The sequence below is a fragment of the Drosophila tropicalis genome, unplaced genomic scaffold, assembly GCF_018151085.1.
Source record: "Drosophila tropicalis isolate 14030-0801.00 unplaced genomic scaffold, ASM1815108v1 contig_896, whole genome shotgun sequence".
NCBI lineage: Eukaryota > Metazoa > Arthropoda > Insecta > Diptera > Drosophilidae > Drosophila > Drosophila tropicalis.
Genome location: NW_027173394.1, coordinates 660,867 through 805,045, shown reverse-complemented (window position 1 = coordinate 805,045; position 144,179 = coordinate 660,867). Strand labels below are relative to the sequence as shown.

Genomic DNA, 144,179 nt, shown 5'->3' with positions numbered 1-144,179 from the left:
TTTGGATAAAACAATAAGAAAATGAAGAAAGTAAGTCGACTCGCCGACCAGATGAAACAAATATTTCAAATTTTGAAAACCAAATGTATGTCTATTAAATTGTTTTTACATGCTTCATACTATGTGCTATCTCGCTCACTTTACAAACACACTAGCACTCTAGCGCCGCCACTAGCCAACGGCCAATCATGGCCTTATGGATTTCAATAAAATTTGGTAGTTTGGTAGAAATAGATAAGATTTGAATGCGATAGTCAAAAAACTACTAAAACTACTACAAATCGGTTTTTTCTAAATTATGGAGGCGGAAGTGAGCGTGGCAAAATATGAAAAGTTGTATACTCTGCGCGCATACTAACCCAGTGTACATAATATGTTTGATGACTTTAGCTTTGTTAGTTTTTGATAAAATCAGTTTTGTTTAATTTGCGGGGGCGGAAGTGGGCGTGGCAAAATTTTTAGACAGTCAATATCTGCGCGTCTATTAAGCTAGTCTACATACCAAATTTGATATTGGTAGCTGTCATACTTTTTAAAAAAATCAGTTTTATGTGATTCTTTGTGGCGGAAGGGGGTGTGGCAAAAAGTAGGAACATTTAGTTTCTGCTCGCCAACTAAACGAGTATATAAACCAAATTTGATGTCTCTAGCTGTTATACTTTTTAAGAAAAATAGTTTTATGTGATTCTTTGGGGCGTAAGTGGGCGTAGCCGAAATTCCATTAACTCTATACATTTACATACTACGCGAGTATACATACCAAATTTGGTGGCTCTAGCTCCTATAGCCTCCGAGATCTGCGTGTTAATACAGACGGACGAGCGGACGAACAGACGGACATGGATAGATCGACTCGGCTGTTGATCCTGATCAAGAATATATATACTTTATAGGGTCGGAGAAGCTTCTTTCTGCCTGTTACATACATTTTGGCGACTTTAATATACCATTTCACCCTATGGGTGCATGGTATAAATAGGGCAAATAAGACTTATTGGACAGCGTGGTTTTATCAAGAGATTAATGTAAGTTAATTTCATTGCAATAATTCTCGAGTTATTGTACACTTAACTTATGCATTTTCTCTTTATCCTGCCTCCCTTGTAACCCAGGCCATACAAGCAGAACACGTGTAGGAGATAAACTTAGAAGGATGTACGAAACCTAAGCATGTTCATTGTGTAGTATGGAACACCATACTCCATTTTGAAGAAAAACAGGAGAGAGTTAATACTTATGCAACGGCACAATCAACACTGTTGGCTACAGCTCTAATCTAAGTAAAAAATTTACATGGAGGGTATAAGACCCTAAGAGCCCTTATTGATAGTGGTTCGCAGAGCACCAATTTGTCTGAGGACACGGCTCAATTACCTAAAATTAAACAACATACAATATACAAAAAATCAAAATATAAGGTAAAATAGATGTAAAAATGCGAAATCCATGGAAAGAACTTCTTAAGGTTGAGGCAATTGTGTTGCCAAAGAAAATGAAAGCTCTTCCATTAAAAAGGATAAGCGTGGATATGTCAAAATGGTAATGCTACGTACTTGCTGATCCTACCTTTAATAAACCTGGTAAGGTTGATACAATAATGGGTGTAAACGTATATACGCAAATCATAAAAAAAGGAGTTACAAAGATTGATGGTCTACTAGGCCGAAAATACGTAATTTGGGAAAGAAAAAGTATATATTCCAGACACAGTAAGAAATGAGAATATTCAGATGGCATTGGTCAAATTAAATAAGGATTATTTAAAAAATAATATCAAAATAGATAATCCGAGTCTGTAGTACAAAAAAGACAGGTATTGCAAAATGTTCATTAGGGACATCTAAACAAAAAAACTCTCAAATTTCAGCTATCAAACAACGTGAAGCACATTGGTTTAAGCCGAAAGGTAGAAGTCCTTGGTCTTTAATGTTTCCACCATATAAAAAGGCTAGAAGTCAACACAGTAATACACATCAGGAGTGGGTAGATATCCCGAAAAAAATTATTAATCATCGGGTGATATTAGTAAACCAATTTGTTAAACACGCTCTGTAGAAAACATTTAAGATTGTGAAAACGTCGCGGTATCACATAACCCACTGAGCATGAAATATAAACAATTTACAACCCCCGAAAAACGTGGGTCATTAGAATAAGTATTTTTAAGAACAATTGTCGCCTCCTAGACTCTAAGAGTTGTATACACAACATTTTCCCCATTCAGCTCGGTTATCCAAAAAATTAAAAATTGGATCCGGATCCGATTCGGATTTGTGGTGCATTCTATTTTATCATCAAAGTCATTAGGATTTTAATTACCGGCCAATTCAGTCAAATGACGAACGAAGCGCGGATCCAGAATGTTGATATTCTGGTAACTGGGCGCTGCTCATACACAGATAGGCGTTTTTTGATTGACTCAAATCTTCTTGCAACAAAGTCTATGCAAAATTTTCCTGAGCAGACCTTAACTTTTCGTTGGCAATAGAGTTTTTTTTTTGTCGTTGTCCAGTTTTAGGCCATCTCGGACCACCAAATTCAAAGTGTGGGCAATACATGGAAGATTTTGTATTTTTAAAATTTCGCATGCAGTTGTTTCCAATATGCTCCAGAATAGATAAATTTCCTTCAGTGTGTCGGCAATCTTTTGTTCTGAATGATTGGTTGCATCACTTCGTTTTTTGGTTGCAAGTGAAGCGGCTTCCATGCAATATTTGTGATTGAAATGGCTTGTGATCCGTCATCAGCACATCCCCCCAGTTGTGTTCGGCTGGGGAGTTTGTACCGTGGATCTAAAGTGTACGAGTAGTCAGCAAATTCTTCGTCTTTAAGAATTCTATAAAATTGAACGTCTTTCGCAACCATCCCAGCTAATGAATAGTCGATTTCCTTCTTGCGGTTAAAGTAAGAGTCGTATAAAAGGGTCCTTTTTAAATACGAATTCAACGATCGCATGCTCGACGTACAGCTGCTGCTGGTGGACGCAGTTGCTTTCATCTGCAACAGCATCTGGAGGTGGTGTGCTTGAAGCAGGTGCTTTATTCTTCAATTGCGGATGAAATCTTTAAATATGGTCCCGTAAATTTTAAGTATTTATACTCGTCTTATATTCTTTTTGGCAGTTCAAGCATTTTTGCCAATTGCTTGTCTTCCGAACGTTTGAAGTAGTTCCACACATCCGAAATTTTTTTTCTTGTTTTGAGTGGGTCTTTGAGGACTTTTGTTTCCATTGCTGTTGCTGCTGCAATCGCAATGTAATTGTACAGGAGTTTCAATTATTTTAAAATTCAACTGAATTCGATTAGTTAGTATTTTCTTTTTGTTATCGATATTTGCTAAAGTGGTTAGAATCGAAATCTAGGTAACCAGCTCATAAAACTGTGAACTAAGTGGCAACGCCACACATCTGATCGGTTTGGTTTACATTGCTTTATATTATTTTTCTATAAATGGAGTTTGGATAAAACAATAAGAAAATGAAGAAAGTAAGTCGACTCGCCGACCAGATGAAACAAATATTTCAAATTTTGAAAACCAAATGTATGTCTATTAAATTGTTTTTACATGCTTCATACTATGTGCTATCTCGCTCACTTTACAAACACACTAGCACTCTAGCGCCGCCACTAGCCAACGGCCAATCATGGCCTTATGGATTTCAATAAAATTTGGTAGTTTGGTAGAAATAGATAAGATTTGAATGCGATAGTCAAAAAACTACTAAAACTACTACAAATCGGTTTTTTCTAAATTATGGAGGCGGAAGTGAGCGTGGCAAAATATGAAAAGTTGTATACTCTGCGCGCATACTAACCCAGTGTACATAATATGTTTGATTAGCTTTGTTAGTTTTTGATAAAATCAGTTTTGTTTAATTTGCGGGGGCGGAAGTGGGCGTGGCAAAATTTTTAGACAGTCAATATCTGCGCGTCTATTAAGCTAGTCTACATACCAAATTTGATGTTGGTAGCTGTCATACTTTTTAAAAAAATCAGTTTTATGTGATTCTTTGTGGCGGAAGGGGGTGTGGCAAAAAGTAGGAACATTTAGTTTCTGCTCGCCAACTAAACGAGTATATAAACCAAATTTGATGTCTCTAGCTGTTATACTTTTTAAGAAAAATAGTTTTATGTGATTCTTTGGGGCGTAAGTGGGCGTAGCCGAAATTCCATTAACTCTATACATTTACATACTACGCGAGTATACATACCAAATTTGGTGGCTCTAGCTGCGTGTTAATACAGACGGACGAGCGGACGAACAGACGGGCATGGATAGATCGACTCGGCTGTTGATCCTGATCAAGAATATATATACTTTATAGGGTCGGAGAAGCTTCTTTCTGCCTGTTACATACATTTTGGCGACTTTAATATACCATTTCACCCTATGGGTGCATGGTATAAATAGGGCAAATAAGACTTATTGGACAGCGTGGTTTTATCAAGAGATTAATGTAAGTTAATTTCATTGCAATAATTCTCGAGTTATTGTACACTTAACTTATGCATTTTCTCTTTATCCTGCCTCCCTTGTAACCCAGGCCATACAAGCAGAACACGTGTAGGAGATAAACTTAGAAGGATGTACGAAACCTAAGCATGTTCATTGTGTAGTATGGAACACCATACCTTACTCCATTTTGAAGAAAAACAGGAGAGAGTTAATACTTATGCAACGGCACAATCAACACTGTTGGCTACAGCTCTAATCTAAGTAAAAAATTTACATGGAGGGTATAAGACCCTAAGAGCCCTTATTGATAGTGGTTCGCAGAGCACCAATTTGTCTGAGGACACGGCTCAATTACCTAAAATTAAACAACATACAATATACAAAAAATCAAAATATAAGGTAAAATAGATGTAAAAATGCGAAATCCATGGAAAGAACTTCTTAAGGTTGAGGCAATTGTGTTGCCAAAGAAAATGAAAGCTCTTCCATTAAAAAGGGTAAGCGTGGTCCTAGCTTTAATAAACCTGCTGATCCTAGCTTTAATAAACCTGGTAAGGTTGATACAATAATGGGTGTAAACGTATATACGCAAATCATAAAAAAAGGAGTTACAAAGATTGATGGTCTACTAGGCCGAAAATACGTAATTTGGGAAAGAAAAAGTATATATTCCAGACACAGTAAGAAATAAGAATATTCAGATGGCATTGGTCAAATAAAATAAGGATTATTTAAAAAATAATATCAAAATAGATAATCCGAGTCTGTAGTACAAAAAAGACAGGTATTGCAAAATGTTCATAAGGGACATCTAAACAAAAAACCTCTCAAATTTCAGCTATCAAACAACGTGAAGCACATTGGCTTAAGCCGAAAGGTAGAAGTCCTTGGTCTTTAATGTTTCCACCATATAAAAAGGCTAGAAGTCAACACAGTAATACACATCAGGAGTGGGTAGATATCCCGAAAAAAAATTGTTAATCATCGGGTGATATTAGTAAACCAATTTGTTAAACACGCTCTGTAGAAAACATTTAAGATTGTGAAAACGTCGCGGTATCACATAACCGACTGAGCATGAAATATAAACAATTTACAACCCCCGAAAAACGTGGGTCATTAGAATAAGTATTTTTAAGAACAATTGTCGCCTCCTAGACTCTAAGAGTTGTATACACAACATTTTCCCCATTCAGCTCGGTTATCCAAAAAATTAAAAATTGGATCCGGATCCGATTCGGATTTGTGGTGCATTCTATTTTATCATCAAAGTCATTAGGATTTTAATTACCGGCCAATTCAGTCAAATGACGAACGAAGCGCGGATCCAGAATGTTGATATTCTGGTAACTGGGCGCTGCTCATACACAGATAGGCGTTTTTTGATTGACTCAAATCTTCTTGCAACAAAGTCTATGCAAAATTTTCCTGAGCAGACCTTAACTTTTCGTTGGCAATAGAGTTTTTTTTTTGTCGTTGTCCAGTTTTAGGCCATCTCGGACCACCAAATTCAAAGTGTGGGCAATACATGGAAGATTTTGTATTTTTAAAATTTCGCATGCAGTTGTTTCCAATATGCTCCAGAATAGGTAAATTTCCTTCAGTGTGTCGGCAATCTTTTGTTCTGAATGATTGGTTGCATCACTTCGTTTTTTGGGTGCAAGTGATGCGGCTTCCATGCAATATTTGTGATTGAAATGGCTTGTGATCCGTCATCAGCGCATCCCCCCAGTTGTGTTCGGCTGGGGAGTTTGTACCGTGGATCTAAAGTGTACGAGTAGTCAGCAAATTCTTCGTCTTTAAGAATTCTATAAAATTGAACGTCTTTCGCAACCATCCCAGCTAATGAATAGTCGATTTCCTTCTTGCGGTTAAAGTAAGAGTCGTATAAAAGGGTCCTTTTTAAATACGAATACGAATTCAACGATCGCATGCTCGACGTACAGCTGCTGCTGGTGGACGCAGTTGCTTTCATCTGCAACAGCATCTGGAGGTGGTGTGCTTGAAGCAGGTGCTTCAAGAATTGCGGGTGAAATCTTTAAATATGGTCCCGTAAATTTTAAGTATTTATACTCGTCATATACTCTTTTTGGCAGTTCAAGCATTTTTGCCAATTGCTTGTCTTCCGAACGTTTGAAGTAGTTCCACACATCCGAAATTTTTTTTTCTTTGTTTTGAGTGGGTCTTTGAGGACTTTTGTTTCCATTGCTGTTGCTGCTGCAATCGCAATGTAATTGTACAGGAGTTTCAATTATTTTAAAATTCAACTGAATTCGATTAGTTAGTATTTTCTTTTTGTTATCGATATTTGCTAAAGTGGTTAGAATCGAAATCTAGGTAACCAGCTCATAAAACTGTGAACTAAGTGGCAACGCCACACATCTGATCGGTTTGGTTTACATTGCTTTATATTATTTTTCTATAAATGGAGTTTGGATAAAACAATAAGAAAATGAAGAAAGTAAGTCGACTCGCCGACCAGATGAAACAAATATTTCAAATTTTGAAAACCAAATGTATGTCTATTAAATTGTTTTTACATGCTTCATACTATGTGCTATCTCGCTCACTTTACAAACACACTAGCACTCTAGCGCCGCCACTAGCCAACGGCCAATCATGGCCTTATGGATTTCAATAAAATTTGGTAGTTTGGTAGAAATAGATAAGATTTGAATGCGATAGTCAAAAAACTACTAAAACTACTACAAATCGGTTTTTTCTAAATTATGGAGGCGGAAGTGAGCGTGGCAAAATATGAAAAGTTGTATACTCTGCGCGCATACTAACCCAGTGTACATAATATGTTTGATTAGCTTTGTTAGTTTTTGATAAAATCAGTTTTGTTTAATTTGCGGGGGCGGAAGTGGGCGTGGCAAAATTTTTAGACAGTCAATATCTGCGCGTCTATTAAGCTAGTCTACATACCAAATTTGATGTTGGTAGCTGTCATACTTTTTAAAAAAATCAGTTTTATGTGATTCTTTGTGGCGGAAGGGGGTGTGGCAAAAAGTAGGAACATTTAGTTTCTGCTCGCCAACTAAATGAGTATATAAACCAAATTTGATGTCTCTAGCTGTTATACTTTTTAAGAAAAATAGTTTTATGTGATTCTTTGGGGCGTAAGTGGGCGTAGCCGAAATTCCATTAACTCTATACATTTACATACTACGCGAGTATACATACCAAATTTGGTGGCTCTAGCTCCTATAGCCTCCGAGATCTGCGTGTTAATACAGACGGACGAGCGGACGAACAGACGGACATGGATAGATCGACTCGGCTGTTGATCCTGATCAAGAATATATATACTTTATAGGGTCGGAGAAGCTTCTTTCTGCCTGTTACATACATTTTGGCGACTTTAATATACCATTTCACCCTATGGGTGCATGGTATAAATAGGGCAAATAAGACTTATTGGACAGCGTGGTTTTATCAAGAGATTAATGTAAGTTAATTTCATTGCAATAATTCTCGAGTTATTGTACACTTAACTTATGCATTTTCTCTTTATCCTGCCTCCCTTGTAATCCAGGCCATACAAGCAGAACACGTGTAGGAGATAAACTTAGAAGGATGTACGAAACCTAAGCATGTTCATTGTGTAGTAAGGAACACCATACCTTACTCCATTTTGAAGAAAAACAGGAGAGAGTTAATACTTGTGCAACGGCACAATCAACACTGTTGGCTACAGCTCTAATCTAAGTAAAAAATTTACATGGAGGGTATAAGACCCTAAGAGCCCTTATTGATAGTGGTTCGCAGAGCACCAATTTGTCTGAGGACACGGCTCAATTACCTAAAATTAAACAACATACAATATACAAAAAATCAAAATATAAGGTAAAATAGATGTAAAAATGCGAAATCCATGGAAAGAACTTCTTAAGGTTGAGGCAATTGTGTTGCCAAAGAAAATGAAAGCTCTTCCATTAAAAAGGGTAAGCGTGGTCCTAGCTTTAATAAACCTGCTGATCCTAGCTTTAATAAACCTGGTAAGGTTGATACAATAATGGGTGTAAACGTATATACGCAAATCATAAAAAAAGGAGTTACAAAGATTGATGGTCTACTAGGCCGAAAATACGTAATTTGGGAAAGAAAAAGTATATATTCCAGACACAGTAAGAAATGAGAATATTCAGATGGCATTGGTCAAATAAAATAAGGATTATTTAAAAAATAATATCAAAATAGATAATCCGAGTCTGTAGTACAAAAAAGACAGGTATTGCAAAATGTTCATAAGGGACATCTAAACAAAAAACCTCTCAAATTTCAGCTATCAAACAACGTGAAGCACATTGGCTTAAGCCGAAAGGTAGAAGTCCTTGGTCTTTAATGTTTCCACCATATAAAAAGGCTAGAAGTCAACACAGTAATACACATCAGGAGTGGGTAGATTTCCCGAAAAAAAATTGTTAATCATCGGGTGATATTAGTAAACCAATTTGTTAAACACGCTCTGTAGAAAACATTTAAGATTGTGAAAACGTCGCGGTATCACATAACCGACTGAGCATGAAATATAAACAATTTACAACCCCCGAAAAACGTGGGTCATTAGAATAAGTATTTTTAAGAACAATTGTCGCCTCCTAGACTCTAAGAGTTGTATACACAACATTTTCCCCATTCAGCTCGGTTATCCAAAAAATTAAAAATTGGATCCGGATCCGATTCGGATTTGTGGTGCATTCTATTTTATCATCAAAGTCATTAGGATTTTAATTACCGGCCAATTCAGTCAAATGACGAACGAAGCGCGGATCCAGAATGTTGATATTCTGGTAACTGGGCGCTGCTCATACACAGATAGGCGTTTTTTGATTGACTCAAATCTTCTTGCAACAAAGTCTATGCAAAATTTTCCTGAGCAGACCTTAACTTTTCGTTGGCAATAGAGTTTTTTTTTTGTCGTTGTCCAGTTTTCGGACCACCAAATTCAAAGTGTGGGCAATACATGGAAGATTTTGTATTTTTAAAATTTCGCATGCAGTTGTTTCCAATATGCTCCAGAATAGGTAAATTTCCTTCAGTGTGTCGGCAATCTTTTGTTCTGAATGATTGGTTGCATCACTTCGTTTTTTGGTTGCAAGTGATGCGGCTTAAATGCAATATTTGTGATTGAAATGGCTTGTGATCCGTCATCAGCACATCCCCCAGTTGTGTTCGGCTGGGGAGTTTGTACCGTGGATCTAAAGTGTACGAGTAGTCAGCAAATTCTTCGTCTTTAAGAATTCTATAAAATTGAACGTCTTTCGCAACCATCCCAGCTAATGAATAGTCGATTTCCTTCTTGCGGTTAAAGTAAGAGTCGTATAAAAGGGTCCTTTTTAAATACGAATTCAACGATCGCATGCTCGACGTACAGCTGCTGCTGGTGGACGCAGTTGCTTTCATCTGCAACAGCATCTGGAGGTGGTGTGCTTGAAGCAGGTGCTTTATTCTTCAATTGCGGGTGAAATCTTTAAATATGGTCCCGTAAATTTTAAGTATTTATACTCGTCTTATATTCTTTTTGGCAGTTCAATCATTTTTGCCAATTGCTTGTCTTCCGAACGTTTGAAGTAGTTCCACACATCCGAAATTTTTTTTTTCTTGTTTTGAGTGGGTCTTTGAGGACTTTTGTTTCCATTGCTGTTGCTGTTGCAATCGCAATGTAATTGTACAGGAGTTTCAATTATTTTAAAATTCAACTGAATTCGATTAGTTAGTATTTTCTTTTTGTTATCGATATTTGCTAAAGTGAACTAAGTGGCAACGCCACACATCTGATCGGTTTGGTTTACATTGCTTTATATTATTTTTCTATAAATGGAGTTTGGATAAAACAATAAGAAAATGAAGAAAGTAAGTCGACTCGCCGACCAGATGAAACAAATATTTCAAATTTTGAAAACCAAATGTATGTCTATTAAATTGTTTTTACATGCTTCATACTATGTGCTATCTCGCTCACTTTACAAACACACTAGCACTCTAGCGCCGCCACTAGCCAACGGCCAATCATGGCCTTATGGATTTCAATAAAATTTGGTAGTTTGGTAGAAATAGATAAGATTTGAATGCGATAGTCAAAAAACTACTAAAACTACTACAAATCGGTTTTTTCTAAATTATGGAGGCGGAAGTGAGCGTGGCAAAATATGAAAAGTTGTATACTCTGCGCGCATACTAACCCAGTGTACATAATATGTTTGATGACTTTAGCTTTGTTAGTTTTTGATAAAATCAGTTTTGTTTAATTTGCGGGGGCGGAAGTGGGCGTGGCAAAATTTTTAGACAGTCAATATCTGCGCGTCTATTAAGCTAGTCTACATACCAAATTTGATGTTGGTAGCTGTCATACTTTTTAAAAAAATCAGTTTTATGTGATTCTTTGTGGCGGAAGGGGGTGTGGCAAAAAGTAGGAACATTTAGTTTCTGCTCGCCAACTAAATGAGTATATAAACCAAATTTGATGTCTCTAGCTGTTATACTTTTTAAGAAAAATAGTTTTATGTGATTCTTTGGGGCGTAAGTGGGCGTAGCCGAAATTCCATTAACTCTATACATTTACATACTACGCGAGTATACATACCAAACTTGGTGGCTCTAGCTCCTATAGCCTCCGAGATCTGCGTGTTAATACAGACGGACGAGCAGACGAACAGACGGACATGGATAGATCGACTCGTCTGTTGATCCTGATCAAGAATATATATACTTTATAGGGTCGGAGAAGCTTCTTTCTGCCTGTTACATACATTTTGGCGACTTTAATATACCATTTCACCCTATGGGTGCATGGTATAAATGGGGCAAATAAGACTTATTGGACAGCGTGGTTTTATCAAGAGATTAATGTAAGTTAATTTCATTGCAATAATTCTCGAGTTATTGTACACTTAACTTATGCATTTTCTCTTTATCCTGCCTCCCTTGTAACCCAGGCCATACAAGCAGAACACGTGTAGGGAGATAAACTTAGAAGGATGTACGAAACCTAAGCATGTTCATTGTGTAGTAAGGAACACCATACCTTACTCCATTTTGAAGAAAAACAGGAGAGAGTTAATACTTGTGCAACGGCACAATCAACACTGTTGACTACAGCTCTAATCTAAGTAAAAAATTTACATGGAGGGTATAAGACCCTAAGAGCCCTTATTGATAGTGGTTCGCAGAGCACCAATTTGTCTGGGGACACGGCTCAATTACCTAAAATTAAACAACATACAATATACAAAAAATCAAAATATAAGGTAAAATAGATGTAAAAATGCGAAATCCATGGAAAGAACTTCTTAAGGTTGAGGCAATTGTGTTGCCAAAGAAAATGAAAGCTCTTCCATTAAAAAGGGTAAGCGTGGATATGTCAAAATGGTAATGCTACGTACTTGCTGATCCTACCTTTAATAAACCTGGTAAGGTTGATACAATAATGGGTGTAAACGTATATACGCAAATCATAAAAAAAGGAGTTACAAAGATTGATGGTCTACTAGGCCGAAAATACGTAATTTGGCAGGACTCACTTTCGAGGTATAGTAGAAACTGGGAAAGAAAAAGTATATATTCCAGACACAGTAAGAAATGAGAATATTCAGATGGCATTGGTCAAATTAAATAAGGATTATTTAAAAAATAATATCAAAATAAATAATCCGAGTCTGTAGTACAAAAAAGACAGGTATTGCAAAATGTTCATAAGGGACATCTAAACAAAAAACCTCTCAAATTTCAGCTATCAAACAACGTGAAGCACATTGGCTTAAGCCGAAAGGTAGAAGTCCTTGGTCTTTAATGTTTCCACCATATAAAAAGACTAGAAGTCAACACAGTAATACACATCAGGAGTGGGTAGATATCCCGAAAAAAAATTGTTAATCATCGGGTGATATTAGTAAACCAATTTGTTAAACACGCTCTGTAGAAAACATTTAAGATTGTGAAAACGTCGCGGTATCACATAACCGACTGAGCATGAAATATAAACAATTTACAACCCCCGAAAAACGTGGGTCATTAGAATAAGTATTTTTAAGAACAATTGGCGCCTCCTAGACTCTAAGAGTTGTATACACAACATTTTCCCCATTCAGCTCGGTTATCCAAAAAATTAAAAATTGGATCCTGATCCGATTCGGATTTGTGGTGCATTCTATTTTATCATCAAAGTCATTAGGATTTTAATTACCGGCCAATTCAGTCAAATTACGAACGAAGCGCGGATCCAGAATGTTGATATTCTAATAACTGGGCGCTGCTCATACACAGATAGGCGTTTTTTGATTGACTCAAATCTTCTTGCAACAAAGTCTATGCAAAATTTTTCTGAGCAGACCTTAACTTTTCGTTGGCAATAGAGCTTTTTTTTTTGTCGTTGTCCAGTTTTAGGCCATCTCGGACCACCAAATTCAAAGTGTGGGCAATACATGGAAGATTTTGTATTTTTAAAATTTCGCATGCAGTTGTTTTCAATATGTTCCAGAATAGGTAAATTTCCTTCAATGTGTCGGCAATCTTTTGTTCTGAATGATTGGTTGCATCACTTCGTTTTTTGGTTGCAAGTGATGCGGCTTAAATGCAATATTTGTGATTGAAATGGCTTGTGATCCGTCATCAGCACATCCCCCAGTTGTGTTCGGCTGGGGAGTTTGTACCGTGGATCTAAAGTGTACGAGTAGTCAGCAAATTCTTCGTCTTTAAGAATTCTATAAAATTAAACGTCTTTCGCAACCATCCCAGCTAATGAATAGTCGATTTCCTTCTTGCGGTTAAAGTAAGAGTCGTATAAAAGGGTCCTTTTTAAATACGAATTCAACGATCGCATGCTCGACGTACAGCTGCTGCTGGTGGACGCAGTTGCTTTCATCTGCAACAGCATCTGGAGGTGGTGTGCTTGAAGCAGGTGCTTTATTCTTCAATTGCGGGTGAAATCTTTAAATATGGTCCCGTAAATTTTAAGTATTTATACTCGTCATATACTCTTTTTGGCAGTTCAAGCATTTTTGCCAATTGCTTGTCTTCCGAACGTTTGAAGTAGTTCCACACATCCGAAATTTTGTTTTTCTTGTTTTGAGTGGGTCTTTGAGGACTTTTGTTTCCATTGCTGTTGCTGTTGCAATCGCAATGTAATTGTACAGGAGTTTCAATTATTTTAAAATTCAACTGAATTCGATTAGTTAGTATTTTCTTTTTGTTATCGATATTTGCTAAAGTGGTTAGAATCGAAATCTAGGTAACCAGCTCATAAAACTGTGAACTAAGTGGCAACGCCACACATCTGATCGGTTTGGTTTACATTGCTTTATATTATTTTTCTATAAATGGAGTTTGGATAAAACAATAAGAAAATGAAGAAAGTAAGTCGACTCGCCGACCAGATGAAACGAATATTTCAAATTTTGAAAACCAAATGTATGTCTATTAAATTGTTTTTACATGCTTCATACTATGTGCTATCTCGCTCACTTTACAAACACACCAGCACTTTAGCGCCGCCACTAGCCAACGGCCAATCATGGCCTTATGGACTGAGTAGTAAAATACGTTCATACGCATATTTTGCATGTTTGTAGTCCGATTTCAATAAAATTTGGTAGTTTGGTAGAAATAGATAAGATTTGAATGCGATAGTCAAAAAACTACTAAAACTACTACAAATCGGTTTTTTCTAAATTATGGAGGCGGAAGTGAGCGTGGCAAAATATGAAAAGATGTATACTCTGCGCGCATACTAACCCAGTGTACATAATATATTTGATGACTTTAGCTTTGTTAGTTTTTGATAAAATCAGTTTTGTTTAATTTGCGGGGGCGGAAGTGGGCGTGGCAAAATTTTTAGACAGTCAATATCTGCGCGTCTATTAAGCTAGTCCACATACCAAATTTGATGTTGGTACCTGTCATACTTTTTAAAAAAATCAGTTTTATGTGTTTCTTTGTGTCGGAAGGGGGTGTGGCAAAAAGTAGGAACATTTAGTTTCTGCTCGCCAACTAAACGAGTATATAAACCAAATTTGATGTCTCTAGCTGTTATACTTTTTAAGAAAAATAGTTTTATGTGATTCTTTGGGGCGTAAGTGGGCGTAGCCGAAATTCCATTAACTCTATACATTTACATACTACGCGAGTATACATACCAAATTTGGTGGCTCTAGCTCCTATAGCCTCCGAGATCTGCGTGTTAATACAGACGGACGAGCGGACGAACAGACGGACATGGATAGATCGACTCGGCTGTTGATCCTGATCAAGAATATATATACTTTATAGGGTCGGAGAAGCTTCTTTCTGCCTGTTACATACATTTTGGCGACTTTAATATACCATTTCACCCTATGGGTGCATGGTATAAATAGGGCAATTAAGACTTATTGGACAGCGTGGTTTTATCAAGAGATTAATGTAAGTTAATTTCATTGCAATAATTCTCGAGTTATTGTACACTTAACTTATGCATTTTCTCTTTATCCTGCCTCCCTTGTAACCCAGGCCATACAAGCAGAACACGTGTAGGAGATAAACTTAGAAGGATGTACGAAACCTAAGCATGTTCATTGTGTAGTAAGGAACACCATACCTTACTCCATTTTGAAGAAAAACAGGAGAGAGTTAATACTTGTGCAACGGCACAATCAACACTGTTGACTACAGACACGGCTCAATTACCTAAAATTAAACAACATACAATATACAAAAAATCAAAATATAAGGTAAAATAGATGTAAAAATGCGAAATCCATGGAAAGAACTTCTTAAGGTTGAGGCAATTGTGTTGCCAAAGAAAATGAAAGCTCTTCCATTAAAAAGGGTAAGCGTGGATATGTCAAAATGGTAATGCTACGTACTTGCTGATCCTACCTTTAATAAACCTGGTAAGGTTGATACAATAATGGGTGTAAACGTATATACGCAAATCATAAAAAAAGGAGTTACAAAGATTGATGGTCTACTAGGCCGAAAATACGTAATTTGGGAAAGAAAAAGTATATATTCCAGACACAGTAAGAAATGAGAGTTCAGATGGCATTGGTCAAATTAAATAAGGATTATTTAAAAAATAATATCAAAATAGATAATCCGAGTCTGTAGTACAAAAAAGACAGGTATTGCAAAATGTTCATAAGGGACATCTAAACAAAAAACCTCTCAAATTTCAGCTATCAAACAACGTGAAGCACATTGGCTTAAGCCGAAAGGTAGAAGTCCTTGGTCTTTAATGTTTCCACCATATAAAAAGGCTAGAAGTCAACACAGTAATACACATCAGGAGTGGGTAGATATCCCGAAAAAAAATTGTTAATCATCGGGTGATATTAGTAAACCAATTTGTTAAACACGCTCTGTAGAAAACATTTAAGATTGTGAAAACGTCGCGGTATCACATAACCGACTGAGCATGAAATATAAACAATTTACAACCCCCGAAAAACGTGGGTCATTAGAATAAGTATTTTTAAGAACAATTGTCGCCTCCTAGACTCTAAGAGTTGTATACACAACATTTTCCCCATTCAGCTCGGTTATCCAAAAAATTAAAAATTGGATCCGGATCCGATTCGGATTTGTGGTGCATTCTATTTTATCATCAAAGTCATTAGGATTTTAATTACCGGCCAATTCAGTCAAATGACGAACGAAGCGCGGATCCAGAATGTTGATATTCTGGTAACTGGGCGCTGCTCATACACAGATAGGCGTTTTTTGATTGACTCAAATCTTCTTGCAACAAAGTCTATGCAAAATTTTTCTGAGCAGACCTTAACTTTTCGTTGGCAATAGAGCTTTTTTTTTTTGTCGTTGTCCAGTTTTAGGCCATCTCGGACCACCAAATTCAAAGTGTGGGCAATACATGGAAGATTTTGTATTTTTAAAATTTCGCATGCAGTTGTTTTCAATATGTTCCAGAATAGGTAAATTTCCTTCAATGTGTCGGCAATCTTTTGTTCTGAATGATTGGTTGCATCACTTCGTTTTTTGGTTGCAAGTGATGCGGCTTAAATGCAATATTTGTGATTGAAATGGCTTGTGATCCGTCATCAGCACATCCCCCAGTTGTGTTCGGCTGGGGAGTTTGTACCGTGGATCTAAAGTGTACGAGTAGTCAGCAAATTCTTCGTCTTTAAGAATTCTATAAAATTGAACGTCTTTCGCAACCATCCCAGCTAATGAATAGTCGATTTCCTTCTTGCGGTTAAAGTAAGAGTCGTATAAAAGGGTCCTTTTTAAATACGAATTCAACGATCGCATGCTCGACGTACAGCTGCTGCTGGTGGACGCAGTTGCTTTCATCTGCAACAGCATCTGGAGGTGGTGTGCTTGAAGCAGGTGCTTTATTCTTCAATTGCGGGTGAAATCTTTAAATATGGTCCCGTAAATTTTAAGTATTTATACTCGTCATATACTCTTTTTGGCAGTTCAAGCATTTTTGCCAATTGCTTGTCTTCCGAACGTTTGAAGTAGTTCCACACATCCGAAATTTTGTTTTTCTTGTTTTGAGTGGGTCTTTGAGGACTTTTGTTTCCATTGCTGTTGCTGTTGCAATCGCAATGTAATTGTACAGGAGTTTCAATTATTTTAAAATACAACTGAATTCGATTAGTTAGTATTTTCTTTTTTGTTATCGATATTTGCTAAAGTGGTTAGAATCGAAATCTAGGTAACCAGCTCATAAAACTGTGAACTAAGTGGCAACGCCACACATCTGATCGGTTTGGTTTACATTGCTTTATATTATTTTTCTATAAATGGAGTTTGGATAAAACAATAAGAAAATGAAGAAAGTAAGTCGACTCGCCGACCAGATGAAACGAATATTTCAAATTTTGAAAACCAAATGTATGTCTATTAAATTGTTTTTACATGCTTCATACTATGTGCTATCTCGCTCACTTTACAAACACACCAGCACTTTAGCGCCGCCACTAGCCAACGGCCAATCATGGCCTTATGGACTGAGTAGTAAAATACGTTCATACGCATATTTTGCATGTTTGTAGTCCGATTTCAATAAAATTTGGTAGTTTGGTAGAAATAGATAAGATTTGAATGCGATAGTCAAAAAACTACTAAAACTACTACAAATCGGTTTTTTCTAAATTATGGAGGCGGAAGTGAGCGTGGCAAAATATGAAAAGATGTATACTCTGCGCGCATACTAACCCAGTGTACATAATATATTTGATGACTTTAGCTTTGTTAGTTTTTGATAAAATCAGTTTTGTTTAATTTGCGGGGGCGGAAGTGGGCGTGGCAAAATTTTTAGACAGTCAATATCTGCGCGTCTATTAAGCTAGTCCACATACCAAATTTGATGTTGGTACCTGTCATACTTTTTAAAAAAATCAGTTTTATGTGTTTCTTTGTGTCGGAAGGGGGTGTGGCAAAAAGTAGGAACATTTAGTTTCTGCTCGCCAACTAAACGAGTATATTAACCAAATTTGATGTCTCTAGCTGTTATACTTTTTAAGAAAAATAGTTTTATGTGATTCTTTGGGGCGTAAGTGGGCGTAGCCGAAATTCCATTAACTCTATACATTTACATACTACGCGAGTATACATACCAAATTTGGTGGCTCTAGCTCCTATAGCCTCCGAGATCTGCGTGTTAATACAGACGGACGAGCGGACGAACAGACGGACATGGATAGATCGACTCGGCTGTTGATCCTGATCAAGAATACATATACTTTATAGGGTCGGAGAAGCTTCTTTCTGCCTGTTACATACATTTTGGCGACTTTAATATACCATTTCACCCTATGGGTGCATGGTATAAATAGGGCAAATAAGACTTATTGGACAGCGTGGTTTTATCAAGAGATTAATGTAAGTTAATTTCATTGCAATAATTCTCGAGTTATTGTACACTTAACTTATGCATTTTCTCTTTATCCTGCCTCCCTTGTAATCCAGGCCATACAAGCAGAACACGTGTAGGAGATAAACTTAGAAGGATGTACGAAACCTAAGCATGTTCATTGTGTAGTAAGGAACACCATACCTTACTCCATTTTGAAGAAAAACAGGAGAGAGTTAATACTTGTGCAACGGCACAATCAACACTGTTGGCTACAGCTCTAATCTAAGTAAAAAATTTACATGGAGGGTATAAGACCCTAAGAGCCCTTATTGATAGTGGTTCGCAGAGCACCAATTTGTCTGAGGACACGGCTCAATTACCTAAAATTAAACAACATACAATATACAAAAAATCAAAATATAAGGTTAAATAGATGTAAAAATGCGAAATCCATGGAAAGAACTTCTTAAGGTTGAGGCAATTGTGTTGCCAAAGAAAATGAAAGCTCTTCCATTAAAAAGGGTAAGCGTGGATATGTCAAAATGGTAATGCTACGTACTTGCTGATCCTACCTTTAATAAACCTGGTAAGGTTGATACAATAATGGGTGTAAACGTATATACGCAAATCATAAAAAGAGGAGTTACAAAGATTGATGGTCTACTAGGCCGAAAATACGTAATTTGGGAAAGAAAAAGTATATATTCCAGACACAGTAAGAAATGAGAGTTCAGATGGCATTGGTCAAATTAAATAAGGATTATTTAAAAAATAATATCAAAATAGATAATCCGAGTCTGTAGTACAAAAAAGACAGGTATTGCAAAATGTTCATAAGGGACATCTAAACAAAAAACCTCTCAAATTTCAGCTATCAAACAACGTGAAGCACATTGGCTTAAGCCGAAAGGTAGAAGTCCTTGGTCTTTAATGTTTCCACCATATAGCTTTCAATAGCTTTCTGCTCTCTGACGTGACGGTCGTGTTTTTGCATAGCTCCTGAGTTTTTATTAATATTTATTGTTTTTTCTCAATTTTTAATTGTGCTTAGTTTGTTTACACTTCCGCTGGTGTTGTTCGCTTGACTCCCTTGTGTTTTATTTCCATAATTCGCCAAATTAATCAGTTAAAACAGTTTTTTTCTTTTTCGTGATTAGTGTTTGGTGCATTTACATATTTTTTTTTTCTTTTTCTTTCGTCATTGCTTCTGCAGTTGCTCCCCTCATCGTTCCCATCATACCATCAGTGCTAGTGGCTTTGTTGTTCTCTCTGCTTTGTGCTTGTGCTTAGCTTCTCTCCCGCGTAATCACTTTTGTAAGGCCGCCTCTCAAAGCTCGGCTTATAACTGTTCTTGCACTCTCTTTTGTGCTGTGCACTCTAGCTGTCTCTTTGTTTTATTTGTAATTATTGATTATTTTATCAATAATTATCTTTGTGCTGTGAATTTAATTTTTCTATATATTCTTATATATATATAATTTTTTTGCCTTTCTTTCGGCTTTTCAATGGCTTGTTGTCTACCTAATTGCAAACATTCTGATCGTTTTGATGATCAGTACAGAGCAATATCTTGTTGGCTCTGCGATAATCTTATTCACTTAAAATGTGCTGGCCTCAATGGCCGCGACTACGACAAATTTTCTGGTTTGTCTGTTTCTAAGCCTGAGCTTGGCTTAATGCGCTGGACTTGCCCATCTTGTGCTAGCCAGCAGCTTGATTTTAGCCGTATATATAGGGATCTTCGTTTAAGGTTTCTTTCTTTAAACAAACTGGCCAAACAGCTGTCAAACGAGTGTGACTCTAGCGTTCAATTATTGTCGCAATTCAAATTTGTTCCACCTTCTGAGAAATTGCACAAGAAATGTACCCTTGAGTTGCCTCGTAAGCAGTCGCCAGCTCTCTCTATTACTTCCTCTCCGATTTTACTTTCGCCTACACCATCTTCTTGTCCCTCTTTATGCTCTTCTTTTCAGATTGAAGTACCCATTACAAGCCCTGCTGTACCTCAATCTATCCCTCACGGGAACTCTGATCAATCACAGGATCATGCCGGCTCTCAATCACTTGCGGATCCCAATGCTCCTCCGCCTCCACTAACTGTAGTGCCTCATCGCAAACAATTATTTATTTCTAGGCTTGCTCCAGATACTTCTGAGTCGTCTGTGGCAGCTTACATTGGTAATATTTGCCCTGCTAAGGTTTTAATTCAAAAGTTTAAGTTTTCTAGGCCTCGCGAAATCTCCTCTTTTAAAATTACAGTACCAAATGAGTACTTCTCAGCTATGGTCAGGAGTGGGTAGATATCCCGAAAAAAAATTGTTAATCATCGGGTGATATTAGTAAACCAATTTGTTAAACACGCTCTGTAGAAAACATTTAAGATTGTGAAAACGTCGCGGTATCACATAACCGACTGAGCATGAAATATAAACAATTTACAACCCCCGAAAAACGTGGGTCATTAGAATAAGTATTTTTAAGAACAATTGTCGCCTCCTAGACTCTAAGAGTTGTATACACAACATTTTCCCCATTCAGCTCGGTTATCCAAAAAATTAAAAATTGGATCCTGATCCGATTCGGATTTGTGGTGCATTCTATTTTATCATCAAAGTCATTAGGATTTTAATTACCGGCCAATTCAGTCAAATTACGAACGAAGCGCGGATCCAGAATGTTGATATTCTGGTAACTGGGCGCTGCTCATACACAGATAGGCGTTTTTTGATTGACTCAAATCTTCTTGCAACAAAGTCTATGCTAAATTTTTCTGAGCAGACCTTAACTTTTCGTTGGCAATAGAGCTTTTTTTTTTTTGTCGTTGTCCAGTTTTAGGCCATCTCGGACCACCAAATTCAAAGTGTGGGCAATACATGGAAGATTTTGTATTTTTAAAATTTCGCATGCAGTTGTTTTCAATATGTTCCAGAATAGGTAAATTTCCTTCAATGTGTCGGCAATCTTTTGTTCTGAATGATTGGTTGCATCACTTCGTTTTTTGGTTGCAAGTGATGCGGCTTAAATGCAATATTTGTGATTGAAATGGCTTGTGATCCGTCATCAGCACATCCCCCAGTTGTGTTCGGCTGGGGAGTTTGTACCGTGGATCTAAAGTGTACGAGTAGTCAGCAAATTCTTCGTCTTTAAGAATTCTATAAAATTGAACGTCTTTCGCAACCATCCCAGCTAATGAATAGTCGATTTCCTTCTTGCGGTTAAAGTAAGAGTCGTATAAAAGGGTCCTTTTTAAATACGAATTCAACGATCGCATGCTCGACGTACAGCTGCTGCTGGTGGACGCAGTTGCTTTCATCTGCAACAGCATCTGGAGGTGGTGTGCTTGAAGCAGGTGCTTTATTCTTCAATTGCGGGTGAAATCTTTAAATATGGTCCCGTAAATTTTAAGTATTTATACTCGTCATATACTCTTTTTGGCAGTTCAAGCATTTTTGCCAATTGCTTGTCTTCCGAACGTTTGAAGTAGTTCCACACATCCGAAATTTTGTTTTTCTTGTTTTGAGTGGGTCTTTGAGGACTTTTGTTTCCATTGCTGTTGCTGTTGCAATCGCAATGTAATTGTACAGGAGTTTCAATTATTTTAAAATTCAACTGAATTCGATTAGTTAGTATTTTCTTTTTGTTATCGATATTTGCTAAAGTGGTTAGAATCGAAATCTAGGTAACCAGCTCATAAAACTGTGAACTAAGTGGCAACGCCACACATCTGATCGGTTTGGTTTACATTGCTTTATATTATTTTTCTATAAATGGAGTTTGGATAAAACAATAAGAAAATGAAGAAAGTAAGTCGACTCGCCGACCAGATGAAACGAATATTTCAAATTTTGAAAACCAAATGTATGTCTATTAAATTGTTTTTACATGCTTCATACTATGTGCTATCTCGCTCACTTTACAAACACACCAGCACTTTAGCGCCGCCACTAGCCAACGGCCAATCATGGCCTTATGGACTGAGTAGTAAAATACGTTCATACGCATATTTTGCATGTTTGTAGTCCGATTTCAATAAAATTTGGTAGTTTGGTAGAAATAGATAAGATTTGAATGCGATAGTCAAAAAACTACTAAAACTACTACAAATCGGTTTTTTCTAAATTATGGAGGCGGAAGTGAGCGTGGCAAAATATGAAAAGATGTATACTCTGCGCGCATACTAACCCAGTGTACATAATATATTTGATGACTTTAGCTTTGTTAGTTTTTGATAAAATCAGTTTTGTTTAATTTGCGGGGGCGGAAGTGGGCGTGGCAAAATTTTTAGACAGTCAATATCTGCGCGTCTATTAAGCTAGTCCACATACCAAATTTGATGTTGGTACCTGTCATACTTTTTAAAAAAATCAGTTTTATGTGTTTCTTTGTGTCGGAAGGGGGTGTGGCAAAAAGTAGGAACATTTAGTTTCTGCTCGCCAACTAAACGAGTATATTAACCAAATTTGATGTCTCTAGCTGTTATACTTTTTAAGAAAAATAGTTTTATGTGATTCTTTGGGGCGTAAGTGGGCGTAGCCGAAATTCCATTAACTCTATACATTTACATACTACGCGAGTATACATACCAAATTTGGTGGCTCTAGCTCCTATAGCCTCCGAGATCTGCGTGTTAATACAGACGGACGAGCGGACGAACAGACGGACATGGATAGATCGACTCGGCTGTTGATCCTGATCAAGAATATATATACTTTATAGGGTCGGAGAAGCTTCTTTCTGCCTGTTACATACATTTTGGCGACTTTAATATACCATTTCACCCTATGGGTGCATGGTATAAATAGGGCAAATAAGACTTATTGGACAGCGTGGTTTTATCAAGAGATTAATGTAAGTTAATTTCATTGCAATAATTCCCGAGTTATTGTACACTTAACTTATGCATTTTCTCTTTATCCTGCCTCCCTTGTAATCCAGGCCATACAAGCAGAACACGTGTAGGAGATAAACTTAGAAGGATGTACGAAACCTAAGCATGTTCATTGTGTAGTAAGGAACACCATACCTTACTCCATTTTGAAGAAAAACAGGAGAGAGTTAATACTTGTGCAACGGCACAATCAACACTGTTGGCTACAGCTCTAATCTAAGTAAAAAATTTACATGGAGGGTATAAGACCCTAAGAGCCCTTATTGATAGTGGTTCGCAGAGCACCAATTTGTCTGAGGACACGGCTCAATTACCTAAAATTAAACAACATACAATATACAAAAAATCAAAATATAAGGTAAAATAGATGTAAAAATGCGAAATCCATGGAAAGAACTTCTTAAGGTTGAGGCAATTGTGTTGCCAAAGAAAATGAAAGCTCTTCCATTAAAAAGGGTAAGCGTGGATATGTCAAAATGGTAATGCTACGTACTTGCTGATCCTACCTTTAATAAACCTGGTAAGGTTGATACAATAATGGGTGTAAACGTATATACGCAAATCATAAAAAAAGGAGTTACAAAGATTGATGGTCTACTAGGCCGAAAATACGTAATTTGGGAAAGAAAAAGTATATATTCCAGACACAGTAAGAAATGAGAGTTCAGATGGCATTGGTCAAATTAAATAAGGATTATTTAAAAAATAATATCAAAATAGATAATCCGAGTCTGTAGTACAAAAAAGACAGGTATTGCAAAATGTTCATAAGGGACATCTAAACAAAAAACCTCTCAAATTTCAGCTATCAAACAACGTGAAGCACATTGGCTTAAGCCGAAAGGTAGAAGTCCTTGGTCTTTAATGTTTCCACCATATAAAAAGGCTAGAAGTCAACACAGTAATACACATCAGGAGTGGGTAGATATCCCGAAAAAAAATTGTTAATCATCGGGTGATATTAGTAAACCAATTTGTTAAACACGCTCTGTAGAAAACATTTAAGATTGTGAAAACGTCGCGGTATCACATAACCGACTGAGCATGAAATATAAACAATTTACAACCCCCGAAAAACGTGGGTCATTAGAATAAGTATTTTTAAGAACAATTGTCGCCTCCTAGACTCTAAGAGTTGTATACACAACATTTTCCCCATTCAGCTCGGTTATCCAAAAAATTAAAAATTGGATCCTGATCCGATTCGGATTTGTGGTGCATTCTATTTTATCATCAAAGTCATTAGGATTTTAATTACCGGCCAATTCAGTCAAATTACGAACGAAGCGCGGATCCAGAATGTTGATATTCTGGTAACTGGGCGCTGCTCATACACAGATAGGCGTTTTTTGATTGACTCAAATCTTCTTGCAACAAAGTCTATGCTAAATTTTTCTGAGCAGACCTTAACTTTTCGTTGGCAATAGAGCTTTTTTTTTTTTGTCGTTGTCCAGTTTTAGGCCATCTCGGACCACCAAATTCAAAGTGTGGGCAATACATGGAAGATTTTGTATTTTTAAAATTTCGCATGCAGTTGTTTTCAATATGTTCCAGAATAGGTAAATTTCCTTCAATGTGTCGGCAATCTTTTGTTCTGAATGATTGGTTGCATCACTTCTTTTTTTGGTTGCAAGTGATGCGGCTTAAATGCAATATTTGTGATTGAAATGGCTTGTGATCCGTCATCAGCACATCCCCCAGTTGTGTTCGGCTGGGGAGTTTGTACCGTGGATCTAAAGTGTAAGAGTAGTCAGCAAATGCTTCGTCTTTAAGAATTTTATAAGGTTGAACGTTTTTCGCAACCATCGCAGCTAATGAATAGTCGATTTCCTTCTTGCGGTTAAAGTAAGAGTCGTTTAAAAGGGTCCTTTTTAAATACGAATCCACCGATAGCGTGCTCGACGTACAGCTGCTGCTGGTGGACGCAGTTGCTTTCATCTGAAACAGCATCTGGAGGTGGTGTGTTTGAAGCAGGTGCTTTATTCTTCAATTGCAGGTGAAATCTTTAAATATGGTCCCGTAAATTTTAATTATTTATACTCGTCTTATATTCTTTTTGGCAGTTCCAGCATTTTTGCCAATTGCTTGTCTTCCGAACGTTTGAAGTAGTTCCACACATCCGAAATTTTGTTTTTCTTGTTTTGAGTGGGTCTTTGAGGACTTTTGTTTCCATTGCTGTTGCTGCTGCAATCGCAATGTAATTGTACAGGAGTTTCAATTATTTTAAAATTCAACTGAATTCGATTAGTTAGTATTTTCTTTTTGTTATCGATATTTGCTAAAGTGGTTAGAATCGAAATCTAGGTAACCAGCTCATAAAACTGTGAACTAAGTGGCAACGCCACACATCTGATCGGTTTGGATTACATTGCTTTATATTATTTTTCTATAAATAGAGTTTGGATAAAACAATAAGAACGTGAAGAAAGTAAGTCGACTCGCCGACCAGATGAAACAAATATTTCAAATTTTGAAAACCAAATGTATGTCTATTAAATTGTTTTTACATGCTTCATACTATGTGCTATCTCGCTCACTTTACAAACACACTAGCACTCTAGCGCCGCCACTAGCCAACGGCCAATCATGGCCTTATGGACTGAGTAGTAAAATACGTTCATACGCATATTTTGCATGTTTGTAGTCCGATTTCAATAAAATTTGGTAGTTTGGTAGAAATAGATAAGATTTGAATGCGATAGTCAAAAAACTACTAAAACTACTACAAATCGGTTTTTTCTAAATTATGGAGGCGGAAGTGAGCGTGGCAAAATATGAAAAGATGTATACTCTGCGCGCATACTAACCCAGTGTACATAATATATTTGATGACTTTAGCTTTGTTAGTTTTTGATAAAATCAGTTTTGTTTAATTTGCGGGGGCGGAAGTGGGCGTGGTAAAATTTTTAGACAGTCAATATCTGCGCGTCTATTAAGCTAGTCCACATACCAAATTTGATGTTGGTACCTGTCATACTTTTTAAAAAAATCAGTTTTATGTGTTTCTTTGTGTCGGAAGGGGGTGTGGCAAAAAGTAGGAACATTTAGTTTCTGCTCGCCAACTAAACGAGTATATAAACCAAATTTGATGTCTCTAGCTGTTATACTTTTTAAGAAAAATAGTTTTATGTGATTCTTTGAGGCGTAAGTGGGCGTAGCCGAAATTCCATTAACTCTATACATTTACATACTACGCGAGTATACATACCAAATTTGGTGGCTCTAGCTCCTATAGCCTCCGAGATCTGCGTGTTAATACAGACGGACGAGCGGACGAACAGACGGACATGGATAGATCGACTCGGCTGTTGATCCTGATCAAGAATATATATACTTTATAGGGTCGGAGAAGCTTCTTTCTGCCTGTTACATACATTTTGGCGACTTTAATATACCATTTCACCCTATGGGTGCATGGTATAAATAGGGCAAATAAGACTTATTGGACAGCGTGGTTTTATCAAGAGATTAATGTAAGTTAATTTCATTGCAATAATTCTCGAGTTATTGTACACTTAACTTATGCATTTTCTCTTTATCCTGCCTCCCTTGTAACCCAGGCCATACAAGCAGAACACGTGTAGGAGATAAACTTAGAAGGATGTACGAAACCTAAGCATGTTCATTGTGTAGTAAGGAACACCATACCTTACTCCATTTTGAAGAAAAACAGGAGAGAGTTAATACTTGTGCAACGGCACAATCAACACTGTTGACTACAGCTCTAATCTAAGTAAAAAATTTACATGGAGGGTATAAGACCCTAAGAGCCCTTATTGATAGTGGTTCGCAGAGCACCAATTTGTCTGAGGACACGGCTCAATTACCTAAAATTAAACAACATACAATATACAAAAAATCAAAATATAAGGTAAAATAGATGTAAAAATGCGAAATCCATGGAAAGAACTTCTTAAGGTTGAGGCAATTGTGTTGCCAAAGAAAATGAAAGCTCTTCCATTAAAAAGGGTAAGCGTGGATATGTCAAAATGGTAATGCTACGTACTTGCTGATCCTACCTTTAATAAACCTGGTAAGGTTGATACAATAATGGGTGTAAACGTATATACGCAAATCATAAAAAAAGGAGTTACAAAGATTGATGGTCTACTAGGCCGAAAATACGTAATTTGGCAGGACTCACTTTCGAGGTATAGTAGAAACTGGGAAAGAAAAAGTATATATTCCAGACACAGTAAGAAATGAGAATATTCAGATGGCATTGGTCAAATTAAATAAGGATTATTTAAAAAATATGGATCAAAATAAATAATCCGAGTCTGTAGTACAAAAAAGACAGGTATTGCAAAATGTTCATAAGGGACATCTAAACAAAAAACCTCTCAAATTTCAGCTATCAAACAACGTGAAGCACATTGGCTTAAGCCGAAAGGTAGAAGTCCTTGGTCTTTAATGTTTCCACCATATAAAAAGGCTAGAAGTCAACACAGTAATACACATCAGGAGTGGGTAGATATCCCGAAAAAAAATTGTTAATCATCGGGTGATATTAGTAAACCAATTTGTTAAACACGCTCTGTAGAAAACATTTAAGATTGTGAAAACGTCGCGGTATCACATAACCGACTGAGCATGAAATATAAACAATTTACAACCCCCGAAAAAACGTGGGTCATTAGAATAAGTATTTTTAAGAACAATTGTCGCCTCCTAGACTCTAAGAGTTGTATACACAACATTTTCCCCATTCAGCTCGGTTATCCAAAAAATTAAAAATTGGATCCTGATCCGATTCGGATTTGTGGTGCATTCTATTTTATCATCAAAGTCATTAGGATTTTAATTACCGGCCAATTCAGTCAAATTACGAACGAAGCGCGGATCCAGAATGTTGATATTCTGGTAACTGGGCGCTGCTCATACACAGATAGGCGTTTTTTGATTGACTCAAATCTTCTTGCAACAAAGTCTATGCAAAATTTTTCTGAGCAGACCTTAACTTTTCGTTGGCAATAGAGCTTTTTTTTTTGTCGTTGTCCAGTTTTAGGCCATCTCGGACCACCAAATTCAAAGTGTGGGCAATACATGGAAGATTTTGTATTTTTAAAATTTCGCATGCAGTTGTTTTCAATATGTTCCAGAATAGGTAAATTTCCTTCAATGTGTCGGCAATCTTTTGTTCTGAATGATTGGTTGCATCACTTCGTTTTTTGGTTGCAAGTGATGCGGCTTAAATGCAATATTTGTGATTGAAATGGCTTGTGATCCGTCATCAGCACATCCCCCAGTTGTGTTCGGCTGGGGAGTTTGTACCGTGGATCTAAAGTGTACGAGTAGTCAGCAAATTCTTCGTCTTTAAGAATTCTATAAAATTGAACGTCTTTCGCAACCATCGCAGCTAATGAATAGTCGATTTCCTTCTTGCGGTTAAAGTAAGAGTCGTATAAAAGGGTCTTTTTAAATACGAATCCACCGATCGCATGCTCGACGTACAGCTGCTGCTGGTGAACGCAGTTGCTTTCATCTGCAACAGCATCTGGAGGTGGTGTGTTTGAAGCAGGTGCTTTATTCTTCAATTGCGGGTGAAATCTTTAAATATGGTCCCGTAAATTTTAATTATTTATCCTCGTCTTATATTCTTTTTGGCAGTTCCAGCATTTTTGCCAATTGCTTGTCTTCTGAACGTTTGAAGTAGTTCCACACATCCGAAATTTTGTTTTTCTTGTTTTGAGTGGGTCTTTGAGGACTTTTGTTTCCATTGCTGTTGCTGCTGCAATCGCAATGTAATTGTACAGGAGTTTCAATTATTTTAAAATTCAACTGAATTCGATTAGTTAGTATTTTCTTTTTGTTATCGATATTTGCTAAAGTGGTTAGAATCGAAATCTAGGTAACCAGCTCATAAAACTGTGAACTAAGTGGCAACGCCACACAGCTGATCTGTGTGGTTTACATTGCTTTATATTATTTTTCTATAAATAGAGTTTGGATAAAACAATAAGAAAATGAAGTAAGTAAGTCGACTCGCCGACCAGATGAAACAAATATTTCAAATTTTGAAAACAAATGTATGTCTTTTAAATTGTTTTTACATGCTTCATACTTTGTGCTATCTCGCTCACTCTACAAACACACTAGCACTCTAGCGCCGCCACTAGCCAACGGCCAATCCTGGCCTTATGGACTGAGTAGTAAAATACGTTCATACGCATATTTTGCATGTTTCTAGTCCGATTTCAATAAAATTTGGTAGTTTGGTAGAAATAGATAAGATTAATTAGTCTGCCGATAGTCAAAAAACTACAGAAGGAAATCGGTTTTTTCTAAATTATGGAGGGGCAAGTGGGCGTGGCAAAATATGAAAAGTTGTATATGTTTGATGTAGATGTATAAATTTGGTGACTTTAGCTTTGTTAGTTTTTGATAAAATCAGTTTTGTTTAATTTGCGGGGGCGGAAGTGGGCGTGGCAAAATTTTTAAACAACCAATATCTGCGCGTCTATTAAGCTAGTCTACATACCAAATTTAATGTGGGTAGCTATCATAGTTTTTAAGAAAATCAGTTTTATGTAAATTCCTAGGGCGGAAGGGGGCGTTGCAAAAAGTAGGAACAATTAGTTTCTGCGCGCTAACTAAACGAGTATATAAATCAAATTCGATGTCTCTAGCTGTTATACTTTTTAAGAAAAACAGTTTTATGTGATTCCTGGGGGCGTAAGGGGGCGTGTCCGAAATCCAATTATCTTTATACATTTACATACTGCACGAGTATACATACCAAATTTGGTGGCTCTAGCTTTTACAGTCTCCAAGATCTAGGTGTTCATAGATTGACTCGGCTGTTGATCCTGATCAAGAATATATATACTCTATAGGGTCGGAGAAGCTTCCTTCTGCCTGTTACATATATTTTGGCGACTTGAATAAACCATTTCCCCCTATGGGTGTATGGTATAAAAATACTGACTTCTCCCAAGTATTTCCTCCATGTTAGGGATTGGAAATTTATCGCTTATAGTAATTTCATTTAATCCTCTATGGTCTATTACGATTCTAAATTTCATTTTGCCTGATGCATCTTTTTTTTCGGCACTTCCCAAAGTGGACTACAATACGGAGAGTTACTTTTTTTTAACAATAACCTGTTCTACACATCCTTTATTTGTTTATAAATAAACAATTTCCGTTGGAGGCTGGTTTACAACTTAGTTTTGAAAAGAATGTTGATCTTTTTTAGATTGGGAGCTATGATGGCTAAAGACAAAGTTATATAGTGTCCTTAAACCTGTTTGTTAATTCATCTCCGCAATCTTTTAAAATCTCTATTCCGAATAACAAATCATAATTATTTGAGAACTTGTAAATGTAGAATGTTTGAGAAGATTAAAAAAATTATGGTTAATTGGATTGACAGAAGATCCATTATCTATTAAGCATTTGTAATATTTCTCATTGAACTTAATTGTTAGGTATTTTTTTTCTGGAAAGGCACTCATTTGAAAATTTTCGTTCGTATCCATTCGTTGGTGTCCACTACTTCATTCTCTATTTCTTTTATTTGGCCTATTGGTTTGCTCCCAGATCTATTATTCATTTCTGCATTTCTCGGATTTGCCTGTATCCCTGGTGTAGCTGTTGGTTAAATTTATTCTACAGCTGATTGTACTGGTGAGATAGGGTTACTCCCGTTTGACCATTGGAATATTGAGGCAGAATTGATTGGTTAGGCCCTGGGTCCATAAATGAATTTGACGATTGAAAATTCTGACAGTCTCTTGCCATATTACTCATATAATTAGTTGGCATGGAATCATTTTTATTGGTGAGTTTATTCCTTTCTTCATAATAGCCCTCATGCTGCGCAAACCGTTTTAGTTTTGATACAGTGCTAATATAATACCTTGACAGTACAATGAATATCAGGTAACTTTCTCTGAATACAATTTTTAATAGTATTTTCCATTGTCTGGGTATACACAGCTGAATTTACTGCGTTACCTTTTAATTCTAGTTTGTCAGCAATTACACATGAATTTTTTTGTAGCTCTTCACAAAACTTACGAAGGTTTCCCATGTAGTCCGTATTATAGAGCCTTCTTAGTAGTTCTTCGAGAGGCGTCTGCGTGCCGTACTTAGTGCTTCCTTCAGCAATGTCCATGAGTTTATGGAGTTTTGCCTTATATTCCTTTGAGCCTCTCCCACGATAAGTTAATTTTATTTCACGTTTTTTATTTTCTTAAGTTTAAATCTTTACTATTGAACAGAAGATTAGCGAGTGAATCGACGAGCAAAAAATATGAATTATCAAAAGGCAGAATTAGTGCAAGCTGTACACACTCTTCTTAGTTCTCTTTTATTTTTATATTTACAGTTGCACTAAGTCCATATTCCAGTGTTAAGCATAAACATAAATTCTAGGGTAATAGAAGGTATGATAGGTTAAAGGTGCCTTGAATATATAACTGTATATATTTTTATACCCTTGCACGACGAGACGATTTCATATAGCCATGTCCGTCCGTCCGTCCGTCTGGATCAACGCAAACTCCTCCTAGACCGTAACAGCTACAGAGCTGAAATTTGCATGTAGGCTTGTATATACTGCTGGGGTGGTATATCTCGGATTCAGCCGGATCAGACCACTATATCATATAGCTCCCATACAAACGGCAAAGTCATGAACAGTGACTTTTCTTAATAACTTCGTTATTTTCAGAGATATTGTCGAAATTTAATATTAGTAAGCTTATTACACTTATAAACGACTCTGCCAAATTTGATCAAGATAGGGTGACCATATCATATAGCTCCCATAGGAACAATCGGTCAAAAACAGTGACTTTTGTCAATAACTTCGTTACTTTTAACGCTATTGCTATAAAATTAAACATTTGTCAGTATTATTTATCTGGAAACTGCTGTGCCGAATTCGTTTAAGATCGGGTGACTATGTCATAGCTCCCATAGCAACGGTCGGTCAAAAACAGTGACTTTTGTCAATAACTTCGTTACTTTCTACGCGAATTCTTTCAAATTAAACTTTCAGTCAGTTTTATGTATCTTTTAATGTCTGTGCCAAATTTTATCAAGATCAGACGACTATATCTTATAGCTCCCAAACGAACAATCGGCAGAAAACATTGACTCTGATTAATAACTTCGTTTTTTCGTATGTAAACCGTTTCGCAAACATTAGACTTTAAAGAAACCCTTGAAAACGTTTTTCCACTTTGAATGGGCCACTTGTACGTACTTCGCATTGTACGCGTCAACGTCTAGACAATATTACACCAACTTCTTCCCCAGTACTCTGGTTTCTATTTACTAACAATAGTTTTTGGAAGACCGCCGGTAAAAAAGCTTTGCTTCAAACATTTTTTATAATTCCAACCATTTATGTATAATGTTGAATGTCAAATAGCCGAGATGGAATTATTCAGCAATAAAAGTGAAAATTATTTATTATTTTATAGTTTAATTATGATAAAAAATTTTAATGTAAGGTAGTGTGTGATCTTTGTAGTTCACCCATATTAGGTTGGCCACCACTTAAGTCTGGGAGTTCTAAAGGGTCGAATGTTAGATGAGCGGAAAATCGTTTGTATACTGAGTTTTTTCCATTTTCGGTTTTAACCTTTTTTTTGGCTTTATATTTGAGTTGTTGCTTCATGAATATTGTAGCCTTTAACATTTCTTGGATATTGTGAAAAATTGATTCCGATTTCTGGATTGATTTTAGAGCTCTATAAATAAAGTAAAAAATTAAATCCATGAAAGAAGATTTTTACACATATGTAACTTACTGAACTCCGTATTCCATATCATAGAAGTGTCCTTGTAAACCATTTTGTACTTGCAGAACGTCATTTCGTTTGGTGGAAATTGGTGGTAAGACTTTTCGGATATGTTCCTGTAATAAAATAAAAGAACGAATAAGATTACGTGTGACTCAAATTTTTAAACATTTCAAGCAACCCTTTTGTTTTGTTTGCCTCTAATTTCGGTGGAATCTTGTGTTCGATCCCATTGCGCTTAATAAAATTATTTCAAATAAAAATTTAAAAAAATTTCAGCCAAACAGAGATTGTTAATCTAAATTTAACGTTCCATAACAATTTTCCTTAAAAAACCTTTAAATTAATTATATATCCAATAGTGAGTACTTGTTTGCAAGTTTCTAATTTAATATTGCACAGGATTCTTAATTTTAATGCCAGTTGGTAAGTGAACCAATCGTCTGTTCGTCAAAATTGTATGCTTTATTAGTAATAATAATAGTAATAATTTAATATTTCTTAATTTTGCCAATTTCTTGGTGATTATTTGGTGTTTGCTTGATTTTTGATTTTTTTAAAGTTGTACTTCATTTTTGCTGAAAGAAGACGTTGTTTACCCTACCTAACTTAAACCTAAATAGTGCAGTGCAATAGTGGACTAGTACACATGGGGAAAAGCCGACAAATAAATAATAATACTAAAGCTATCTATGAACATATTAAGAGGGGATAGATGTTTTAAGAAAGGTAATAGAAGACTTTGAACACATTACGGGAAGTAGAAGGTTGTAATCCGAGCAGACAACCCTAAAGGGTTTATGCATGGCATAGTTAGAAGAACAACGAATAAGGGTTAAATATATGTATAATGGGATGTCTACTCCGTCCACATGGTACCGACAGATTAACCTGAGCCAATAACTTAGGCGAGTTTATTAAACCATTTAGAAGCTTTTGCATAAAAATAACACCAAGCCTAATTTTAATTCTATTTAATTAAGGAATGAAGGTAAACTTTTAGAAGGTTGTATAGTTATAAAAGAGAGAATTTAACATTGAGATAAGAAATATTTTAAAGGATAACAATTTTAAAATTTATGTAATTAATACATTAGTGAATAAATACAGAAGCTTGACAGCAGGCAAACAAAAGAAGTTTTTGTGCGTTTAGTATGTGAATATGTTCCCCAATTGTTAGAAAGATTATTACAAACCATTTGTTACAATAAAAAATATCAAAAAAGCTGACTTCGGCTATGCCAAAGTTTATATACCCTTGCAGTCCTTAGTCCGAACCTAGAGATTTGTATACTTGATCTGACCCAGGTAATAAAAGATGGCTGAGTAAAATGCATACGCACTGACGGACAGACGGACATGGCTATATCTACTCAGCTTCTTATGCTGATAAAGAATTTATATACTTTATGGGGTCGAAAACGCCTCCTTCTGTGCGTTACAAACACTTTTTTTTTTTTACGTTTAATATATATTTGTTGAATCTACTCTTAAATTAGAGCCTAACAACAAGTTTGAGATATTTTTCTTAATCTAGTACTTAAGATAAATCCTGGGGATGTTGCAGGCGGCCCGAATCACTTGTTATTGGGTTGGTCTGTCATTTTTTTTAAGACGAGTTCTATTATTAGTTCGCGTAAGGGAATTGGCAAGAACATTTGGGTGTGCATCCAGTTTCGCAGAACACTTTAGTTGTTGACTACCTATTTCAGATTTTACGCTAGGTATATTTAGATCATTTTGAATGTTGTCGTTCCGTATATACCACGGGGCCCCCCGTGATTGATCTTAAAATCTTCGACTGCGCTCTTTGTATAATATCGACATTGCTGGTACTTGCATTTCCCCATAGTACGGCTCCGTAAGTCCAGATGGGTTTCAGTACGGAGTTGTATAGAAGGACTTTATACTCCAGACGTAGAGGGGACCGAGCATTGATGATCCAATGTAGGCTACTCGCTTTCAGTTTAAGTTGTGACTTTTTTGCTTCGATGTGCTTGCGCCAAGTTAGTCTTCTGTCTAGGTGGATGCCAAGGTAAGTGACATCCTCGGCTTGAGTACTGGTACGTTGTTTAGCATTAGAGCTGGACAGTTTCTTCTGTTAAGCGTATATGTAACATGTTTGCATTTCTGCTCGTTGACCCGGATACGCCAGGTTGCTAGCCATTCCTCTACCACCTTGAGGTGTTCCTCTAATTTTGCAGAGGCTTGTATTGGGCATTTGGATCTGCTGAGGATTGCCGTGTCATCGGCAAAAGTGGACGTTGTAAGTCCTAAACTCGTTGGTAAGTCTGCAGTGTACAGTAGGTAGAGCAATGGGCCGAGTACACTGCCTTCCGGTACACCAGCTTTGATTTCAAAATCAGCCGAGACGGAGCTATTACATCTTACATCGAATTGCCTATTGTAAAGGTAAGATTCCATGAGTTTGTGGGTGTACTGTGGCAGTTTTTGCCGGATTTTGAACATCAGACCCTCCAGCCAAACTCTATCGAAAGCCTGGGCAACGTCGAGAAAGACAGCCGCACAGTATTCTTTTAGTTCGAATGCTGTTCGTATTTCGGATGTTATGCGATTGACTTGTTCAATTGTACCATGCGGAAGCCGAACTGATGTGAAGGGATTGTGTTCTCCGATGCCAGAAATGAGTTTAGTCGGATCTGCAGGACCTTTTCAAAAAGCTTCGAAAGACATGGCAGCAAACTAATTGGCCTATAGGATGATGGCTGGGTTTTGTCCTTTCCCACTTTAGGAATCATGATGATAGTGGACCTTTTCCATGTTCTTGGGAAGTAGCCAATTCTTATTACAGCGTTGAACAGTTTGCAGATGTATTGTATGGCAATGATAGGGAGTTCCAGGATCATTTTCGGTGTGATTAGGTCATGGTCAGGGGCTTTTTTTGGCTTTATGTGGTTTTTAATAACTGCAGTGATCTCGTCCGATTGGAGTTCCGAGTACTCACTATCCGTTAGTGTGCTCGGAGGGGGAAGTACAGATGAGTTTGATGTTGGATTTGGCTGGAAAACCTTTTTAAGATGTGTGGCAAATACGGATGCCCTCTCTTCGTCACTGCGGGCCCATCCACCGGTTGGACTCCTTATCGGTGAAATTGTCTCTGTAGGAGCGCTTAAAGTTGGGTGGGCTTTCCACAGAGAATGTTTAGTGCTGGTTGGGCTGAGCTTTTCTATGTATTGTCTTTGAGCCCAGCTTTCCTCTTGTCTTAACGCCTTGGAGAGGTTGCGATTAGCATGCCTTAGGCGAAGTTTTGCTGCTGGTGAGCGAGTAATCTGCCATTCTCTTCTTAGACGTCGTTTTTCCGTTACTAATTGTTCTATTCGCCGGTTCGTAGGCCTGTCAACAGGTTTAGTGTAAGAAGAGGCAGGTGGAGTAGATACTCTTGCTGCAGCTGCCATCATAGACTCAAGTGCAGAGACGCACATATCAATGTCCTCTGCAGCATCCAGTTTCGGCGAACAGTCAATGTGGGCACTCATGTACATTTTAAATTTTAGCCAATTTGTTTTGTTGTTTATAAGCCTATATGGGCGATCAAGTACTTGAGGTCTTGTTAACAGTGTGAATAGCACTGGAGAGTGATCGGAAGTTAAATCTAGCAGTGTATCCGGGGTGATCCGATTACGTGGAATCCTCTTGGTTACTGCGAAATCAATCAAGTCAGGCACATTCTATAGATCTGTTGGCCAATAAGTAGGCCTACCCGGTGAGACGCAATCCATCTTATTGAGAGGGTTGACTATTGTGTTGTACAACTGCTTGCCTTTAGGATTTACCAGGCGAGATCCCCAGTGCGTATGTTTGGCGTTATAGTCCCCTGCTGCAATGAAGCGATCTCCGAGTGTGTTAAAGAAATCGGTAAATTCCTTTTCAGAGATTGAGAAGCGTGGTGGGCAGTACAGGGCAACCAATGTAGTGTTGCCGCAGCTGGTTTGGACGGTTATAGCAGTTGCTTGTAGGTGCTGTGTTTCAAATCTGTTGAGGAACGAGTGTTTTATACGGTTTTTGATTAGGATACCAGTCCCGACATGAGCTTTTCCGTCTGGATGGTTTGTTGCATAGAAGGTATATTGGTATTTGAAAATTATTTTTTGATGTTAAATGTGTTTCCGAAATCAGCAAAACGTCGATTTCACTTGAGTCTAGGAATAGTTGCAGTTCATATTTTTGCTTGGAGATGCCGTTAGCATTCCAAAGACATAGACGTAGGGAAGCCATTATTTATTCTCGATAAGCTACTGGATAAGCAGGTTTTGATTCCGCATCAGTTCGTGCATACAGTTTTGCATGAACGTCATAAAAGTGGTCATGTTTTGATTGAGTGAGATCAATAGGGCCTCTAAGCCACTTGGAGTTTGCTGGGTAAGCTCTGGTGCGCTACTTTGCGGATTCTGTAGATGGACTGTATGTAGCAGGCATGTTAGATGATCTAACAGCCTTGGCGAAGAATACCTCCGGTGTAGTTTTGGAGGCGTTGACGGTGATTTTTGGTCCAGCTGGGGGTTTGCGCCCGTTTAGGTGAGATTTAAGATCCTTGAAGACAGGACATCCTCTGTATTTGGCCGTGTGGTTCCCTCCACAGTTATTTCTGTCTGCTATTTCTTGAGTAGGGACCGATGGCTCAATCCCCTTCAACACAACCTGGAGCCCTTTACTGCTTTTTAGTTTGGTAGGTATAGAAGTTGATGTTAGCATTAAGGAGGTACTTTTCGATGATGCGGAAATTGTCCTCAGTTTGACATTTAATTTCTTTAATGTTACCCCTATTGAGAGGGGTTACAACAAAGTTATTTGCCCCTACTGTTTCTACTAGCTTCGAAATTAGGGCGCTGCAGTTGGCTCCACGGATGTATAAAGGGGGTGGTCTAGCCGATTTGACTTTATCTACAGCGCCGGCTTGATCATCTTGCTGATCGGCAAGAATTTTAAAACGATTCCCGCTAAGGGGTGCTACTCGTTCATTTGGTTTGGTTATTTTTGGCGTATTGCCACTTTTTTTCTTTTGCGGGCTTAGCTTCCGCTTAGTTATTTTAATATATCTATCCATTCCAGTTTGGACAGAAGTCGTTGGGTTTACTATTGTGGCTGACTCAGGGCGACTTGTCGTTGACGGTTTGAGGCAGGTCAATACTTCGACAGACGTTGCAGTAGTTGCTGTCAACGAGCTGACGGTGCTGGTCGGTGCAATCGGTGACCCAGTTATCGTTATTGATGGAGAAGCACACTGCTCTCTCCACGGTAAGTTGCTTTTGATTGCTGAGTGGCTGGCACTTTCGGTGTTATTCCTTACGTTAACATTCAGTGGGGTCGGCGACACCACGCGTTGTTGCGTTGGACCGAGAGTCGACGCTCACGTTGTTGTTGTACAATTAGTTCTTGTAGCTGTTGCTGTTGGGGATCGAGAGAGCTTGGGCCCGAATTGTTGGACATGGCTTTTGTAAAAATTACGCACTTTGTTGTTGCAACTTAGTATTTATTGCTGTTAGAGCAATCTAATAGCAATATGATTGTAAGTAGGCGTCTCTGGGGCGACTGAGAGCCCTACACAAATTTTTGCAAACCCGGTCTTTTTTTTACACTCAATTTTTGCGGAGTGCATTAAAAAACACGTCTGTACACGGCGGCAGTTGAAAGTTATACAAACACTTGACTAATTTTATAATACCCTCTGCAAAGGTATAATGAAGTAAAAACAGATAATAAACATGACAACACATCAATACACCAATACACCTTTTTAACAAAACTTAGTCTAAATTTTAAAATAATGGATGAGAGCAACGTTATTTACAAAATCCCATGTAATAGAAAATTAAAGTTATTGAAGTAAGTAAGTCGTCTCGCCGACTTCGGTGTACCATGCACCAAGTGAAACGAATATTTTCATTTATTTAAGTCTGTATATCAAATTCTCCCACATGCCTCGCTCACTCTTACAAACACACGAGCACCCTAGCGCCGCCACTAGCCAACAGTCAACTCCGCCCTTATGGCCCGACTAGGAAAACTCCGAGAACTAGGTGTTTATACGGACAGTCCGTTCGTTCGTAAAAAATATGCGGTAGGAACAGCTTCTGCCTGTTACATACATTTTGGCCACTTTAACGTACCATTTTAACATATGGGTGCATGGTATAAAAACTACAAATCAATAGTCAAATTGATTTGTATTATAGTTGCTCGAGGTCAGTTTTTTGTTTAAATGAAAAAATTAACCAGAGGGCCGGGGCTAACTTTGACCGCGTCAAAGTTTGTATACCCTTGCAACTGTTTTGGTAACTCTTTCCTTACCTATTAGCCATCAATGTGGAAGAACGTTTTATATAAAAAACCTTATGTTTGCGAAAGAATGGCCTACAATCATAGGAAATAACGAAGATATTGATCATAGTCACTGTTTTCCACCGATCGTTCCTATGGGAGCTATATGATATAGTCACCCGATCTTCATCGAATTCGGCACAGTCATTAACAGATATATTAAATTAAGAAATATTAAATTTGAAAGCAATCGCGTTAAAAGTAACGAAGTAATTTACAAAAGTCACTGCTTTCGACCGATCGTTCCTATGGGAGCTATATGATATAGTCGCCCGATCTTGATCAAATTTGGCACAATCATTAACAGATGTATTAAACTAACAACTGTTTAATTCGAAAGCAATCGCGTTAAAAGTAACGAAGTTATTTACAAAAGTCACTGTTTTCGACCGATCGTTCCTATGGGAGCTATAAGATATAGTCATCCGATCTTGATCAAATTTGGCACAGTAGTTTATAGGCATAATAATCTCTGTAATTTCACGATAATAGCACAGAAAATAAAGAAGTTATTGAGAAAAGTCACTGTTCGTGACTTTGGGGTTTGTATGGGAGCTATATGATATAGTGTTCCGATCCGGCTGAATCGGAGATATACAACGCCTGCAGTATATACAAGCCTAGGTGCAAAATATCAGCTCTGTAGCTCTTACTGTCTAGGAGGAGTTTGCGTTGATCCAGACGGACGGACGGACGGACATGGCTATTTGAACTCGTCTCGTCGTGATGATCAAGAATATATATACTTTGTATGGTCGGAGATGCTTCGTTCTATGCGTTGCACACTTCTGATCAAAATTAATATACCCTTTTTGCAAGGGTATAAAAACAGTTTGTTTTTATATTCTTTTCCGATAATTCCGCCACTCATCGGTGGTCGTCTTCAGGGAAACTATAAACAATAGTGAATTGTGATTATCATAACAGCAGTTTAACAACAAGAAACAGCTACTTATTTTTACACGTCCACGCACTGTGGATACACAGCTTAATAAACAAGAAACAACAAGAGGAAGCACGTACAAAATTCTCTTTATTAATAAAAGACCACAAAACATCTCACAAAGAAGAAGCAGCAGATCGTGCAATACCTGACACAGTGGAACAAACAAGGAAATTTCTTATACAGAATGATGACATATTAATTTTAACTTCAGATAAACGAAATAAGACAGTTGCAATGGTTAAGACTGAGTATGACAAAAAAATTGATAGTATATTTATCGATTGAAATACATATAGAACTTTAAGGAAGGACAAAACCACTGACAAAAACAGACAAAAACAACGAATTGGTGGAAAAATTATACAAACAAGAACTTATTTCAAGGACCGAACGAAAAAAGCCAATAACAAACACATCAATTCCATCAAGAATATACGGATAACCTAAAATTCATAAAGAAGGTACACCATTGAGACCAATTTGCTCATACGGACTATGCAAATATTCTTCTTATTGTGATGTTTCATTGCTACTACCGATTGGTCCTATCTGTACAATTGTAGAGATATGAACTCAGCTTTTTTTTGTACTCGCTTTTTCGCAATTTGAAATTATAAAAAGTTTAAAAAACACGTCGTTCATCATATTACGCTCTGTATACAGTCGCTCGTTCAAAATTCATGATGCTTAATACACAATGCTATTAGAATAATCTTCAGCGGTGTAACCTTCAGTTTTCTTCTGACCATAAACAATTTTATAATTTTGTCAATTCTAAACGTAAGACCTCTGTGCAGCCACCTTTTTGTCCTTTCAAAATAAGAAAACGAGCAGTGATCAGGCAATTGCCGATATGTTTGAGAGCTTTTTCAAAAGAACTTATTCCTCAACGGAATATCAAGCAGGTCCGTATCCTTATCATTTAAAAAAGGCTAATTGAATTTTCAATCCTGTGATTGATGAAAGTTCTATTCTTAGCGAACTTAAATTAGTTAAACCTGTTTATTCTCCGGGGCCAGATGGTCTTCCTGGATGTGTACTCAGGTTCTGTGCAAACGCATTATGTAAACCCATTTTAAAATTGTTTCTATTGTCTGTCGAATCTTCCTCTTTCTCATCTATTTGGAAGGAGTCGTATATCATTCCTCTGCATGAAAATGACAAAAAGTCCGAAGCCTCTAACTATAGGGGTATCTCAAAATTGTCCGCTATTCTGAAAGCTCTTGAGAAAATTATAACTTCTCAATTGCAACATTTTTGCAGCTCTATTATTTCGCCTTCCCAACATGGGTTTGTGAAACGTAGATTTACAACCACTAACATTTTAGAATTTACCTCTATAATTATCAAGGGGTTTAAAAATGCTAAACAAACTGATGTCATATACAAGGACTTCAGCAATGAATTTGATTCTGTTAATCATACACTATTACTTACTAAACTGAACGACACTGGGTTTCCACCTGTTTTTCTTTCTTGGGTTCCAGAATATTTAACAAATAGAAAACAGAAGGTACTTTTTAAGTCTTCTTTTTCCGTTTCCATTCCTGTGACTTCTGGTGTACCTCAAGGTAGTAATCTACGCCCTCTGCTTTTCACATTATTCGTTAACGATCTTCCAACAGTCATTGTTCATTCGCGTGTGCTTATGTATGCTGTCGATGTCAAGCTTTGTCTTACTTATAAAGATACAGATTCATTTAGTCGGCTACAAGCTGTTTAATCTATTAAATCTTAACACTTTTTTTCGTAAATCTCCTCAACTGGTCACTTATTTTCTAAACAATATATGAATGATTTGGGCGTACTTATGTACCATAAGTTGAGTTTATACAGCCATATTTCCACCACGGTCGCGAAGGCCATTAGGGTTCTGGGTTTCATCAAAAGATGGTCAAAATAATTTGACGACCCCTATACAACTAAAGTTTTTTTACTTCGCTTGTCCGTCCTATTTTAGAGTATGGATCTTGCATTTGGTCACCTCAACATGAGTCGCACCAGATAAGACCATTCAATCCGTTCAAAAGCAGTTCTTGCTTTCGTATTCTAGTAGACTTCTCTTGATTAACCTTCCTTCCTTGACTAACCGTAGAATTATGCTTGGTGTTATTTTTATGCACAAGCTCCTAATTGGTGATATCGACTCGCCTGAGTTAATAGGTCAGGTAAATCTGTTGTTACCATGTAGACGGAGTAGACATCCTTTTATACCCTTAGTCGTTGTGCTTGGGATCGCGCGTAACTGGCTTTGTCCTGGTGTCGTAGGGGCCACTTAAACGTACTGCGCATAGTATCGTCAACGTCCGCTAGAGTGGGCCCTGCACCTTGTATGGTTTCTACATAACGGTTGGAGTCTAACGTTAGCAAAATGGCGGCTCTAGAATGGACCTTGCAACTTGTATGGCTTCTATAATAAAGATGGTACCCAGCTTAATCAAAATGCCGGCTGTAGAATGGACCCTGATCCTTCTATGACCTCTATATAAAGGTTGGCGTCTAACGTTATCAAAAAGGCGGCTGTAGAATGGACCCTGCAGCTTGTACAGCTTCTATATTAAAGATGGTGCCCAGCTTAATAAAAGTGCCGGCTGTGGTGTAGACTTTGCACCTTTTATGGCCTCTATATAAAGGTTGTCGTCTAACGTTATCAAAATGACGGCTGTAGAATAGACCCTGCACCTTGTATGGGTTCATTATTAAAGATGGCGCCTTGCGTAATCAAAATGGCGGCTGTAGAATAGGTCCTGCACCTTGCATGGCTTCTAATTTAAAGATGGCACCCTGCGGAATCAAGATGCCGGCAGTAGAATGGACCCTACACCTTGTATGGCTTCTATGTTAAAGATGGCGCACAGTTTAATTTAGATACCGGCTGCAGAATGGACCCTGCACCATGTATGGATTCTATACTTAAGATGTCGGTCATTTTAATTTAAATTGCAGCTTTAGGCTTCGGCCAAGCTTAAATATTAAGCGAATTTTTTGAGCGTCAGAGCGACGTCGCTAGAATTGATTTTAATTTTTAGTGCATCGCTGAGCGACGAATTGCAGACAATGCAAAAAAATCTGCGCAGAATCTGTTATATACTTAATTTACTTACATACACTTACCTCAATAATAAAACCTCTCTCTCGCTCTTGAGCAGAAATTGTTGATCTCGGTTTATTTATTTTGTTATTAATTTTACTTAACAGCAAATCAAATTAATCGATAGACATGCGTAAATATTGCCAAAATCGATATGGGTGGTCTCGAAGGCTACTGTATAGGTGATGAAACTCGCCACACGCGATTTATGGGTTGAACGCCTAACCTACGCCTTTGAAATCTCTTTAATTGTCTATATTTGCTATAGCGGCTTTCAAGGAGATTTCGTAGAACTTCTCTAGAAAAAGTAATTTTTGCAACAAATCAACTCGAGCGGTGTCGTTTAGTGCGTGGCCATCTCACTCAACGCAATCGCTCATTAGCGTCGCTCGAGAGCGCGTCGCTCAGTCGCTAAGTCGCTCATCGCTTAATGCGTGGCCAAAGCCTTAGAGTGGACCCTGCACTTTGTATGTCCCCAACGTTATCAAAATTGCGGCTGTAAAATGAACCCAGCACCATGTTTGGCTTCTATATTGAAAATGGAGCCCAGCTTAATCTAAATGCCGGCTGAAGAGTGGACTCTGCAGCTTGTATGGAATCTTTAGAAAGGTTGGCGTCTAACGTTATCAGAATGGCGGCTGTAAAACGGACTCTGGTATTTTTTTTCTTGCCGCCGTGTGCAGACGTGTTTTTTAATGCACTCCGCAAATTTATTGTAAAAATAAAAAAGATCGTTTGCAAAAAATATTGCTATTAGTCTAATAGCAATAAATAATAAGTTGCAACAACAAAGTGCGTAATTTTTGGAAAAGCTATGTCCACCAATTCGGGCCCAAGCTCTCTCGATCCCCAACAGCAACAGCTACAAGAACTAATTGTACAACAACAACGTGAGCGTCGACTCTCGGTCCAACGCAACAACGCATACTTTTCGGTGGTGTCGCCGACCCTACTGAATGCTAACGTAAGCAATAACACCGAAAGTGCAAGCCACTCAGCGATCAACAGCAATTTACCATGGAGAGAGCAATGTGCTTTTCCATCAATATCGATAACTAATTCACCGATTGCACCGACCAGCACCGTCAGCTCGTTGAGAGCAACTACTGCAACGTCTGCCGAAGTATTGGCCTGCCTTCAACAAGTCGCGCAGAGTCAGCCACAAGAATAAACCCAACGCCTTCTGTCCAAACTAGAATGGATAGTTATATTAAAATAAACATGCGGAAGCTAAGCCCCCAAAAGAAAAAAAATGGCGATACGCCGAAAATAACCAAACCAATCGTTTTAAAATTCTAGCCGATCACGAAGACGATCAAGCCGGCGCTGTAGATAAAGTTAAGTCGGCTAGACCACCCCCTTTATACATCCGTGGAGCCAACTGCAGCGCACTGACTTCAAAACTAGTAGAAACAGTAGGGGCAAATAACATTGTTGTAACCCTTCTCAATAGGGGTAACAAAAAAGAAATTAAATGTTGTTATGTATGTGACACATCTCTAAGAAGCTGTTATCGTCGCACTGTTAAAAAGGTCTGTTAACAGCTGTACTCCTCAGTCGTTCTACTAATTGCTTCGGAACAACATCGGACTTCCCTGCTACAACTACGAGGGACTACTGCTACAACTACGAGGGACTACTGCTACAACTACGAGGGATTTCTACTACTGCAACTACTACTACAACTACGAGACAACTCGTCACAGATCATCGCCCATTGCTCGGAATATTTACAACGGCCAAGGCAACTCCAAATGTAATTTCCACACAGATGCTTCGAAGAGCAATATTCTTGAATGCCTATGACTTTACACTAATTCACAGACCTGGATCAAAAATGGGCAACGCCGACTTCTTAAGCCGATGCCCATTACCACAACAAGGCGAAGGCAACACTACAGAAGAAGTGTTAATGATTGAATGGGCCGGAACACCACTTGTCAGCGCCCAATCTCTAGCATTACAGACTAAGAAGGAAGCGCATTTATCAAAGGTTCTGAACTGGGTGTTAAGGGGATGGCCCAATGGAAAAGTTGATCGTTCAGATCAGCTCTACTCGTATTTTTCTCGCCGACATGAGCTTTCAGCAAACAAAGGAATTCTTGTATGGGGCAACCGGGCTGTGATTCCCGAACCATCTAGACCGGCCTTACTTCAAGCGTTGCATGCTTCACACCCGGGGATTGTAAAAATGAAAGCCATGGCTCGAAGCTACATTTGGTGGCCTAATATTGATGCTGAAATAGAGCTACTTGTGAAACGTTGCAATCTCTGTCAGCAAAACCGAAACGAACAGCCTCATACAACTACACATCATTGGGAATCTGCCAGACAACCTTGGTCACGCTTTCATATAGATTTCGCTGGCCCCTTTAATGGGAATACCTTCTTACTAGTCGTGGATTCATTTTCGAAATGGCTAGAAGTCTCTGTTGTAAAATCTACATCATCTGCTGCTGCTATAAAATTCTTGAGACAGCTGTTTGCAACGCACGGATTACCGGACGAAATAGTGTCAGATAATGGCACTGCATTCACGTCTGAAGAATTCAGGATCTTTATGAAAAACAACGTGATTCGACACATTCGGTCGGCTCCATTTCATCCTGCCACAAATGGGCAAGCCGAGCGCATGGTACAAACTACCAAGAATTACCTGAAAAAGTTTGACAGAAATCTTAACATAGATCTCGCACTGGCGCGGTATCTGTTTAGCAACATACTACCCCTCACTCCACGACAAATCGTACCCCTGCAGAACTACTATGTAATCGAGAGCTGAAGTCATATTTCGACAAAATTCAACCCAAGGAAATAAAATACGGAAAGGTCTGCGACCCAACAAATGATAAGCAGTTTTCTATTGGTGCTCCGGTTTGGGTCCGTAACTACGCCCCCGGTCCGAAGTGGATAGAAGGCGAAATTGTGGACCAAACAGGCCCCATTTCATACAACGTTCGTTTACATGATCGCCGTATTATTAAACGTCATTTCGGCCATCGGGTTCCTCCTGTCGAATGTACTCAAGACACGGAATCAATCGAACTACCTGCTGAAGATGCAGTCTCGATATCTGATGATATACCCGATTGTCCTGAATTGTCTGAACCGGCACCATTGTCCCCAGCTCCAGTGACTCCTCGCAAATCGAGTCGGAAAAGACAACCCCCGGAATTCTTTAACCCATCTAGGTGTTAAGGGGTGTTATGTATGTGACACATCTCTAAGAAGCTGTTATCGTCGCACTGTTAAAAAGGTCTGTTAACAGCTGTACTCCTCAGTCGTTCTACTAATTGCTTCGGAACAACATCGGACTTCCCTGCTACAACTACGAGGGACTACTGCTACAACTACGAGGGACTACTGCTACAACTACGAGGGATTTCTACTACGAGACTACTACGATAGCTACGAGGGATTACTACTACTATAGATACGAGGAATTACTACTACTGGACTTCTACTTCTACTACTACTATAACTACACATCCCAGAATTCTACTGTACCATTATCTATTAATAAACCATATATATATAAGTTTGCACAAACACAAAAAATGTCAAACCCAAACTGAGGACAATTTCCGCATCATCGAAAAGTACCTCCGTAATGCTAACATCAACTTCTATACCTATCAACTAAAAAGCAGTAAAGGGCTCCAAGTTGTGTTGAAGGGGATTGAGTCATCGGTCCCAACTCAAGAAGTAGCAGACGCATTGGCCGAAAAAAACTTTGCGGTTAAGTCTGTTGTCAACATCATCGCACAGCCGCTCTTTAATATCGAGCTCCAACTAGATGCAAAGCAGTCGAAGCCAAATGAAGTGCACCCCATATACAACCTTCAGCTCCCATTGCACAGAAGGAGCCTCATAAGAGATAGCAACCACCGCTGTGTAAAAACTGCCAGGAATACAACCACACCTCTAACAATTGCAATCTTACGCCAGTGTGTGTCATCATATATATGGCATTTGCACCAATGACAAAAACAACGTCGCACTAAGACTATGCAGTAACTCTTAAATCACACCTAAACCTAAACCGAAAACCTCAACGGCTCTAAAACTACACCCGAGGGATTCATCGGCAAGGCTGTTAGATCATCTAACATGCCTTCTACAACCAGTCCTAGTGAATCCTTCGCTAGTGTGCTCCGAATTGAACAGACGAAGCCCGCGAAAGAGACCTCGTCACTCCACCATCTACCGAATCCGCAACCTAGCGCACCAGAACTTGGCCAGCAAACTCCAAGTGGCTTAGAGGCCCTATTGATCTCACTGAATCAAAACATGACCGCTTTTATGACGTTCATGCAAAACTGATGTGGAATCAAAACCTGCTTATCCAGAAGCTTATCGAGAATAAATAATGGCTTCCCTACGTCTATGTCTTTGGAATGCTAACGGCATCTCCAAGCATAAAAACGAACTGCAACTATTCCTAGACTCAAGTGAAATCAAAGTTTTGCTGATATCAGAAACACATTTAACATCAAAAAATAATTTTCATATACCAAAATATACCTTCTACGCAACAAACCATCCACAAGGAAAAGCTCATGGCGGGACTGATATCCTAATCAAAAACCGTATAAAACACTCGTTTCTCAATAGATTTGAAACACAGCACCTACAAGGAACTGCTATAACCGTCCAAACCAGCTGCGGCAAACCTACATAGGTTGCCCTGTACTGCCCACCACGCTTCTCAATCTCTGAAAGCGAATTTCCCAATTTCTTTAACACACTCGGAGATCGCTTCATTGCAGCAGGGGACTATAAGGCCAAACATACGCACTGGGCATCTCGTCTGAAAAATCCTTAAGGCAAGCAGTTGTACAACACAATAGTCAACCCACTCAATAAGATGGATTGATACTTATTGGCCCACAGACCCACAGAAAGTGGGTTGATTAATTTCGCAGTAACCAATAGGATTCCGCGTTTGCTAGATTTAACTTCCGATCACTCTCCAGTGCTAATAATAATAGTACTTGATCGCCCATATAGGCTTACAAACAATATAACGAATTGGCTTACATTTAAAATGTACATGAGTGCCCAAATTGACTGTTCGCCGAAACAGGATGCTGCAGAGGACATTGACATGTGCGTCTCTGCACTTGAGTCAATGCTGTGAGCTGCAGCAAGAGTATCTACTTCACACGCCTCTACTTACACTAAACTTGTTTACAGGCCTACGAACCGGCGGATAGAACAACTAGTAACGGAAAAACGATGTCTAAGAAGAGAATGGCAGATTACGTATTTGCCACACATCTTAAAATGGCTTTCCAGCCAAATCCAACATCAAACTCATTTGTACTTCCCCCTTCGAGCACATTAACGGATAGTGAGTACTCGGAACTCCAATCGGATGAGATGACTACAGTTATTAAAAACCACACAAAGCCAAACAAAGCCCCTGGCCATAACCTAATCACACCGAATATGATCCTAGAACTCCCTATTATCGCCATACAATACATCTGCAAACTGTTCAACGCTATAATAAGAATTGGCTACTTCCCAAGAGCATGGAAAAGGTCCACTATCATCATGATTCCTAAAGTGGAAAAGAACAAAACCCAGCCATCATCCTATAGGCCAATGAGTTTGGTACCATGTCATTCGAAGCTTTTTGAAAAGGTCCTGCAGATCCGACTAACTCATTTCTGGCTTCGGAGAACACAATCCCTTCACACCAGTTCGGCTTCCACGAAAAAAATGGGACAATTGAACAAGTCAATCGCATAACATCCGAAATACAAACAGCATTCGAACTAAAGGAATACTGTGCGGCTGTATTTCTCGACGTTGCCCAGGCTTTCGATAGAGTTTGGCTGGAGGGTCTGATGTTCAAAATCCGGCAAAAACTGCCACAGTACACCCACAAACTCATCTTACCTTTACAATAGGAAATTCGCTGTAAGATGTAATGGCTCCGTCTCGGGTGACTTTGCTTCACCTGCTGTACACTGCAGACTTACCAACGAGTTTAGGCCTTACAACATCCACTTTTGCCGATGACACGGCAATCCTCACATTTACGCTTAACAGAAAAAACTGTCTAGCTCTAACGCTAAACAACGTACCAATTCGTCAAGCCGTGGATGTCACTTACCTCGGCATCCACCTAGACAGAAGACTAACTTGGCGCAAGCACATCGGAGCAAAAAAGTCACAGTTTAAAATGAAAGCGAGTAGCTTACATTGGATCATCAATGCTCGATCCCCTCTACGTCGGGAGTATAAAGTCATCCTATACAACTCCGTACTGAAATCCATCTGGACTTACGGTGCCGTACTATAGGGAAATGCAAGTACCAGCAATGTCGACATTATACAAAGGTCGCAGTAGAAGATTTTAAGATCAATCACTGGGGCTCCGTGGTACATACAAAACGACAACATTCAAAATGATCTAAATATACCTAGCGTGAAATTTTAAATGGGCACTCAGCAACTAAAGTAGTCTGCAAAACTGGAAGCACATCCAAATGCTATTGCCAATTTGCTTATGCGAATCGTAAGGTCAAGATACCACAAGTTCGCAATGCTAGTTGAGGCATAATTTGTGACCAGCCCACAGAACAAAAAACCATATCAATTATGCTTTTGGGAGATGATGACTACAAAGCTGTACTGCTACCAAAAAGAAGACGGGCCAATCGAAAAATTTGGATTATTGCTTTCAGAATTAAGAGGTCAGCTTCAATCACATGTAGAAAAATAAGCTACAGGAGTCCTGAAAAAAAGTATTAAGAAAATGTCTGCCCTGATAACCTGCACACAGCGGCCGAAAATCGAGAATTTCCATTCCTATATCTTCCATTTGCTGAAGAGGTCTTTATGGGCCCTGACATAAAAAGAACCCTGTGAAATTTTTTTCAGAATATGAACAACTCGGATATTTGAAGCAGGTAATGGTGGAGCAAATTTCCAAGAACCATTACTTTATCCCGCACCATTGTGTTCTAAAACCAGAAAGTACATCAACATTTTAAATCCTGGAAATTCTAAAGGAAGACACGATTGCTAACATCAATCTCGGGGATAGACTGGAACATACAAGTGTTAAAACATTTTTAATCATAGAAGACCAATTATGTGGAGAGCATACAAAGGGAATAGCCCGACGAGTGGAGCTATCTAAATCCGGTCAAATTTTTGATCCTCTGTTCGCACAGGTAGTGGTAAGAGCGAAAATGTTTCTTCATTATGTTGCTGCGATGGATGGAGACCTTCCACAATACTTGGAAAATCAATAGAAATCCTACCGAGTTGCTGTACAGGCATTAAACCATATAAAAACCCCAAATCATATTTTTAATTTTGATGAGGTCCCTACCACAAAGAAACTTCGAACATTTCTCCATGCGTTAGAAAAGGCAACCTATAAGAATGGCTATTGGGGCTATCACATACTCATTTATTAAGAACAAAATCCGTGTTGGCGCAGATAACGCTATGTATATTGTTTGTATCGTCGCTTGATGATTGATGTTGGAGTTGGGTGCGAGCCGAGAGCGTGGAAGTCGCATGGAGCGAATTCGCCCGCTCCGCCTCTTTAGTGAAACATAGAAAAGTAAATATTATTGAAAGAGAGCACATTCGTTTTCTTTCAAAATCACGTCAGTTAACGGTCCACTTACATTCATTAAAGATAATGAATGTTTTTATATGGCGCCCGAGCAGGGCTCCACGCTCTCGAGAAAGACGGACATGTTTTTTTGAGCTCCTGCGTTTTTAACTGATTTTATAACTTTTTATTTTGTTTTATCGGCATCGCGATGGAAAATTATATTATATTATTAAATCTAACTTACACCGTATCACTCGTTTGCGTTTTTGTGTGTTTGTGTTAATAAATTTTAACAATTTTAATTCTGTTTATAACCTTTGTTGGTTTCTTTTCTTCCTCTCTCTCCCACCTTAATCAAATTTTTCTTTCTTGCAAATCACAAGCAACGCTCATTTGTTTTTTTTTGTTGTGATTTCTAGCTCCCGCGCTCGCGCTCTTTAACTTTTTTTTTCTCTCTCGTTTTCGTTTCACTCGTCGCCGTTATTTGCGCTCATACTGCAGTCGGTTGTGTGTCTGTAATATAGACTCTATATCACTTAGACAGTGCTCTCTTTCTCTTTTAACCCTTGTGCACCCTCAATATCTCTCTTTCTTATTCATTTAGATCAAGAAAAGGGTCTGAAATGGGGATGTGAGTCATGCCGGATCGTGGAAGATGAAATGGAACTTTTCATGCGGCAAACAAAGGATAACCTGTTGAGTCTGTCAGCCAGTTTTCTTAAACTCTCGCAAGAGTTTAAAGCTGTCGAGTCTCAGTTTAGTAGTTTAACACTACTGACTAAGTCTCGAAAGCGTAAGAAGGCGGGAGAACAGACTTCTGATTTGTCCTTGCGTTTGCCGGTCTCCACATCTATATCGGTTCCGACCCCTTCTCAACCAATGCAAACTCCAATTCCGCAGACGATGTCTGTATTTCCCGTTTTGTCTGAGCAAGAATCTACACCCATGGATTTTACCGACAGTGATTCTAGTGAAAGTAGTGCCGGAGTACCACTTGTTGCAACTAATGCTACAATTAATGCGGTAGCTGATGCAATACCTGCCATGCCGAAACCATTGGTGGGAGAGCCACCTAAAAAACACATTTTTGTTTCGAGACTTCTCCCTGATGCTACATCGGATGATGTCATGGCCCACATTCGGGCTAAACTGAATGTCTCCAATATATCCATAGAAAAATTTAAATTTTCATATTCTAGAGAAATTTCATCGTTTAAAATCAGTGTTCCAATTGAGTTGAGAATGTCATAGGCCTTAATACTAAACTTACTAAACTTTTTGTAGATAGTCTGTCTTTTGATTTTGACCTAATTGTCTTTACTGAGACTTGGTTAAAACCTGACGTTTTTGACGCCACAGTTCTACCCTCTAAATTCAATATTTTTAGACGTGATCGTACTGATCGTAGGGGTGGTGGAGTTCTTATTGCTGTAGATTCCGCCCTATCATCGGGTCTGATAACAATACCTGTCTCAAGTACTATCGAATTTATATGCGTTAAGGTATCTTTTACTCGTTTTTCCATTTACCTGTTTTTACATTCCGCCCCAATCGGAATGGCCAACATATTTACTACACTTAGATTCTATTGAATTTATACTTGAACTACTTTCTGACAGAGACTTATTACTTGTCCTTGCGGACTGTTGCTCGTTCGACTAGTTAATCTAGCTCCGCCAGTGCCTTTGAAATAAATTTAATCCATTTAATCCTCAAGTTAGGTCAGCGTAAGCTTTTTAATTCTGCAAGTAATTTCAGGTTATTTTACAAATTTCTTATAACTAATAATTATACAATCTCATTCCACTTACTCTAGTCTTGGCCTCTTGGCTACGAAAAAACAACTGAACACGCGGTTCTTATGTATGTACTTAGATCAATGCAGCTGCGTATTTTCGCGCTTATGTGTCTACTTATGTATAATAAAGTACCGCAAGAGTAGAATGAGAGAGAGAGAGTTTTAAAGTTTTTAAAGAGCGTCATTCTGTTTGTTCGGACAGAGTTCCGTTTTGTGTTACAGTGGTACGAAGTTTATTCGCAGGCCCGAATTTCGGCAACATTCCCCTCCCAGCAAGCGAGCCACTGGAGCTTGCTTCATTTTTCCCGACATCGAGGACTGCTAACTTTACTGCTGGTCTGGAGAGGACACCTAGTTGTGTCTGTCCCTTCGCCTGCCGGACTTGACCATCTTCTGCGGTGGTCACTTCGACCACTCGACCCTTTGTCCAGGTATTACGACGCTGATTTTCGTCCACTATAAGTACAATATCGCCTACACCAATTGGCTTTACTTTTTTATGCCACTTGGACCTTCGTGTTATGTTTGGTAGCATCTCTTTGACCCAGCGTTTCCAAAATAGGTTGGCGAACATCTCACTCTGGCGGAGCGACCATTTATAGTCGATTTGTTCCGGATCGCAAATCGGTTTTTCTCCATTTGATGAGCCAAGCAACAGGTGATTTGGCGTAAGAGCTTCTTGGTCTTCGTCGTCCAGGGACACGTATGTCAGGGGCCTGGAGTTGACCGTCATTTCCACCTCTGCCATTGCGGTAAGAAGACTTTCATCTGAGAATTTTTGATTTGGTGTTATACGGTATAACACGGTTTTAACGGAACGCACTAAGCGCTCCCAGGCTCCTCCCATGTGAGGAGCTGACGGTGGGTTGAAGTACCACGATATTTCCTGCTGCGACAATTCTCGGTGCATTTTTGCATCTTCCAGTTCAAGTTTGTCTCTAAGAAAGGCATCGGTCCCTCGAAAATTAGTCCCGTTATCGCTATATATTTCCTTTGGTATGCCTCGGCGCGATATATGGCGTCTTAAGCCCATTAGGCATGAGTTTGTGGTTAGACTATGCACGATCTCAATGCTTATTGCTCGCATTGTGAGGCAGGTTATCAGCATGCCCCACCTTTTCAATGACTTTCTTCCATCGATAACTGTTAGTGGCCCAAAATAATCAACTCCTACATACGTAAACGCTGGCTTGAATGCACCCAGTCTAGCCCTCGGTAGGGGCGCCATTAAGGGTGCCATGGGTCGAGCACTACTCAGCTTACATTGTTGGCAATTTCGACGAATCCCTTTAAGGAGAGGTCTTAGTTTTGGAATAAAATATTTTTGCCTCACCTCATTTACTGTTGTCTCATGATTCATGTGATAATATTTTTCATGGTAGTGCCGGACTATCAGCTTTGTAACCCAGTGTTGGGTGGGTAGAGCGATTCGTCCTTCAGGGATGCCAGCGAAGCGACTGGCTCTATCGCGTACACACAATACCCCATGGTCATTTAGAAAGAGTTGTAACCTCCATAGTGGACTGCTCCGGCAAACGTGGTGGCCGTTTTCGATGGCTGTGTACTCTTCGTTGTAACATTCTTGTTGTATGTTCCGGTAAAGAAACATTCTGGCTTCATTAATTTGGGATGCCGGTCGGTTTGTATTCTCATTTGATATACGTATTTTCTTGATCAATTTCCTCTTATAGGCAAGCCAACATGCAATTGCCCTTGTCAATCGATTCCATTTTGAAAAGTACTCGTAATTGATTCTTACTGATTCCCTTCGCATGTGAAGGAAACGACGACGCAGTTCCTCAGTGGCTGTCCTTTCATTGGTAGTTTCCGTCGGCCAATCAGCCGGCGGTAGTTTTAGGAATTTGGGTCCTTCGAACCATTGCGTATATGTTTCAAGCCTATGTTGTCGTTTGGTGGCGATGTCCGCAACATTTAGTTTGCTTGGTACCCATCTCCAGTTTCTGGCATCTGTGAGCTCACATATCTCGGCTATCCTAAACATTACATATTGTTGATATCGTCGTGGATCTCCAATGAGCCACGCTAGAACCGTTTTCGAGTCGGTCCATAAGTAACATTCCTCAAAGTCGATTTCATGTTGTGCTATTATATTTTTCATCAGTCGCGCTCCGGTTACTGCTGCCTGTAGCTCCAAGCGGGGTATCGAAAGCGGCTGCAACGGAGCTACCTTGGATTTGGCTGAAACGAGACTCAAAAGTATTTGGTTATTTTGTTCGATACGGAAATACGCAACGGCAGAGTAGGCGTCTTCTCCCGCATCCACGAATACGTGAATTTGAACTCGGCAGTCTTTTGCATGCCAATTTTTAAAATAGCATCTCGGAATTCGCACGTTCTCTATCAAGGGTAAGAAGGACAGCCATGATTGCCACATATCCTGCAGATTGGGTGGTATTTCCTCATCCCAATCAATCTTCGATCGCCAAACTTGTTGAAGCAGTATTTTGAGATACATCATTATACAGGATACAAAACCCATGGGGTCAAAAACTGACATCAAAACTTGTAAAATTTCCCTTTTGGTTGGTGCGACTTTTGTCGCTATTATGTTGCACTTCAGGCGTACAAACTTTAGTGCATAGGTGAAGGCATCTTGATGTGGGCTCCACCACATGCCCAATATTTTCTCATAAGAGTGTATCTCTTCACTGTTAAAGAACTGTTTTTCGTCGTAGGTTGTTGTGTCGCAAAGTGCAGCGAGTACCCGTTTGGAGTTCGAACACCATTTGCGCATATGGAAGCCCCCCGCGTGCGTGGACTTCTCTAACTTCCTTCGCTAATGTAATGGCTTCTTCTTCTGAATGGCATGAATCGATGTAGTCGTCTACATAGTGACTTGACTGAATAGCTTTAGCTGCCGCAGGAAACTCGACCGCGTGTTTCTTAGCGTTCAAGTCGCGCACATAGTGCGCTATACAGGGTGAGCACGTGGCTCCAAATGTCAACACATTTAATTGGAAAGTTTCTACGACTCCGGTTGTCTGATTTTGCCATAGGAATCGTTGTGCTTTAGCGTCTTCTTCTCGTACTGCTATTCGATGGAACATTTCGGCGATGTCACCGCTCACGCCGATTGCTCTCATCCTAAAGTTGTACATAATCTGCAGCAAGGGCACGAGCAAATCGGGCCCCTTTAGAAGAAAGTCATTTAGGGCTACTCCTGATGATTGAGCTGCCGCGTCCCACACCAATCTGACCCTGTCAGGTTTATGTGGATTTCGTACAGTAAAAATGGGTAAGTACCATGCGTTTTCGGGTTTCTCCCTGATTTCTTCCTCTGGCAACTTTCTGGCATAGCCTTTGGCTATCAAGTTTTGTATTTGATTATGTAGCTCATTCGCAAAAGGAGGGTCTGCTGCCATTTTCTTTTGCATGCATAAGAGTCGTCGTTTTGCTACCGGCAGGCTATTTGGAAATACACGGGGCCCATCTTTCCAAAGCAATCCCGTGGTGTACGTCCGCGAGCTGTAACTAACAGTGTCCTCCAGAATCTGTAGATATCTCTCTTCATCAGGGGACTTGGTAAATATCGGCGGTGATTTTTCCTCCGTTAGCAAATGTTTTTTAACCATCTCATGCAAATCCAGATCGCATTGACAGCGATGCAGGTTGAGTCCTCCCCCAGATCGTCCCGATCCGCCATATATAGTCCATCCTAGTCTCGTTTTTGCAGCTATTGGTTGCTGCCATTTTCCTTCGCGCACCTTTAGCGAAGCTATGAGATTCGGATTATTACTGCCGATTATCATTTGAGGCATTGCGTTAATGAAGCTCGGGATAGGCAGGTTTTTTAAATGCGAATATCTCTGTTTTATCCTATCTGCTATCATCGTCTCGGCTGAAAGACCAATGGACTTAACCGTACAGACTTCATTTACTTTAAACAATTTATTGCCCAGTCCTTGTTTTGAGATTTTCAAGTTCAGCTGCTTGGATTCCGGCTCCTGCCGACTAACATCGCCGGTCCATCTAATGCATAGTGGATTGGCGAAACCTTTCACTTCGAGCGCATCAGCCAATTTTTCTTCTACAAGTGTTAGAGTCGATCCGTCATCCATAAATGCGTAGATATCGACGGATTTCGAATTGGAGTGCAAAGTGACTGGAACGATTCGAACATAGCATTCTGGCTGGTTGGTTAGTGACCCACGATGATTGTGCAGAACGCTTTCCGTCACGTCCTTATGAAGGAGACGGTGATGTTTTGCTTTGCAGCCATTTATGTCGCAATCTACGCGACTCCAGCAGGATCCCTTGTGGTTTTTGAGGCACTGAGCACATAGGTGATGGTTATTTATCGCGTTCCACCTGGCTTCGACTGACATCCGCAACAACTTTTCGCAAGACACTGGTTTGTGGTGTCCTTTGCATATCGCACAGACTGTGTTTTTAGGGCTATCTGTAGGCGCTGCGGTATGTGTATGCATCACTCCTCTGTTGATTCTCTTCTTGTCGCTTTCTAGTAATATGTTGGGCGTAGATACGCGACTCGCCGCTTCCGCCAATTCAAACAACCAATCCGCTAGGTGCTGTATGTTCGGGTAGGGTATGGATTTTGAATGTAGAGCCCAGTTAAGCATCATATCAGGTCCCGTCTTCTCGATAAGCTCTTGTAATAACGTAGGGTTGTTCAGGTGCGCATCTAGCTTGCTTGCCCTAATGGTAGCGCACATATTTTTCACCGCAAATGCAAACTCGATCAGCGGTTCTAGCTTGCCCTTTGGAGGAGGCAAATTTCGCACATTCTCCATCAACAGTTTTATTATGTGTTCCGGGCGTCCAAAGTACATTCTCAAAGTACTTATAACGCTCGGCAGCATTTCTGGGAACAGTAGGCTGTCTCGCACGGCTTCAAGGGCCCTACCTTTCAGACATCTCTGCAGACGCATAGCGTTCTCCTCGTTGCTGTATCCACCGATCCGGGTGCTAGTTTCATAGGTGCTTATGAAAAGTGGCCATTCTCTTGGATCTCCTTTGAAAACTGGTAATTCTCTCGGCATTGATTGTCGAGCAGCTACTTGTTGTGGTGTTATGCCGTTGGTTTTGCACGGCATGCTCTGCGCTCTGGTACTCGTCGCCTGTGGAGTATTGGTTGCACTATCATTCGTCATCATTATGTATCGATGTATTCCAGCAGCATGTTGTGGATGATCCTTCGCTTCTCCGTTTGACTGTACTCTCGGGTTGAGTAGGGCGTACTTACGGCGCAGATATTCCCTTTCGAGGCACATTTCGTCCTCTAATTGTTGCAAAAGTATTTGCTGATCTTCCGGCATTGCTTCATCTTCCACGTGTTGATCTTTGTTGCCTTGGTTAACCTTGAAATGGGATTCAGTTTCGAGGTTATGTTCACTTTCATCACACACGTGGCGACATGTCTCGCACATCCAGGAACTCGAGGTGGCACTGTTTTCCGATCCGCAGCAGGTGCAGTGGAATTGAGATGCACACCTGGAGCATGTGAGCATTTCCTGGTTGGCCGGCTCCTGGCACAGACCACAGTTTCCAGTCGTTGCCATGTCTATATGTACGTAATTTTACGCGTGGTAAAATTAAAATTTGTTCTTTCCTTGGGATTTGTATTAGTCCCTCCTCTTTAGGTCTCCGTAGCTCTACTACACCGTAGGAATTAAAGAATTTGCTCAGAATTCTTTACGAAAGAGTGAATTTAATTTCACGTAGAAATTAAAAGAATTTCACAATAGAAATTAAAAAGAATTGTTGCTCGTTCGACTAGTTAATCTAGCTCCGCCAGTGCCTTTGAAATAAATTTAATCCATTTAATCCTCAAGTTAGGTCAGCGTAAGCTTTTTAATTCTGCAAGTAATTTCAGGTTATTTTACAAATTTCTTATAACTAATAATTATACAATCTCATTCCACTTACTCTAGTCTTGGCCTCTTGGCTACGAAAAAACAACTGAACACGCGGTTCTTATGTATGTACTTAGATCAATGCAGCTGCGTATTTTCGCGCTTATGTGTCTACTTATGTATAATAAAGTACCGCAAGAGTAGAATGAGAGAGAGAGAGTTTTAAAGTTTTTAAAGAGCGTCATTCTGTTTGTTCGGACAGAGTTCCGTTTTGTGTTACAGTGGTACGAAGTTTATTCGCAGGCCCGAATTTCGGCAACAGGGACTTTAACCTGCCCACTATGACTTGGTCAACAGTTAATGGTAGCAAAACGTTGCTGCCCTCTGGGTGTCATGATTTTATTGATGGTCTGCTTGAGCTTTCGTTGGCCCAGCTGAATTCGATTTCTAATACGTCTGGCAGATTTCTGGATCTGATTTTTACTTCTGATCCTAGCTTTTGTGAAGTATCTAGAACTAGTCCAATGGTGTTACCAGAGGATAGTTATCATCCAACTTTAGAGTTATCTATTGAGTTTCCCAGCCGCGAGCCCATCTCCGAGTGTGATCCTATGGTACGCACCCGATGTTTTCGGATGACTGACTTTGTCGCACTAAACAATGCCTTTCTTAATACCGATTGGACTAATTTATACACTTGTACGGATATGAATTCCGCCATTTCTTTATTTTATACCACTGTTGACTCGATCTTTAACGACTGTGTACCCTTAGTGTCTCCTGTGGTGACGCAAAAATTACCATGGTTTACGCGGGGGCTGTCAAAACTGAAGAATCTTAAGTCTAGGTATTAGAAAAAATATAAAGTCTCGGGTCTATCATCGGATCTGTCTCGTTACTTGGTTGCTAAATCGAATTTTATTGTTTCTAATTCTAAATGCTATAATAATTACTTACAACGTTGCAAGTTGCAATTCTCCGAAAATCCTAAAGAGTTCTATAGTTTCGTGAACTCAAAGCGAAATTCTATCTCCCTTCCAGCGTTTGCATTTTTTAACAATAATTCGGCCTCTTCTGATCAATCTATTTCTAATTTATTTGCTATCTTCTTCTCGACTACGTACATATCTACTAAGTACAACTCTAGTCAGATATGTCCATATCCTATAACGAAATCCAACTGCATTCTTAATTCTATTATAACGGAATATTCGGTAGCTAAGGAACTAATGACGATTCAGCCGGTATACTCACCGGGCCCAGACGGTATTCCTGCTTGTGTCCTGAGGTTCTGTGCGGAGTCAGCCTTTACTTAAGCTTTTTGAGTTGTCCGTTACACTGTCCGAGTTTCCAACTAAATGAAAGGATTCGTTTATTTTACCTCTTCACAAATGTGGCAATAAATCCGACGTCACTAATTACAGAGGAATTTCTAAATTGTCAGCGATACCTAAACTGTTTGAGAAAATTATGACGTCTTAATGCCCCTTTACACCATTTATGTAAATCTATTTTTTCGCCATACCAGCAAAGGTTTGTCAAGAATAGGTCTACCACAACAAAAGCAAACTGATGCTATATATATTAATTTCAGTAAGGCTTTCGATTCGTTAAACCATGCCTTACTATTACATAAGCTGAATTTAGTTGGCTTTTCGGATGCTATGCTTGCTTGGATTTCACAATATCTAAGCAATAAGAGGCAGAGGGTTCTTTTTTAGGTCCTCTTTCTAAGATCATTTGTGTTGAATCGCGAGTCCCACAGGGCAGTCACCTTGGCCCAATACTATTCACCATTTTTATTAATGATCTCCCCACCGTTCTTTTAAATTCCAGAGTTCTTATGTATGCCGATGATGTAAAAATCGCTAATCGCATCGTAGACTCTCTCTCATGTCATACCTTGCAAGCTGACCTGAATGCTTTTCAGGGGTGGTGTAGGACTAACTTGTTATCTCTAAACTGTTCTAAGTGCAAAATTATGTCTTTTTATCGAGGTTCTCCCCAATTAACGAGTTACTTTTTAAATAATTTCCCGTTAGAAAAAATTAATAATATTTCCTTGGTTGTAAAAGATTTTAGGATCTTAATAGACCACAAACTTAGTTTTAATCAGCATATATCGACTACTGTTAATAGGGCTAAGAGTGATCTTGGCTTTATAAAGCGCTGGTCGAAGGAGTTCAAGGATCCATATACTACCAAAATACTTTTTACTTCTTTGGTCCGCCCCATATTGGAGTATGGTTCTTGTGTTTGGTCTCCTCAATATGTGTTTTATGAAAACAATCTGTACAAAAACTGTTTTTACTCTTTGCCTTTCGTGACTTGCACTGGGATCCAACTGTACAACTTCCATCTTATTCTAGTCGACTTCAGTTAATTAACCTTCCTTCTTTAACTAATCGTAGAACTATGCTTGGTGTAACTTTTCTTTACAAACTTTTGAATGGTGAGATTGACTTTTCCGAGCTGTTGAGCTAAATTAACATTTCTGTTCTATCTAGAGGGACCCGAATTTTATTGTTTCTAATTCTAAATGCTATAATAATTACTTACAACGTTGCAAGTTGCAATTCTCCGAAAATCCTAAAGAGTTCTATAGTTTCGTGAACTCAAAGCGAAATTCTATCTCCCTTCCAGCGTTTGCATTTTTTAACAATAATTCGGCCTCTTCTGATCAATCTATTTCTAATTTATTTGCTATCTTCTTCTCGACTACGTACATATCTACTAAGTACAACTCTAGTCAGATATGTCCATATCCTATAACGAAATCCAACTGCATTCTTAATTCTATTATAACGGAATATTCGGTAGCTAAGGAACTAATGACGATTCAGCCGGTATACTCACCGGGCCCAGACGGTATTCCTGCTTGTGTCCTGAGGTTCTGTGCGGAGTCAGCCTTTACTTAAGCTTTTTGAGTTGTCCGTTACACTGTCCGAGTTTCCAACTAAATGAAAGGATTCGTTTATTTTACCTCTTCACAAATGTGGCAATAAATCCGACGTCACTAATTACAGAGGAATTTCTAAATTGTCAGCGATACCTAAACTGTTTGAGAAAATTATGACGTCTTAATGCCCCTTTACACCATTTATGTAAATCTATTTTTTCGCCATACCAGCAAAGGTTTGTCAAGAATAGGTCTACCACAACAAAAGCAAACTGATGCTATATATATTAATTTCAGTAAGGCTTTCGATTCGTTAAACCATGCCTTACTATTACATAAGCTGAATTTAGTTGGCTTTTCGGATGCTATGCTTGCTTGGATTTCACAATATCTAAGCAATAAGAGGCAGAGGGTTCTTTTTAGGTCCTCTTTCTAAGATCATTTGTGTTGAATCGCGAGTCCCACAGGGCAGTCACCTTGGCCCAATACTATTCACCATTTTTATTAATGATCTCCCCACCGTTCTTTTAAATTCCAGAGTTCTTATGTATGCCGATGATGTAAAAATCGCTAATCGCATCGTAGACTCTCTCTCATGTCATACCTTGCAAGCTGACCTGAATGCTTTTCAGGGGTGGTGTAGGACTAACTTGTTATCTCTAAACTGTTCTAAGTGCAAAATTATGTCTTTTTATCGAGGTTCTCCCCAATTAACGAGTTACTTTTTAAATAATTTCCCGTTAGAAAAAATTAATAATATTTCCTTGGTTGTAAAAGATTTTAGGATCTTAATAGACCACAAACTTAGTTTTAATCAGCATATATCGACTACTGTTAATAGGGCTAAGAGTGATCTTGGCTTTATAAAGCGCTGGTCGAAGGAGTTCAAGGATCCATATACTACCAAAATACTTTTTACTTCTTTGGTCCGCCCCATATTGGAGTATGGTTCTTGTGTTTGGTCTCCTCAATATGTGTTTTATCAAAACAAATTAGAATCTGTACAAAAACTGTTTTTACTCTTTGCCTTTCATGACTTGCACTGGGATCCAACTGTACAACTTCCATCTTATTCTAGTCGACTTCAGTTAATTAACCTTCCTTCTTTAACTAATCGTAGAACTATGCTTGGTGTAACTTTTCTTTACAAACTTTTGAATGGTGAGATTGACTTTTCCGAGCTGTTGAGCTAAATTAACATTTCTGTTCTATCTAGAGGGACCCGAATTTTATTGTTTCTAATTCTAAATGCTATAATAATTACTTACAACGTTGCAAGTTGCAATTCTCCGAAAATCCTAAAGAGTTCTATAGTTTCGTGAACTCAAAGCGAAATTCTATCTCCCTTCCAGCGTTTGCATTTTTTAACAATAATTCGGCCTCTTCTGATCAATCTATTTCTAATTTATTTGCTATCTTCTTCTCGACTACGTACATATCTACTAAGTACAACTCTAGTCAGATATGTCCATATCCTATAACGAAATCCAACTGCATTCTTAATTCTATTATAACGGAATATTCGGTAGCTAAGGAACTAATGACGATTCAGCCGGTATACTCACCGGGCCCAGACGGTATTCCTGCTTGTGTCCTGAGGTTCTGTGCGGAGTCAGCCTTTACTTAAGCTTTTTGAGTTGTCCGTTACACTGTCCGAGTTTCCAACTAAATGAAAGGATTCGTTTATTTTACCTCTTCACAAATGTGGCAATAAATCCGACGTCACTAATTACAGAGGAATTTCTAAATTGTCAGCGATACCTAAACTGTTTGAGAAAATTATGACGTCTTAATGCCCCTTTACACCATTTATGTAAATCTATTTTTTCGCCATACCAGCAAAGGTTTGTCAAGAATAGGTCTACCACAACAAAAGCAAACTGATGCTATATATATTAATTTCAGTAAGGCTTTCGATTCGTTAAACCATGCCTTACTATTACATAAGCTGAATTTAGTTGGCTTTTCGGATGCTATGCTTGCTTGGATTTCACAATATCTAAGCAATAAGAGGCAGAGGGTTCTTTTTAGGTCCTCTTTCTAAGATCATTTGTGTTGAATCGCGAGTCCCACAGGGCAGTCACCTTGGCCCAATACTATTCACCATTTTTATTAATGATCTCCCCACCGTTCTTTTAAATTCCAGAGTTCTTATGTATGCCGATGATGTAAAAATCGCTAATCGCATCGTAGACTCTCTCTCATGTCATACCTTGCAAGCTGACCTGAATGCTTTTCAGGGGTGGTGTAGGACTAACTTGTTATCTCTAAACTGTTCTAAGTGCAAAATTATGTCTTTTTATCGAGGTTCTCCCCAATTAACGAGTTACTTTTTAAATAATTTCCCGTTAGAAAAAATTAATAATATTTCCTTGGTTGTAAAAGATTTTAGGATCTTAATAGACCACAAACTTAGTTTTAATCAGCATATATCGACTACTGTTAATAGGGCTAAGAGTGATCTTGGCTTTATAAAGCGCTGGTCGAAGGAGTTCAAGGATCCATATACTACCAAAATACTTTTTACTTCTTTGGTCCGCCCCATATTGGAGTATGGTTCTTGTGTTTGGTCTCCTCAATATGTGTTTTATCAAAACAAATTAGAATCTGTACAAAAACTGTTTTTACTCTTTGCCTTTCGTGACTTGCACTGGGATCCAACTGTACAACTTCCATCTTATTCTAGTCGACTTCAGTTAATTAACCTTCCTTCTTTAACTAATCGTAGAACTATGCTTGGTGTAACTTTTCTTTACAAACTTTTGAATGGTGAGATTGACTTTTCCGAGCTGTTGAGCTAAATTAACATTTCTGTTCTATCTAGAGGGACCCGCAATTTCACACCGCTTATACTTCCCTAACTTTTCTCTGCATGAACCTTTTCGTATACTATGTAGTGACTACAACAGACTTTGGCACGTTATCGGTTCCGAAACATCGCTTCCGGGTATAAAAACTGCGATTTTGTCCTTCCTCGCTCGTAATTAGTTGTAATCATATTTATTTTAACCTATCCTGTTTTCTTTTCATATGTAACCTATAGGTTGTAACATTAACTTTACTTAGGGTCATTCGTACCAGGCCCGGGCCTGGTGTCATATGGGCCACTTGTTCGTACTGAGCGTTGTACGACTACGTCTACTATACTAGCTAGAGACACTGGATTTGATGTGTATTTGTTTATTTATTTGTTTGTTTGTTTAAAAATTTTGCCAAGTCCACTTGCGCCCTCGTAAATTTAATAAAACTTATTGTTTCAATAACTAACAAAGCTAAGGTCCTCAAATTTGCTATTTAGATTCGCTTAGTATTCGCGCAGATTATGATTTTTTAACATTTTTGCCACGCCCGCCTCCATAGTTGAAAAAAAATATCGAGTGCTTCCCGCAATTTTTTTACGAACGAATTCGCCACACTGGTTAGTGTTATTCATTTCTACCGATCTACCAAATTTCATCAAAATCGTACTAGAAACACGCTAAAAATATGTATAAAAAAGTTTTACTAAGCGGTCCATGATATAACATGTGAAATAATTTAATAAACGTATATTTGGCCTTCGAAATTTAAAATATTTTTGTATCACCTGATGCGTGGTAAACCAAAGTCGACGAGACGACTTACTTCATTTTTTTTGTGTTGTGTTATACATACATGCATATATGAAGAAAACTTATACCCACAAGAAAATTGACTTTTCTTTGTTCAAATGCAACTGTGAAAAAACGGCTTAAACTATGAAGACAATTTTTACGGCTTATTATCAATGCAATAACCAACAAATAACAGAACAAAATATTCCAGTAGGTTATTTAGTAACCTAGAAAATCAAATTCGTGGCCGCCACTGTACATAGTACATTTATATACATTGATACATACATCAAAGAATAATGTTCACACTTGTTGGTTAAATTTGGTAATAAATTTATTGCCAATATAATTATTTGAAAGCGTCGCGTCGGAGTGCAATTGAAAGTAAAAGAAGTTAAGAATCTAATTTTCGAAACGTTAGATTCCAATTTTTTGATTAAGCTACTACCATAAAAATTAAACGTTGGTGTTTGGTAACAAAAAATCCGAATTTCTTTTTTTGTTGCCAAGCACAACACAACCCAGCACAACGCTTTTGTCGCCCCTTTCTCCCCCACGCACGCAACCGGGTAAATGCTTACTATTTAACAGGATATGTCCTGTTTAATTCGTTTACAATGTGTACGTTTTAAATCTTTCGTTTCCTTTTCGTCATTGTGTTGTTGTTGCTTGCATCGTTGCAATAGTGCATAGGGGCGAAACGGCTATTTTTGCTGAGATTAATTAAAATTTAAAGTAAATCTTGGCACCAAAATCAGTTTTGCAATCGATTACTAATATATCCTAAAAGAAAAAATATAATTCGTGTAGATTTTCTTTCAATATTCGCACAGCTGTGAAGCTTTGAAGACATCATACGGCCATACATACAACATACAGGTCCACTCTCCATGCCACAAGGCGTTTATGATAAGTAAGTTTTAAAGCGATGTCGAGGTCAATACATTAGATCGGCCACCTCAAAGCTCTGATTTAAAGTTTAAACATAATAAAGAATGTATGGGCTTACATTGAAATAAAACGCAGCTCCGATTTATCCAGAACGCTTGAGCAGACGATTGCTGAAGTTCAAAGACTTTGGCAGGATATGTCCTTGGAAACGCTTCAAAAATTGTTCAAATCAGTTCCTGTACGCTTACAAAAGGTCTGAAGGGGAATTTATCACCACAACTAAAAACACGATCTTCATTCCTTGAATACAAAATGTTTGTTTTTGTTTTTTTTTTTTTTTTTTTAACGTTTAATATATATTTGTTGAATCTACTCTTAAATTAGAGCCTAACAACAAGTTTGATATATTTTTCTTAATCTAGTACTTAAGATAAATCCTGGGGATATTGCAGGCGGCCCGAATCACTTGTTATTGGGTTGGTCTGTCATTTCTTTTAAGACGAGTTCTATTATTAGTTCGCGTTAGGGAATTGGCAAGAACATTAGGTGTGCATCCAGTTTTCAAAATACTTCAGTTGTTGACTACCTATTTCAGATTTTACGCTAGGTATATTTAAATCATTTTGAATGTTGTCGTTCCGTATGTACCACGGGGCCCCCGTGATTGATCTTAAAATTTTCGACTGCGCTCTTTGTATAATATCGACATTGCTGGTACTTGCCTTCCCCCATAGTACGGCTCCGTAAGTCCAGATGGGTTTCAGTACGGAGTTGTATAGGAGGACTTTATATTCCAGACGTAGAGGGGACCGAGCATTGATGATCCAATGTAGGCTACTTGCTTTCAGTTTAAGCTGTGACTTTTTTTGCTTCGATGTGCTTGCGCCAAGTTAGTCTTCTGTCTAGGTGGATGCCAAGGTAAGTGACATCCTCGGCTTGAGGAACTGGTACGTTGTTTAGCATTAGAGCTGGACAGTTTCTTCTGTTAAGCGTAAATGTAACATGTTTGCATTTCTGCTCGTTGACCCGGATACGCCAGGTTGCTAGCCATTCCTCTACCACCTTGAGGTGTTCCTCTAATTTTGCAGAGGCTTGTATTGGGCATTTGGATCTGCTGAGGATTGCCGTGTCATCGGCAAAAGTGGACGTTGTAAGTCCTAAACTCGTTGGTAAGTCTGCAGTGTACAGTAGGTAGAGCAATGGGCCGAGTACACTGCCTTGCGGTACACCAGCTTTGATTTCAAAATCAGCAGAGACGGAGCCATTACATCTTACAGCGAATTGCCTATTGTAAAGGTAAGATTCCATGAGTTTGTGGGTGTACTGTGGTCGTTTTTGCCGGATTTTGAACATCAGACCCTCCAGCCAAACTCTATCGAAAGCCTGGGCAACGTCGAGAAAGACAGCCGCACAGTATTCTTTTAGTTCGAATGCTGTTCGTATTTCGGATGTTATGCGATTGACTTGTTCAATTGTACCATGTTTTTCGCGGAAGCCGAACTCTGTGAAGGGATTGTGTTCTCCGATGCCAGAAATGAGTTTAGTCGGATCTGCAGGACCTTTTCAAAAAGCTTCGAAAGACATGGCAGCAAACTAATTGGCCTATAGGATGATGGCTGGGTTTTGTCCTTTCCCACTTTAGGAATCATGATGATAGTGGACCTTTTCCATGTTCTTGGGAAGTAGCCAATTCTTATTATAGCGTTGAACAGTTTGCAGATGTATTGTATGGCAATGATAGGGAGTTGCAGGATCATTTTCGGTGTGATTAGGTCATTGCCAGGGGCTTTTTTTGGCTTTATGTGGTTTTTAATAACTGCAGTGATCTCGTCCGATTGGAGTTCCGAGTACTCACTATCCGTTAGTGTGCTCGAAGGGGGAAGTACAGATGAGTTTGATGTTGGATTTGGCTGGAAAACCATTTTAAGATGTGTGGCAAATACGGATGCCCTCTCTTCGTCACTGCGGGCCCATCCACCGGTTTGACTCCTTATCGGTGAAATTGTCTCTGTAGGAGCGCTTAAAGTTGGGTGGGCTTTCCACAGAGGATGTTTGGTGCTGGTTGGGCTGAGCTTTTCTATGTATTTTCTTTGAGCCCAGCTTTCCTCTTGTCTTAACGCCTTGGAGAGGTTGCGACTAGCATGCCTTAGACGAAGTTTTGCTGCTGGTGAGCGAGTAATCTGCCATTCTCTTCTTAGACGTCGTTTTTCCGTTACTAATTGTTCTATCCGCCGGTTCGTAGGCCTGTCAACAGGTTTAGTGTAAGAAGAGGCAGGTGGAGTAGATACTTTTGCTGCAGCTGCCATCATAGACTCAAGTGCAGAGACGCACATATCAATGTCCTCTGCAGCATTCAGTTTCGGCGAACAGTCAATGTGGGCACTCATGTACATTTTAAATTTAAGCCAGTTTGTTTTGTTGTTTGTAAGCCTATATGGGCGATCAAGTACTTGAGGTCTTGTTAATAGTGTGAATAGTACTGGAGAGTGATCGGAAGTTAGATCTAGCAGTGTATCCGCAGTGATCCGATTACGTGGAATCCTCTTGGTTACTGCGAAATCAATCAAGTCAGGCACTTTCTGTGGATCTGTGGGCCAATAAGTAGGCCTACCCGGTGAGACGCAATCCATCTTATTGAGAGGGTTGACTATTGTGTTGTACAACTGCTTGCCTTTAGGATTTTTCAGACGAGATGCCCAGTGCGTATGTTTGGCGTTATAGTCCCCTGCTGCAATGAAGCGATCTCCGAGTGTGTTAAAGAAATCGGTAAATTCCTTTTCAGAGATTGAGAAGCGTGGTGGGCAGTACAGGGCAACCAATGTAGTGTTGCCGCAGCTGGTTTCGACGGTTATAGCAGTTGCTTGTAGGTGCTGTGTTTCAAATCTGTTGAGGAACGAGTGTTTTATACGGTTTTTGATTAGGATACCAGCCCCGCCATGAGCTTTTCCGTCTGGATGGTTTGTTGCATAGAAGGTATATTTTGGTATTTGAAAATTATTTTTTGATGTTAAATGTGTTTCCGAAACCAGCAAAACGTCGATTTCACTTGAGTCTAGGAATAGTTGCAGTTCATTTTTGTGCTTGGAGATGCCGTTAGCATTCCAAAGACATAGACGTAGGGAAGCCATTATTTATTCTCGATAAGCTTCTGGATAAGCAGGTTTTGATTCCGCATCAGTTCTTGCATACAGTTTTGCATGAACGTCATAAAAGTGGTCATGTTTTGGTTGAGTGAGATCAATAGGGCTTCTAAGCCACTTGGAGTTTGCTGGCCAAGCTCTGGTGCGCTAGGTTGCGGATTCTGTAGATGGTGGAGTGACGGGGTCTCTTTTGTGGGCTCCGTCTGTCCAGTTCGGAGCACACTAGCGAAGGATAAACTAGGACTGTATGTAGCAGGCATGTTAGATGATCTAACAGCCTTGTCGAAGAACGCGAACGCCTTAGAGGCGTTGACGGTGATTTTTGGTCCAGCTGGGGGTTTGCGCCCGTTTAGGTGAGATTTAAGATCCTTGAAGACAGGACATCCTCTGTAGTTGGCCGTGTGGTTCCCTCCACAGTTACTGCATAATCTTAGTGCAACATTGTTTCTGTCCTTGGTGCAAATGCCATCTTTATGATGTTCGCCACAGCCAACACACCCTGACCTGAGATTGCAGTTGTTAGAGGTGTGGTTGTATTCCTGGCAGTTTTTACACTGCGGTGGTTGGTGTCTCTTATGGGGCTCCTCTACGGTGATTCTTCTGTGCAATAGGAGATGTAGGTTGTAGATTGGGTGCACTTCATTTGGCTTCGACCGCTTTGCATCTGGTTGGAGCTCGATTTTAAAGAGCGGCTGTGCGACTTTGTTCCTGTTGATGATGTTGACAACGGATTTGACCGCAAACCCTTTTTCGACCAACGCGTCTGCTATTTCTTGAGTAGGGACCGATGGCTCAATCCCCTTCAACACAACCTGGAGCCCTTTACTGCTTTTTAGTTGGTAGGTATAGAAGTTGATGTTAGCATTACGGAGGTACTTTTCGATGATGCGGAAATTTTCCCAGTTTGGGTTTGACATTTAATTTCTTTAATGTTACCCCTATTGAGAGGGGTTACAAAAAAGTTATTTGCCCCTAGGCAAGGGCGCTGCAGTTGCCTTCTCGGATGTATAAAGGGGGTGGTCTAGCCGATTTGACTTTGTCTACAGCGCCGGCGGCTTGACGGCCTGAGGCAGGTCAATACTTCGGCAGACGTTGCAGTAGTTGTTGTTGTACAATTAGTTCTTGTAGCTGTTTCTGATCGAGAGAGCTTGGGCCCGAATTGGTGGACATGGCTTTTGTAAAAATTACGCACTTTGTTGTTGCAACTTAGTATTTATTGCTATTAGAGCAATCTAATAGCAATACGATTGTAAATAGGCGTCTCTGGGGCGACTGAGAGCCCTACACAAATTTTCGCAAACGCGGTCTTTTTTACACTCAATTTTTGCGGAGTGCATTAAAAAACACGTCTGTACACGGCGGCAGTTATATTATTTTTGTTTTGTTTTTTTAACGTTTAATATATATTTCTTGAGTCTACTCTTAAATTAGAGCCTAACAACAAGTTTGAGATATTTTTCTTAATCTAGTACTTAAGATAAATCCTGGGGATATTGCAAGCGGCCCTAATCACCTATTTTTGGGTTGGTCTGTCATTTCTTTTAACACGAGTTCTATTATTAGTTCGCGTTAGGGAATTGGCAAGAACATTAGGTGTGCATCCAGTTTTCAAAATACTTCAGTTGTTGACTACCTATTTCAGATTTAGATCATTTTGAATGTTGTCGTTCCGTATGTAACACGGAGCCCCCGTGATTGATCTTAAAATCTTCGACTGCGCCCTTTGTATAATGTCGACATTGCTGGTTGTTTTTCTAATTTGACTCTCATATATTTGTAGAGTCCCTTTGTCAATATCACTTTAACTTCATCGGACAAGTTCGTTTTAATTTTAATTAAGTGCACTGACTCATTAGCTATGTCAATCACTTCCTTCATACTTTTTGCGGATTTATTGTTGATCATTGGTAAATCACGATCATACTTATTTGTTCGGAAAATACCCTCCGATTATTTTCATACCGCCTAGTTAACAGTTCCCAAGCGGCATTATAAATTTCAGCTGAACCTGACAATAGATGAGCTACCATCCTCCTTGCTTCGCCTTTTGAAGCCGATTTTAAATAGTTAGACTTAAAGCTTCTCGTTTTATACCCTTGCAGAGGGTATTATAAAATTGATCAGATGTTTGTAACGCACAGAAGGAGACGTTTCCTACTCCATAAAGTATATATATTCTTGATAAGCATGAGAAGCTGAGTTGATATAGCCATGTCCGTCTGTCCGTCTAACCGTCTGTGCGTCCGTCTGTGCGTACGCGTTTTACTCAGCCGTCTTAAAAGCTATCGGGAATTTTTTTTCGGGGGGTTTTTATTACCGGGCAAAAATAAAGTATGAAAACCATTAGGATCGGACCAATATATCATATAGCTCTAGAAGAACTAGAAGAAACATTTTCATAAAAATCGAGTATGCTATGAAATTTACATATGTGATAATATTGCATATAAGACCCCAGATCCCAAAATTTGAATGTGATCGGATAAATATAACACAAGTTACAGTCAATATAATAATCGGCTCTGCTCTAAAATTGTTTTGTTTGTATATTGATGAATTGAGTTGCAGAAAAATTTTGAACATGTAAAATTATTATTACCAAGGACTGCAAGGGTATATAAACTTCGGCATAGCCGATGTTAGCTTCTTTGATTTTTTAAATTAATTCCGTAAATAATTCCACAAACAGGTCCCATTCTCTAGCCTTTTCAGAAAATGTGGGAACCTGAATCTTTGGCAACACCGGTAGCTCGCCTCTCACGGTTACATTCTCACTCTTTTCAATTTCCCTATTGTTAATTTTTATACCCTTGCAGAGGGTATTATAAATTATTCAGATGTTTGTAACGCACAGAAGTAGACGTTTCCGTTTCCCCTTTTAGGGATAGGATTAGGCCACATACTTTTAGGGATAGATTATAAGTAATTAGGATTTAAGCATAATGTCTAGCTTTAAGTACCGTTAAGGACACTAGCCATAAGACCAATGTAAATGCTCCCCTATAAATACCGGGCTTGCGGCCCCAATAAATCACTTCAAGTTAAACCTTGCCATCGCCTACTTCATGGCGATCCTGCCTACAATTGGCATTAAATAAAAAGGCAATAAGAAGAAAAGAAAAATCCTTGCCATACAAAGAAAGGCAAAGTGAAAAAAAAAGGAATCAGGCTCAAATACCGATGACCAGGACCATTCCCCAAATAAATCGGCAGACTTAGGAGGCCCGAGCGGCCCTGCTGGCCCAAGTAAACAGCGACCCACCACCACCATGGGCGAAGGCATGCCAAATTTGGATTAGAATATGCCAACTTGAAGAACAACAGCAACAACAAAAAGAGGCAAAGCAGCAGAACCAACAGCAGCAGATGCAGAAACAAAAATAAAAAATTAACAAAATAACAAGAAAATAAAAAAAAGTGTGCTAACATATGTATGTAGCTACCTTTGTGAGAGAGGCGATCTTTGCGCTGCCATTATAAAATAATTTGAATGTATAAATATTATTAACAAAAAGAGAGAAAAAAAATTTAATATATTGTCCACAAAATTTTTTGAATAAGTCTATCACTGCCAAAATACCCTCGAAAAAAAAAAGAAAACATACATATATACACATGTCAAACATGTGCACTCAAAATTGCACAAACAACATAAGCACACTTGTAAAGCTTGCCGCGATCAAAGCGAGCTTCTGAAAAAAAGTTTAAAAAAGCTCAAGTAAATTTCACAAAGCTTGCAAGCACACATAAAGCTTTCTGATCGCAGCAAGCTCCACAAGATTAAAATTGCCCAATAACGAAGTCTAAATACCCTATAAAAAAAATTACAACATTTTTTTTTGGAAACAATTAAATATTAGAAAATAGAATTTTAAACAAATTGAAAAAAAATAACAAAGAAAAAAAAAAAGAATCAAAATTTTTTTATATATTACAATATATAGAAAAAAAAAAGATGAAATACTAAGAGAACAAAATTATTTTAAGGGAATTAAATATACCATAAAGATAAAACCAAAAGTAACAAAATTTCAATGGATCAGAACATAGACATATTGAAAAAAAAAACTTTCAGAAAGCATACAAGTGCCTAAATAAGACAATTTATATACACCCTCAAACCATTAATAAGCACCTTGAAACTATCTTCGAGAGTTACAATAGAATAAAGAGTAGCAGTACAGACATATGCAATGAATCAAGTAGTAAAATCTTCAATGAGCTAATATACAGTTTAAATAAACAATTAATAACTATAGCAACAAAACATAATATAAAATTCACAATACCGGTAGATTCGAATCTAGAAGCAACTTTTGAACCTCTAGTAGCAAAACACACAGAAGAACCAGCTGTATAACCAGCAGATAACCCAGAAGACATTCAAGATATATCAGGTGTAAAAGATAACCCAGAAGACATTCAAGATAATACAAAACCAAAGATGGTGCAAACAAAGATTGAATTTCTTAATACAGCTTCTAAGCTGATTCAGGAGTATGATGGTGGAGTAGAAACAATTCAAAGTTTCATAGACTCACTGGAATTAATCAATGAAATAAAAGCAGAACATGAAGAAACAGCTATTAAAGTCATAAAAACAAAACTAAAAGGGGACGTTAGACTACTAGTAACAAATGAAAACACTATAAATGGTATAATCCAAACATTAAAGAAAGAAATTATGGGTGAAACAGTTCAGGTAGCAGAGGCAAGATTAATGAATTTAAAACAAAATGGCAAGAACGCAAGTTTATTTATGTCAGAAATAGAAAATCTCACTAAATCATTGAAACGCGCATTCATAACAGACAACGTAAACCCTGAAACAGCCAAGAAATATGCAACTCAAACAGCAGTGAAATCAATCATAAAGAACTGCGATAACGAAAAGGTCAGAACAATAATAGAAGCAGGCAATTTTACTGAAATGAATGATGTAGCTAAATTTGTAAATACATCTACAAATATGGAACAGGATCACAGCGCGTTTCATACTAAAAGAAACAATTACACAAATAAAAACTCGTACAATAATAATAAAAATTATAATAATAATTACCAAAATAGAAACCCAAATGATAATACTAACTATAACAATACTAGGAATTACAATAACTATAATAATAATTATAATCGAAGAAATTATAATAATAGAAATACAAAAACTAATTATCCTCTTAAAACACAACAAAATAATAATGTCAGATTTACAAACGTAGAAGAAAATTCGGAAAACTCCGAAAGTCCTCTGATGTAAAAAATCGAACAAATAAAATATATAGTTTAAATTGCAACCTTAATAGCTACATAACTTTAAACTTTGACGATGTAGGTACAATAAAATTACTATTAGACACAGGAGCTGATGTATCACTAATAAAACAAAACATATTAAGAAAAGACAATACAGTTGACATACAAAACTTAGTGGAATAGGCAAAGACGTCCTATTTACAATAGGTGAAACCAAACTAAAGATCAGCAACCTCTCAACGGTACACACCTTCCAAGTAATAGAAAATGATTTTCCCATCCCATGTGACGGAATCCTGGGGCTTGACTTTATAAAAAAATTCAATTGCACACTCAATTATTAGACCAACAAATTGATAATAGATTTATATAAATCAAGATATAAAATTATAATCAATACAGGGATCAGTCAAAACAGGGATCAGTCAAACATTCCAAATCCCACCTAGAACAGAAAAAATTGTACGCATTGCAATATTCTCAAACAATAATAACATCTTTATCCCTAATCAAGAATTACACCCGGGGGTATTCGTCGCAAACACTATTGCTTCTAAGACTAACCCATATGTCCGCATATTTAATACTAACAACACAGACGTGCAAATTACAAATATAAACCTATTAAATGAAAAACTGTCCGATTATGAAATCTTAAAAATAGACAAACAACATGATTCAAAACATAAATCCACAATAATGTACGAACTAGCACCCCATTTTCCCGATTTCCCTCTACATAAATTATGCTCCGAATTTGATGATGTATTCGCAATAGAATCTGAACAAATATCCTCCAACAATTTTGCTGTATGTATTCGCAATAGAATCTGAACAAATATCCTCCAACAATTTCTATAAACAAAAATTAAGACTCAAAGACACAACACCAGTCTACACCAAAAACTACAGGATATCACACAGTCAAAAAAACGAAATCAATAAACAAGTGGACAAATTGATCAATGATGATATTATTGAACCATCAATGTCTGAGTTCAATAGTCCGATTTTATTGGTTCCTAAAAAGTCGCTACCTGGCAGCAAGGAAAAACGGTGTAGATTGGTAGTTGATTATAGAAAAATTAACAAACAACTAGTAGCGGATACATTCCCACTACCCAGAATGGACCATATCCTCGACCAGCTAGGACGCGCTAAATACTTCTCTTGTTTAGACTTAATGTCAGGATTTCATCAAGTAGAATTAGAAGAAAACTCTCGGGACATAACATCATTTTCCACAGATAAGGGCTCATTCAGATTCAAGCGATTACCATACGGATTAAAAATTGCACCTAACTTGTTTCAAAGAATGATGTCCCTTGCATTCACGGTTCTATCACCATCCCAAACATTTCTTTATATGGATGATCTAATCACATCCACACATGATTAGAAACTTAAGGAATGTTTTTGAAACCTGCCAAAAATATAACTTAAAATTGCACCCTGACTAATGCTCTTTCTTCAGACATGAAGTTACTTTTCTAGGACACAAATGCACAAATAAAGGAATTTTACCAGACGAAAGCAAGCTCAAAACGATTCAAGATTACCCGACTCCCAAGAATGCCGACGAAGCCAAAAGATTTGTAGCATTCTGTAATTACTACCGTAAATTCATTAAAAACTTTGCATACCATGCACAATTTATCAATAGATTATCTAGGAAAAATGTGGAATTTAACTGGGATGCAAACTGTCAAGCAGCTTTTGAATACTTAAAAAACAAATTATTAAGCCCACAAATACTCCAATATCCGGATTTTAATAAAAAATTCTGTATCACAACTGATGCAAGAAAGGTCGCATGTGGAGCCGTCCTCAGCCAAGAATTTGATGGACTCCAATTACCCATATCATACTCATCTAAGGCATTTACAAAAGGTGAAAGCAATAAGTCAACAATCGAGCAAGAATTAACAGCAATACATTGGGCAATTCAATATTTCAAACCATACATATACGAAATAAAATTCCTAATTAGAACTGACCATCAGCCATTAACATACCTATTTTCTCTAAAAACCCCATCGTCAAAGCTTACTAGAATAAGGCTAGATTTAGAAGAGTTCGATTTTACTATAGAATACATTAGGGGACAAGAAAATTTCGCAGCGTATGCTCTCTCCAGAATTGAATTTGAAAATATAAAAAACATATAAACTAATAAAATACTTAAAGTAGCAACAAGATCAGAAACAAAAAAATTAACACATAAGGAAAACAAAATTAACAATAATAGAATAGAAACACCAAGAATATATGAAATAATAAATCCTAACGAAGCCAAAAAATACGCGCAAATTAAATTCAAAAAATGCAAATGTTTTATTACCAAAAATAAAGAAAAATTACTCTCCTTCAACATAGGCGATTTGATCATTAGTGGAAGAATAGATCTAGATCGATTCCTTCCAAGGCTTCAAATAAAAGCCGGTGCTCAAAGAATCTATAAACTGAAGATAGACATGTCAGAAAAACTATTTAGGTCATTTACACTTAATAAACTAAAACAAAAAGGAAAAGACACATTAAAACATTTAGAAATAGCAGTTCTACCTAAAGTAAAAGTAATAACAAATAAAAAAGAAATAACAAATACATTAAATAAATATCATAATGACCCAATAGAGGGAGGTCACTGCGGGGTAAACAGAACACTAGGCTAGATTTAGAAGAGTTCGATTTTACTATAGAATACATTAGGGGACAAGAAAATTTCGCAGCGTATGCTCTCTCCAGAATTGAATTTGAAAATATAAAAAACATATAAACTAATAAAATACTTAAAGTAGCAACAAGATCAGAAACAAAAAAATTAACACATAAGGAAAACAAAATTAACAATAATAGAATAGAAACACCAAGAATATATGAAATAATAAATCCTAACGAAGCCAAAAAATACGCGCAAATTAAATTCAAAAAATGCAAATGTTTTATTACCAAAAATAAAGAAAAATTACTCTCCTTCAACATAGGCGATTTGATCATTAGTGGAAGAATAGATCTAGATCGATTCCTTCCAAGGCTTCAAATAAAAGCCGGTGCTCAAAGAATCTATAAACTGAAGATAGACATGTCAGAAAAACTATTTAGGTCATTTACACTTAATAAACTAAAACAAAAAGGAAAAGACACATTAAAACATTTAGAAATAGCAGTTCTACCTAAAGTAAAAGTAATAACAAATAAAAAAGAAATAACAAATACATTAAATAAATATCATAATGACCCAATAGAGGGAGGTCACTGCGGGGTAAACAGAACACTAGGAAAAATAAAAAGAGATTTCTTTTGAAAAAATATGTCTCAACCTCTGCAACCACTTTTGACACAATAATAATAGATACAATTGGACCATTACCAAAAACAATGAATGGTAATGAATACGCAGTTACTATTATCTGCGATCTGTCCAAATATCTCATATCAATACCAATACCAAACAAAAGTGCAAAAGCGGTTGCAAAGGCAATATTTGAAAAATTCATTTTAATTTACGGCTCAGTGAAAACAATTCTAACAGACATGGGAACAGAATATATGAATTCAATACTAATAGAACTTTGCAAAAATTTTAACGTAACTAAAATTAACTCCACGGCGCACCAACATCAAACTCTTGGAACAGTATAAAGAAGCCTTAGAACTTTCAATGAGTACATCAGGTTATATATTTCCATTAAAAAAGACGATTGGAATGAATATCTAGCATACTTCACATATTGCTTTAACACCACTCCATCCACCGTACATGGTTATGCACCTTTTGAACTAGTCTATGCAAAACATCCTAAAACTGTCCCATTCTCATCCGAAACTGTAGAACCCATTTACAACATTGATGACCTCAATAAAGAAATAAAATTGAAACTACAAATAGCACAAAATAGAGCGAAACTGCTTATCGAAAAATTTATAGCATTACAAAAAGAAACATATGATAAAAACACAAAAAAAGTATCGCTAACTGAAGGACGAGAAATACTTTTAAAAAATGATACAGGACATAAATTAGACAACAATTACACAGGCAAATATAAAATACAGAGCATAGGTCCTAACAATAATATAGTAATAACTGATGATAAAAACAAAAAGCAAACAGTACATTTAGATAGAATAAAAATAATATAAAAAGGATATAAGAAAAATATAACAGCCAAGAAATATGCAACTCAAACAGCAGTGAAATCAATCATAAAGAACTGCGATAACGAAAAGGTCAGAACAATAATAGAAGCAGGCAATTTTACTGAAATGAATGATGTAGTTAAATTTGTAAATACATCTACAAATATGGAACAGGATCACAGCGTGTTTTATACTAAAAGAAACAATTACACAAATAAGAACTCGTACAATAATAATAAAAATTATGATAATAATTACCAAAATAGAAACCCAAATGATAATACTAACTATAACAATACTAGGAATTACAATAACTATAATAATAATTATAATCGAAGAAATTATAATAATAGAAATACAAAAACTAATTATCCTCTTAAAACACAACAAAATAATAATGTCAGATTTACAAACGTAGAAGAAAATTCGGAAAACTCCGAAAGTCCTCTGATGTAAAAAATCGAACAAATAAAATATATAGTTTAAATTGCAACCTTAATAGCTACATAACTTTAAACTTTGACGATGTAGGTACAATAAAATTACTATTAGACACAGGAGCTGATGTATCACTAATAAAACAAAACATATTAAGAAAAGACAATACAGTTGACATACAAAGACGGACAAAACTTAGTGGAATAGGCAAAGACGTCCTATTTACAATAGGTGAAACCAAACTTAAGATCAGCATTCTCTCAACGGTACACACCTTCCAAGTAATAGAAAATGATTTCCCCATCCCATGTGACGGAATCCTGGGGCTTGACTTTATAAAAAAATTCAATTGCACACTCAATTATTAGACCAACAAATTGATAATAGATCCATATAAATCAAGATATAAAATTATAATCAATACAGGGATCAGTTAAAACACACATGTATTCCAAATCCCACCTAGAACAGAAAAAATTGTACGCATTGCAATGCGTAATCAAGAATTACACCCGGGGGTATTCGTCGCAAACACTATTGCTTCTAAGACTAACCCATATGTCAGCATATTTAATACTAACAACACAGACGTGCAAATTACAAATATAAACCTATTAAATGAAAAACTGTCCGATTATGAAATCTTAAAAATAGACAAACAACATGATTCAAAACATAAATGCACAATAATGAACGAACTAGCACCCCATTTTCGCGATTTCCCTCTACATAAATTATGCTCAGAATTTGATGATGTATTCGCAATAGAATCTGAACAAATATCCTCCAACAATTTCGCTGTATATATTCGCAATAGAATCTGAACAAATATACTCCAACAATTTCTATAAACAAAAATTAAGACTCAAAGACACAACACCAGTCTACACCAAAAACTACAGGATATCACACAGTCAAAAAAACGAAATCAATAAACAAGCAGACAAATTGATCAATGATGATATTATTGAACCATCAATGTCTGAGTTCAATAGTCCGATTTTATTGGTTCCTAAAAAGTCGCTACCTGGCAGCAAGGAAAAACGGTGGAGAATGGTAGTTGATTATAGAAAAATTAACAAACAACTAGTAGCGGATACATTCCCACTACCCAGAATGGAGGATATCCTCGACCAGCTAGGACGCGCTAAATACTTCTCTTGTTTAGACTTAATGTCAGGATTTCATCAAGTAGAATTAGAAGAAAACTCTCGGGACATAACATCATTTTCCACAGATAAGGGCTCATTCAGATTCAAGCGATTACCATACGGATTAAAAATTGCACCTAACTTGTTTCAAAGAATGATGTCCCTTGCATTCACGGTTCTATCACCATCCCAAACATTTCTTTATATGGATGATCTAATCACATCCACACATGATTAGAAACTTAAGGAATGTTTTTGAAACCTGCCAAAAATATAACTTAAAATTGCACCCTGACTAATGCTCTTTCTTCAGACATGAAGTTACTTTTCTAGGACACAAATGCACAAATAAAGGAATTTTACCAGACGAAAGCAAGCTCAAAACGATTCAAGATTACCCGACTCCCAAGAATGGCGACGAAGCCAAAAGATTTGTAGCATTCATTAAAATCTTTGCATACCATGCACAATTTATCAATAGATTATCTAGGAAAAATGTGGAATTTAACTGGGATGCAAACTGTCAAGCAGCTTTTGAATACTTAAAAAACAAATTATTAAGCCCACAAATACTCCAATATCCAGATTTTAATAAAAAATTCTGTATCACAACTGATGCAAGAAATGTCGCATGTGGAGCCGTCCTCAGCCAAGAATTTGATGGACTCCAATTACCCATATCATACGCATCTAAGGCATTTACAAAAGGTGAAAGCAATAAGTCAACAATCGAGCAAGAATTAACAGCAATACATTGGGCAATTCAATATTTCAAACCATACATATACGGAATAAAATTCCTAATTAGAACTGACCATCATTCTCTAAAATCCCCATCGTCAAAGCTTACTAGAATAAGGCTAGATGTAGAAGAGTTCGATTTTACTATAGAATACATCAGGGGTCAAGAAAATTTCGCAGCGGATGCTCTATCCAGAATTGAATTTGAAAATATAAAAAACATAGAAACTAATAAAATACTTAAAGTAGCAACAAAATCAGAAACAAAAAAATTAACACATAAGGAAAACAAAATTAACAATAATAGAATAGAAACACCAAGAATATATGAAATAATAAATCCTAACGAAGCCAAAAAATACGCGCAAATTAAATTCAAAAAATGCAAATGTTTTATTACCAAAAATAAAAAAAAAATTACTCTCCTTCAACATAGGCGATTTGATCATTAGTGGAAGAATAGATCTAGATCGATTCTTCCAAGGCTTCAAATAAAAGCCGGTGCTCAAAGAATCTATAAACTAAAGATAGACATGTCAGAAAAACTATTTAGGTCATTTACACTTAATGAACTAAAACAAAAAGGAAAAGACACATTAAAACATTTAGAAATAGCAGTTCTACCTAAAGTAAAAGTAATAACAAATAAAAAAGAAATAACAAATACATTAAATAAATATCATAATGACCCAATAGAGGGAGGTCACTGCGGGGTAAACAGAACACTAGGAAAAATAAAAAGAGATTTCTTTTGAAAAAATATGTCTCAACCTCTGCAACCACTTTTGACACAATAATAATAGATACAATTGGACCATTACCAAAAACAATGAATGGTAATGAATACGCAGTTACTATTATCTGCGATCTGTCCAAATATCTCATATCAATACCAATACCAAACAAAAGTGCAAAAGCGGTTGCAAAGGCAATATTTGAAAAATTCATTTTAATTTACGGCTCAGTGAAAACAATTCTAAAAGACATGGGAACAGAATATATGAATTCAATACTAATAGAACTTTGCAAAAATTTTAACGTAACTAAAATTAACTCCACGGCGCACCATCATTAAACTCTTGGAACAGTATAAAGAAGCCATAGAACTTTCAATGAGTACATCAGGATATATATATCCATTAAAAAAGACGATTGGGATGAATATCTAGCATACTTCACATATTGCTTTAACACCACTCCATCCACCGTACATGGTTATGCACCTTTTGATGACTTCAATAAAGAAATACAAATAGCACAAAATAGAGCGAAACTGCTTATCGAAAAATTTAAAGCATTACAAAAAGAAACATATGATAAAAACACAAAAAAAGTATCGCTAACTGAAGGACGAGAAATACTTTTAAAAAATGATACAGGACATAAATTAGACAACAAATACACAGGCAAATATAAAATACAGAGCATTGGTCCTAACAATAATATAGTAATAACTGATGATAAAAACAAAAAGCAAACAGTACATTTATATAGAATAAAAATAATATAAAAAGGATATAAGAAAAATATAAATATTTTTCTTTTTTGAAAAAAAGGAGGTGTAGTATACTTTTAGGGATAGGATTAGGCCACATACTTTTAGGGATAGATTATAAGTAATTAGAACTTAAGCATAATGTCTAGCTTTAAGTACCGTTTAGAACACTAGCCATAAGACCAATGTAAATGCTCCCCTATAAATACCGGGCTTGCGGCCCCAATAAATCACTTCAAGTCAAACCTTGCCTTCGCCTACTTCACTTGATCAGCATAAGAAGCTGAGTCGATATAGCCATGCCCGTCTGACCGTCTGTCCGTCCGTGCGTATGCGTTTTACTCAGCCATCTTAAAAGCTATTGTGTGCTTTTTATTATCTAGAGCAGATTAAGTATGAAAATTGTCAGGATCGGACCACTATATCATATAGCTCTAGAAGAAACATTTTCAAAAAAATTTCATAAAATTTTCATCAAATCAAAAGAGCACATGCATACACACACAGACGCAACTGATCAGAATATGCTTAGCTGCCTCTTCCTCACCGTTGTTGCACCATGGGCACGTTGGGCTTGCTGCATGTCGGAATCTGTGAAGGTAACTCCGAAAGCAACCGTGTCCGCTCAGAAGCTTTGTCAGATTAAAGTTGACTTCGCCGTGGTCGGATAGGAATTGCTAGCACCACAGCGGCAATCGTGCGGAAACCGGAGCAGACTCTGAGCGCGCTGAGCCTCTAATATGCAGGACCATATTGCCTAGTTAAAAGCTATTTAACATCGAATGTAGCTATTGGGCAATATTCTTTTCATCCACCTTTCCATCTATCGCCAGCCATTGCATTTCGAGCTGTTTTTACCACTTTCTGGATTGCATCTATTGTAGATCTTCCCTCACGAAAACCAAACTGGTTTTCCGAAATTGCTTGGTTGCCATGCTTGATCCAGCGTGTCCACTACTATTCTTTCAAGGAGCTTTCCCGTCGAGTCTAGTAGGCAAATGGGTCTGTTATCTGTCTGTCTGTTGTTTTCCTGGTTTAGGCAAGAGCACTAGGTTCTGCTGCTTGTATAGGTCGAGGAATATGCCGTCGTTTAAGCAATTGGTGAAGGCGAATGCAAACTTTTCAGGGTACTGGAAGGCAGCAATCGTTAATGCCTCGTTCGGGATACAGTCGGGGCCAGGGGACGTTTTGATTCTAATGCGTCCTACAGCTGACAGTACTTCTTGTGTTGTGACCGGCGATATGCCTGCTACATCGAAGGTAACTGTGAGAAAATTGCTAGGTGCTTGGGGAGGAAAAAGGTCGCTTACTATTGCATCCATTTCGATGCTAGAAGGTGGTTCTATGCGCTGGAAAGATTTTAGCCTCTTCATAACAATTTTGTATGGCCTGCTTCATACAGCTCGATGACACAAATTACGAAGTTTTGCAATCTCTTCGTTCCACCAATATGCTGGTCTGTGGTTCTTGGGACAGGCATTTTTCCGGGGCATGCAGGCGTTGCCCGCGGAGGTTAGCCAGGCGTTTAGCTCGTCCGCTGTATATGCCTCGGTATTGTGCTGCTCTAAAGTTCTGGTGAAGACTTGGACATTTAACAACTTCGAATTGAATGTTTGGTGTCTCGTTGTCTGACGTTCCGAACGCCGCTGATTTTCAATTATGCAGATGATTGCTTGCTGTATAGTGGGGACTCAATACCCTATGTTGCCCCGTTAGAACGTAAAGCCGTCGCCTGTGTTTAGGAGCGCCAAGTCGATTGACGCAAATGCTTCAAAAAGTGCTTGGCCTCTTGCATTGGTGGAGGCGCTGCCCCATTCCGCTGTCCATGCGTCCATGCAGCAACAATTGCCGGCTTGTGGCATCGGATCTGATCCGACAGCATTACGCCGCAGAATTTTCCGAAGCTATATGAGGGGGGTAGGTAGTAGCTAAAAATCCAGTATTCTCTTATTTTGGCTCTTACAAAACCGTTAAAGGATGCAGAGAATTTTATCTGGCACGGTGAGGTCATAACATGCCCAGATCGCAGCTTTTCCTGAATTGTTTTGTGCCCATGTCGTGGAGGTAACATTTTTATAAGGCTCGCTGATGATGGCAACGTCTGTGCCGAGCTCTCTGACAGTCTGTGACAGCATATCATCGCTTATCTGGTTTAGACTTTTAGGCATTGGCTTTCCCATTTCAAGCAAAAGGTCTCCCTTGACTGTCATTCTTGCTTTCTTAACATTTTCCCCAAGCGGTTTTAGGGCATCGTTTTTCTTCCTTGCCGAACATGCTGGCCCTTCGATGCTGTAGGACTGTCCATTTAGGACTCGGGGGAGGAGGCAAAATTTAGGTTTAAATTTATATTTTTAATTGGCTACATAACCTATATGTGTATGCGTGCGTTGCTTTGCTTAGGGAATGAGGGAAGAAAAAGAACAAATTGTAGTATGAAGAGTAAAATTGTTTTCTTTGTATATTGATGAATTGAATTGCAGAAAACAAATTTTCAACATGTAAAATTATTATTGTCAAGGACTGCAAAAGATAATAAACTTCGGCATAGCCGAATTTAACTTCTTTGATATTTATTTCTAACACTGATAGTGAATTCCGGACATCGAATTCTAAATCATCCATAGCATTCTTAAAACTTGCATCATTTGTCAATACCTGGCACTGCTGAACATTTTTTCATAAATAATTTATTATATTAGCCATGTACCATAGCCTGTACATTTCAACTCAACTAACTTTAAATATTCCTGGACTTGTCAGATCTATCTTTAAATATGTCCTGGTTAACATTAGCGTTCTCATTACTAGAGGTCGCATCCCTGCGCGACTCTCCTTTGTTATCATCAAACATCTCTGTAATGTTCTCTTCTGCTTCAACGCACACTTACTAGTGCCTAGCTTGTCTGATTGTACTTTGCTAGTTATGTTTGTAGGATCTAGTGCTTCTAACTGCGTTAACCTGGTATCTAACTCTACCTGCTTCTCTAACAGTTACCAACCTTATTAAAGAACATTTTGTCCTATGCGTTTATGCTATTAGGCTATCGATATGAGTATATTTTGATAATAATTATCATCTTTTTTTTGTTTTTTTTTTAAGAGAGGAAAGTTCTCTCAACTGTGTCTTGCACAATGAGCCAAAGACGTGGACAAATTGTTGTTAAAGTATGTGGTTGGCTCACAATTCAGATATACATTTGATTTTTCAATAAAAGAAGTTACACATTGTTAGTAAAAGCCTATCAAAGAATTAGTAACTCGCAAGTTGCACTTTCGTGCATCAATTTGCTGATAGAGGCTTATATTTAAAATTATTAAATAAGGCAAGTTAAGGCTCGCGCATTTCTGCGGGCCCCTTGTTCAGCTTTCAGTTGGTCAATACGCTCTATGCAGCGTTGTGGGTCCTCTTAGTACAGGTGTACTCGCAATATGGTGAGTCCAATGGTCCAGGGCAGTCCTTCGGGCACGTCTTCTCCGGTGTCGTCTGCATTGTCTTCTTTAGCTTGACCCTAGGTAGTGCAGTATTTTTTTTTTTTTTTTTTGGCTGTGTCGTTGCTCGGCTGCTGTCGTCCAGGGCCTCTTGGCTCAGGGGGGTACTCTATTAATCTTCTTAGTCTTGTGGGCCCCTGCCACCGTCCTTCTCTCGTCTCTGCACTATCTTGTTGCCTTGCTGCTTGCTTGCAACTGCGTTGAAATGCTGCTGCTACTTGTTGCCGATTTGCAACTGCCTATAGTGTTTACATATATATACTAGTATATATATATTTATACCCTTGCAAAAAGGGTATATTAATTTTGTTCAGAAGTGTGCAACACAGACAACATAGAACGAAGCATCTCCGACCATACAAAGTATATATATTGTTGATCAGCACGAGACGAGTTCAAATAGCCATGTCCGTCCGTCCGTCCGTCCGTCTGGAGGCTTGTATATACTGCAGGCGTTGTATATCTCGGATTCAGCCGGATCGGACCACTATATCATATAGCTCCCATACAAACCCCAAAGTCACGAACTGTGACTTTTCTCAATAACTTCGTTATTTTCTGCGCTATTATCGTGAAATTATATTAGAGAGTTTATTACGCCTATAAACTACTGTTCCAAATTTGATCAAGATCGGATGACTATATCATATAGCTCCCATAGGAACGATCGGTCGAAAACAGTGACTTTTGTAAATAACTTCGTTACTTTTTACGCGATTGCTTTCAAATTAAACATTTGTTAGTTTAGTATATCTGTTAATGACTGTGCCAAGTTTGATCAAGATCGGGTGACTATAGCATATAGCTCCCATAGGAACGAACGGGCGAAAACAGTGACTTTTGTAAATAACTTCGTTACTTTTAACGCGATTGTTTTCAAATTAAACATTTCTTAACTTAATATATCTGTTAATGACTGTGCCGAATTTGATAAAGATAGGGTGACTATATCATATAGCTCCCATAGGAACGATCGGTGGAAAACAGTGACTATGATCAATATCTTCGTTATTTCCTATGACTGTAGGCCATTCTTTCGCAAACATAAGCCTTTTTAGATAAAACGTTCTTCCACATTGATGGCTAATAGGTAAGGAAAGAGTTACCAAAAAAGTTGCAAGGGTATACAAACTTTGACGCGGTCGAAGTTAGCCCCGGCCCTCTGGTTTTTTATACTTTCGATATTAGGGCTTCGAGCTTTTCCGCTAGCCAAACTGCCTTTAAATTCGAACGCATGAACATTTTATTTATTAAACAATATTATTTTGCTTTTATTTTATACTCTGTCTCTTAACACTGGTGGGGGAAAACCAGACTTATTTTGACTTGGGTTTAAGTCAGTGTGTGTTGGCTGCGGCGAACATCATAAAGATCGCATTTGCACCAAGGACAGAAACAACGTCGCACTAAGACTGTGAAGGAAACCACACGGCCAACTACAGAGGATGTCCTGTCTTCAAGGATCTTAAATCACACCTAAACGGGCGCAAACCCCCAGCTGGACTAAAAATCACCTTCAACGCCTTTAAAACTACACCGGAGGTTTTCTTCGCCAAGGCTGTAAGATCATCTAACATGCCGTCTACAAACAGTCCTAGTGTATCCTTCGGTATTCGGTATTCCTAGACTCAAGTGAAATCGACGTTTTGCTGATATCGGAAACACACACCAAAATATACCTTCTACGCAAGAAACCATCCAGACGGAAAAGCTAATGGCGAGACTGGTATCTTAATCAAAAACCGTATAAAACACTCGTTCCTCAACAGATTTCAAACACAGCACCTACAAGCAACTGCTATAACCGTCCAAACCAGCTGCGGCAACACTATATTGGCTGCCTTGTACTGCCAACCACGCTTCTCAATCTCTGAAAAGGAATTTACCGATTTCTTTAAAACACTCGGAGATCGCTTCATTGCAGCAGGGTACTATAACGCCAAACATACGCACTGGGGGTCTCACCTGGTGAATCCTAAAGCCAAGCAGTTGGACAAGACAATAGTCAACCTACTCAATAAGATGGATTGCGTCGCACCGGTCAGGCCTACTTATTGGCCCACAGATCCACAGAAAGTGCCTGACTTGATTGATTTCGCAATAACCAAGCGGATTCCGCGTAATCGGATTACTGCGGATACACTGCTAGATTTATCCTCCGATCACTCTCCAGTGTTATTTACACTACAACAAGACCTCAAGTACTTGATCGCCCATATAGGCTTACAAACAGCAAAACAAATTGCTTTAAATTTAAAATGTACATGGGTGCCCACATTGACTGTTCGCCGAAACTGGATGCTGCAGTGACGAAAAGAGGGATCCGTATTAAAATGGTTTTAAACTCAAATCCAACATCAAACAACATTTGTGCTTCCCCCTTCGAGCACATTAACGTATAGTGAGTACTCGGAACTCCAATCGGATGAGATTACTGCAGTTATTAAAAACCACATAAAGTGGAACAAAGCGCCTGGCCATGACCTAATCACACCGAAAATGATCCTATAACTCCCCATCATCGCCATACAACACATCTGCAAACTGTTCAACGCTATAATAATAATTGGCTACTTCCCAAGAGCATGGAAATGGTTCACTATCATCATGATTCCTAAAGTGGGAAAGAACAAAACCCAGCCATCATCCTATAGGCCAATTAGTTTGCTGCCATGTCTTTCGAAGCTTTTTGAAAAGGTCCTGCAGAACCGACTAACTCATTTCTGGCTTCGGAGAACACAATCCCTTCACACCAGTTCGGCTTCCGCGAAAAACATGGGACAATTGAACAAATCAATCGCATAACATCCGAAATACAAACAGCATTCGAACTAAAGGAATACTGTGCGGCTGTATTTCTCGACGTTGCCCAGGCTTTCGATAGAGTTTGGCTGGAGGGTCTGATGTTCAAAATCCGGCAAAAACTGCCACAGTACACCCACAAACTCATCTTACCTTTACAATAGGAAATTCGCTGTAAGATGTAATGGCTCCGTCTCGGGTGACTTTGCTTCACCTGCTGTACACTGCAGACTTACCAACGAGTTTAGGCCTTACAACATCCACTTTTGCCGATGACACGGCAAGCCTCACATTTACGCTTAACAGAAAAAACTGTCTAGCTCTAACGCTAAACAACGTACCAATTCGTCAAGCCGTGGATGTCACTTACCTCGGCATCCACCTAGACAGAAGACTAACTTGGCGCAAGCACATCGGAGCAAAAAAAGTCACAGTTTAAAATGAAAGCGAGTAGCTTACATTGGATCATCAATGCTCGATCCCCTCTACGTCGGGAGTATAAAGTCATCCTATACAACTCCGTACTGAAATCCATCTGGACTTACGGTGCCGTACTATGGGGAAAGGCAAGTACCATCAATGTCGACATTATACAAAGGGCGCAGTCGAAAATTTTAAGATCAATCACGGGGGCTCCGTGGTACATACGGAACGACAACATTCAAAATGATCTAAATATACCTAGCGTAAAATCTGAAATAGGTAGTCAACAACTGAAGTATTCTGCGAAAAAAAAAAAAATTTTATTTGCTACTTTTAGCTGGTCTTAGCTTTTATACCTGCATAAGATCTCAGATTTTAAGGAGCTGATCGAACCTCTAACTCTCTTACCACTTGTGCGGGAAAACTAGAGAGTTCCTTATTATCAAAGGACCCAACATGATCCTTCCGGCTCGAAGAACCAAAAATGAAGGGAATCTAGTACCACAACTAAAAACCCGATCTTTATTCCTTGAATTCAAAATATGAACTGATTTTATTTACAGTGTTGCGTTTATAAATGAACTCTTAGACTCTAAGAGCGACAATTTTTCTTAAAAATGCGTATTCTAATGTTTATATTTCATTGCGCCGTTGTTATATTCTTAAGTACTTTTCCACAGAGTGTAAATGCATGTTCTGTTTGGTTTTTATGCAATACTTGATACATGAATCTTTGTGACATATTTATTTTTGATGTTTCTTTGTTCGTTTTGTATAATTCTTTGGTTAATCTGATTTGGTAATGCCATTTCAGATGAGCACGATGTTTATATTGTCTGGACGTTGACGCGACACCAGGACATAGCCTGTTTCGCGCGAGCCCAAGCAGAGAGCTATCCACCTCCAGCCCGACCGAGCGTGGGGCGCAGCCGTATATCGAACGGCACGATCGCGTGGACAAATACAACAAAAATGGACAAACAATCAAAATATGATTAACTACAGCTTATTACGAGCTAAGTGGGCTAAGATAGAGGTTTTTACAAGGGGAAACGAGGCTTCTGATTACGGGATATAGAAGATTGTAATCAGAACATAGGACTCGAAAAGGTTCATGCAGGGAATAGTTAGAAATACAGTGTTTTAAGGATAGAGGAATAAAAATTCTAGTAGGTCTACGGGGTATAGATAGGTTTAACTGGTTCAATAGTTAAGGAGAGTCTATTTCACCACTTAAAAGTTTGTGAATAAAAATAGCACCAAGCATTATTCTACGATTAATTAAAGAAAGAAGATTGATTAAAAGAAGCCTACTGGAGTATGATGGCAAATTGACATTGCGATCCCAATTTAGACTGCGAAGAGCAAAAAGCAGAAATTGCTTTTGCACAGATTCAATTTTACTTTGGTACGTCTCATATTGAGGTGACCATATGCAGGATCCGTATTCTAAGATAGGTCGGAATAATGAATTATACAGAATTTTTTGACCATTGTTTAACAAACCCAAGAACATTCATAGCTTTACTAACTGTAGCAGAAAAATGAGGATTAAAAGTTAACTTATGGTCCATAAGAACACCTAAGTGATTGATAATATCTAACCGCACTAAGGGAGTGTCGTTTAGATAATAAGTGGCTAAGTATGGAGTGCATCTATAAAAAGACATAACTTTACATTTAGAGCCGTTGAGGTTTAATAGGTTGGTTTCGGATCGGATTGAAGTGGGCAAGAAGACGATGTCTTTAAAACTGAGGTAAAGCTTGCATCATCCGCGTACATAAGCACACGAGAATGTGTCACTACCATTGGAAGATCATTTATAAAAAGAGTGAACAGCAATGGTCCCCATGTGACTACCCTGAGGTACTCCAGAGGTCACATGGATGGTCTTTGAAAATGAAGACTTATAAAGGACCTTTTGTGTACGCTTAGAACGATATTGAAGAATCCAATCAATCCCTTTTGGGTAGGGATGCCAAGTGCGTTCAACTTATATAAAAGCAGAGTATGATTAACAGAGTCAAAGGCCTTGCTGAAGCCAGTATAAATGATGTCAGTTTGCACGGCAGCCCTGAATCCTTTGATCGAGTGAGATGTAAATTCTAATAAGTTAGTAGTTGTCAATTTCCGTTTCTTCCGTTCCGTTTCCGTTTTTTTTTTTTTGCATTTTCGGATAGGTATATGTTCCAAGAATACTGTAAAAATTTCAAGTTGTTATCTATAAAATTACGAAGGTTATCGGCCGTTAAGTGGAGCGCTGTCAAGCGTGCTGGGCTGAGTTCCTTTATTTTCAAAGGCGTTTTTCTCAAAACTACATTTTTAGAGTTCATGGAAGTCCTGTACAAGGCGCAAAAATTAACCAATCGCTATGAAATTTACACATGTTCTTTAGGATATTGTTTATCGCTGGTAGTAGAATTGGCGAAAAATATTAAAAATGGTTAATTTTAAAAATTAATTAGTAACGAAAATTCCCCCCTCTCCCCCTTTTCACTGATCGCCGAAAAAAATTTTTATACATAGAATAAAGTTTTCCCAACAACTGTGGAAAATTGCATTCCTTAATCTATTATACTTTTCTCAAAAAAAATTCTTTCTAAAAAGCCCCTTTTCGGCCCAACAAGGTAGAAACCCCCCCTTAAAGCCATGTTGCGATGACGAAATAGTTGAGCTACAAAACTGCTGCAATTGAGATGTTATTATTTTCTCATGTACACTGATGTCTTACGTTTTGCATTGACAAAGTTATAAAATAACTATAATAAGATGAAGATAATCCTTATAGCATTGTAAATTCAGCACCATAAAATTTGATCGAGCAACTACATAAAGGGAAAAATCCGATGCTTTACCGGATTTTTGAAATCTTTTATAGCATCTTGATTTTACGTTCTTCAAGTTACATAACTCACGTGAGAACCAAGGAGGTCTATCACACCATCCTTGGGTCACACGCGAGACACAAACATCGAAGAACTAGCTAGTCTTTGTCAGAGAGATATGAGGAAATAAGTTGAATAGCTTCCAAATGGTGAATGTATAGTGCCAAGTCGGACTAAGGTGGAATATACGAACAAGTAATATAGGCAGAAAAAGAATTTAAAGATTTTTTAACACAAACAAATTTAATCTCCTGATTGGAAGACTGGACATTTTAAGCCGAGACTGCTGAATCAACAGCGATCAAAACACCACCACCATTACGGATAGTCCGATCATGTCTGTATGTTAAATATTTTGAAGTGAAAATTGAAGCATCGGCAATATCAGGCTTCGGCCAAGTTTCAGTAAAATTAGTTTTTTGACTCGCCAACAGGTGCAGATGAGCCGGAAGGTACGTTATTCACAGAGGCAGGTAACAGGCCGATTTTTCTTTTTTATTGTATACTCTTTTACAATAAGGTGTTCTGGCCTGAAATCTTTATGACATATTTGGCCAAAAAGATCTGGTGAGACGCTTATTTTGAAGGACGAAATGTGCCGAGTATATGAAAAACGGAACTTTTCCACCGCAATGTTAGGGGCTTGAACTTTGCCATGGATGTAGGCAATGACATCATCAGAAGTAGTGTTGGGATTAAGCCTCGAAATAAAAATTTGTTTTTTGGGTGGAACTACAACAACGGAACTAGAAGTGCCAGGTACAGCAGTAGCTGCATCAGCAGAAGCAGTAGCAGCTGAAGCAGAGAACATTTACTAGCTCCTCTTGTAACTACTTTATTGGCAATATTCCTGGGAACGGATGTTTGCCCGGACGGTTCTGAAACTACAACAGATATCTTGTTAGTAGGTGGGATACTGTCTCCAGGGGAAATGGGAAGTGACTCCACACCTGCCAAAGCCCGACTCCTAAACGATATCAGCTGCTGTACATTTGGGTCAATGTCCGAAGCCGGAACTGCTGGAGATGTATGTGCCGACGGACTGAGGGACGCGTCCTGAACGCGTCGGAGATTCAATCAAGAGTTTAGAACTTCTGAATTGAACCTCCATCGCCAAAAGCTTGGAGCTTATGTACGCAAGCTGACAGGGTTTCAAATGCATCCCTAGTCCGTTGCATAAAACCCCGCATCTCCAGCTCCAAGCCACGACACGAATCAGCCCCATATAAGGCCGCCACCCTGTGCAATACTATCCCGCACCTTGACTGTATAACCAGCACATCTAAAGTGCATTACATTGTCACACAGCCAACAGTAAAGAAAGTCTTCACTGGTCTTGCTGGGATTATTGCAATTATATTTGCAACAGACCGACATTATTAAAAATTTGATTTATCAAAAACAAATTATAAATCAATATGTAAATAAAATGAAAAAAATGTATATGTTAAGAGAGGCGTATACAAACCAAAGCAAAAGCTAACTGCAATAAGCAAATGAAAAAGAGACAAATAAAAGAGAATACATTTTGTTTTAAAATACACAACAACAAAAACTTTTCACAATCGCGAGTTTAACGGTTAGCGATACAATGTTTATATTTTCCCTATGTTAAGCTTAAATATTTTTGCTTTGTTAATCATATTAAATGAATGCAGTGAGGCAGGCTAATGTTTATGTAATATATTAAATGAATAAAATAAATTATTTTTGTGCTTCGTTTTTTCATTTTTTTCTATTGTGCACGCTAATGCACCTAAAGACATCGCAACATCGGCGACACTCTACACATCCTATGTCTAAATTTTTGTATATGCATGTCTTTTCACCCTTCCTTCTTTCAACGCCGTACACACATATGCAAAAAAAATTACTACTCAGATTTGCAGCTTGTGTGCACAAACACTCAAGTATTTTTGTGAGGCGAGCGATTGTACACATTCGTGCGGTGGTTAGAAACACCCGGGTGTCAAAATCACTCAACATTGAACCGATGCAGCTTATAAAACTTTCACTCGTTGCAGAGGACTGACGTGTTTTTTTTTACGCTTATCGAATTTTATTTTTTTCTCGCGATTAAATACTTTTACATAACTTTTAAATTTATTATCGGTTTAATTAATAATAATTTCAACATCCGAATTTTATTTTCATTTCGCGAATTCTTGCTGTCGCTTTTGTTTAAATTTAAATAAAATTAAAACCTACAACAATACTTGCATTAACGGTGTTGTTGTTTTGCTTATTTCTTTTGCCTTTTTGTCTTTACCGTTGTAACTAACTCTCGCGCTCTTGCGTAAAAATTGTTGTTGCATGTGTTCAATTTGACGCGCTCTCCCGCTCTTTCATATTCTTGATTGATTTGCGATCTCGTCTTTTGGCTACCCGCGACTCTGTGATACGTGTTTTTGTTATTGTGCCTTCATTTTTTCTTATTCTTTAGTTGTGAAGGCTTACTCTGCACATTAACCCATGTGTCAGAACTGGTCAGTATATTCTTATACACAGATTTTTTACCTTTAGAATTTTAATTTTTTGTATTTCCTTTTTAATTAAATTAAACTTTTTGATAAAATGGTTGTCTGCTCAAAAAATAATTGCATAGTTGCCACTAATGCGGTTGACTCCCATGATTATATTCTTTGTTGGTTGTGTGACAATGCGGCTCACGTTAACTGTGCAGGTTACACAGACAGAATCAAGGAGTCTATTGCTAAAGGTGGTGGCTTAAAATATGGATGTGATGCTTGCCGGGAGGTCGAGAATGAGATGCGCTTTAACATGAGGCGGACTAGAGATAGTTCTGTCACTTTAAGGGCAGGTTTTAATAAACTCCAAGCGGAGTTTACTGCGGTGGAGACTAAGTTCAGAAGTTTATCGCTTATGAATGAGTCTCCGAAACGTAAAAGGACCAGTCCTTGGGGTGTTTCACCGTCCACTCCTAATGTACAGCAATTGATATCGTTTAAGAGCCCGGTTGTGAATGCTATTAGTAAGGAATTACCGGTATCACCTGGGAATGATCTCTTAAAAGAGATGCCTATTGTAGTATCCGATGTGTCCGGGCAATTACCCATTCCAATGGAAATTGCCGATAGTTCTAAAAGTATCGAGGGCCCCGTAAACAAGTTGACAGCTGCAGTAGCTGACTTGTCCAACTTTACTCCTGCGGCTGACGCTTCGGGACCGCGGCCTCTCGTTGGCATACCACCAAAGAAACATATATTTGTTTCTAGGCTAGACCCTGTTGTCACATCTGATGATGTAATAGCCTATATTCGGAAGAAAGTTAACGTCTCGAATATTGTGGTGGAAAAGTCTAAATTTTCTTGTTCTCGGGACATTTCGTCCTTTAAAATTAGTGTTTCTGCCAATATCTTTGACATTATATGTCGAGAAGATTTTTGGCCGAAACATATAATAGTTAAGGAATACACTGTAAAAAAGAAAAATCGGCAACCGATTCGCCTGCCACCAACAACAACTAACACTATTCCTGCCACATCAGCATCCGCTGTTGTGTCAAAAAACTAGTGTCGTCCCTTAACCTGGGTTACCAGAGGACTGAAATCTAAACTTAATAATCTCTATGTAGATAGTCTTTCTTTTGAACATAACATTCTGGCTTTTACAGAAACGTGGCTAAAACCTGATATTGCTGATGCATCGGCTTTTTCCACAAACTTTTCTTTATTCAGACGTGACCGGATTTCTCGCATAGGTGGTGGCGTTCTGATAGCTGTTGATGCTGCTTTATCATCTGAAATGATTCAATTTTCTAGTACCCAGGAGATTGAGTTTGTCGGTGTGAAAGTAAATTTTAAATCTTTTAATGCTTTTATTACTTTTTCCTATATTCCACCATTGTCAGACATGATGGTATATTTAAATCATTTAGAGGCAATTCAGTTTGTCTCCTCTTTAGTTTCCAGTCAAGTGTTGTAAGTGATTTTAATTTACCTGCTTTAGCATGGTCCCCAACAGATGAATATACCACGTTGCTGCCCTCTTTGTCACATACTTTATTGATGGCCTTCTAGGCTTATCTTTATCAAAACTCAATACTGTCTTAAATTCTAATGGAAAATCGTTAGATCTTATTTTTGTATTGGATTCTTCTTATTGTGAGGTTTCTAGCATCGAACCATTTGTTCTTCCCGAAGACACATTTCATCCTACATTAAATTTAAAAATTGATTTGCCCATGCTTTCACCATTACTTTGTTCAAATGAGTTACCTCTAACTAGGTGCTTTCGTAAGACTGACTTTGCCAGCCTTAATGAAAACATTGCTACTGCCGATTGGTCTTATCTGTACAATTGTAGAGATATGAACTCAACTGTTCGTTTTTTCTATGATACTCTGAATTCACTCTTTGATATTTGTGTGCCTCTTGGTAGGCTGGAGTGGCTTAACAAACCTCCCTTGTTCTTTCATGAGCTATCCAATTTGAATAATGTGAAGACACGATATTATAAGAAGTTTAAAAAAACACGTCGTTCATCAGATTATGCTCTGTATACAGTCGCTCGTTCTAAATTCATGATGCTTAATTCACAATGTTATAAGAATTATCTTCAGCGGTGTAAGCTTCAGTTTTCTTCTGACCCTAAACAATTTTATAATTTTGTCAATTCTAAACGTAAGACCTCTGTGCACCCATCTTTTTTGTCTTTTCAAAATAAAAAAGCGAGCACTGATCAGGCAATTGCCGATATGTTTGCGAGTTTTTTCAAAACAACTTATTCCTCAACGGAATATCGAGCAAATCTGTATCCTTATCATTTAAAAAAGGCTAATTGCATTTCCAGTGATTGATGAAAGTTCTATTCTTAGCGAACTCAAATTAGTTAAACCTGTTTATTCTCCGGGGCCAGATGGTCTTCCTGGATGTGTATGTGGATGTGTTCTGTGCAAACGCATTATGTAAACCCATTTTAAAATTGTTTCTTTTGTCTGTGGATTCTTTCTCTTTTCCATCTATTTGGAAGGAGTCGTATATCATTCCTCTGCATAAAAATGGCAAAAAGTCCGAAGACTCTAACTATAGGGGTATCTCAAAATTGTCCGCTATTCCGAAAGCTTTTAGCTTAGCTAACCTTTTAGAATTTACATCAATAATTATCAAGGGGTTCAAAAATGGTAAACAAACTGATGTAATATACACGGACTTCAGCAAAGCCTTTGATTCCGCTAATCATACCCTATTCCTTTTTAAGCTGAGCGACATTGGGTTTCCACCTCTTTTCCTTTCTTGGGTTCGACAATATTTAACAAATATAAAACAGAAGGTATATTTTAAGTCTTCTTTTTCCGTTTCCATTCCTGTGACTTCTGGTGTACCTCAAGGTAGTCATCTTGGCCCTGTGCTCTTCACACTATTTATTAACGATCTTCCATCAGTCATTGTTCATTCGCGTGTGCTTATGTATGCTGACGATGTCAAGCTTTGTCTTACTTATAAAGATACAGTTTTATTTAGTCGGCTACAAGCTGATCTTAAAAACTTTCAATCCTGGTGCCAGTTTAATCTACTAAATCTTAACACTACCAAATGTAAGGTAATGACTTTTTTTCCGTAACTCTCCTCAACTGGTCACTTATTTTCTAAACAATAGCCCTTTAGAACGTCTAAATAATATGAATGATTTGGGCGTACTTATGGACCATAAGTTAAATTTTAACACACATATTTCCACCACGGTCGCAAAGGCCATAAGTTTTCTCGGTTTCATTAAAAGACGGTCACAAGAATTCGAAGATCCTTATACAACTTAAGTTTTTTTACTTCGCTTGTACGTCCTGTTTTAAAGTATGGATCCTGCATTTGGTCACATCAACATGAGTCGCACCAGATTAGACTTGAATCTGTTCCAAAGCAGTTCTTCCTATTTGATCTTCGTGGCTTAAGCTGGGATCGCAATGTCAATTTGCCTTTGTATTCTAGTACACTTCTTTTGAAAAACCTTCCTACCTTAATTACCAGTAGAATTCTGCTTGGTGCTATTTTTATGCACAAACTCCTAATTGGTGTTTGAGTTATTAGCTCAGGTGAATCTGTCGGTACCATGTAGACGGTGAAGACATCCTTTGACACCTTTATTCCTTAGTCGTTGTTCTTCTTACTATGCTATGCATGAACCTTTTAGGGTCCTCTGCTCTGATTACAACCTTCTATTCCCTGTAATCGGCTCAGAGTTTTCTATTAATATGCTTAAAACATCTATCCTATCCCATTTAGTTAATAGAAAGCTATAGTATTATTTGTTTGTCTGATTTTTCTATTGTGTATTTGTCCACGCGATTCGTGCCGTGCGTTATAAGTGTGCAACGCGTATAAGGAAGCATTTCCGACTATATTAAGTATATATATTCTTGATCAACACGACGAGACCAGTTCATATAGCCATGTCCGTCCGTCTGGACCAACGCAAACTCCTCCTAGACCGTAAAAGCTACAGAGTTGAAATTTTGCATGTAGGCTTGTTTATACTGCAGGGGTTGTATAAAGCTCGGATTAAGCCGGATCGGACCACTATATCATATAGCTCCTATACAAACGGCAAAGTCACGAACAGTGACTTTTCTCAATAACTTCGTTATTTTCTGAACTATTGTCTTGAAACTTAATATAAGACAGTTTATTATGCCTATAAACGACTGTGCCAAGATCAACATCGGGTGACTGTTACTTTTCACTTGCTTTCTAATTAATTTAATTTATTTTTGAATTAAACATTTGTTAGTTTAATATATCTGTTAATGACTGTGCCGAGTTTGATAAAGATCGGGTGACTATATCTTATAACTTCCATAGGAACGATCGGTGGAAAACAGGGACTTTGATCAATATCTTAGTTAGTTCCTATGCTAAGATTGTAGGCCGTTCTCACGCAAACTTTAGCCTTTTTATATCATATAACTTTCATAGGAACGATCGGTGGAAAACAGGGACTTTGATCAATATCTTAGTTAGTTCCTATGCTAAGATTGTAGGCCGTTCTTACGCAAACTTTAGCCTTTTTAGAAAAAAGGTTTTTCCACTTTGATAGCTACATGTTGATAATTTGGGAATATTATCCTATCTAATAATTTGGCAACAATATGTACTTGTAGTCTGGCCACACTAATTTTTCAGTTCATTTAGTTGTTCTCTTTCATCGTACCATTCGGTTTACCACTAGTCACTACATAGTATACGAAATAGTTCATGCAGAGAAAAGTTAGGGAAGTATAAGCGGTGTGAAATTGCGGGTCCCTCTAGATAGAACAGAAATGTTAATTTAGCTCAACAGCTCGGAAAAGTCAATCTCACCATTCAAAAGTTTGTAAAGAAAAGTTACACCAAGCATAGTTCTACGATTAGTTAAAGAAGGAAGGTTAATTAACTGAAGTCGACTAGAATAAGATGGAAGTTGTACAGTTGGATCCCAGTGCAAGTCACGAAAGGCAAAGAGTAAAAACAGTTTTTGTACAGATTCTAATTTGTTTTGATAAAGCACATATTGAGGAGACCAAACACAAGATCCATACTCCAATATGGGGCGGACTAAAGAAGTAAAAAGTATTTTGGTAGTATATGGATCCTTGAACTCCTTCGACCAGCGCTTTATAAAGCCAAGAACACTCTTAGCCCTACTATCAGTAGTCGATATATGCTGATTAAAACTAAGTTTGTGGTCTATTAAGATCCTAAAATCTTTTACAACCAAGGAAATATTATTAATTTTTTCTAACGGGAAATTATTTAAAAAGTAACTCGTTAATTGGGGAGAACCTCGATAAAAAGACATAATTTTGCACTTAGAACAGTTTAGAGATAACAAGTTAGTCCTACACCACCCCTGAAAAGCATTCAGGTCAGCTTGCAAGGTATGACATGAGAGAGAGTCTACGATGCGATTAGCGATTTTTACATCATCGGCATACATAAGAACTCTGGAATTTAAAAGAACGGTGGGGAGATCATTAATAAAAATGGTAAATAACAATGGGCCAAGGTGACTGCCCTGTGGGACTCCTGAATCAACACAAATGATGTTAGAAAGAGAGGACTTAAAAAGAACCCTCTGCCTCCTATTGCTTAGATATTGTGAAATCCAAGCAAGCAGAGCATCCGGAAAGCCAACTAAATTCAGCTTATGTAATAGTACCGAATCGAAAGCCTTACTGAAATCCGTATATATAACATCAGTTTGCTTTTGTTTCTTAAAACCTTGGATTACAAAAGATGTAAACTGTAAAAGGTTAGTTGTGGTAGACCTATTCTTGACAAACCCATGCTGGTATGACGAAAAAATAGATTTACATAAATGCTGTATTTGAGACGTCATAATTTTCTCAAACAGTTTAGGTATCGCTGACAATTTAGAAATTCCTCTGTAATTAGTGACGTCGGAAAATAAACGAACCCTTCCATATAGTTGGAAACTCGGACAGTGTAACGGACAACTCAAAAAGCTTAAGTAAAGACGAGCACAATGACTCCGCACAGAACCTCAGGACACAAGCGGGAATACCGTCTGGGCCCGGTGAGTATACCGGCTTAATCGTCATTAGTTCCTAGGCTACCGAACTTTGAGTTATAATAGGATTAAGAATACAGTTGGATTTCGTTATAGGATATGGATATATCTGACTAGAGTTGTACTTAGTAGATATGTACGTAGTCGAGAAGAAGTTAGCAAATAAATTAGAAATAGATTGATCAGAAGAGGCCGAATCATTAATAAAAACTGCAAACGATGGAAGGGAGATAGAATTTCGCTTTGAGTTCACGAAACTGTAGAACTCTTTAGGATTTTCGGAGAATTGCAACTTGCAACGTTGTAAGTAATTATTATAGCATTTAGAATTAGAAACAATAAAATTCGATTTAGCAACCAAGTAACGAGAACAGATCCGATGATAGACCCGTGACTTTATATTTTTTGTAATACCTAGACTTAAGATTCTTCAGTTTTGACAGCCCCCGCGTAAACCATGGTAATTTTTGCGTCACCACAGGAGACACTAAGGGTACACAGTCGTTAAAGATCGAGTCAACAGTGGTATAAAATAAAGAAATGGCGGAATTCATATCCGTACAAGTGTATAAATTAGTCCAATCGGTATTAAGAAAGGCATTGTTTAAAGCGACAAAGTCAGTCTTCCGAAAACATCGAGTGCGTACCATAGGATCACACTCGGAGATGGGCTCGCGGCTGGGAAACTCAATAGATAACTCTAAAGTTGGATGATAACTATCCTCTGGTAACACCATTGGACTAGTTCTAGATACTTCACAAAAGCTAGGATTAGAAGTAAAAATCAGATCCAGAAATCTGCCAGACGTATTAGAAATCGAATTCAGCTGGGCCAACGAAAGCTCAAGCAGACCATCAATAAAATCATGACACCCAGAGGGCAGCAACGTTTTGCTACCATTAACTGTTGACCAAGTCATAGTGGGCAGGTTAAAGTCCCCAAGGACAATTAATAAGTCTCTGTCAGAAAGTAGTTCAAGTATAAATTTAATAGAATCTAAGTGTAGTAAATATGTTGGCCATTCCGATTGGGGCGGAATGTAAGAACAGGTAAATGGAAAAACGAGTAAAAGATACCTTAACGCATATAAATTCGATAGTACTTGAGACAGGTATTGTTATCAGACCCGATGATAGGGCGGAATCTACAGCAATAAGAACTCCACCACCCCTACGATCAGTACGATCACGTCTAAAAATATTGAATTTAGAGGGTAGAACTGTGGCGTCAAAAACGTCAGGTTTTAACCAAGTCTCAGTAAAGGCAATTAGGTCAAAATCAAAAGCCAGACTATCTACAAAGAGTTTAGTAAGTTTAGTAAAGAGAAGGAAGTATAATACCACATATCGCCGATTTTTGCGCGAACGTAGCCGTGAGACGAGTAAATCGACTCCATAGCCGGCACGTTTTGTCCTCATATCCGAATGGCAGTTTTGGTAGTCGAGTCTACTGCCCATAGAGAGCCATCGCCTGTATTATACGGCTCGCTTAAATTTGCAATATCGGCGTCTACTTCCCGCGCTGTTTGCGCCAACAGATCCTGTGCAAATGCACAATGGTTGAGATTTAGTTGAATAAATTTCATCTTGATTTGTTTGCTGATTAAGCGCCATATCTTGTGAACGGAAAATCTTTGTTGTTGGCAAAGTGCTTCCTGTCGACGAGGTTTGCTTCAGCGCAGCTGTAGCAGTTTGGGTCGTTGTCGCAAGTCGCAGCTTTATCCACGTCTGTGGCATACATACAACTGCCATTTGGGTCTCGTGATGTCACTTTCCGAGATACCTGTTGCCTTTATAATGACCACTATGATGTCGGTTGCCGTTACCAGGCAATCTAGCTTCCGCAGTTCGATGTGTGACACGTCGGTGACTGTTCGGACTTTAGCGCTCTTGCCCAGTACATTGATATGTATATTTATGTGAATATGTCTATGTGCATACATCAATGTATGCATACATAAATGTTTGTATATAGATAAGCATATTCAAGTACACACGTATATTTAATTAATCTCTTTGTATTAATTGATTTTGGTATCAATATACTATACAAACAGCATCAAAACGAATCATCAATTTTAATTCCAAACACCCAAAGACAATGCTAATAAATACAGCAAGGAGTTGTATCCGAATGCTCAACATTTCGAACAAAATATAACACGAAGAAACCAAGAAGGAATTAATATAATATAATATAATTAAATATTTTAAAAGACAACGATTTTCCGGATAACATAATTAAGAAAATCAAAAAACATAAATCATCTATTGACAAAACCAGAAAGAGTTATTTTTTATATTCATATTATATTATATTTATTTACAACCAAATTAAAATGACATTTACTTCACGTACATACATATATACATACATAGTTATTGGCGGTGTGGCTCAAACAGGCTACTGCGGGACTACCGCGAGGTATTGCTTCGCAGCGGCCGGCTTAAACTAAACCTCTCTTCTCAGCCTCTCTAGTCACCGTTGTTCGACCATGATGGCTGCCGCAAACTCGACAGAACTCTAACATCTCAGGCACAAAACCAGAAAGAGTATCACATTCGGAATGTTATGACAAAGATCAAATAAAAATAGCACACAAACCTGACCATACCTTCAAACATATATTCAATAAAACAAAATCAAAGATATCGTCCCATAAAATAGAAGTATGTGATATACCAAATTCCATGCAATGGACAACGAAACAAGCCATGTAATAAGATATAATATAGTGACGACCAAATCAAAATTTAAAACTAGGATTTCCCAAATTCGACTATAAATAAGACAAAATAAATGTCGCTAGCGACACACTATGCAACTAGTGGCCATGCACCGAATTTTGAAGAGACAGAAATACTAGATGAAGAACGGCACTAAAACAAAAGGTTTACCATGGAGAAGCTACACATCATTGACACTTCGAACGCCCCACGACATATGTAACTTTAAGAATCACACCGACCGCCGAAGAATACAGACATCTACTTGATAAAAAATTAGTTCTCAGCTCCTTGTCGAATTGTGCTGACGTGTTAAATAATGTACGTTACGCTGTAGTTAAGTTCTTAGTGTGTTCTAACAACTATTAAATGTTTTTTGTAATCTTGTAGTTGCACTGAAGACGAACTATATGGGTTCCAAAAAACTCGATGGTTTCACCCTATTTCTGGTCCTGCGAATCAAACTACATCATTAGTTTTTTATATTATCACGATGGTTTCATACAACAGTTTTTGCCGAAGTGTTTCATCAAAGTTGGCATTTTTTCGAAAAGCGTTCTTTTTTGACTTGCTTCTAACTTCTAAAATATTGATTTTTTTAAAAACTTTTTTTCAGCAATAGCCGTCCGTTCGACAGTTTCGGGCCAAAATGTCAAAAAAAATCAAATTTTAACCCTATTTTTTATGTTTTATTTCTCGCATTTTGCTTATATTGATAATTTTCTCTTTGAACCTTGTTCATAATTTGAGAATTTATTTTATTTAATGGCAGCTGAAGAGACACCAGACTTATCTAATTTATGATTTAAAATATAACCATTTAATCACATTGATTTTTTTTTAGATATCGAAACAAACTTAAGCTAACAGCATTTGATAAGTTTATTGAAAAATATGTGTACATTTTATATAATATCTGCATTTTATATGTCTTAACAACAATAATACGTAGCCCACCAGCGTTTTTAAATTACAGTTTTTTTGTATTTGTGGCGTTGTGGCTTCCTATTCTTTTGTTTTCTCTTTTGATCCCGCTCGCGGCCGTTAACTTCGCGCTTGTGACAAGTTTTTGCATATTGCAGTTAGCTTTTGCTTTTTTATTTACATATTGAGTTCTAAATTTTTCCGTCTGGGCTAACGTCCGCTTCGAGGAATATTGCCAATAGTGTCAAGTAATTACAAGAGAAACTAGTAAAGTGTTGGCTGCCTGGCACTTCTAGTGGTTGTAATTACAAATTTTTGTTTCGAGGCTTGATCCAAATACTACTTCTTTTTGGCCAAATATGTCAAAGATTTTTGTCCGGAACACCTTTTGAATAGGGATTCCAGAGAGAATGAAATTCCAAATATGAACTGATTTTATTTACCAAAGTGTTGTGTATATAAATGAACTCTAAGACTCTAGGAGGCGACAATTGTTCTTAAAAAAAGTTATTCTAATCACCCACGTTTTACGGGGGTTGAAAATTGTTTATATTTCATGCACAGAGTGTGGATGCATGTTTTGTTTTGTTTTAAGCAATAATTGTCATGACTTAATTTTGTTGTATGTTTTTCTTTCGTTTTGTATAATTCTTTGATCAATCTGATTTGGTGAAGCCATTTCAGATGAACACGGATAAACAAGGATAAACACAAGATAAACATAAGAGTTTACAATAAAACAGAAGAATCGGCTTCCGATTAGCGTGTTATCTGCTAATGGCGTTCCTTCCGGCTCACCTGCACCTGCTGGCGAGTCAAAAAACTAATACGGGGACTAAAGTCTAAACTCTATGTACATAGATAGTTTAGCTTTTGACTTTCATATTCTTGCCTTTACTAAAACTTGGCTGAACCCTAATATTGCCAATGCTTCAATTTGCTCTTCAAAATATTTAGCATACAGACATGATCGGACAATCCGTAATGGTGGTGGTGGTGTTTTAATCGCTGTTGATTCAGCGTTCTCGTCTGAAATTGTCCAGTCTTCTGTAGCGTGCGCTAGTTTAAACTTTCAAATTTTTAAACTTAACGACTTTACGCGCCACTTTGCCAATAACAATCAACCAATAAATAAAAATATTGATATCGATCAATCGATAAACGCATAATATGGGGATAGCGATAAATGATCTGTCGTTTTTCTTGAGGTGGCAACGCGCTTCATTTTTTTTTGCTAGGCTTCATTTCATTTTAGCTTTCTTTTGCATAAAGCTTTCTGCTCTCTGACGTGACGGTCGTGTTTTTGCATAGCTCCTGAGTTTTTATTAATATTTATTGTTTTTTCTCAATTTTTAATTGTGCTTAGTTTGTTTACACTTCCGCTGGTGTTATTCGCTTGACTCCCTTGTGTTTTATTTCCATAATTCGCCAAATTAATCAGTTTAAACAGTTTTTTCTTTTTCGTGATTAGTGTTTGGTGCATTTACATATTTTTTTTTTTTTTCGTCATTGCTTCTGCAGTTGCTCCCCTCATCGCCCCCATCATACCATCAGTGCTAGTGGCTTTGTTGTTCTCTCTGCTTTGTGCTTGTGCTTAGCTTCTCTCCCGCGTAATCACTTTTGTAAGGCCGCCTCTCAAAGCTCGGCTTATAACTGTTCTTGCACTCTCTGTTGTGCTGTGCACTCTAGCTGTCTCTTTGTTTTATTTGTAATTATTGATTATTTATCAATAATTATCTTTGTGCTGTGAATTTAATTTTTCTATATATTCTTATAAATATATAATTTTTTTTTTTTTGCCTTTCTTTCGGCTTTTCAATGGCTTGTTGTCTACCTAATTGCAAACATTCTGATCGTTTTGATGATCAGTATAGAGCAATATCTTGTTGGCTCTGCGATAATCTTATTCACTTAAAATGTGCTGGCCTCAATGGCCGCGACTACGACAAATTTTCTGGTTTGTCTGTGTCTAAGCCTGAGCTTGGCTTAATGCGCTGGACTTGCCCATCTTGTGCCAGCCAGCAGCTTGATTTTAGCCGTATGTATAGGGATCTTCGTTTAAGGTTTCTTTCTTTAAACAAACTGGCCAAACAGCTGTCAAACGAGTGTGACTCTAGCGTTCAATTATTGTCGCAATTCAAATTTGTTCCACCTTCTGAGAAATTGCACAAGAAATGTACCCTTGAGTTGCCTCGTAAGCAGTCGCCAGCTCTCTCTATTACTTCCTCTCCGATTTTACTTTCGCCTACACCATCTTCTTGTCCCTCTTTATGCTCTTCTTTTCAGATTGAAGTACCCATTACAAGCCCTGCTGTACCTCAATCTATCCCTCACGGGAACTCTGATCAATCACAGGATCATGCCGGCTCTCAATCACTTGCGGATCCCAATGCTCCTCCGCCTCCACTAACTGTAGTGCCTCATCGCAAACAATTATTTATTTCTAGGCTTGCTCCAGATACTTCTGAGTCGTCTGTGGCAGCTTACATTGGTAATATTTGCCCTGCTAAGGTTTTAATTCAAAAGTTTAAGTTTTCTAGGCCTCGCGAAATCTCCTCTTTTAAAATTACAGTACCAAATGAGTACTTCTCAGCTATGGTTGACCCTAATTTTTGGCCAGAGGGCCTAGTTGTACACGAGTTTGCGCCCAATAAGCGCTCTCGTCCGTTGCCTGTCCACCTTCCTACTTTGTCTTCTGCTTCAAAAAACTAATAACGTCTAGTCTTTGCATTCATTATCAAAATGTAAGAGGACTTCTTACCAAGCTTTCGAACCTTTTCTGTGATAGCCAAACCTTTTCAGCTGACATATTAGCTTTCTCTGAAACTTGGCTTAACTCCTCTGTTTTAGATAATGAAATTCTTTCTAATAATTTTATATCTTATAGGCTTGATCGTGTTGGTCGTCGTGGCGGTGGAGTACTCATTGCTGTAAACTCGAATCTGTCTTCAAGTGTGGTGCCGATTGATCTCCCCTTAGGTGTTGAGTTTATTTGCGTCGAAGTTACATGTTCTAACTTTAGCCTATATATCTCTTGTTCATATATTCCTCCAGCTTCTGATATCATGATCTACGTGCACCATGCTGATGCTTTACGAACTATTTTTGGTCGTCTTAAAGATCGTGATGTTCTTATAGTTTTAGGTGATTTTAACTTGCCTAATATTTCTTGGCTTGTTGATGATAATCTATCTTTCTTAATTCCTTCATCTCAACATGTTTTTCTTGATAGCCTACTTGAATGTCCACTAAATCAGTTGAATTCTTTCCTTAACTGTTCTAAAAGAATCCTTGATCTTGTTTTTGTCTCTGATCCCACTGTTAGTGCTGTATCGCAAACACAGCCACTAGTGAAACCTGAAGATCCTTATCATCCTACCATTGAAGTTACTATTTCTTACAATTCCGTTACTAATTTATTTAAAAACATCTCAAATTCTCGTCGTAGATGTTTTCGTAAAACAAATTTCAATCTTCTTAACAGCCTTATTTTCTCTTTTGATTGGTCGTTTCTATTTGAGTGCTGCGATATAGATTGTGCAGTGAAGTTTTTCTATTCTGCTCTTAATTCTCTAATTGATAAATGCGTTCCTTATGTGAATGTCTCTACCGTCTCCAGCTCGCCAGTCTGGTTCACACGTAGGCTCTCTAATCTTCGTAACATTAAATCGAGATATTTTAAAAGATTTAAAAAAACTGGTTCGCGACTTGACTATGCAAATTATTGTATAGCCAAATCTCAATTTTGTCTTTTAAATACTCAATTCTACAACAATTATCTCGTTCGCTGTAAGGCTGAATTTTATAAGAACCCCAAAAGATTTTACAACTTTGTCAATTCCAAAAGACGCTCTAATGTACTACCTTCCACCTTCAGACTTAACGACCAGTCTGCTAATAATGATTTAGATATTGCAGATCTGTTTGCTAAATATTTTCAGTCCACATATTCTACTACTGTTTCGGATCCCACACCCTATCCCTTTTCAGTCCCACATTTAAATTGTATGTTTTTTCCCAGTATTACTGAAGACTGTATTCTCTCTAGCTTGTCATCTATGAAGTCTTCCTTCGTTCCCGGGCCTGATGATATACCTAGTTGCATCCTTAAAATGTGTTCTATTTCCCTATCTAAGCCTTTAGCTCGGTTATTCTTTATATCGAGTGAGACTTGTAGATTTCCTGATATTTGGAAGGAGTCATTTATTATTCCGCTTTTTAAAAAGGATAGCAAATCGGATGTTTCCAACCGTGGCATTGCCAAACTTTCGGCAATACCTAAACTGTTTGAGAAAATTATTACGTCTTCTCTTCAACATTTATCCAGATCCACTATTTCTCCTTGTCAGCATGGTTTCATGAAAGGTCGTTCGTCGCTTACCAACCTTTTAGAATTGACTACCCTTGTACACCATGGCTTCCGTAAAAAGTGTCAAACTGATGTTATTTATACTGACTTCAGTAAGGCTTTTGATACGGTTGATCATTCTTTGCTTCTCGCGAAACTTAACATCATGGGTTTTTCACAAAAATTATTGGGTTGGTTAAAGTCGTATCTTATTGGCAGAACCCAAAAGGTGTCTTTTCGTTCCTCGATATCTAAAACTGTTCGAGTTACGTCAGGTGTACCCGAAGGCAGTCATCTGGGCCCACTATTATTTACATTGTTTATAAATGATTTGCCTTTGGCCTTGGCTCATTCACGCGTGCTCATGTTTGCGGATGACGTCAAGATTTGTTATTCCTATAATGATCCTTCTTTCCAACAGTACTTGCAATCAGATCTCGATGCGTTCTGTGATTGGTGCCACGTTAATAAATTACACCTTAATGCCTCTAAGTGTTCTTTTATGACTTTCAGTCGTTTGTCTCCGCTCCTAGCTCATTACTCTATTAAGTCTGTTCTGTTAGATTGTGTTCCATCATTCAAAGACTTAGGCGTTATGTTTGACCCTAAACTTTCATTTAATGTTCATATTATTTCAATTGTCAACAGAGCAAGCAGCCTTCTCGGCTTCATTAAACGTTGGGCCAAAGAATTTGATGATCCCTATGTAACAAAGGTTTTATACACTTCGTTAGTTCGCCCTACTCTAGAATATTGCTCGCCAGTGTGGAACCCGCAATATGATGTTCACCAGCGTAGTATTGAATCGGTACAGAAGCAATTCCTTAAGTTTGCGCTACGCGGTCTAAATTGGGACCCGGGTCTTCGCCTACCTTCTTATTCTGACAGACTTCTTCTTATTAATCTTCCTTCACTTTATAACCGTAGGCTTGTTTTTGGCATTCTCTTTCTCCATAAACTAGTCAACGGCGTAGTCATTTCTACCAATTTACTAGATACGCTGTATTTTTTGTGTTCCCTCACGTCGGACCAGAAACTTTTTTCCTATTCACCTTAGTAGATGTCTGACTAACTACTCTCTTCACGAACCTCTTCGTGTTCTTTGCCAATCTTTTAACAACCTTTCTCACCTTATCTCTCCTCATCTTTCTGTCACTTCTCTTCGCGCTATACTTTTTAATCATCTACAGCGAAACTAATGAAAATATTCTGGACTTGGATTGGCTGCAACTCATCCCTGGCCACATTGGCTGTGAATCGGGGCATAGCTGGCACCTTGTGCAAATAAAACACCTCCACCGGGCCGGGGATGTTTAGTTGTGTATAAAGCTAAGCTACCTTCTTCATTTAATTACTATCTGTCTTTAGCTTAAGCTTTTTCGTCGACTGCTGTGTTAGTTGACGTAAATAAATAAATAAATAAATAAAATAAATAAAATAAATAAATTCTGAGGAGAAGTGTGGAAAAAAAGCTGTAGCCCAAATCTTTGGTTATAAACTATAGCAGGTATGTAGGTTAATTAGAATTTTTACCCCGCCGCCATCTGCATCTTACTCTATATCCTAGATCTGAAACCTTACATTTTCTGGCCAACATTGCTGCTAGCTTTCGGTTGTGAGGATTATTTTCTGGAAAACCGGCGATTTTCAAATACCCATTTCTGGTGCCGGAGCACATGCATCCGAATTTCTGGTTGTCGTTGCCTTCTGGAATTAGCATTCGGACATTGAAAAGACACCGCCAACTAACCACCGGCAGTGCCACAACGTTTCTAAGTTAAGGCTTACGGTGCGGCCAAAGTGTCTCATTTCCCGAAAGGTGTCCTAACCTTCGGTGAACCGGATTTTTTGTACGGCAAGGTTCTAAAGGCAGTGGCCTACCTAACCTTCTGCCGTTGCTGACCCAGACAAAGCTTGTCTTTTCGCCAAATTCTGGATACTGCTTGCTGTCGCCCGATTTAGCGCATTCCATGTGACCACCTCGAAAGCTCCTACAATTTTTTTGAATTAACATCGTTTTGAACGAAATCTTTAAGTGCAGATATTTTCCTTTCTGATCTTAAAAAAAAAAAAAAAGAGAATGTAAATAAGTCAAATATTGAATCAATTAAAGTCTCGTTAAGGTTATATTAAATAATTCAAGTCGAGAGTAACGTAAAATAGAGTAAATGCAAAAGTAAAGTGAGTGAACGGAGTTTAATGGTGGTCATAAAGCGCGAAGGAGAAATCATCATATAAACACCCACCCACAGTGCATCGATGGAAGGCCTTTCAGCGAATAAACTATGGGGTAAGTGCCTATTGTATTAAGCGGTATCAACTCGGCGACTTTCAACCAAGTTTTGCGAACTATGGGGGATGGTATTGTATCAATTGATACTCTGATTTGTTGATGTAATTTCTGTTTCAGCGTTTTGCGATCAACCAAATAATTAAATTAAAAAAAAGAAAAAAAAAAAAATTGATTTCCTTAAATAATGTTTGATTTGAAGAGAAATTAAAAGCAATGAGTGAATTTGTGCGACTTGAAAATTTAAAATAACTCTAACGAATTAAAAAAAAAAAAAAAAAATATTAATTTGATTTATTTGATATTTCTTCTATATTTTTTTTTTATTCCATAATCTTCTACAATAATTAATAACGTGTAACTAGTAAGCTCTCTTTTATACTACTAAAGGGTGGCCCATTTAAAAATTGGAATTTGATTTTGTTATAAAAAAAAAACGGGTGAATATTTTTTAAAGGTTAAACATTTATTTAAAAGGTATATTTATGTCATTTATTTATGAAAAATAATTTCGGTCAAATGTCCACCACGACTGGCTTGGCAATAGCCCATTCGATTAACCCAATTTTTGAGTACATTTTCGATTGTGTGCGGCTCTATTTCAGCAATAGCTGCATGAATTTCGGTCTTGAGGTCTTGAATTGTTTCTGGATTGTTTGCATAACATTTATCTTTCACCACTCCCCACAGAAAATAGAAAACCCAATGGCGTCAAATCGCAGCTCCGCGGAGGCCAAGTCACATCACCATTTTTGATGATCCACAAATTGAGTTGTAGGCACATTTTTTTTACCAAACTTTTTTTAAAATTTTGCACTGTTGAGTAGAAGACTCGCCACTTTGGAAATAAGTTTTTAATATTTCCCAACTTTCTTCAAGCGAATAGCGTCCCATTTCGTAAATATCAAACATATAACTAACTATTTATGGCGTCACGGATGACATTTGACGTTTGACTGTCATACAATCCGTGATTCAAATTCCAAACACTAGATGGACCACCCTGTAGTTTTAGTCCCTCTTATTCAATAGTTTAATTTACTTTGAGTTCCATTGTTTTGCAAGTCTGAAAGTTCGGAATCTCAAAATGTTGAGATACCAGACCAGCTGTTTAAAATTAGTCTGTATAGATTTCTTTAAAATTTATTGTGTAAAACAAGAAATGCTTCGATCTGAAATTATAATGAATTTGAATTAGATTGCTTAGGCTTTATAATTAATTTTTCTAGTGACATGGGCACGTGAGTTGATATCGATCAGTTTTTTTGGGAATCTTTACAAATAACAACAAAGATTCATGGTTGGGAGGGTAAAGAACTGACAAGGTCCATCTAAATCTTGACCTCAGTAACCGCTAGCTTGTGAACAAAAGAATACACCTTCATTTCTTTCGTCTTTTTATACCCTTGCAGAGGGTATTATAAAATTGGTCAGATGTTTGTAACGCACAGAAGGAGACGTTTCCGACCCCATAAAGTATATATATTCTTGATCAGCATGAGAAGCTAAGTCGATATAGCCATGTCCGTCTGTCCGTCTGTCCGTCTGTCCGTCTGTCCGTCTGTCCGTCTGTCCGTCTGTCCGTCTGTCCGTCGGTGCGTACGCGTTTTACTCAGCCATCTTAAGAGCTATCGGGATGAAATTTTTTTTGGGAGCTTTTTTTTACCCGGGTGAGATAAAGTATGAAAATCTTTGGGATCGGACTACTATATCATATAGCTCTGGAACAAAAATTTTTGCAAAAATTGGAGTATCCCCATGAAATTTACCAATATAATAGAATTTGATATAAAATCTCAGATCCCAAAATTTGACCCTGATCGGATAAATAGAACACAAGTTACAGTCTATATAAATCGGCTCAATCGCTGCCGGCAGCTCTGCTTGCTGCCGGCAGCTCTGCTTGCTGCCTACTACGTCATCATCAAATCAACAGAGCACATGCATACTCACACAGACGCAACGCTACATAAACTGTATGTGTATGCGTGCGTTGCTTTGCTTAGGGAATGAGGGAAGAAGAAGAACAAATTGTACATAGTATGAAGAGTAAAATTGTTTTGTTTGTATATTAATGAATTGAGTTGCAGAAAACAAATTTTGAACATGTGAAATTATTATTGTCAAGGACTGCAAGGGTATATAAACTTCGGCATAGCCGAATTTAACTTCTTTGATATTTTTTATTAATATGAATTCTTTACTGTGTTCGTAAGTATTTTCTGCGTCATTCGATGTTCATTTAAAGTTAGTTTCAGTAGAGATCCTAATAAAATTAAATTTTATAATTAAAGGTAGAGATTCAGCAAACAACACCCCCACCCCGCAAGAGCTACGGAACCAGAGGATCTCAATCTGCTGCAATATACCTACCGCCTTCTTTCGATTAACGATTGATTTACTGTCGCTGTAATAGGAGAACCGATTATATAAAAATTATGGCGTACAACGAGAAGCCGAATAGGAAGGATACACTTCCAATCAGAAGATTAAATGTATTCGTCTTAAAACTTCTTTTAATTCTTTTTCTGACTATATTCTCTGTTCGTATATTTCACCACATTTCGACTTGGCAGGATACATTCATTTTTTCAATTGTTCTGGGAGATTTTAATTCACATGAGATAGTCTGGACCCTCTCATATGCTTCTTCATTAGTATTGCCCTCCTCGTCACATTGTTTCATTGAGTTGTCGCTAACCCAAGTAAATCCTGCTCGGAATAGTCGTGACAAATAACTAGGTCTTGAATTTATGTAGGATTTTTCTAATTGCGATGTTTCCAGGACTGATCCCTTAGTTATCCCTGAAAACAACTTCCATCCAACTCTGGAATAACACTTGGCCCTGATGGAATACCAGGCAGAAAATATAGGGGTATTTCCATATTGTTTGCCGTATCTAAAGTATTTGAGAAAACAGTGACATCTCAATTGCATCATTTTTGTAGCTTTATTACTTCTTCATCCCAACATGGGTTTAAGAAACGTAAATCGATATCTATTACCCTATTAAACTTCACTTCTCACTCGATCAAAGAATTCAAGACTGCTTTGCAAACTGACGTCAATGCTTCTAGCCTGTTGCTTAATTGCATTCCCCTATATCTTTCCTAGCGTATAAAAAAGGCCCTTTTCAAGTCTTTTTTTTTTTAGGACCATCCAAGTAACCACTGGAGTACCTCAGTTTTAGGTCCATTGCTATTTATACATGATCTTCCATTGGTAGTGACACATTTTTGTGCGTTTATGTACGCGGATGATGTTACCTCAATTTAAAAGACATATCGTCTTCTTGCCTGCTTCAATCCGATCTTAATAACTTTTAGAATTGGTGAACAACCAACATATTAAACCTCAGCGGCTTTCAATGAAGTTAACGCAGATAAGCGCTATGTGTATTGTTCGTGTCATCGTTTGATCTTTGCCCGCTCCGCCTCATTAGTTTAATTACTTATTATGTTAACGACACTCCCCTATAGATATTATTAGGTTAGGTATATTAGGTATTCCTAAGGACCATAAATTAACTTTTAATTAACTTTTTAATTTCCACTACTGCTAGTGAAGCTATGAATGTTTTTAGATTAGTCCGTCCTATCTTAGAGTAAGGATCTTGCATATGGTCACCTCAATATGAGATGCACCAAAGTAATCAGTTCAAGAGCAATTTCAGCTATTTTTGGTCTTCGCGGTCTAAATTGAAATTGCAATGTAAATTTGTCATCGTACTCCAAGAACCTTAATTAATCTTTCTTTTCTTATTAATTGTTAAGTAATGCTTGGTGCCTGCCTTATACACAAACTTATTATAGGTGAAATAGACTCTCCTGAATTACTTAAAACCATCTGTACACCTACCAGAAATTTTATTCCACTATCGAAATATATCTCTAACTATGCTTTGCATGAAACCTTTTCGAGTCTTATGCTCAGATTACAATCTTCTTTATCCCTTAATCAGATCATAAGGTGATTTAGAGCAGGGGGTGTATCTTTAAGAGGGATATAACTTTTTTTTTTTTTTTTAACTTCACTAGAAGCTTTTTTCCCGCTTGGTCAATACAAGCCCAATCAATGGGAAATGGTTCGATCCTAGAAACATCACATTCGGAGGAAACCGGTAAAAATACAAGATGCAAAGAATTTTTTTTGGAATTTACGACAGGATTGACCAGAGATAAATAGTTATCATTAACCGTTTCGTTGATTAAACCAGACAGAAATTTTACGTGCAATTAAGGGCCTTCAATACAATTGGAACTTTCGCCAATATCCACTGGAATATGTTATTGCCCGGACAAATCGGACTCTATAATTGGTACCGTTTTTAAGAGATTATATCCTCATTGACCGGATTCACCAACAGGCTCTCAAACGATATCAATTGCTGTAAATTGGGCGTATTAGAAGCAGATGGAAGGAATATCAAATATTAGTTATTAATAAAAATATTTTCATAGTTTTAGATACACTAGTTCATGGTTTGCAATTTGTATGTACACATACCTGAACACGATAAAAAGCCAAAGAAGGGTCGTTTGCAAAAATGTGTATATTTTCTGAAATTTTTTCCGATGCTGTAATATGTATGTATATGCAATGCATAATATGAAATAAATTATTTAATTGGTAATTACGATGGATTTTAGGCTTGCGAATTTTAATATTAAACGAAATTGATCAGTTTAATTACAAATGTACATATGTATGTGTGTGAAAATCTCCCAAGTGAGCCACCTAAAAAATCTTTTTTTTTTTAAATTCAGAAGTACCTATTTCGAGTCATATGAATAAAGAAAGATTTCATTTCGAACAGTTTTCAAAGATTACTAGCAGCAATACTTCGTTGCATGCTACTTTGAACACTTTTTCTTTTTATTTGCTGCCTTTATCCAAAATTTTTTTAGCCTAGTTGCTTATTAGGCAAATATCTAAAATTAATTTTATTTTCTTTTGTCCAAGCCGCGTAATTTCAAAAGATATTACGACAATGAATTTAAAGCTAAAAGGTAACTATGTTGACATACATAAAAGAATCGTAAATCGAGTCAGTAAATTATATTAAGTTATTGTTGTTGTATAAACGACAAAAATTTTAAGCAAAATCCTACCATTTCAGTGCCTTGAGCAATGAAAAAACTTCGTTTTTTAGCAATAACTTGAAACTTAATACGATCTTATAATTTTTTATTTGCGTATTCGATGCGTTATGAATCAAAGATTGGTAAAAGACTTTTTATAATCACATCCAGAACACAGAAATATATTGATTTTTGTTAATATCTTTTAAAATTAGAAAAAATAGAAAAAAAAAAAACTATTTTTAGATATTTGCCTTATAGCGGACGTTGACGATACTATTCGCAGTACTTTCAAGTAACCCTTACGACACCAGGACAAAGCATGTTACGCGCGAGCCCAAGCAGATAACTGCCCACCTCCCACCCGACCGACCGAGAGGTGCAGACATATAACGCACAGCATGAATCGCGTAGACAAATACACAATAGAAAAAACAGACAAACAAATAATACTATAGCTATCTACTAACTAAATGGGATAGGATAGATGTTTTAAGTAAATTAATAGAAAACTCTGAGCCGATTACAGGGAATAGAAGGTTGTAGTCAGAGCAGAGGTCCCTAAAAGGTTCATGCATGGCATAGTTAGAAGAACAACGACTAAGGAAGAAAGGTGTCAAAGGATGTCTTCACCGTCTACATGGTACCGATAGATTTACCTGAGCTAATGACTCAGGCGAGTCGATATCACCAATTAAGAGCTTGTGCATAAAAATAGCACCAAGCATAATTCTACGGTTAGTTAGAGAAGGAAGGAAAATCAAGAGAAGTCTACTAGAATGCGAAGGCAAATTGACATTGCGATCCTAGCTTAAGCCACGAAGAGCAAATAGCAAGAACTGCTTTTGAACGTATTTAAGTGTAATCTGGGGCGACTCATATGGAGGTGACCAAATGCAAGATCCATACTCCAAAATAGGACGGACAAGCGAAGTAAAAAGAACTTTAGTTGTTTGGGTTGTCAAATTCTTTTGACCATCTTTTAATGAAAACCAGAACACTCATGGCCTTTGCGACCGTAACGGAAATATGGGTGTTAAAATTTAACTTATGGTCCATAAGTACGCCCAAATCATTCATATAATTTAAACGTTCTAAAGGACTATTGTTTAGAAAATATGTGACCAGTTGAGGAGAGTTACAAAAAAAAGTCATTACCTTACATTTGGTAGTGTTAAGATTTAATAGATTAAACTGGCACCAGGATTGAAAGTTTTTAAGATCAGCTTGTAGCCGACTAAATGAATTAGAATTAACAAAATTATAAAATAGTTTAGGGTTAGAAGAAAACTGAAGGTCACACCGCTGAAGATAATTCTTATAGCATTGTGTATTAAGCATAACGAGCGACTGTATACAGAGAGTAATCTGATGAACGACGTGTTTTTTGAAACTTCTTATAATATCGAGTCTTCCCATTATTCAAATTGGATAACTCTCGAGAGAACCAGGGAGGTTTGTTAAGCCGCTCCAGCCTAGCAAGAGGCACACAAATATCAGAGACAACAGCTGAGTTCATATCAATCCAATTGTACAGAAAAGACCAATAGGTAGTAGTAATTTTTTCATAAAGGCTGGCAAAGTCAGTGTTACGAAAGCACCTAGTTAGAGGTAACTCATTTGAACCAAGTAATGGTAAAAGCAGGGCAGATCAATTTTTAAATTTAATATAGGATGAAATTTGTCTTCGGGAAGAACAAATGGTTCGTTCCCAGAAGCATTTTCAATTAGAATTTAAGACAGGATTGACTTGGGATAAGGATAAGCCTAGAAGGCCATCAATAAAGTCATGCGACACAGAGGGCAGCAACATGGTACATTCATCTATATATTTTTATGTGCATCGACACTATCATATGTACCAAATTTCAAGAACGTAGCTTTAAAACTTTAATTTTCGTCGAACTATCGGTTTGCTGGCCCAATGTGCAATGGTGGAATGTAGGAACAAGTAATAAAAGCATTAATAGATTTAAAATTTACTTTAACACCGACAAACTCAATCTTCTGGGTACTAAAAAATTTAATCATTTCCGATGATAAAGCAGCATCAACAGCTATCAGAACGCTACCGCCTATGCGAGAAATTCGGTCACGTCTGAATATACAAAAGTTTGTGGAAAAAACCGATGCATCAGCAATCTCAGGTTTTAGCCACGTCTCTGTAAAAGCTAAAATGTTATGTTCAAAAGAAAGACTATCTACATAGAGATTATTAAGTTTAGATTTCAGTCCTCTGGTAACCCAGGTTAAGGGACGAAACTAGTTTTTTGACACAACAGCGGATGCTGATGTGGCAGGAATCGTGTTAGTTGTTGTTGGTGGCAGGCGAATCGGTTGCCGATTTTTCTTTTTACAGTGTATTCCTTAACTATTATATGTTTCGGCCAAAAATCTTCTCGACATATAATGTCAAAGATATTGGCAGAAACACTAATTTTAAAGGACGAAATGTCCCGAGAACAAGAAAATTTAAACTTTTCCACCACAATATTCGAGACGTTTACTTTCTTCCGAATATAGGCTATTACATCATCAGATGTGACAACAGGGTCTAGCCCAGAAACAAATATATGTTTCTTTGGTGGTATGCCAACGAGAGGCCGCGTTCCCGACGTGTCAGCCGCAGCGCAACGTTGGACAAGTCAGCTACTGCAGCAGTCAACTTGTTTACAGGGCTACATACTTTTAGAACTATCGGCAATTCCCATTGGAATGGGTAATTGCCCGGACACATCGGACACTACTATAGGCATCGTTTTTAAGAAATCATTCCCAGGTGATACCGATAATTCCTTACCAGTCGCATTCACAACCGGGCTCTTAAACGATATCAATTGCTGTACATTAGGAGTGGACGGTGCATGAGGCCGGTCGAAAACGATAAGAGATGCTGGCGGATCAACAGATAAATAAACACCCCAAGGACTGGTTCTTTTACGTTTCGGAGACTCATTCATAAGCGATAAGCTTCTGAACTGAGTCTCCACTGCAGTAAACTCCGTTTGGAGTTTGTTAAAACCTGCCCTTAATCCATATTTTAAGCCACCACTTTTAGCAATAGACTCCTTGATTCTGCCTGTGTAACCTGCACACTTAACGTGAACCGCATTGTCACACAACCAACAAAGAATATAATCATGGGAGTCAATCGCATTATTTGCTATTATTTTTTGAGCAGACAACCATTTTATCAAAAAGTTAAATTTAATTTAAAAAAGGAATAAAAAAATAAAAATTGTAAAGGTAAAAAATCTGTGTATAAGAATATAATGACCAGTTCTGACACAAGGGTTAATGTGCAGAGTAAGCCTTCACAACTAAAGAAATTAACAAGCAAGAATACACAAAAACACGTATCACAGAGTCGCGGGTAGGCAAAGTCGAGAGCGCAAATCAAACAAGAATAGGAAAGAGCGGGAGAGCGCGTCAAATTGAACACATGCAACAACAATTTGTACGCAAGACCGCGAGAGTTATTTACAACGGTAAGGACACAAAAGCAAAACAGAAAATCAAAACAACAACACCGCCGATGCAAGTATTGTTGTATGCTTTAATTTATGTACATATATTTAAACAAAAGCGACTGCAAGAATTCGCAAAATGAAATCGGATGCTCAAATTTTAACTAAACCGATAATGAGTTTATAAAATAGTTTTTAATCGCGAGAAAAAAATAAAAATTTGATAAGCGCAAAAAAAAAACACGTCCGTCCTCCGCAACGAGTGATATTAATTGATATAAGCAACTAGGCTAAAAAAAATTTTAGATAAAGGCAGCGAATAAGAAGAAAATAATTGTCAAAGTATGTAGCATGCAACGAAGTATTGCTGCTAGTAACTTTGGTACAAGTTCGAATCTTTGAAAACTGTTCAAAATGAAATTTTCCTTTATTCATATGAATCGAAATATGTAGGTTCTTTTGAATTTGGGAGATTTTCACACATGTACATGTATGTATGTACATACCAGAAAACGGCATGGTGTAATGGCGAAAAAAATTACACACATACATAAGTAGCCGAATAATCGTGTCATTCGGCTCAACCGACCAAACATTCGTTCACGAACTCACTGTTGACTTAAATTTACTCCAATGCGCTCATATTTTTTCTTACTGGGTTTATTCGGCTCAACATTGATTTTTTTTCCTTGATTTTATACGCCCAAATTCTTACTCATTCACGTCACTGAACTAAAATCAGCGTTAAGTCAAAATCAGCGTTGAATGAAAATCAGCTTATGTGCCGAAGCCACTGAACTCGTTTGGATGCATTACCGTTATGTTTTTGTTTTCACTGTTTCTTTTGAGAATGCTTGCGATTGTAGCAATTATTTTATTTCATTAATTTTTTAATTTTCTTATAGCCGTTGTCATTGAATATGAAAATATACATACATACGTACATATGTATGTACATACATATGTACATATGTATAATCTGTTGTGAAGTTACGTATTCTGATTTCTTGACTTAGCACCAAACGAACTCATACGCTTTGATATAAATCAATGTTGAGCTGAAGCAACATACGCCCAAAAGATCGGTAGCACATGAATAAACTCAACAGTGAGTTCGTGTACATACATATGTACATACGTAGGTACATATGTGCATGTAGATGTATTCACTTATCCACATTCAATAAATACAAAAACTTACACATCCTTGCCTTCAAAGTTAGTTCATTTGGTTCCGACATTGCTTGGAATGTAAATTTGTAATTACTTTAAATAAATCTATGTATGCCTAGGAAATTATACTGAATTTTAACCTATTTTAATAAAGAAACAAACGCTTATACCAAAATCCCACAAGACACATCCACAGAAAATGGATGGGACAAACAATAAATGTGAAACAGCTCACATAACAGAACACATGTTCTGAGACACGTGTGAATCGTGTTGTTGGATACATATGTATGTATGTATGTATTAATATATCTATGCTGCAATGCAAATTCTTTTAAATCTGTAACTTTATTTCAAACTTTCGTTTTATTTCAAATGTAAATACATTACATGTAAAACAAATAAAAAAATTACCTTGATTAGCCCTATTTTTATACCCCTGCAGAGGGTATTATAAAGCTGGCCAGATGTTTTTTATGCAGAGAAGGAGACGTTTCCGACTCCGTTAAGTAAATATATTCTTCATGAGCATGAAGATCTCTGTAAGTCCATACAGCCATTATCCGTCTGTCCGTGCGTCCGTTCACGCCACATTGGTAGATTACATAAGCTACCTATAACCCGGTAAGATAACGTATAAAAATCATTCGGATCGGACCAATATATCATGAAGTGATATATGTATTAATATACCATACATACATATGTAAATATATAGAAAAGATCGCCTTCAGGTGCTAGAATGAATAAAAATTTTAAGTTTTATCTGGTTAGATTTCGACCTGTAGAAATTTAAATTAAACTCTGCAATTTCGCCGGCTCCAGGTCAATCTTCCAAAAAAAGATTATTTCAAAAGCAACACACAAAAAAAGGTGTTCTATCAAGTTCTACCATTAGCAGACTTTGCTAAATAACTCCATTGCAATAGCCATACAATATCTTCAACGCTAAAACTAGTTGAATTTTTTTTTTTTTTTATTATTTATTTATTTAAGCGCTGAATCCATACATACAAAAATAGTATCATAACAACACAAGTAGATGATATAAAAGGACCAAACCTCATTGGTACACCCAAGAGGACTATAAATATTATTATTGATGTTGGTTAGCTAATATTTTTGGCGAAGCCCTTTCTTTTTAGCCGTCTAAGAGGCCTGGCAGGTAGTAACCGTCTTGCGAGGATACTGCGGTGCCTATTAAGCCGGTCGCTATATCTGCTGGTGTGTCTACCGATCTGTTCCTCCACTGTGTGCAGGTTGAGGTCACGGTGCAATGTGGATCCACGCACATACCATGGACAGTTCGTTATTTGCCGCGCAGCCCGATTTTGGAGCACCTGTATGCGTTTGTAGTTGGATTTAGCCGAAATTCCCCAGATCTGCACGCCATACAGCCAGATTGGAGCAATGCAGTGCACATATACTGCTCTTTTGGCCCTGAGCGACATAGAGCTTTTCCTATTAATCAGCCACCTTAATTGCTGCATTCTTTGGCCACATTTTTTTGCTGTAGCTTTAAGATGTTGGCCAAATGTAAGGCGTTTATCGAGAGTGATGCCAAGATATCTAGCTTGCGAGGGCTGTTCGAGAGTTACGCCTTCTAATTGAATAGCCGGTGTGTTTTCTCTGAGCGTTTTTAGTGTGTAGCAGGGATTCATTGTCTTCTGTGCGTTGATTTTTAAGTTCCACCGCTTACACCAAGCTGAGAACGTGTTGAGATACTCCTGCATACCAGAAGCTGCCTCAGAGCGACATTTTGAGCTGTATAGAAGGGCGATATCGTCCGCATAAGTGGCAAGGAGAGCTTTGCTGGGGGAAACCATATGATTTTCGTTAGGACTCGGTATGTCTGCAGTATACACTGAGTAGAGTAGTGGGCCCAGTACGCTGCCCTGTGGGACTCCAGCTCTCATAAAGTAAGCGTTGGAGAATGTGTTCCTGACCTTAATCATATACTGCCGGCCTTCTAAGTATGATCGAAGGACACTATAGTGTGGTGCTGGGAATAATTTCTTTATTTTGCTCAGCAAACCCATATGCCAAACTCTATCAAAAGCTTGCTGCATATCAATGAAGACTGCGTTACAATACTCCTTGTCATCAAAGGCTTGTAGTATATGTTTTGCCAATCTATGAACTTGTTCCACAGTGCCGTGTCCCTCGCGAAAGCCAAACTGGTGATCCGGCAAGATATGGCGTTCATTAATGATGTCTTTCAGTCGGTTCGCAATAATCCTTTCCCATACTTTAGAGAGTGAGGGGAGGAGACTTATTGGCCGATACGACTCAGGATCGTTCTCTGGCTTACCAGGCTTATGGATCATTATGATTGCAGCCATTTTCCACTGCTTAGGAAAGTGCTGCACTCTTAGAATAGCATTAAATATTAACGCTATGTAGATAAGAGCCCGTGTTGGCAGCGCTTTTAGAGTGGCATTGCACATCCGGTCTATGCCAGGAGCTTTATTTCTCGGAAGGTCCTTGATGACTTCAGCAATCTCTTCCGTTCTTGCAGGCTTGATGGGTAAAGACATTTGTAGTGCTGTCTGCAGGCTTTCACTAGTCTCGCTAACCTGGTCGTCTGTGGTATATTGGTAGTGCGTGAACCGAGCTTCTAAATGTTGCGCAAACGAATTAGCCTGCTCATCTTCGCTTTTAGCAAGCTCACCGCTGGGACATCGGATAGGAACTTGTCTAAATGGTTGCCTCTTGAGTGATTTTGTGCACTTCCATAGTGAATAATTAGCATCCACTGTATAATCCATGGAAGCCAGTTTCTGCTCAAAGAATTTGCTACGCAGATCCCTTATTACGGTTCGCAATTGTTTTGCAGCTCGATTCCACAAGATACGGTCCCAAGGGTCTTGCGTTCTAATTGCGCGCCTTCTGAGCCTCCTTTTCTGCACCAGAAGCTCTCTGGCCTCTCTTGTTAGTGCAACACCATATTTATTGCCTTTAACATTAGCCTCAATAGGCGTTGAAGCGGCAGCAGCCCTGTGTATACACTCTGTTATGTAATCTACAGCCATTTCGATATCTTCTCCAGAATTAAGAGTAGTGTTTAGCTGGATTGAGTTTTCCAAATGCTGTTCGAAGGCTAGCAAGTCGGTTTTTTTGGTAATAAGGCGAGGGCTTAGATTGGTATTATAGCAGTCTGTGTGTATACTGGCGATAAGAGCCAGATGGTCCGATTCCAGATCCCAACTCTGGGTTATGTTTACCTGACAGTGCGGTATTCCGTGGTAGACTGCAAAGTCAATACAGGAGGGCGTATGATGCGGCACATATGGGTACCTGGTTGGTGACCCAGTAGCAAGGATCTTGGCACTAGTTGCAGATATGGCCTCTGCTAGTTCGCGACCCCTGGGTGAGTTGTATGTGTCGCCCCACAACCAATGTCGGGCGTTCCAGTCACCACCAACGAAATATCTTTGGCCACCGGCTCTTAGTATGTTAAGAAAGTGCTGTTCCAGAATTCTAATGTTTGGAGGGCAGTAGATAGCACTGAAATCTATGTCCCCCATCTCTGTGGCCACTTTAACTGAGGACACTTGTATTCTACGTGTCTCAATAACTTTTTGTGGGAAATGGCGAAGAGAATTCTTCACCAGTACTGCTGCCCCTCCAACGCTGTTGTTGTTCCTCGATGGTTTGTGAGCAGGGTAGAAGGCGTAGCCAAATATTTTTACTATATCACCCCTTTTCATCCTAATCTCCGACAAAAGAAGAATGTCAACGCTGTTGTTGTGTACGAAGAGTTCTACTTCTTTTGCCTTCCCTGAAATGCCATTAGCATTCCAGATAAGAACCTTCAGCGGGATCATTGTAGGGCTGAAGCGTTGTTTTGGAACTGAGGATTAGGTCCGTCCTCCGTCCGTTGCTTAATTATGTTAGCTAATTCCAGTACCATATTTTCCAGCTTTTGAATGCGTTGGTTGTTTTGACTGCAGAGCTGCTGTTGTTGTTGCTGCTGCTGCTGTAGCCATGAAAGAAACTGCTGTTGCTGCTGTTGTTGGAGCTGTTGTTGCCATTGCATAAACTGATTCTGCTGTTGTTGAAGTAGAGTCTGGACTTGGGAAAAGCTCTGATGTTGGTTAAGCTGGTCATGTTGCTGATGTTTGTTGTATCCCAGGGAGTGTTGACGTTGCTGAGCAGGTCCATCTTTGCTTGTGCTTGCATTTAAATTGCGTTTAGTTATATCAGCATAAGACACACCTGTGTTGTTACGCTGGGTTTGATGTAGTTTCTGCTGTTGCTGAATGGTTGATCTTGTTGTTCTGCTGTTCGATTGTAAAGTGGGAAACTGTTGTTGTTCGATGTTATTAAGCCTGAATGGAGGGGCAGAAATCATCTGGGTACCTATCAAAGCTTGACCCAGCCTGTTTGGGTTATTCTTCTTATTTTTTGCGGATCCGGTTGATCTGCGAAGAAATTCCTGGTACCTCTAGCAACCTTTGTAGCTTGCCATGTGGGCTCCCGAGCAGTGGTAGCAGGTTGGTTGTGCATCAGGGGGCAGCATACACTGTGAGGTGAAATGATCTTCACCACATCTTGCACAATTGGGATGTCGGTGGCAGTACTTAGCTGTGTGACAGTAGTCTTGGCAGCGCCGGCATTGGGCGATTTCAGTGGCTTTCCGCATCCTTTCAATCCTAACTTTTTGACCGCAAAGGTATTTAACTTGATAAATGTCATTTATTTTGGCACTCGGCTTTATGTTGATAAAAAATAAATTAAGTTTTTCATCTTTATTGATTCTAGAACTTGGGCAATGTATGTGGAGAACCTCAAAACCTAGTCTTTTAAGATCAGCAGTAATGTTATGATTCAGTGTGCTATGGTTTAAATTTTTTACAACAATTCTATGTGGCTTTTCAGTTACCATTTGATAAGTGTGAAATTCAAGTCCAATATTGTCCATATGGCTGACAATGTCTCTGTAAGTTTCGCTGTCTTTGGGAAAAATTCGGATCGTTTCCCCTTGGTTACATTGAACAATGACTTTGTTCACATCTGCTACTTCCTTAATTACTTCAAATAGATCATTTATATTGCTGGCTGTGACGACAATTTGCGGTGGTTTTGGAAGGCAAGGGCCTTCCGCTTAAGGAAGCGGATTACTAGGGTTTGCTGTCTCATTTTGCGACTTCTGGCCACTATTAGTTCCTTCGTCGATGGGGTTATTTTCATCGTCGTCTTCTGTATTCATCGGGCTGTCTTCCTCAGCGCTGTCAATATCTGTGTCAAGAATGGCATATCTATTAGCGAAGTTTGCTTCTTGACTTGTAGTAGCGGTGGAGACCATAACCCGTCCACTCGCCCTCTTCGATTTGGAAATGGGTGAAAGAGTTTTATAATTTTTTCTCTTAGCCCCTCTCTGTTTTTGGGCATCGAGCAATTTTCCCGCAGCTTCGCTAAGAGTTTCAGCTTTATTACCATTAGGTAAACAATCTTGTCGATCAGTGCTAGTTGTTGTTTTTGTACAGATGGTTGTCGTGTTGATTTGGCTAGCTTCTTGCAATTGTGAGCGGCACTCAGCCCGAATATCAGCTGGAGTTTTTCCTGATATTGAGAACATTTTGTTATGATCAATCAGCTTATTTCTAAGCGGAGGGTCATATTCATAGTTCTCTGACATAGTATAATTATATATATTTTACACTGTACGGTAAAAAAAATATATAAAGAGAAAAAGAAAAAAAAAAAAAAAAAAAACAAAAAACAAACATACAGAGCAAAAAGAGTTTTATTGCCCTTCTTGTGTGCCTTCGCACAGAATGTCTTGCCCAGCGGGCAGTTGATGATAACAAACAGTACTACTATCAGTGCTTTTGTTTTTGTACAATTTGCCGACACTGCACTAAGCAGCGCCCGAAAGTACCGGTGCGTGCTATGTTGTTTAGCACAAAAGCGAATACACGCGTAAAGCGGAGGTTACAAAATAACTTTAATCAAGCGCGACACGACCGTTCTCTTTGAAGGTAGATAAGAAACTACTAGTTGAATTGCAATTGAATTTAGTAGAATTGCAACTAAATGAAGCTAAAAAAGTTGGCGAAGTCTACAATACCGGAGACCACATTTTTTTTGCATACACTTAGGCGCTATGAAAAATTATTGTAAGAGCTACGCCCTTAACAAATTAAATTCAAGACCTGTTATTTTATACATGTTCTATTGTACTGGAGGCATCCCGTTACTATGGAATTTTTATTCTATTTTTTGTATTGTACAATGCAACGGATGCTCAACATATAGACTCAATTTTTCACGAAGAAACGAAGGAACAAATACGACGAATTTTAAAGGATAATGACTTTCCAAACCACACCATAAGGACTTTACTAAAATCTAACAATAAGAAAACCAATAAAGAGGTTTCGTCAAAACGCTGTATGTCCATCACATATGTCCCACAACTGTCGGAAAGATTGGCAAACTCGGATTGCTATGACACAGAACAAATGCAGATAGCACATAAACCCAACAACACGTTACGGAGTATTTTCAACAGGACAAAAATCAAGATTGATACAATGGACAAGATTAACGTTACACCTTGGAAATGCTGCACATAATAAATACACCGACAAATATAAGACTTAATTATAAGGTAGATACAGACAACTGTATCTATCTATTAGGGACAAGTCAGTGTGTATCTCCACGTCACAGTGTGCGGACGTGTAAAAATTAGTAGGTGTTTCTTGTTGTTAAATTATGTTATATTAAAGATAATCACAATTAAATGTTTTTAGAGTTGTCCTGAAGACGACCACCGATGAGTGGTCGAAATATATCGGAAAAAAACAACACAAACTATTATTATTTTGTTTTATTCACCCTAAAATTTAACCTCGATCCGGCAAAACATACTTCTAACAATAAAAGGTCGCAAAAATTCAACAATATTGTACAATATGCACATTACCATTTAGGAGTTTGTGCATAAAAATAGCACCAAGCTGAATTCTACGGTTAATTAAGGTAGGAAGGTTATTCAAAAGAAGTGTACTAGAATACGAAGGCAAATTGACATTGCGGTCCCAGCTTAAGCCATGAAGATCAAATAGGAAGAACTGCTTTGGAACAGATTCAAGTCTAATCTGGAGCGACTCATGTTGATGCGACCAAATGCAGGATCCATACTTTAAAACAGGACGTACAAGCGAAGTAAAAAAACTTAAGTTGTATAAGGATCTTCAAATTCTTGTGACAGTCTTTCAATGAAACTGAGAAAACTTATGGCTTTTGCGACCGTGGTGGATATATGGATGTTAAAATTTAACTTATGGTCCATAAGAACGCCTAAGTCATTCATATTATTTAGACGTTTTAAAGAAAAATTATTTATAAAATAAGTTGAAGAAATTTAACTGCCGCCGTGTACAGACGTGTTTTTTAATGCACTCCGCAAAAATTGAGTGTAAAAAAAAAAGACCGCGTTTGAAAAAATTTGTGTAGGGCTCTCAGTCGCCTCAGAGACGCCTATTTACAATCATATTGCTATTAGATTGCTATAATAGCAATAAATACTAAGTTGCAACAACAAAGTGCGTAACTTTTACAAAAGCCATGTCCACCAATTCGGGCCCAAGCTCTCTCGATCAGAAACAGCTACAAGAACTAATTGTACAACAACAACTACTGCAACGTCTGCCGAAGTATTGACCTGCCTCAGGCCGTCAAGCCGCCGGCGCTGTAGACAAAGTCAAATCGGCTAGACCACCCCCTTTATACATCCGAGAAGGCAACTGCAGCGCCCTTGCCTAGGGGCAAATAACTTTTTTGTAACCCCTCTCAATAGGGGTAACATTAAAGAAATTAAATGTCAAACCCAAACTGGGAAAATTTCCGCATCATCGAAAAGTACCTCCGTAATGCTAACATCAACTTCTATACCTACCAACTAAAAAGCAGTAAAGGGCTCCAGGTTGTGTTGAAGGGGATTGAGCCATCGGTCCCTACTCAAGAAATAGCAGACGCGTTGGTCGAAAAAGGGTTTGCGGTCAAATCCGTTGTCAACATCATCAACAGGAACAAAGTCGCACAGCCGCTCTTTAAAATCGAGCTCTAACCAGATGCAAAGCGGTTGAAGCCAAATGAAGTGCACCCAATCTGCAACCTACAGCTCCTATTGCACAGAAGAATCACCGTAGAGGAGCCCCATAAGAGACACCAACCACCGCAGTGTAAAAACTGCCAGGAATACAACCACACCTCTAACAACTGCAATCTCAGGTCAGTGTGTGTTGGCTGTGGCGAACATCATAAAGATGGCATTTTCACCAAGGACAGAAACAATGTCGCACTAAGACTATGCAGTAACTGTGGAGGGAACCACACGGCCAACTACAGAGGATGTCCTGTCTTCAAGGATCTTAAATCTCACCTAAACGGGCGCAAACCCCCAGCTGGACCAAAAATCACCGACAACGCCTCCAAAACTACACCGGAGGTATTCTTCGCCAAGGCTGTTAGATCATCTAACATGCCTGCTACATACAGTCCTAGTTTATCCTTCGCTAGTGTGCTCCGAACTGGACAGACGGAGCCCGCAAAAGAGACCCCGTCACTCCACCATCTACAGAATCCGCAACATAGCGCACCAGATCTTGGCCAGCAAACTCCAAGTGGCTTAGAGGCCCTATTGATCTCACTCAATCAAAACATGACCACTTTTATGACGTTCATGCAAAACTGTATGCACGAACTGATGCGGAATCAAAACCTGCTTATCCAGAAGCTTATCGAGAATAAATAATGGCTTCCCTACGTCTATGTCTTTGGAATGCTAACGGCATCTCCAAGCACAAAAATGAACTGCAACTATTCCTAGACTCAAGTGAAATCGACGTTTTGCTGATTTCGGAAACACATTTAACGTCAAAAAATAATTTTCAAATACCAAAATATACCTTCTATGCAACAAACCATCCAGACGGAAAAGCTCATGGCGGGACTGGTATCCTAATCAAAAACCGTATAAAACACTCGTTCCTCAACAGATTTGAAACACAGCACCTACAAGCAACTGCTATAACCGTTCAAACCAGCTGCGGCAACACTACATTGGTTGCCCTGTACTGCCCACCACGCTTCTCAATCTCTGAAAAGCAATTTACCGATTTCTTTAACACACTCGGAGATCGCTTCATTGCAGCTGGGGACTATAACGCCAAACATACGCACTGGGGATCTCGCCTGGTAAATCCTAAAGCAGTTGTACAACACAATAGTCAACCCTCTCAATAAGTTGGGTTGCGTCTCACCGGGTAGGCCTACTTATTGGCCCACAGTTCCACGGAAAGTGCCTGACTTGATTGATTTCGCAGTAACCAAGAGGATTCCACGTAATCGGATCACTGTGGATACACTGCTAGATTTAACTTCCGATCACTCTCCAGTGCTATTCACACTATTAACTAGACCTCAAGATTTTGATCGCCCATATAGGCTTACAAACAACAAAACAAATTGGCTTAAATTTAAAATGTACATGAGTGCCCATATTGACTGTTCGCCGAAACTGGATGCTGCAGAGGACATTGATATGGCGTCTCTGCACTTGAGTCTATGATGGCAGCTGCAGCAAGAGTATCTACTCCACCTGCCTCTTCTTACACTAAACCTGTTGACAGGCCTACGAACCGGCGGATAGAACAATTAGTAACGAAAAAACGACGTCTAAGAAGAGAATGGCAGATTACTCGCTCACCAGCAGCAAAACTTCGCCTAAGGCATGCTAATCGCAACCTCTCCAAGGCGTTAAGACAAGAGGAAAGCTGGGCTCAAAGAAAATACATAGAAAAGCTCAGCCCAACCAGCACCAAACATCCTCTGTGGAAAGCCCACCCAACTTTAAGCGCTCCTACAGAGACAATTTCACCGATAAGGAGTCAAACCGGTGGATGGGCCCGCAGTGACGAAGAGAGGGCATCCGTATTTGCCACACATCTTAAAATGGTTTTCCAGCCAAATCCAACATCAAACTCATCTGTACTTCCCCCTTCGAGCACACTAACGGATAGTGAGTACTCGGAACTCCAATCGGACGAGATCACTGCAGTTATTAAAAACCACATAAAGCCAAAAAAAGCCCCTGGCCATGACCTAATCACACCGAAAATGATCCTGGAACTCCCTATCATTGCCATACAATACATCTGCAAACTGTTCAACGCTATAATAAGAATTGGCTACTTCCCAAGAACATGGAAAAGGTCCACTATCATCATGATTCCTAAAGTGGGAAAGGACAAAACCCAGCCATCATCCTATAGGCCAATTAGTTTGCTGCCATGTTTTTCGAAGCTTTTTGAAAAGGTCCTGCAGATCCGACTAAACTCATTTCTGGCATCGGAGAACACAATCCCTTCACACCAGTTCGGCTTCCGCGAAAAACATGGTACAATTGAACAAGTCAATCGCATAACATCCGAAATACGAACAGCATTCGAACTAAAAGAATACTGTGCGGCTGTCTTTCTCGACGTTGCCCACGCTTTCGATAGAGTTTGGATGGAGGGTCTCATGGAATCTTACCTTTACAATAGGCAAATCGCTGTAAGATGTTACGGCTCCGTCTCGGCTGACTTTGAAATCAAAGCTGGTGTACCGCAAGGCAGTGTACTCGGCCCATTGCTCTACCTGCTGTACACTGCAGACTTACCAAGGAGTTTAGGACTTACAACGTCCGCTTTTGCCGATGACACGGCAATCCTCAGCAGATCCAAATGCCCAATACAAGCCTCTGCAAAATTAGAGAAACACCTCAAGGTGGTAGAGGAATGGCTAGCAACCTGGCGTATCCGGGTCAACGAGCAGAAATGCAAACATGTTACATTTACGCTTAACAGAAGAAACTGTCCAGCTCTAATGCTAAACAACGTACCAGTTCCTCAAGCCGAGGATGTCACTTACCTTGGCATCCACCTAGACAGAAGACTAACTTGGCGCAAGCACATCGAAGCAAAAAAGTCACAGCTTAAACTGAAAGCGAGTAGCCTACATTGGATCATCAATGCTCGGTCCCCTCTACGTCTGGAATATAAAGTCCTCCTATACAACTCCGTACTGAAACCCATCTGGACTTACGGAGCCGTACTATGGGGGAAGGCAAGTACCAGCAATGTCGATATTATACAAAGAGCGCAGTCGAAAATTTTAAGATCAATCACGGGGGCCCCGTGGTATATACGGAACGACAACATTCAAAATGATCTATATATACCTAGCGTAAAATCTGAAATAGGTAGTCAACAACTAAAGTATTCTGCGAAACTGGATGCACACCCAAATGTTCTTGCCAATTCCCTTACGCGAACTAATAATAGAACGCGTCTTAAAAGAAATGACAGACCAACCCAATAACAAGTGTTTCGTGCCGCCTCCAATATCCAATATCTTAAGTACTAGATTAAGAAAAATATCTCAAACTTGTTGTTAGGCTCTAATTTAAGAGTAGATTCAACAAATATATATTAAAAGTTAAAAAAAAAAAAAAAAAAAAAGTTGAGGAAAGTTACGACGAAAAGTCATTACCTTACATTTGTTAAGACTTAATAGATTAAACTGGCACCAGGATTGAATTTTTTAAAGATCAGCTTGTAGCCGACTAAATGAATCTGTTTCTTAATACATAACCACACGCGAATAAATAATGACTGATCATAAATGAATAGTGTAAAAAGCAGAGGGCCAAGAAACCTTCCTTGAGGTACACCCGATGTCACAGAAATTGTAATAGTAATATTTAAAAACAGGGACCCTTACTGTTATAAGGTAAATCATTAAAAATTAATAATAATTATTATTTTACAACTTTTCCCATTCTTATTTTTGATTTTTAAAATAAAACTCGAAAATAACTTTTATTTTTTCCCTCAACTTTTACTTTTGAGGAAATGAAATTAAAATCATTTGTTATTGATATAAAAAATAAGAACTATAAGATCATATTTTTTTTTCTCAAAAATAAAAATCATTACTGGCTAAAATTCAATTATCAATAGTGTTTTTTTTTTTTTTTTGCAAAAAACACCTCTAATCTTCAAAAATAAAATTTCCAATTCCAACTCCAATTGCTTGATAATAATCCTGGGCTGGATGGCATTTCGAAAAAAAGAATAAACTTACGATGGGTTGGCTAGTAAACCTGTAATTTATTCTGTATTTAATTTTTCAAAAAGCATTTTTTAAAAAATCAAAAATAAGAATTAACATTGAGGGTTTTTGTAACAATTATTAAATCGATGATTTTTTCGAAAAATATTTATGAAATAATAATAATTCTCGGTCCCTGCTTAAAAAGTACCTTCTGTTTTTTATTTGTTAAATTTTCTCGAACGCAAGAAAAGAAAAGAGGTGGAAACCCAATGTCGTTCAGTTTAAAAAGTAATAGAGTTTTATTAACAGAATCAAAGGCTTTGCTGAAGTCAGTGTATATGACATCAGTTTGTTTAGCATTTTTGAAGCCCTTTATAAAAAGAGAGGTAGTTCTAAAAGGTTAGTGGTTGTAGATCTACGTTTCACAAACCCATGTTGGGATGGCGAAATAATAGAGCTGCAAAAATGTTGCAATTGCGAAGATATAATTTTTTTGTTGCCTTTTTATGCTAATAAATGGAATAGAGGAAGATTCGACCGTCAATAAAAACAATTTTAAAATAGTGTTGGCTTGACCCGTGCAGCCGTGGACCCCTTTCCTTATAACAACTCCGGACCCTCTCCAGCGCCCCTGGTACTATTTGAATCCATATATAGAAAGAAGGAGTACGAAAATAGTAGTAGTGGATTTTATTTCCTAAGAAATAACATTTTAACAATAACTTAAAACTATTAGCAAATTGACTCACACTTTTGTCTCTACGGCTATCGATTAAGTAATCGTTTTTCCACACTTACAACACTGGTAAATCATATGCTATTATACAGCTAAATTATGTGTAACCTAGTTAAGTGATACCAAATTACATTCTTAATTCAATTTAAATATTAACGGCCTTTGGAATTTCCTCACAACATTTCCGCCGTGAATTTAGTCCGGTATAGATTAACCAACATTCAGTTTGACTAACTTGCAAAACGAATGAGTCATCGGTTGCTTAATCCGCAAATCCTTCATAGTAGGGTGGTATTTCTACTCTTGCGGATACGGTGTACATTCATACCAAAAATCATTTAGTACAAAGAGCTCAACTTGGAACACTTTGTGGCAAGTATAAACAATTAAATATATACGCAATAAACTATAATTGTGCACTTGAATATATTTATATGTATACATTGATGTATGCACATACATATATTCACATTAGCAATGTATGCTCAAGTGTCACATGAGCTAGAGCCAGGTCTGCGTGTGAACGCTGACTAAGCACTTTGATGCAACCAACAATATGTATGCTTGTACTGACACTCTCCTCTCTATTGTAGCTATCGCATAAGTCGCAGCATAAGAATATATATGTAAACATAGCTTAAGCAAAAGAATACTTTTTAATAAACAATCAATCTGAAAAATATAACGCAGAGATACTGACGTGTTTGTCTTAATAATTAATTCAAACCTAATGGAACCCGGTACTTGCCCTAATCACATGGCGACCGTGACTTTAAAGGAGGTGCACGAAAAAATATATAATTTATAATTATATAATTTTAAATAAACGCAGCAGCATATATTGTCAACCACAACAAGAAGAAGAAGAACCGCTAAAGCGGCAGAGAAAAAAAAAACACCGACAACAACAACCAAGATATGAAAGGAATGAATGATGCATATGTATATTTTTACATAAAAAACAACTACATCAACAACATCAAATACTACTACAACAACAATAATAAAAAATACACATAAAAAGAAATACAAACCCCGGATGAACAACGGCGAAGATATTCCCTTTGCGAAATCTGCTCCTATCGAGCGAAGGGACGCACCAACGCTGGAAGAAGCGTTAGAGCTGTATCCCAACGATGGACCGCGCCCACTCACAATAGCTCAGTACCGGGCTCGCAACGAAAAACCTACACAAACAAAGAAAGCAACAAAACGAGGAGCCCAGGTGCATAAGCTACTCCAGCAGAAGAGGCTGCAAGTAGACTTATTGGCCACCCTAACGAGGGAGGAGGACCGACAACGCTGCATAGAGCGTATTGACTTCTTAAAAGCCGAACTTCGCCAAATATCGAAGAAACGTAAGTCTTAGCTTCCATATAATAATTTTAATTATAAGCTCTATATGTATGTGCAACTTGCGAACTACTTTTTTTTGATAGGCTATTACTAACAGTGTGGTTGGGGAATTTAAAAAAAAATAAAATAAAATAATATATGAAATGTATACCTGAATTGTGAGCTAACGACAATATATTAACTTTTCCACGTCCCTGGATCGCTGTGCAAGACACAGTTGACATAAACTTTTTTTCTCTCTCTTTTCGAAAATTTTTTCATAAAAAAAAGAAAATTTCAATAGCCATGAATCCATAGTAGTTTATTTTTAATATTCTAAGTAACATTCATATTCAAAAAAAAAAAAAAAAAAAACACGATCAAAACTTGACATATGTACGTATGAAAAAATTTTTTAAAATAATTGGTAAACAAAAGGTTTTCATGTATCCTTATGAGCCTTTATTCATTTTTTTTCCTTGTATTCTTTATATTCATGTCATTAAATTAGAAATTATAATATAAGGCTTACCTATTATACAATAAATGTGTAAAAGAGCTCTAAGCCAAGCTAATAATCTAGATAAGCAATTATAAATCAAGAAAATTAAGAGGAAAGTAACTCACCTCAACGCTCTATGGTAACTAACTTGGTACAAATTAGGTTAGCTTACCTTGACATAACGAGCAAAAATTTACCAGTTCAAGGAGGCACTAGGGTACAGATAAGTTTCATTCTCACATTACCATATGTATGCTGTTATTCAAACGCAGCAGGCACACTGCATTTCTACCTAATAGAGGAACCACAGCAGTAAAAAAAAAAAAAAAAAATATTTTTATTTCTCAAAGAACTAAATATATCCATAATCAGTCTAATAGGCTTAGCCAGGTAGTGTAGAATATGGATGGTATGGAAACAAGAAAACTGAAAAATATTTACCTTTCCTTGATTTCCTGATACATTCAGGCGAAAGAAATTACAAATACAAGGAAATAAGGTATTAAATAGCCAACAACTACAAATTAAAAAAAAAATATTTTAGATCTTTTCGAAAAATCCATTATAGTAGCTTATAGTAGATTGCTAGCTAAGACTCCATTAAGAAAAGACGTGTCTGGATGGGTCCACGAACTTTTCAAGGACTCAATCGCATTGATAGACATAGCAGCAGAGTCAAGTCTAGAAATAATAGATTTAACAGATTCAGATGCAGAGATAATAGATCTAGAAAAGTAGAATCCTTTAACAAATCTTATAAATGCGTAAGTCAAAACAGAAAGTTCAGGGATGAACTTTCACTCGTTGCAGAGATCGGACGTGTTTTTTTTGCGCTTATCAAATTTTATTTTTTTCTCGCGATTAAATACTTTTCTATAACTTTTAATATTATTATCGCTTTAATAATAATTTCAGCATCCGAATATTATTTTCATTTCGCGAATTCTTGCAGTCGCTTTTGTTTAAATATATGTACATAAATTAAAGCATACAACAATACTTGCATCGGCGGTGTTGTTGTTTTGCTTTTGTGTCTTTATCGTTGTAACTAACTCTCGCGCTCTTGCGTACAAATTGTTGTTGCATGTGTTCAATTTGACGCGCTCTCCCATTCTTTCCTATTCTTGTTTGATTTGCGCTCTCGACTTTGCCTACCCGCGACTCTGTGATACGTATTTTTGTGTATTCTTGCTTGTTAATTTCTTTAGTTGTGAAAGCTTACTCTGCACATTAACCCTTGTGTCAGAACTGGTCATTATATTCTTATACACAGATTTTTTACCTTTGCAATTTTTATTTTTTTATTCCTTTTTTAAATTAAATTTAACTTTTTGATAAAATGGTTGTCTGCTCAAAAAATAATAGCAAATAATGCGATTGACTCCCATGATTATATTCTTTGTTGGTTGTGTGACAATGCGGTTCACGTTAAGTGTGCACGTTACACAGGCAGAATCAAGGAGTCTATTGCTAAAAGTGGTGGCTTAAAATATGGATTAAGGGCAGGTTTTAACAAACTCCAAACGGAGTTTACTGCGGTGGAGACTCAGTTCAGAAGCTTATCGCTTATGAATGAGTCTCCGAAACATAAAAGAACCAGTCCTTGGGGTGTTTCTTTATCTCTTGATCCGTCAGCATCTCTTACCGTTTTCGACCGGACTCATGCACCGTTCACTCCTAATGTACAGCAATTGATATCGTTTAAGAGCCCGGTTGTGAATGCGATTAGTAAGGAATTACCGGTATCACCTGGGAATGATTTCTTAAAAATGTGTTCGGTCAATTACCCATTCCAATGGGAATTGCCGATAGTTCTAAAAGTATGGAGGGCCCCGTAAACAAGTTGACTGCTGCAGTGGATGACTGATGCTGCTTTATCATCTGAAATGATTAAATTTTTTTAGTACCCAGAAGATTGAGTTTGTCGGTGTTAAAGTAAATTTTAAATCGTTTAATGCTTTTATTACTTGTTCCTACATTCCACCATTGCACATTGGCCCAGCAAACCGATAGTTCGACGAAAATTAAAGTTTTAAAGCTACGTTCTTGAAATTTGGTACATATGATAGTGTCGATGCACATAAAAATATATAGATGAATGTACCATGTTGCTGCCCTCTGTGTCGCATGACTTTATTGATGGCCTTCTAGGCTTATCCTTATCCCAAGTCAATCCTATCTTTCTTTCTAATGGAAAATGCTTCTAGGATCGAACCATTTGTTCTTCCCGAAGACAAATTTCATCCTACATAAATTTAAAAATTGATCTGCCCTTGCTTTCACCATTACTTGGATCAAATGAGTTACCTCTAACTAGGTGCTTTCGTAACACTGACTTTGCCAGCCTTTATGAAAAAATTACTACTACCTATTGGTCTTTTCTGTACAATTGGATTGATATGAACTCAGCTGTTGTCTCTGATATTTGTGTGCCTCTTGCTAGGCTGGAGCGGCTCAACAAACCTCCCTGGTTCTCTCGAGAGTTATCCAATTTGAAAAATGTGAAGACTCGATATTAAAATAAGTTTCAAAAAACACGTCGTTCATCAGATTACGCTCAATTGCTCATCTTGTTTGTCTTTTCAAAATAAAAAAGCGAGCACTAATCAGGCAATTGCCGGTATGTTTGCGAGTTTTTTCAAAACATCTTATTATTCAACGGAATATCCAGGAAATCCGTATCCTTATCATTTAAAAATGATAAGATGATCCAGTGATTGATGAAAGTTCTCTTCTTGACAAGAAGTCCGAAGCCTCTAACTATAGGGGTATTTCAAAATTGTCTGCTATTCCGAAAGCTTTTGAGAAAATTATAACTTCGCTATTGCAACATTTTTGCAGCTTTATTATTTCGCCATCCCAACATGGATTTGTGAAATAATCATCTACAACCACTAACCTTTTAGAATTAACCTTTTTAATTATCAAAGGGTTCAAAAATGCTTAACAAACTGATGTCATAAACTGACTTCAGTAACGCCTTTGATTCTGTTAATCATACCCTATCACTTTCTTAACTGAACAACATTGGGTTTCTGCCTCTTTTCCTTTCTTGGGTTCGAAAATATTTAACAAATAGAAAACAGAAGGTACTTATTAAGTCTTTTTCCGATTCCATTCCTGTGACTTCTGGTGTACCTCAAGGTAGTCATCTTGGCCCTATGCTTTTCACATTATTCATTAACGATCAGTCATTGTTCATTCGCGCTTTGTCTTACTTATAAAGATACAGATTCATTTAGTCGGCTACAAGCTGATCTTAAAAACTTTCAATCCTGGTGCCAGTTTAATCTATTAAATCTTAACACTACCAAATGTAAGGTAATGACTTTTTTTCGTAACTCTCCTCAACTCACTTATTTTCTAAACAATAGTCCTTTAGAACGTCTAAATTATATGAATGATTTGGGCGTACTTATGGACCATAAGTTAAATTTTAACACCCATATTTCCGTTACGGTCGCAAAGGCCATGAGTGTTCTGGTTTTCATTAAAAGATGGTCAAAAGAATTTGACAACCCAAACAACTAAAGTTCTTTTTACTTCGCTTGTCCGTCCTGTTTTGGAGTATGGATCTTGCATTTGGTCACCTCCATATGAGTCGCGCCAGATTACACTTAAATGCGTTCAAAAGCAGTTCTTGCTATTTGCTCTTCGTGGCTTAAGCTGGGATCGCAATGTCAATTTGCCTTCGTATTCTAGTAGACTTCTCTTGATTTTCCTTCCTTCCCTAACTAACCGTAGAATTATGCTTGGTGTTATTTTTATGCACCAGCTCTTAATTGTTGTTATCGACTCGCCTGAGTCATTAGCTCAGGTAAATCTGTCGGTACCATGTAGACGGTGAAGACATCCTTTGACACCTTTATTCCTTAGTCGTTGTTCTTCTAGCTATGCCATGCATGAACCTTTTAGGGTCCTCTGCTCTGACTACAACCTTATATTCCCTGTAATCGGCTCAGAGTTTTCTATTAATTTACTTAAAACATCTATCCTATCCCATTTAGTTAATAGATAACTATAGTATTATGTTTAAGAATAAACATCGTGTTCATCTGAAATGGCTTCACCAAATCAGATTGAACAAAGAAATATACAAAACATACAAGAAAAATAAGTCATAAAGATTCCTATGACAATTATTGCCTAATTCCAAAAACAAAAATAGCTGATACAAATTCATATTTCAAGTATGGCTCAAAAACCAAACAAAACATGCATCCACACTCTGTGGAAAACACTTAAGATTGTAACAGCGGTGCGGTATCAAGTAACCGACGCTGAGCATGAAATATAAACTATTTTCAACCCCCTAAAAACGTGGGTCATTAGAATAAGATATTTTTAAGAACAATTGTCGCCTCCTAGAGTCTAAGAATTCTTTTATATACACATACGTTTTGTTAATAAAATCAGTTCATATTTTGAATTCAACGAATGAAGATTGGGTTATTCTTCTCCTCCGGAATCCCTATTCATTTTGGTCCTTCGAGCCGGATGGATCATTTTGGTCCTTCGAGAAAAAAGGAACTCTGTAGTTTTCCCCCACCAGTGGTAAGAGACTCAGAGAGTGAATCAGCTCCTTAAGAGTTTGAGATCTAATGCAAGTGTAAATGCTTAGACCAGCTAAAGGTAGCAAAATAAATAACTCTTGTTTTCCGGCATAGCGACACATCTCCGACGACATATCTCCGCCCAGTACATTTTTCTGGCGGAGATATGTCGCTTTTTAAACGGCGAAGATATGACGTTTTGAAACGACATATCTCCGCGCAGATCACCGCCGATGATATGTCGTTTCAAAACGTCATATCTCCGCCGTTAGAAAAACGACATATCTCCGCGCGGAATAATGTCGTTTTGAAACGACATATCTCCGCGCGGAGATATGTCGGCGGAGATAAGTCGTTACCCCTGTTTTCCCCCACCAGTGGTAAGAGACAGAGTATAAAATAAAAGCAAAATATTATTGCTTAATAAATTGAAAGTGCGTGCGTTCGAATTTAAAGGCAGTTTGGCTAGCGGAGCAACTGTAGTAATTTCGGCGGCGGAGTGGTTTTGTGTGTGGCGTATTCGAAGCCCTAATATCGAAAGTTAAAAAAAAATCCTCGCCTATATATACACTATAGGCGGTTACAAGTCGACTGGCAACAAGAAGCAGATCAACAAGGCAGTTGCAAGTCGGCAACAAGAAGCAGATGAACGGCGCATTTGCAAGGCAACAGGATAGTTGCAAAGAAGAGGCTACTGAAGAACAAGGAAATCTGGTGCACTGACCGGCACCGGTAACGCCTGAGCCCATAGGCCCAGGACAACAGCAGCAGATCAACAGCGAGAGGGGCAAACCGCCACTTTCGCCTGCGAGGGAGCTTCAGTGCAGCCAACCGGCGACGACCAGCTGACGCAGAGGATAATACGAGGCATACAACAAAAGACAATGAGACAATCAACACCTTTACGGATAATAATCAGCAACCGAGATTGAAGTGAACCGATAGCGCTACAAAGAGCGCCCAACAAAAATTAATAATAGAACTGTGCGCTGCGTCGCATAATTTTTTTGATGCACTGCGATGCATATTTTTTTTTTTTATAAACTATAAAACAAACTATGTACAATTGTGCGGCATTAAAGCTGTTCAATTAGAGTGTGGCCTGAAAACCACACGCAAAACTAGGCAGGGATATATGTAAAAAAAAAGTAATATACATTCATATATCCTATAAGACAAAAATGTTCACTAATAAGGCTGCAAAAGTGTTGGAGAAGCAGGCAGAGTTACATACCAGGTTAAGGCAGTTAGAAACACTAGATCCTAGAAGCATAACTGGAAAAGTTGTAGAGGAAGTAAAAGAGATAAGGAATCAATGGATACCTAATAACAAAAAATTGATCCAGTCTGCTCCAAATTTCGAGCATGATTATTTCAGAAATAAAATACATGAAGAAGCTTTAACGATAGTTGCCAAAATTATAGCCATAGGAGAGTCAGAAAAACCAGGCACTAGTAAGTCGGTGTGCGTTGAAGCGGAGGCAAACATGTCAGAGATAGCTGATGATAGCATAGGAGAGTCGCGCGGGAATGCGACCTCCAGTAATGAAAACCCTAAGGTTAACCAGGAGATAATTATGGATAGAGTCCGACAGCTCCAGGAATATTTGGAGGTAGTAGAGTTGAAGTCAACAGGCAATGGGACATGGATATTATACATATATTAATAAAATTAACTATTTGTGGGAGAAAGTACAGGCATGTCAAGTATTAACAAGTGATGCAAAATTAAAGAATATTATGGATGATTTACAATTTGATGTCCAAAATATATTGTCAATGCTAGAAATGAAAATGAACAATAGGGAAAATTGTAAGAGTGAGAATGTTACGGTGAGAGGCGAATTACCGGTGTTGCCAAAGGTACCCACATTTTCTGGAGAGGCTAGAGAATGGGACCTGTTTGTGGAGTTATTTACAGAATTAATTGAAAAAAGAGAAGATTTAAGTATTGCTCTCAAGTTTAATTATTTAAAATCAGCGTTAAAGGGCGAAGCAAGGAGCATCGTAGCTTATCTATTGTCAGGTTCAGCTGACAATTATAGTGCCGCTTGGGAACTATTAACCAAGCGGTATGAAAATAATCGCAGGGTATTTTCCGAGCAGTTAAATCGGATCGTTGATTTACCGATGATCAACAATGAATCCGCAAAAAGTGTAAAAGGAGTGATTGACATAATTAATGAGTCAATACACTTAATTAAAATTAAAGCAAACTTGTCCGATGAAGTTGACCTGATATTCGCTCAACACATACTTCGAAAATTTGACAGAGATACTCTACAATTATATGAGAGTCAAATTAGAAAATCTAGGCAGATACAATTGCTATCTGATGTCATGGAATACTTGGAGCAAAGATATTGTTGACTAAGTGCCGTGAGCAAAGAAGAGAAAAAACCGTTACAGAAAACGACGGGTTCAGTGTTCCAAGACAATTGTCCGATTTGCAAACCTTATAAATTTAAAGGTTTGACACCAATGGAAAGGTATGAAATGGCCAAAGAAGAACAGATTTGCACAAGATGCTTGAACCATTCAAGCAATAAAGTATGCACAAATGAAATGGTCTGTTCATTGTGTAGTAAGGGACACCATACCTTACTCCATTTTGAAGAAAAACAGGAGAGAGTTAATACTTGTGTAACGGCACAATCAACACTGTTGGCTACAGCTCTAATACAAGTAAAAAATATAAATGGAGGATATAAGACTCTAAGAGCCCTTATTGATAGTGGTTCACAGAGTACCATTTTGTCTGAAAAGGCGGCTCAAATACTAAATTTACATAAAATTAAACAATATAAAAAAATAAGTGGGGTGTCATCAATAAAATCCAAAAAATCAAAATATAAGGTAAAAATAGATGTGAGCACGCGGAATCCACGGGATAAACTTCTTAAGGTTGAGGCAATTGTATTGCCAAAGTTAATGAAAGCTCTTCCATTAAAAAGGGTAAGCGTGGATATGTCAAAATGGTAATGCTACGTACTTGCTGATCCTACCTTTAACAAACCTGGTAAGGTTGATATAATAATGGGGGTAAACGTTTACTCCCAAATCATAAAAGAAGGAGTTACAAAGATTGATGGCCTACTAGGTCAAAATACTCAATTTGGTTGGATCGTCTCGGGATGCAACAAATCAAAAAGTAATAAATCTGTAGTCGCAACAACAATAGATGTCACAGGTTTAAAAAAGCGTTGGGAAAAGAAGAAGAATGGTAATAGTGAGGATAAATACAAGACATTTCAAAACAAACTCAACCACAAAACTCAAGATCCGCACTTGACTCCCCCGGCAGGACCTCACCTTAGAGGTAAGATAAATGCTGAGGTAAAAGAAATAATTTTTGAAAGTAAAAAAGAAATAAGTTTATGTCCCCCGGCAGGACCTCACTTTGGAGGTAAAGTAAAATGTGGGGAAGAAAAAGTATATATCCCAGAGCCAGTACAAAATGAAAATCTTCAGATGGCAATGGTTAAATTAAATAATGATCATCTTCAAAATAGTGACAAAATAGATTCCGGTAACAAATTGTCCGAGTCTATAGTACAAAAAAGGCAGATATTGCAAAATGTTCATAAAGGGGCAACATTTAAACAGAATAAACGCTCAAAGTTCAGCTATCAGCGAAATGTCAAAACGGTGGAGCAAAAGCCGAGAGGTAGAAGTTGTTGGTCTTCAAAGTCTCCACCGTATAAAAAGGCTAGAAGTCAATACAGTAATACAGATCAGGAGTGGGTAGATATCCCGAAACAAAAATTGTTACGCATCGGGTGAAATTAGTAAACCAATTTGGTAAATCATACAAAATAATAGAAAGTCAGTTTATAAGAAGGATAACATTGATTTGCTAGGTTTAACTTCTTTCATGTAGTTCGTCATGCTTCTTTAACAAGAGTTATCTTACTAATGACAATATTAAAATTAATTTGTATAAGACAACTAACTATTTAAAACAAAAACCAAAACGTCACATTTGGCGGCCCTTTGGCAGAATGTTTAAGAATAAACATCGTGTTCATCTGAAATGGCTTCACCAAATCAGATTGGAGTATGGATCTTGCATTTGGTCACCTCCATATGAGTCGCGCCAGATTACACTTAAATGCGTTCAAAAGCAGTTCTTGCTATTTGCTCTTCGTGGCTTAAGCTGGGATCGCAATGTCAATTTGCCTTCGTATTCTAGTAGACTTCTCTTGATTTTCCTTCCTTCCCTAACTAACCGTAGAATTATGCTTGGTGTTATTTTTATGCACCAGCTCTTAATTGTTGTTATCGACTCGCCTGAGTCATTAGCTCAGGTAAATCTGTCGGTACCATGTAGACGGTGAAGACATCCTTTGACACCTTTATTCCTTAGTCGTTGTTCTTCTAGCTATGCCATGCATGAACCTTTTAGGGTCCTCTGCTCTGACTACAACCTTATATTCCCTGTAATCGGCTCAGAGTTTTCTATTAATTTACTTAAAACATCTATCCTATCCCATTTAGTTAATAGATAACTATAGTATTATGTTTAAGAATAAACATCGTGTTCATCTGAAATGGCTTCACCAAATCAGA

At 37.9% G+C, this 144,179-nt stretch overlaps 1 protein-coding gene across 1 annotated transcript; it reads right to left on the bottom strand.

The window, feature by feature from the left end:
- Positions 1 to 32,534: 32,534 nt before the first annotated feature.
- On the bottom strand, positions 32,535 to 120,500 carry LOC137586071 (BLOC-1-related complex subunit 8 homolog). The gene is made up of 4 exons (XM_068302079.1): positions 120,402 to 120,500; positions 115,159 to 115,229; positions 32,906 to 33,012; positions 32,535 to 32,845 (listed from the first exon to the last, which is right to left on the bottom strand). The coding sequence occupies exons 1-4, from the start codon at positions 120,439 to 120,441 to the stop codon at positions 32,596 to 32,598; spliced, it is 468 nt and encodes a 155-aa protein (XP_068158180.1). The 5' UTR covers positions 120,442 to 120,500; the 3' UTR covers positions 32,535 to 32,595.
- Between the last annotated feature and the right edge of the window lie 23,679 nt (positions 120,501 to 144,179).

Bases quoted from the DNA above. Each gene is read 5' to 3' on its own strand.
- LOC137586071 (XM_068302079.1), bottom strand. From the start codon at position 120,441: ATGTCGGAACCAAATGAACTAACTTTGAAGGCAAGGATGT. The intron at 33,013-115,158 runs GTATGTGTACAT...ATTTTATTACAG, and splicing joins TGGCTTTTTATCGTGTTCAG to GAACATATCCGAAAAGTCTT. The intron at 32,846-32,905 runs GTAAGTTACATA...CTTTATTTATAG, and splicing joins GATATGGAATACGGAGTTCA to AGCTCTAAAATCAATCCAGA.